At 39.3% G+C, this 120,003-nt stretch overlaps 2 protein-coding genes and 1 long non-coding RNA gene across 17 annotated transcripts; 2 read left to right on the top strand and 1 right to left on the bottom strand.

Annotated features, from left to right (window-relative positions):
* Positions 1-16,657: 16,657 nt before the first annotated feature.
* IDH1 (isocitrate dehydrogenase (NADP(+)) 1) lies at positions 16,658-36,231 on the bottom strand. Of its 3 annotated transcripts, XR_012332987.1 has the most exons (11): positions 36,093-36,231; positions 35,009-35,074; positions 32,533-32,670; positions 28,876-29,167; positions 26,155-26,260; positions 24,700-24,877; positions 23,210-23,361; positions 20,698-20,779; positions 20,111-20,251; positions 19,254-19,416; positions 16,658-17,596 (listed from the first exon to the last, which is right to left on the bottom strand). XR_012332987.1 is itself a non-coding variant. In XM_019939028.2 (10 exons), the coding sequence occupies exons 3-10, from the start codon at positions 32,652-32,654 to the stop codon at positions 17,506-17,508; spliced, it is 1,245 nt and encodes a 414-aa protein (XP_019794587.1). In that variant the 5' UTR covers positions 32,655-32,670; positions 35,009-35,074; positions 36,093-36,231; the 3' UTR covers positions 16,658-17,505. The 3 variants fall into 3 exon arrangements, 2 of the variants coding, with proteins under 2 accessions (XP_019794587.1, XP_019794588.1); XM_019939028.2 differs by lacking the exon at positions 20,698-20,779; XM_019939029.3 differs by lacking the exons at positions 20,698-20,779; positions 36,093-36,231 and adding an exon at positions 35,935-35,953.
* A 160-nt stretch (positions 36,232-36,391) lies between these two features.
* LOC109550543 (uncharacterized) lies at positions 36,392-38,891 on the top strand. 2 transcript variants are annotated; one of them, XR_002177078.3, is made up of 3 exons: positions 36,392-36,762; positions 37,446-37,553; positions 38,662-38,891. It is a non-coding gene; the product is annotated as an uncharacterized lncRNA (long non-coding RNA). The 2 variants fall into 2 exon arrangements; XR_012332988.1 differs by having other exon boundaries at positions 36,392-36,810.
* Positions 38,892-40,159: 1,268 nt separating this feature from the next.
* On the top strand, positions 40,160-118,015 carry PIKFYVE (phosphoinositide kinase, FYVE-type zinc finger containing). 12 transcript variants are annotated; one of them, XM_073807328.1, is made up of 43 exons: positions 40,160-40,211; positions 43,812-43,992; positions 45,773-45,922; positions 46,173-46,208; positions 48,919-49,037; positions 49,923-50,094; positions 56,297-56,504; positions 58,309-58,398; positions 65,193-65,331; positions 66,478-66,635; positions 67,770-67,881; positions 68,859-69,006; positions 69,545-69,712; positions 75,362-75,421; positions 77,045-77,174; positions 77,602-77,782; positions 78,394-78,468; positions 81,545-81,652; positions 85,035-85,175; positions 85,847-85,973; positions 86,210-87,369; positions 89,324-89,424; positions 90,615-90,686; positions 91,359-91,530; positions 93,545-93,723; positions 95,356-95,469; positions 95,859-95,967; positions 96,072-96,226; positions 97,122-97,212; positions 100,629-100,689; positions 101,790-101,927; positions 102,751-102,871; positions 103,655-103,750; positions 105,301-105,384; positions 106,147-106,244; positions 107,876-108,040; positions 109,435-109,494; positions 110,162-110,338; positions 111,127-111,230; positions 112,132-112,260; positions 113,357-113,618; positions 114,041-114,115; positions 114,687-118,015. In XM_073807328.1, the coding sequence occupies exons 2-43, from the start codon at positions 43,821-43,823 to the stop codon at positions 114,800-114,802; spliced, it is 6,333 nt and encodes a 2,110-aa protein (XP_073663429.1). In that variant the 5' UTR covers positions 40,160-40,211; positions 43,812-43,820; the 3' UTR covers positions 114,803-118,015. The 12 variants fall into 12 exon arrangements, with proteins under 12 accessions (XP_073663429.1, XP_073663431.1, XP_073663434.1 ...); XM_073807329.1 differs by lacking the exon at positions 40,160-40,211 and adding an exon at positions 40,226-40,354 and having other exon boundaries at positions 46,176-46,208; XM_033859833.2 differs by lacking the exon at positions 40,160-40,211 and adding an exon at positions 40,226-40,354.
* Positions 118,016-120,003: the final 1,988 nt, after the last annotated feature.

Here is a 120,003-nt window from a genome sequence, read left to right as displayed (position 1 = left end):
TTAAAAGAACAAAGGCTGACCTTTCCTGAGCAAGAAGGAATTCTGCCAGCAGACTGCCTTCAGACTTGAATTGCAACTCTTTTCTTTTTTCTTTTTTTTTTTTTTTTTTGCGGTATGCGGGCCTCTCACTGCTGTGGCCTCTCCCGTTGCGGAGCACAGGCTCCGGACGCGCAGGCTCAGCAGCCATGGCTCACGGGCCCAGCTGCTCCGCGGCATGTGGGATCTTCCCGGACCGGGGCACGAACCCGTGTCCCCTGCATCAGCAGGCGGACTCTCCACCCCTGTGCCACCAGGGAAGCCCTAGAAACTTTTTTTTTAATTGTAACATATAAACATTAAACTTTATTCGATTCAGCTCTCCAACAATAATCGGAGAGGAAACAGGATGCCACTGATTTAAATAAATTCTTCACCGAATTGGTTTAATTATTTTGGACCATTCTTGCTGTGGCTGCATATGCTAAAGCCTTGGATGGGACGTAAAAATGGGAATAAAGTCAGAGCATTCCATAGGAATGGATTAACTATAAAGAGAGTAATGTTGTGCCCTACGGGAGAATCAGTTGGGAGAGGACACTGCAAGCCAGAAAGGTTGCCTGGTGGCCTAGACAAGGAAGAGTGCTGCACCTGGGGAGGCCAGACGCCAGAATGTGGAGTCCATTCCACTACTGACTGCTGTGGCCATGGCCGTGGCCAAGCCTCCTGGCTCTTCTGCACCCCAGTCTCAGGTGTGATCTAAAATGTGAAGAGCCTGGTTAACAGCACCCAGAGCACCTTTCACCCTAACATTCCACAACTCCATAAAGGCTGGCATGTGTTATCATTCTTCTAACTCAAAAATTTAAAAAACATTTGTTGGTAGAACATCTGTCCTACCTCAGTTCCTTGACTGGGGTGGGGGAGTGGCACTTCCTTAGCTTAGATGACTTTTTTTTTTTTTTGTGGTACGCGGACCTCTCACTGTTGTGGCCTCTCCCGTTGTGGAGCACAGGCTCCGGACGCGCAGGCTCAGCGGCCATGGCTCACGGGCCCAGCCGCTCCGCGGCACGTGGGATCTTCCTGGACCGGGACACAAACCCGTGTCCCCTGCATCGGCAGGCGGACTCTCAACAACTGCGCCACCAGGGAAGCCCAAGATTCCTTTTTAAAAAGCAAAAGATTTAGCGTTTGCTCTAACCTATTCTTGTTTTGTAATTCTGAACCAGTCTTTTGAATTTCAGAAACACCAATTATAAAATGTGAGTCTCTTGGTTGTTGGGACAGCTTCCTCTTAGACCCATTCTTCCTCCCCCTTACCACTCAATGTGGCATAATATGCAAAGATTTTTTTTTTTTCCGGCCATACCACACGGCTTGCGGGATCTTAGTTCCCTGACCAGTGAATGAACCCGCACCCTCAGCAGTGAAAGCACAGAGTCCTAACCACGGGACCGCCAGGGAATTCTCATAAAGATTTTTAAAATATGAGCATCTTCCATTCCCACTAGGCTGGAGGTTAGGAGACCCTGTTGAGGCTACCTTGGACGAGTTCATTTTCCTCTCTGTGTTTTCGTGTTTCCTCCTCTGTAAAAAAAAGCACTGAATGATTGAAGAGGTTTCTGCCAGCTGTCCAGTTCAGTGACTTCCATGCATTGAGTCTCTGTGCCTGGTTGAAAGAGGACCATTTGCACAGACTCTGTTCAGCTTAGATTTGAATTCAGCCAGTTGCCCCTCTTTTCTGTCTATAGAATTTTAATGAAAACAAGACTCTGGCTGGAAATACACATAAAAGAGCTGCTGGAAAGATGTCAGCTGCCTCATGCATTAGCTGTTTCATAGAAACCAACCCCCCCAGAAGTCACAGCCCCCATTTTCTATAGGAATATCATGCCTTGAAGAAAATCTGTACACTCCCTGCAGGTCCCCGCTCTGCACCCCGGCATCTATGGTACAGGTCCTTCAGACCGTGTTCTATTAACAGATTCCCCTTTCAGAATCTCTCACCAACCGAGTGATCCCAATGCTTCTGTTCTCTCCGTGCTTCTGGAGGCGTGCTTGAGCATCCACTGGGCTGGGGCTCACAGGCATCCGGAAAATAGATGCTTTTTTTTTGGTTGCTAGGAAACGGTGACTGAATGAAAATAGTTTGTTTTTTAAATACACCCACACTCCCTGAAGGGGGAGAAAAAGTCATACATTTGGGACAGGAGTATGATCCCGACCTGAAGTTCACAGACCTTTTTCATCTGAGCAGGCTTCAGTTTCCCATCTAAATGATTCATGGAAAGCTGAGAGCGTGTGAGCCGTCCACCTCCCCCAGGGGTTTTTGTAGCGCTCGGCTGCAGACTCAGGAGTCAACTGGCCAAGCGAGGATTTCTGGGGGAGCCAGTGAACCTCGGGCTCCTCACAGGTAGGCTGATTCTACTTGGTGACCGTAGACATGGGGCAGGGGAAATCCTGAACAACTGTCACCATTTATCTCCTGCTAAGTGGTCTCCCTGCTCACACACTTAACACTTCCTCCCTTGCTTAAAGCTCGCTGATGATTTCCCATTGCTCTTAGAGTAAGATCTAAACTCCTAACCGTGGCCTGTGAGTGAGTGTCCTCTATGCCCTTGGACAGGGGCAGACTGTTGCTCTGCCCCATCTAGTCCTGGGTGTCTGTTATCATTACCACTTAACTCTCTTTTCCACCCCTCTCCACCATCCAAGTCTCTCATCTACCTGATATCTCAGGTGTTCTATGAGTGACAGTAACACTCTAGATTTGGATTTTTATAGGCTAGCTGTTCACTCCATATTGAATTTATATTGTACTCAGAACGTTCCAGGTTTTGTGAGCTTGAAGTTTATACAATTTGGGGACGCTTTTTAAGACAAGGAATGCAAAAATGTGAATACAAGATTGAATGTTTATTTAGGACTATTAATCACCACAAGTTACACATTTGAAAGAGGTAACAAATACCACAAACATTAAAAATAAAGAAAAAACTCAGTATTAATATTATCTTTATTAGCTCACCAACATACCCTAAAATCTTTTTTTCTTGCATACTCTTTGATTACCTCTTGAGGTGACAAAGATTTTGTAATAATTATTTTCTATAGAGAGATTGGAAAGAAAATTGTCTTTCCTCTAGTGTAGTTGTTTACAACTTATTTGAAATTATAAAGTATTAGAATAAACTAAAAGTTCTTTTTCAGCTTATTGATTCCATGTTGGTAATGTCTCCTTCATTACGTTTTCCACAATTTCCTTCTCAGGAGATGCTCCTTCCTCAGGGCAACTCCTGGAAGACTTTAGCCTTGACCTTGCTAGGCTTCTTCACCCCTGCCCTCCCCCTCCCCTCAACCCCACACCCACACCCACCTGCATCCCCCCCACCAGCTGAGGTTGCTGAAGCTTGTCCAACTCAGCCAAGTACTTGTCAACTTCAGTGTTCCCCTCCCCAGCTCTGATCCTTGGAGACAGAGAGAAGGTTCGGGTGCTCAGTGGTCCGTCAGGGGCTGCTTGTTGCCAAGACTCATTGGTGGGACTTCCCTGGTGGCACAGTGGTTAAGAATCTGCCTGCCAATGCACGGGACACACATTCGATCCCTGGCCCAGGATGATTCCACATGCCGCGAAGCAACTAAACCTGTGAGCCACAACTACTGCGCCCTCATGCCACAACTACTGAAGCTCACGTGCCTAGAGCCCGTGCTCTGCAAGAAGAGAAGCCACCGCAATGAGAAACCCAGACACTGCAGTGAAGAGTAGCCCCTGCTCGCTGCAACTAGAGAAAGCCCATGCACAGCAACAAAGACCCAACGCAGCCAAAAATAAAGAGATAAAATAAATAATAATTTTAAAAAGCCCAGACATTCTTTACTTCTAAAAAAAAAAAGACTCATTGGTGAAGGCAATGCTAGCAGTGTGCCTGTCCTGCCACAATGCCAGGACCACCTGCCGGGCACGGAGGGTGACCTCTGGCTGGGGCCAGCCTGCTGCCTCCTCCTCGCAACCCCCATGGAGGACACATTCAGCCTTGGAAGAACCCAGGAAAATGTGAGACCCTCCACCTTGGCTGCTTTAGCTTTGGGAGAAAACCCACCTCTCAAACTTCTTCATCTCAGGACATTAAAATCAAAACAAAACCACTCTTACACCTCAGTGAGGAAATTCTCTGTTCTCATGGCATGTCCTTGAGGCAGGTGTAAAAATAGTATCCATGTTTTATACATAAGGAAACCACGGATGGAAAGGGGGATGGTTTGCTGGGGGAAGTCATTTTATCAGCTCTGACTTCCCAAGCACTGCATCTTCACTAGACATTTTTTTTTTCTTCACTAGACATTTTAATGTCTTCTTTAAACTTTCTAAAATCCCTAAAATAGTCATGATAGCTGCATGTAATATATTGACTTGATACCGTGGAAATGGAATTACATTTTCACAGAATGTTGGTATGAATTTTTTGTCTTCATCAAAATGTATATTTAAGTTACTGAAGAATAATACTACTACATAGTATGATAATGGAATAGTAACTCTGTCATTTGGGGTAAATTACTTAACTTCTGCACTTTATTTCTCTGTTCTTTAAAGCACAGGGAGAATCTACCTCACAGGTTGTTCCAAACATTAGAAAAACTTTCTATATATAAAATATATTTTGACCTGAGACACTTACAGGTCTTTCACAGATGGTAGTCGTTAATATCGTAATGTTTGCATCTTAATTGTATTTATTCATCCTTTGCTCTTTAAAAGTACTCTCTTAGTGGTTTATGTTGAATCTCCTTATTTCAGTGGTAAGCTCCTACAGTGTAAACATCGTGTTTTCTATCAATATCTTTGTGCTTCTCAAATAAGATGCATAATAACGCTTTGTGCTTATCATGCATTCACTAAACATTATCTGGAATGGGAAATTGTTTTATGTTCTGAAGGTAATGAGAACTCTGAACACATTTAACAGATAAAATCTCTGCTCTCATTTTTAGGAATGTTCTTGCCCTTATTGGTTGAACAATTAGGGGTCAGCAGGGGTTGACCAGATGGTAGTGTTTTTAGCATTTGCATTTGGTAGGGGGAAAACACCCTGCGTGCACACATAGATAGTGTATGGTAAGCCAGCATATGTGAGCATAGCTCACAGGTTTTACACAAAAAAAAAAAAAAAAGAAAAGGCACTTTCCTGGTGGTCGGTCCAGTGGCTAAGGCACTGCGCTCCCAAAGCAGGGGGCCTGGGTTAGGGAACAAGATCCTACAGGCTGCAACTAAGAGTCCGCATGCCTCCACTAAGAAGAGTTCGCATGCCACAACTACAGATCCCACATGCTGCAACGAAGCTCCAACGTGCTGCAACTAAGACCCGGTGCAGCCAAATAAATAAAATAAATAAATAAGATGAGATTTAGTAATCCTCTCTGTGAACACAAGAGACCAGACATTGAAGGGTAACAAAGCTATGACTATGCTCACCCTAGGATTTTGACAAGTCTGAGCATATCTGGGCAAGTCTGGAGGACCAGGGGTTGCAGAGTTAGACCAAGATTCTATTTGCATCAGTGGTTCTCAACATTGGCTGTACTTTAGAATCACCTGAGGTGCCTCTAAAACTCCCCAGAACAATTAACTCAGAATCTTTGAGAGTAGAACTCAGCCATCCATATTCTTTACATTTCTCCAGGGGTTCCTATAATATGCAGATGAGGTTGGGAAACACTGACATGTGAAAGACCTAGGAACATCCTAGGTAATGCTCCATTATTGCAGTTACACTAACCTTCAATCTGAGGGAAACTTTTTTTTTTTTTTTGCGGTATGCGGGCCTCTCACTGTTGTGGCCTCTTCTGTTGCGGAGCACAGGCTCCGGACGCGCAGGCTCAGCGGCCACGGCTCATGGGCCCAACCACTCCGCGGCATGTGGGATCTTCCCGGACCGGGGCACGAACCCGTGTCCCCTGCATTGGCAGACGGACTCTCAACCACTGCACCACCAGGGAAGCCCTGGTTAGTGTTTTAAACAGCCTTCTTCCTCTACGACTTTGTTATAATTCCCTGTGTTTGAGGGCAATCTGAGGAGCCCCGTGATTATCCATGTGTACTCACAAACGACCCCTCTCCTCTTTTTGGATGGTTCTGCAGAATCCTTGAGCAAAGCCTGAGTATTTTTACTTGATCCAGGGTGTGATTCTTTCTCTGAGTCTCCTCCACCTCTGGAGCAATTAAATGCCAGAATCCTGGGTGAATATGCTCAGAAAATCCTAGATACATGTGAATTTGCCGCAGGTACACAATTTAGATTTTCTCTGTGATTCGTTTCAAAAAGTAGAGCTTTTAGGTAAGTAAATAAGATTTGGGGGGAATATTCAAAGTAGTTAATTTAATTTTTTTACGTTTCTTTTTAAGAGTGAGTAGTTAAAATGATACAACTAATTCTCATATACACCTTGTTAAAAACTCAAATGGTACAGAGGTATACTGAATCAATGTGTGGGGACGTCCCTCCATTTCCCCCAGTAATCTTTTTTCTCTAGTTGTAAGTGCTATCACATCACTCAAGACACTACACTAAACATTTACATACACAGGTAACTACAGAAACACTTGTTTATTTTAATATAATTGGATTATACTGATATCTTTGGCAGTTCTCCCACCTTCATAAATATGCCTTAGAAAGCTCTCTTTATTAGGATATATAAACATATCTCATTCTTTTTAACTGTGGGGTATATTTCACAGTAAAACTACACTGTCATACATTCAATTGTTCCTCTATTGAGAGACATTTAGGATATTTCTAATTGTTTGCTACAATAAGCAATTTCGCAGAGACAGTTTTCTAAAAATACACATTTAACTTTGTGAATAAGCATGTCCTTAAGAGAGATCTTTCAGAGTGGAATTGTTGAATTAAGGGACAGGTGCATTTAAATATTGACAGAAGCTGATAGAATGGCTGTGTCCATTTACTTTCCCCCTAACATTGTGTGGAGTCATCAGTCTCACTGTCAGCTGAGTCTCCCTGTATGATGGGGCATCACCAGGATTTTGTGTGAGCAGACAAAGAGAGATTTTGGCAAATTTTCCAGAGTACATTGGACCCCTCAGCTATTGAAAGCAGGCCTTCAGTTCCTGGGTTGTAGAGTTTGCTCCAGTAGGTGATGGAGGACAGGATTTGTACGCTTGTGGTTTCTGAAGTAAGCATTTCTTTTCATGTCTGTGAGGTTTCTTTCATAATGCTATGCTTTATTAATAAAACTTTCCAAGCACATTTCCTCCCCTCTGCAGCAGTTTGTGTTCTAAGTGTGGTTACAGCTGTCAGTAGGTCAGTTGTAATTATCTGATCTGGATTGCAACCCTGTCTCTCCTCCTAAACGACTCAGCGGGGAGAAGCCAAAACCATTTTTTAACCCTAAAAATCATTCCCTTTGGCTTTTCCAGAGCTTACGTAGGAAGAGAGACCTACTAAACTCTTAGCTTCTCTCCAGTGAATAGCTTCATTTATTGTTCAGTGGTTAAGGAATAACACTGATAGCTGGTATTCTGTGTTGTAACCCCCTCTAATCACACTGTGCTCTCTTGTCCCTGCAATAGTCCCAGCTCTCAACTTTGCAGGACCCTCCAGGCCTATCTTGAGCCAGGGAATTAAAATGCCATAGTTGTCTTTTTTTTTTAGTTTATTTTATTGAGGTACAGTCGATTTACAATGTTGTGTTCATTTCTGCTGTACAGCAAAGAGATTCTGTTACACATAAATATACATTATTTTTCATATTCTTTTCCATTATGGTTTATCCCAGGATACTGAATATAGTTCCCTATAGGACCTTGTTGCTTATCCATTCTGTATGTAAGAGTTTGCATCTGCTAACCCCGAAATCCCACTCCTTCCCTCCCCCACCTCCCTCCCCCTTGGCAACCACAAGTCGTTCTCTATGTCTGTGAGTCTGTTTCGTAGATAAGTTCATTTTTGTCATATTTTAGATTCCACATATAAGTGATATCATATGGTATTTGTCTTTCTCTGTCTGACTTACTTCACTTAGTATGATAATCTCTGGGCCCATCCATGTTGCTGCAAATGAAAATGCCATAGTTTTATGACACTTTATGGCTCCTATGACAATAAATTATCTGTAGTGGGGGAAAAAAGCTGTGGAAAATTGATATGTATTCTCCATATTACATGAAGTGGAGTGGTAATGGGTGAGGGGAGAAGAAGGCTGTAAAAATATTTGGATTTTAGATGTATTTTAGATCAGAAGTAGAAAGAAGAATGAAGCAGAAAATATAACAACAATTTAAGAGGATTAACCAGCGGACATCATCTTGTTGACCACTTGCTAGTTACAGCATTTGCTTATTTCTAATCCCCATGACAACTCTATGAAGTAATGTCATTTCTTCATCTGAAGATGTGGAGACTGAGGCTCAAAGTAGCTACATGACATGGCCAGAGGCTCATGAATAATAAGCAATTTTGCAGGATTCAAACCTATGTTTGCCTTGTTTCAAAATCTTTGCTGTTCTCACCATAGTACAGTTTGCTCCAGTCAAATGCGAATTTCAGTTAGAGTAAATAATTTTTTTTAGAATAAGTATGTCCCAAATATTCCACAGGGTTATACTTATCCTATAAAATTATTCATCATTTATCTGAATTTAACTAGACAGACTGTATTTTTATTTATTAAATCTGGCAACAGAAGACTCCCTAACCTAGTAGAGCCAAGAGCAGGGGTGGAGGAGAGGAAGAGGTGAAAATCTCTCTCCCTCTTATCCATTGTTCATTTCTGGGTTCTCTTTATAGCTCTTTCCCTGCTTCTCTCAAGGTAGCATGACCCACACCCGGTGATATTCTCACATATGCCCTAGATTTTGATAGTAGTTTCTAGAGAGAATGTGACTGGTTTTTTTTTTTTTTTTAGAGATGTTGGGGGTAGGAGTTTAGTAATTTATTTATTTATTTTTGCTGTGTTGGGTCTTCATTTCTGTGCAAGGGCTTTCTCTAGTTGTGGCAAGCGGGGGCCTCTCTTCATTGTGGTGTGTGGGCCTCTCACTACTGTGGCCTCTCTTGTCGCAGAGCACAGGCTCCAGATGTGCAGGCTCAGTAGTTGTGGCTCATGGGCCTAGTTGCTCCACGGCATGTGGGATCCTCCCAGACCAGGGCTCGAACCCGTGTCCCCTGCACTAGCAGGCAGACTCTCAACCACTGCGCCACCAGGGAAGCCCAATGTGACTGTTTTTGATGACCTGTGTCCTAAATCAATGGGCCAATTTGGACACCAAGGTTAAAGATTGCCAATCTTGTTTTAGATAATGCAAAGAAGATGTTCCTTAGTTTTAAAGTTGTCAGATGTTAGCTTGGAAGATACAAAAATTTTTCTAAAGGAAGGATATGCAAGGTGGTGGGGAGGCAATCGTGCCCAACCGTGATTAGATATAGAATTTGTTCTACCGGGGTTGTAAATCAGCCAAAACTTGCTACCTCATAACAAGCACTGTTTGGTTCTCTGCAGAATTCAAAGATAACCTCCTATTCTTAAGGATAAGATAAAGGCACTAATAGAGAAATATGTTTGGAGATGGTGCTTTTACCAAGTTTGAGGACATCTGAAGCAACTATACTCCAATAAAAATTAATTAAGAAAAGAAAAAAAGGGCTTCCCTGGTGGCGTAGTGGTTGAGAGTCCTCCTGCCGATGCAGGGGACGTGGGTTCGTGCCCCGGTCCGGGAAGATCCCACATGCCGTGAAGCGGCTAGGCCCGTGAGCCATGGCTGCTGAGCCTGCGCGTCCGGAGCCTGTGCTCCGCAACGGGAGAGGCCACAACAGTGAGAGGCCCACGTACCACACACACACAAAAAAGTTTGAGGACATCTGTGGACACCCAGCTGTATGCCACTGGCACACCATCAAGACTGGGACATTTTAAAATGGCGGCTCTGGATGTATAGAAGTGGTGATGCCACAGACTCACGGGGTCGGGCCAGGAATGTCATATGGGTGTCAAACAGAGCTGTTATTGAAGCTGTTCCTCTTTAGCATTCACCTCTGCATAAAAGAAACCTCTGTGATTGCCTGGCCAGGTTTACTTCTGGCTGCTCTTAGCCTGGTAGCACCCAAGGTCCAGGAGGGCCCAGGGACCCTGCATCTACTCACCGTAACTCAGGGGTGATTGGGAGTGTTGCTGTAGCCTTGTCTAGCTTGGTGGAGTGGGGGACTGGGTGCCCAGACACCCTGCCAGTGCTGAGAATGTTCTTCAGTGTGGGATTTGTTAGAGTAAATGACTGGACACGGGCTCTAGGTTTTGAGTGACAATAGTTGCTTAAACAAGTCTTTCTATATAATAAGGAGTCCTATCCCAGTCTATTCCTGCCTCCTCAATTTCTTTTAGAATTTATGCTACATTCTAAAGGCATGTACTGTGCTGAGAAATGCTCTGAAAGGGGGTTCTATAAAGAACGTCATTCAGAAAGATGACAAAGATGACAAATACTGTACTGTAAACTCTTCACCTCGGAATTTGGAATAAATGAACCCACTATGGTAATCAGTATAACATAGTAGTATACAAGTGACAATCTGAGGGGAAATCCAAAAAAATCAGTGAAAGGCTTTTTTCTCTAACTTTCCTTTTCACTTCTAATTCCTTACTTTCTCTGATTTATTTGCTTGATTAAATCCAACTTTTTTGTTACCATATTTGAACAGAGCTTAGTCTCATTCCTTCCAAGGTTCTAACTTAAAGTGAAAAGTTGGTAGGTTCTGTAGATTGTTTTTAAGAGTACTTTCTTACATTTAATTTTTTTTATGTTAAAGTATAGTTGATTTACAATGTTGTGTTTGTTTCAGGTGTACAGCAAAGTGATTCAGTTATACATATACATATATCCATTCTTTTCAGATTCTTTTCCCATATAGGTTATTAAAGATTGAGTAGAGTTTCCTGTGCTATACAGTAGGTCCTTGTTGATTATCTATTTTATATATAGTAGTGTGTGTATGTTAATCCCCAAACTCCTAATTTATCCCTCTCCTGCCACCTTTCACCTTTGGTAACCATAAATTTGTTATTGAAGTCTCTGAGTCTTTCTGTTTTGTAAATAAGTTCATTTGTATCATTTTTTTAGCTTCCACATATAAACGATATCATATGATATTTGTCTTTCTCTGTCTGACTTACTTCATTTAGTATGATAATCTCTAGGTCAATCCATGTTGCTGCAAATGGGATATATCCAGAGAAAACCATAATTGGAAAAGATATTGATACATGCAACCCAATGTTCAGTACAGTACTATTTACAATTGCCAAGACATGGAAGCAACATGAATGTCCATCAACAGAGGAATGGATGAAGAACATGTGGTACATATATACAATGGAATATTACTTAGCCATAAAAATGAGAGTACTTTTATTTGTCTTTTGGAGAGAGAAATGGATGCAGCTTAGTGATGAACCCAAACCCTGGAATAACAGAGATTTGAATTATCATCCTAGGTTTACCCTTTACCACTGCAGGGCAGGAGGTAGAGCTCAACTGATTGCTATGTTTATTCAGAGCATAAAAGTGCCAACTGGGGATTTTTATGGAAGTTTCATCACATAGGCATGATCAAACATTAACTGAATTTCCAGCCTCTCTTCAGAGAACTGGGTGGGTGGGTGGAGGTGAAAGTTTCAAGCTTCTAATCATGGCTTGGTCTTTCTGATGACCAGTCCCATCCAGAAGCCCACCAAGAGTCACCTCATTAGAACAAAATACATTCCTATTATCCAGGAAATTCCAAGGGACTTAGGAGCTTCGTGTCAGGATGCAGGGTCAAAGACCCATATTAGAATAAAAGATGCTCCTGGTGTATCTATTTAGGAAATTACAAGGGTTTTAGGAGCTCTGTGCCAGGAACTGGGAGCAGAGATGAATATATACATTTTCTATTATCTCACAGCAACAAAGGCTAAGCTATGAGAGTTGGTGCCAGGCTGCCTCTGCCCAGAGGAAGGGGTGTCTTCTCCTAATTCACTCAGAGGTGCCTATGGGCTAGTGATAGTCCTAGAGAGGACAGAAGATTAACTTATTTGGGGCAGTAACTGTGCTGTGGTTCCAGAATTCTTTCCTCTCAGAAAAGTATTCTGGACAGTCTACCTCTAAGATAGGGCTTTTTAGGTCCCAACTTCTGTTAGAGATCTTCCTAAGTAGGAAACATTCATGGAGTATTTCCAGTCAACAGAAAGCTAGGAGATCAGAAGTTCTGTAAAATGAAAAAGGAATTATATCTGTCTTTTTACTTCCAGGATGCTTACCTAAATGTTTCTTATCATCATTTTTTTTTTCAGTGAACATACAGGATTCTAATGTTGCTAAGCCTTTCCTAATTGTCTCCGAATTCTTTAAATTAAATATAACGAATGTTGCATATTTAAAATATGCTTATCAGCCTGTTCTTCAATTAAGTTTGTAATGATTTCATTCCCTTTGTTGCGGCAAGAATGGCCATGTTGTCACCCTAAAAATATGAGACCTGGAGTCAAACTACCCGGGTTTGAATCCCATCTTTGCCACTTACCATCTGTGGCAGGTTACATTTTCCCAGATGGACACACAGTCCTCCTGTTCCTCTTGCTCTTCTTCTTTTATTTTTTTTTCCCTTATAAATTTATTTATTTTTGGCTGTGTTGGGTCTTGTTGCTGCGCCCGGGCTTTCTCTAGTTGCGGAGAGCAGGGGCAACTCTTCATTGCGGTGCACAGGCTTCTCATTGCGGTGGCTTCTCTTGTTGCGGAGCACCGGCTCTAGGTGCACAGGCTTCAGTAGTTGTGGCATGCGGGCTCAGTAGTTGTGGCTCACGGACTCTAGAGCCCAGGCTCAGTAGTTGTAGCGCACGGGCTTAGTTGCTCCATGGCATGTGGGATCTTCCCAGACCAGGGCTCGAACCTGTGTCCCCTGCTTTGGCAGGTGGATTCTTAACCACTGCGCCACCAGGGAAGCCCTCTTATGCTCTTCTTATAAGGGGATATTGACTCCACTTTTATCAAGGTAGGGGGCAGATTTATCCACTTGAATCTGGACAGGTCTCTAATTGTCATAGAAGTGAAACTATGTGACTTTCAAGACTAGGTCTTAAAAGGCATATGTGGACCATTACACAGCAACACAAGGAACTAACAATTGATACATGCACAAGTGGATGGATCTGAAGGGCATTATGTGTAGTGAAAAAAAAGCCAATCTTAAAAGGTTATGTACTGTGCGATTCCATTTATGTAACATTCTTGAAATGATAAAGCTATAGAGTTGAAGAACAGGTGTGCTGTTGCCAAGGGACAGGTATCAGGGTGGGGAGGAGTGGGCGTGACTATAAAGAAATAGCACAAGGGAGTTCCTGGATGGAACAGTTTTGTATGTTGATTGTGGTGGCAATTACATGCATCTTAACGTGAAATCGAATTGCACAGAACACAGGCGCAGGCACACACATACACAAATAAGGGCATGTAATAACTGGTAAAATGGAGTAAGTTCACAGTCTAGTTAATTGTATGGTTAATTTCCTGGTTATGATATTGGCCTACAGTTACAGAAGATCACTACTGGGGGAAGCTGAGTGATGGGTTCATGGGACTCTATTACTATATTTGCAACTTCCTGTTAGTCTATAATTAACTCAATATAAAAAGTTTTTTTTTGTTTGTTATTTTAGGTCGTACAGGTTTCATTGGTCCTTTCAAGATGCTTGTTTTTGGAGCCCAGCTGTGATGCTATAGGTATGTCCAGGCTACATGGAGAGGTTATTGTGGGGTTCTGCATGACAGCCCCATCTGCGGTCCCAGTCAATAGACACATGAGTGGGGAAACAGCCACAGCTGCCATCTGACTGCAACCGCGTGTGAGACCCCAGGTGAGAATCTCTAAATAAGAACTGCCCAGCTGAGCCTAGTCAACCTCTAGCGAGGTAACAGTAAAGTAATATTATTGCTTTAAGCCACTAGGGTTTGAGATAATTCATTAGGCGACAAAAGATGACCGGAATACCATCAATGTGACCTGGGCACCTCTGTGCCCCAGGTTTTTTATTTACTTATGAAAAAGTAATAGTGCCTGCACGACAGTTTATTGCAAGCACGAAACAAGTAATCGAGTAAAGAATCTAGGGCAGTGCTTAATGAGGTTCATAAATGTTAGCTCCAGTTATTATTACTGTGTATCCAAATTATAACAAAAGGACAAGCAAGATATTAAATAGCCCATTTAGGTCTGGGTCAATTCCAGAATGACACTAAATGACTTGTACCCTCTTATCCCCAGAGATTGAGAGCAAGCCACAAGAACTTGGCAATGGAGTGGCTTCTATCTTGAGCACATCCTGGTATGACCTCTACCCTGTGGTTTGCCTGTGGGGTAAGTGTACATTCTAAAAATAAATAATGGTTCTATTAAGTTACCCCCCTCTACCTCAACCCCAGAGGGAGTAACTTATTTGTTCTATATGGGTTAAAAGTATTTGTGGGTGCTAATCTGCTCCTTGGGACGAAGAACATTCTTTTATGGAAAATGTCTGTTGCTTGAACAACACTTCAGCTAGTTGGAAACCCACTTTGTAATACACAGCATTAAAAAAGGCCTTCTCGGGCTCCCCTGGTGGCGCAGTGGTTGAGTCCGCCTGCCGATGCAGGGGACACGGGTTCGTGCCCCGGTCCGGGAAGATCCCACATGCTGCGGAGCGGCTGGGCCCGTAAGCCATGGCCGCTGAGCCTGCACGTCCGGAGCCTGTGCTCCGCAACGGGAGAGGCCACAACAGTGAGAGGCCTGCGTACCGCAAAAAAAAAAAAAAAGGCCTTCTCCCTTTCCCCAATTTGAGCACAGAGTGTGCTAAATCAAAGCCCTCTTTTCACTGTGCACCATTAAACAAAAAATTATCCTATAATTCCCACCCTACTCCTACCTCCTGACCTCACAGTTATTGCACCTTCAGGTCAGGACAGCAGACAACCTTTGGAAGGAAGAATTGACAGAAGGGGAGGCAGAATTGATTCAGAGGAGCATGGTGTCCTGAGGTCACCCCCAAGGAGTCTGAATTTCCCTCCAGAGTTAGTGCCTGGTCGGAAACCAAGGAGGGGCCATTTCACCCAAAAGTGCTGACTACAGCTGCCTGGCAGCGCAGGGATGCACTGCAGCAATAGAAGCCCTTGGGCAGCATCTGGATAAATACTTAGAACTTCAGACTTTGGAAAATGCCGAATCATTAACCCTTAGGTTTTAGTCCTTGCCTGTGATCTGTATGGGTGTTTTTGGAGGTTGCCCTGAAATCTGGATTCACTATGACTAACTCAGCCCAGTCAACCTTGTCTGTAATACTTAATCCCTACACAGAAAGAAAAAACTGAGAGAGGAAAAAAACTTGATGTGTGGGACAGGGGGAGGAGGGTAGGGGTGCTGGGGACACACCCACACCCACACCCACACAGATGATGGAACAGTTTCTGCATCATCAATTTGAACTCTTTATCTGAGTTATCACAAAACACCATTAAAATATAACCTGAGGGCTTCCCTGGTGGTGCAGTGGTTGAGAGTCCGTCTGCCGATGCAGGGGACGCACGTTCGTGCCCCGGTCCGGGAAGATCCCACATGCCGCGCAGCGGCTGGGCCCGTGAGCCATGGCCGCTGAGCCTGCGTGTCCGGAGCCTGTGCTCTGCAACGGGAGAGGCCACAACAGTGAGAGGCCCGCGTAACGCAAAAAAAAAAAAAAAAAAAAAATATATATATATATATATATATATATATATATAACCTGAGCTATATTTCCCTGCTGCAGTTGTAACAATGTTGTGATAGCACCTCTCCTGATGTATCTGTGATTAATGGCCTTTATCATTAAGGTTTTCACATCCAAGGTGGCTTTGAATGCAAATGTGCATTTTATCCAGGAGATGTTGGGGAAGATATCATAGAGTTGCCTGAAAACTAGGACAAATATCTCAATAGCTAGAGAATCAAGAACTCCTGCTTTACACATGACCTGTTTTACAAAGTACCACAGCTGGCCCTGACACTCTCCTGACCTCACCACTGGGAGTTCTTAAAAGAATGACAGTGACACCAACCCTAGCCTAAGTATTTGATAAAGCCTATGGGTTCTGAAGTGGAAGAAAGGAAGGAAGTTGAAAACAACAGGTTGGATAGTGAACCTCAGAGAAAGTTTCTATAAATGAAAATTGCCGATGGGGCATAAAGTAAATAACACAAGGGGCGTAACTAATACAAGTAATTCAAGTAAATAATACAAGGGGCATAAAGTAAGTAATACACCTTAAATTGCACCTGTTAGGGATTACTCACAATTCATCATCATCCTCCTCTTTATTTTTTTTAAATTTTTTTTATGAAGGCTTTATTTTATTTATTTATTTATTTTTTGCGGTACGCGGGCCTCTCTCTGTTGTGGCCTCTCTCGTTGTGGAGCACAGGCTCCGGACGCGCAGGCTCAGCGGCCATGGCTCACAGGCCCAGCCGCTCCGACCAGGGCACGAACCCGTGTCCCCTGCATCGGCAGGCGGACTCTCAACCACTGCGCCACCAGGGAAGCCCAACAGAGACTTTTTAAAATCAAATTCCTATGGCTAGGACCTAGCCTGGCAACTGAAGTATACTTGATAAATAAAAACTCAGAAGACTAGTCATCAGCACTTAATTTTAATTAAAATTGATAGTTTCGATTAAGAACAGGACTAGAATAGTGTTTACAATCAACTTCTGAAAAATCACATATATATAAAGGAAATAAAACAGGTCAGCAGAAGTCCAAGAAAGGTGCAGCTTGTAGTATTGCACGTGGATGAAATATGCTGTTCAGGGTAGCATAATACTTAGGCCACACAAGGCAAGGAGGAGGAGACAAATACAGAGGACAAACCCCTAGTTAGTATTTATTCTGGATTCTTCAGTGAGCTCAGAAATATGTAGTATTTTTGAAACATTCAGCTAGAGCTCTGTACAAGGATGACTGTGTCTTCAACACCTTTTAGTTACAGCCATGCTTTTCATTCCAAATCATGCACAAGTTTAACGTACAGCTTCTACCTCACATAATGGGACATCTGTTAAATCAAAACCACCCAGTGCCACAGGCCATGAAAAGTGGGAAAGGGAATGAATTTCTACTTTATACAATTTTAGGGAATAGTACTGTGGCTATAGTTTACCCTTTCAAGCACTCTTCATTTTGGTCATTTATATCAGAACATGAAGAAAAGTTGACAGTGAGTACAAATGGACACTAAAAGTAATTCCTAGGCTACTAGTAGAAAGTAAAATAAAATTTAAAAAAAGTCCCCTGCCACGTTCACAAAGGTGGCATAACTGTATGGATAAGAAAAAGGCTGTAAACTTATAGAAAAGATAAACTCTGGCTTCTAAACAAATTACAGAATTGATTTTGCCTTTACTCTTGAGTGTTATAGAGAAAAATGTAAACCAGTGGACCTAGTTACCAAAAACACACATCCTCCAAAGACGAGGGATGACCTTAAAGTTTGGCCTGAGCTAGTTTTGTCTTCAAGTTTTCTCCGAGTTTATCCATGAACTCAAATGTATTCAAGTAGTCAGAACGCTGCACACTAATAGCAGAGGAAAAAGAAAAGAAGGAAATTTAGTTTGTCTTTGATCTGGTGGCAGGTAGAGGAAAAGTCCTAGACATGCTACTTAAAGTAACATTCTATTTATTTCTAGAAGAAAACTGATTAATGTGAACAAGCTATAAGTTTATGGCCGATGACTGCGTTCAAGGTTCAAGGGGCTAACCCAGGTTACAGGCAGTCTGAGCAGAGGCTGGGCCACACACACACTCACAGGAGGTTCCTGGCCATGTAGCTTTGAGGGTGAAACTGCCCCAGAGCTTCATTCAGACTAATGCCTGGGACACTGAAATCATCCCACTTCTTATTCCTCATTCTTAAAAATAATAGAACATATCCAGGTACAGTCATGCTTTTACTCATATCCCCACAAAATGTCACATGTCCTCAAAAAAAACCTTTAGTAAAAAATTTATTCCTAAGTATTTTATTCTTTTTGATGCTATCATAAATAGAATATTTCAAACATGTTTTTCAAATATTTCAAAAAAAATAGTTTTGCTCCCACTGTGAATGTGATGGTTCTTCCATTTCCATTTTTGTTTATTGGTGGTGTAAGGAAAAGCTACTTTGTTGTTGCTTATTTATCTAGTATCCAGCTACCTTAGCCTTTTTTTGTTGAATTGTTTGAATTTTATAGATATATAATTTATAACCTGAAAATAAAGACAATTTCATCACTTCTTTTCACATTAAAAAGAAAAAGAAAAGCTTTAGTGCTCTTATTTCTACCTTTGTCTTACTTAAAAAGCAAAAGACAATGGACTGGCTATCTAATCCTGCTAATAGGTGCCTATTCAAATCGGCTTGGAAGTAACACACCCATAGGAACATTTCAAACACTGTATTCTTGCTGGAAATTTAAGATAAGAAAGATGTAGTGATGGCGTGTATCCCCATTACTGAGGTATACTGACCCTAACAGAGATCTCTGAGGACACATGGATGGGACATGGGATTGGTGTTAAATTTTAGTATTGTTTCTTGATGTGAGTCATAGTAGCCAACTTTGATTGAGGGAGGAATCCCTGAGCAGCAGCTGATCCAGCTGGGATACAGGCTACCATGTTCTCAAAAAAGTCCTGGGCGATACAGGGGCCCTCAAGTATCTGACTGCTGGTTACAGATACTTAAGGAAGGGACTATGATAAACCGGACATCTTATACCTGCACTGCTTACTTTTCTTACTGTAAATTGAAGAAAATAAAGAGGTAGAATAAAATAGTCTTGGGGGTCCCTTTGTTTCTAAATGCCTATAATTTTCTTGTTAAATTAAGCAGAACCTTGCCACCCACTTGACTGTAACTAGATCAGGGGTGAGCAAACTACAGCTTGGCCCATGAACCCAGTCTGGGCTGCAGCCCAGTTCTGTACACAGGGCTTGATTGGAACACTGCCACACCCATTAGCTTTTGTGTGACCACTGACTGCTTTCCTGCCATGGAGGCAAAGTTTAATAATTGCCGTATGTTCCACAAAGCCTGAAATGTTTATTATCTGACAATTTACAGATGTCTGCTGACTCCTGAACCAGATGACAAATACTAATTCATGCAACTCCAAAAAGCACTTGATATTTTGAGTCCAGTGAGGATAAATGGTAATTTGACCACAGAGCTTAGGGCATCTTATACTTACTTGGGTAAACCTTTAATACAAGCAGCCAAGTCCTTGGTCATGAAGCCAGCCTCAATGGTCTCAATACAGACTTCTTCCAAAACCTTTGCAAAGAAGCTGAGGTCTTTATTGTTATCAAGTTTAGCTCTGTGGGCTAAGCCTCTGGTCCAGGCAAAAATGGAAGCTAAAAGAGAGGGAGAAAAAAAAGGCACACTTCAATCACACTGGTTAGAAATATTCCCAAGTGCCTCAGTTCCCCAAAATAGAACATTTTTTTGTTTGTTTAGGTAACTGACTTCATTGGATGCTATCTGCATGAGCTGTAAGTTTTAGGAAAGTTGGAAACATTTTACCAAATTGAAACTTTTCAAAAAACCTGCACTTTTATAGAGGAACTGTTTTGGATTTTGTTAGACCTTTAAGAAAGCACATATTCAGGGTAGGAATACATGACGCTTAAGGCATTTATGAATTTGGAAAAGGTCACAATCTCTTCTACCTCTTGTCTATATTGGTCTCTTCTCCTCTTTCCAGGCTATAATCTGTTTTAAAGTGCTATCCCTAAAACCTAGTTAAAAGGATCTAACAATGTGGCTTTAGATTCTTAGCTACATGTGACATTTCACTGCAGCAGAGGAAAAGGAAAATGCTTGTTGATAACATTCTTCTCTGTAATGAATATTCTCCCACAAACTGGAAAAGCATATACTGTGTGTATTTTAAGAAACATATTAAAACAGTTCTTATGAGTAGAGCAAATCAGCTGTTTGGTGATGATTTTATACACAAGGCACTGGGCAGCCAAAGGAACACATCTGAGCCCCTTTGGAGATTTCTACTCTGGTTGGAAATCAATGTAGCAGCAAACAATATCTTACCAATGGGATTGGTGGATGTCTCCTGTCCTTTCTGGTACATTCGGTAGTGACGTGTTACAGTCCCGTGGGCAGCCTCTGCTTCTACTGTCTTGCCATCTGGACAAACCAGCACACTGGTCATCATGCCAAGAGAGCCATAACCTATGAGTGGCAGAACATGAAGTATGGGATTCAACTGCATGAAGAGCACTGGGTCTCCCAGAGATGAGAGAAAATGACTTCGTCTTGACCGGTCTCAGTGAGCAAAATAAACATGAGCACATGGAGTCACCAATAATTCTTTTGCCTTTCAGAAAAGGCTGTGCTTTTACTTCACTTATCTACCTCAGAGGCACCTGCTCCATGATGAAGAACTCATGGTCGGACTGCCTGCATTCCACCCTAGTTCCGTGACTCCCTAACTACTGTGGCTCAGTTTTCTTACCTGTAAAATGGGAATAGTAGAAACACCTATTTCATAGGGTTGCTGTGAGAACGAGATGAATATGCATATGTTCGTGAATATATATGAAAAGAATACATAGTCCTATTCCTTAGACTAGTACCCGCCACAGAGTAAGAGCTCAATATATTACTGTCATGCTTACGTGCAGATACTCTGCTGTTCCAGGAAAATAAAGATTAATGAGTTGTCTCCTGCCATCAAGCTGCTCACAGGCTCATGTGGGACTGGGAAGAGAAAGCTGATTAAAAACAGAATGGGATGGGGCTTCCCTGGTGGCACAGTGGTTAAGAATCCACCTGGCAATGCAGGGGACACGGGTTCAAGCCCTGGTCCGGGAAGATTCCACATGCTGTGGAGCAACTAAGCCCATGTGCCACAACTACTGAGCCTGCGCTCCAGAGCCCGTGAGCCACAACTCCTGAAGCCTGCGCACCTACAGCCCGTGCTCCGCAACAAGAGAAGCCACCGCAATGAGAAGCCTGCGCACCGCAACGAAGAGTAGCCCCCGCTTGCCACAGCTAAAGAAAGCCTGCACGCAGCAACAAAGACCCAACGCAGCCAAAAATAAATAAATTTTTAAAAAGCAACAACAAAAAACACAGAATGGGATGGGTCCAAGCACCTCCCACTCGCCCCTGCTCTCTTTCACAGCCTCCCCAGAACGACTCTATTCTGTGGTTTCTTATTCAGAGAACCACATTACAACTTTTAAGTCCATACAACTGATTTTTCTTCTTTTCTTCTTTTTTCTTTTTTTACACTCGAATTCCAAGAACACTTTTCTCCATTTTTGCTACCTCCCAATAACACCTGTGGAGTTAATAATGCAAATTTATAATAGGCTGCTACTTTGTTTGTTTGAGAGTAAGTAAATAAACCCTTTTTAAACTCATCTTTGAGTACAATGGCAATTTCTGTGCTGAATTAGCAGCTCCTTTCCTATCACTGTGTTGGTATGAGGCTTTAGTAGAGTCTCAAATATTCATTGATTGGAGACGTTTAGGGCCATATCCACGGTGAATGTGTCTATCTATTTATATTAGGAGACACTAGTTGGTACCACTGTCAAAACTGAGGACAGAAATAAAATGTTTGGTGTGAGTCTAAAGTAGTTCATGCCTCTAGAGAAGAATGAACGTAAGAACAGCTCGGCTGGGGGCTTCCCTGGTGGCGCAATGGTTGAGAGTCCGTCTGTCCATGCAGGGGACACGGGTTCGTGCCCCGGTCTGGGAGGATCCCACATGCCGCAGAGCGGCTGGGCCCATGAGCCATGGCTGCTGAGCCTGTGCGTCCAGAGCCTGTGCTCCGCAACGAGAGAGGCCACAATAGCGAGAGGCCCGCGTACTGCAAAAAAAAAAAAAAAAAAGAACAGCTTGGCTGCCTTTTAATCTGTTTAGCTACGTTGAGGTCACCTTTATCTACAGGTACTGCTCAGACACAGAGCCTTGGTTCCAGGTATCTTTATCGGTGCACTGCTGGACACTGCAATTCCACATTCCTATTTTGAAATCCTTTGAACCTCCATAACTTGACAATTACATTGGAGATATCCCTCCAGATACCCTCTTCTTTTTTTTTTTACCCTCTTCTTATTGCCATGAGGACATTTAGAAATGATGGAATCATTTGGGTCCCTTTCTAAGAATTCTGTTTACCAGGAAGCTTTTTTACGCACCACAGAATCACCACAAAGCAACACTCCTTCCTCTGCTGCATTCAATATAAACGATTGTGAGGACGTAAGAGAAACAGAAGGAGGGTAAAGAAGGAGAACTGGGTAACTCATTTATCTGACATAAAAGTTATCTTTAACCAGGCAGATTTACTGATTTTCAAACTGATAGGAGATGATTAACTTTTCATAAGAGAAAGAAAAAGTAGTACTTCCTGGGGAAAAGCAAACATAATTAAAGCTACCACAAATATTCATCGGGGGAAATACAGTTTACACAGCTACCCTGAGTAACTGAAGTTGGAGGGCAACTTGGTGCTGAGGAAATCAGGGAAGGGAGCAATTTTGCTCATTTGGTCCTTATCTCTGGCATGAAGCTCCTGATTCCTGGAATTTCTGTGAAAAGCCCGGGGCTTCTTTGCTCAATTCTGTGTGTTTCAAGCTAAGCAGTAAACACATGTGTCTTACAGGGTGACAGAAGAGCCGTCAAGGCTGGCAAAAGGGGCATGATCTGTAACTGTCTCCAGATGAATGGGCTCTCGGAGGGAGGCCCCTCGCTTAGGAGACAACCCTGGGCCCTCCTTGCCCGAGTCCCCTAGCTTTTCAGGTTCTCATCAGAAGGCAGATAAGGGTGGGGGGTGGTTTTCAGATCGGGCCGCTGGGCTACCATTGGAGGCAGGGAAGCTTCAAGCGGGGAAAGGGCTGAGACATAAGCTATGTCAGCCTCTGAGGCTGGAGCTGGGAGTCTCAACCCACGAGTTAATTCCTGTGCGTCCCTGCCAGAAGTCGCCTGCCCAGTCTGAGCTTAATCTCCTCATCTGTCAGCTAAGAAGATGGACCTGGACGCCTTGTGGCGTTAACATTTCATGACTTTTAGCAGCAAAGGACTACAGAATCCCCCTTCCTGTACCAGAGACCTAGCAGGGCACGACCTGTCTGCTGCAGGCCAAGCCCACCTCCACTTGGTTCTCCAGCTCCTTACCTTGGGCCACGGAGTCCGACTGCACATCCCCATCATAGTTTTTACAGGCCCAGATGAAGCCTCCTTCTGATTTCATAGCTTGGGCCACCATGTCATCGATGAGCCTGTGCTCATACCAGATATTCTGAGCTTCAAACTGAGATTTGTATTGCCTAAGAAACAAGAAAGAAAAGAGAACAACAGACAAAGAAAACTGGTTTTGTTGGGATACCATGTGCCTCTCCAAAGGAGTTGGGGTGGGGTTGGAAGCAGCACATTTTAGTTGAAGCAACACAAATTTGGGAACCAGACAGACATGGGCTCAAATGTCTGCCCACTCATTTTCTAGTTGTGAAACCCCAATTTCCCCTTCTGTAAGGGTGGTTTCATCCACTCTGCAGAGATGTGAGAATTAAACAAGACGGTGGAGTGTTCCAAGTACTACTTCTACAGTTTTCAATACACCACTAATGAGATTCATGAGATTCAGCTTACTCTAAGAATGTAATCGGGGAGAAAAAGACTACTTTACTGCTCAATATCATTCAGGAAACTAGGACAGCTTCTAGGTTTGATATAGATAGATAGCAGAAGGAGGAATTAAAATGTTTCAGGAAAGATACCTAAAATCCTAGCCGTGGCCTGAATGCTCGTATCTAAATGGGAGGGACGCCATCTTAAACGTCAATAAGTGCTCAGGTATTGTTGAACTCAAGGTTGTTATAAATGTAGACTTAAGTTCAAATGACTCCACTAAAGCAGAGTTTTATTTATTTATTTTTAATAAAATCAATCAATTAATTAATTAATTTAAACTTTTTGGCCCACGGCTTATGGGATCTTAACTCCCTGGACCAGGGATTGAACCCATGCCCTAAGCAGTAAAAGCGTGGAGTCCTAACCACTGGACCACCAGGGAATTCCCAAAAGCAGAGTTTTATTTATTTATTTATTTATTTGCTGTACGTGGGCCTCTCACTGTTGTGGCCTCTCCCGTTGCGGAGCACAGGCTCCGGACGCGCAGGCTCAGGGGCCATGGCTCATGGGCCCAGCCGCTCCGCGGCATGTGGGATCTTCCCGGACCGGGGCATGAACCCGTGTCCCCTGCATCGGCAGGCGGACTCTCAACCACTGCGCCACCAGGGAAGCCCCCAAAAGCAGTTTTAAATCTTAACAGTGGGCTTCAGAAAGAATGGAAATGGGCCCAAACTCAAACTCACACCCATGAAAAATCAGAACTTTCTATCATTAACAGGGTACCTTTACTCACACATTAAATAACTCTGGCCCTGAAGAAAATAAACATGGGGGCTTTATCTGAGAACACACTTCCCTTCTAAAAGCAATTCAAGAGTTTCGTTTCACTCCTGTTAAATCTCAGTTTTGTCCTTATCTGAATGGGATAGTGATGGTTTTCACTCAATTTGTCCCACAATCAAAGGGATAAGCATACAAATTCTATATTATAAATGCCAGCTTATGTGACAAAAAAGAAAAAGAACTGTAGTTACTTGTCATATATCTCCTGAAAGATGTCTTTAAAACGTCCATCATATTTCTTTAGAATAGTGTTTTTGGTGCTCAGATACAAAGGCCAATTCTTAGACAGAGCCATCAGGAAGGAACTGTGTGCAAAATCTTTGATTGCCTTATCTTGATTGTACATCCCCATGGCAACACCACCACCCTCTGTGGGGGGACAACAATGAGGGAAAAAAGAAAGGTAAACAGGGTATAGTTGTAACAAGTCTATATACACCCACCACCCCCAAAACACCCAATTCCCAGCTCTCATGTCTGAGTCCAGGCTTCAAACTTCAATATTCCATGAGTTCTTGAGACACATAATCAGAGGAAAGTCAGTTCTAGGTAAGGACATTCTAACTTGCTCTGAAAGGGCAACGTAAATGAGAAAAACATGGTCTTTAGGATCCTAAAGTTCTTGAAATACCGAAAGCTACTGAAATGAACCAGAAATACACTCAAGAGTTGAATAATTTTTAAAGTCTCTTTTCATACTTTAAAATTTTCAAGCATGTTTTTTAAACTCTAAGTGTGAACTCAATCCTTAGCTACTGAGAAAACTTTGCATTTCAAATACTGGATGAAAATTCTTGTAATTTCCTGGCGGATACTGAAAGTTCATTCTGTCATTGGTAGAAATAATTACACTCCATGTAATCACTGGTGTTTCACAGCTCTTGTTGTTTGAACTTTGTTATTACTGAAAGCTAGAACTTGAATCTGTGCCACTGCCCAGGGCCAGCTTGGGCTGAGGATGTTAGAGCTGCTGAAACTGGCAGAACTAGAGTCCATTAAAATGATATGATTTAGAGGAATCAAGGAAAACAACAGCTAGGTAAGTTTTGAGGTTTTGTTTGTGTGAGTGCTTTTAACAACCTTAACAGTGGAGAAAGAGGGTCCTCTGTTCTTTCAACAGCTTTTGGGAGGGATCTGCCATAATGGACCTTAGAAGCAGCAGGATGGGGTGGGGGGGGAAAGAAGAGGCAAAAATACCAAACTTTCCACTTTCACAGAACAAATAGAAGGACAAGAAGAAAACTTCAGCAAATAAATAATGCAGGCATTTTCAAATACAAACCCTACCAGAGCCAAAGGGCAGGATTACATGACAGGCGATTTGGGGCTATTAATGTTTAATTTGTGCACAACAGACTCCTGTCAACCTTCCCTCCATGTTTTAAGAGAGACGCATAATTATCTACTTGCATTTCCAATTATCTATATGCATTTCCAATTAAGTGGCTAGTTCTTTTTATGCCTTTAGCAATGCCACAGGAAGCCATGGCATTGATTTTGAGTCCTTTGGAAATGTTGTAGATTCAGGTTGTATTTTTAGGCAGCCACACAATTTTCACAGAACTTTAAAAAAAACCAGTAATAACGCTGTCTAAACGATCTGCTAAAAAAATGAAAGATGTAGTTCATGGTGGACTTACACATACCTGTGAAGTTATGTACCAGGAATGTCGTTTTGGGGGATCCATCGCTTGGCGTGTAGGATATCTCTACTTTTCCAGGCCCCGGGACAACAAAATCAGTTGCTTTGTACTGTATGGGGGAAAAAAGGTATATTAAAAAAACAAAAACTAAAAAAACCCCCACAAAAATCCAAAACTGTCCTAGCTAGTTAGTGGTAGTACACATTAGAAATCAGTATTTATCAGGGGCCTACCATGCATGGGGCAGTTTCCTGAGTACAGATATGGGTATGAGAGAGAATAACAAAGTATTTCCCCTTATGAAGCTTAAGACCTAACAAAGATAAAAGAAGTAACATTAGAGCTTTCAAATGTCAAAAGGGGGCACAGATAAAAAATGCTATTGGAGGGCTTCCCTGGTGGCGAAGTGGTTGAGAGTCCGCCTGTAGATGCAGGGGACACGGGTTTGTGCCCCAGTCCGGGAAGATCCCACATGCCGCGGAGCGGCTGGGCCCATGAGCCATGGCCACTGAGCCTGCGTGTCCGGAGCCTGTGCTCCGCAACGGGAGAGGCCACAACAGTGAGAGGCCCGTGTACCACAAAAAAAAAAAAAAAAAAAAAATGCTATTGGAAGACAGAGGAAGACGAATGACTATCACCTGGAGGTCAAGGAAGTCTTCCTACAGGGAGATAATATACCAGCTGTAGCACTGAAGATGATGATGAGAATGCTAATGCCTGGTTCTCACTATATGACATACTTTAAGTGATTAACTTGTATCCCTTATTACCTCATTTGATTCTTCCATCAATCTTACAAGGGAGGAACTGTGATGTAGTGGAAATAATGCATCTAGGGTCAAGACTCGGGATCTGGTCCTTGGACCTTCAGGACTCGGTCTCTTCATGGTAATCACTGCTACTAATGCCCAGCCCAGCACCTGTCCACATGAAGCAATCATTCTGAAAGCAGCTGCAACAGGCTGACGACCCTTAGGAAAGGGCCTGTGGAGGACTGCTACCTTTGGTATGGAAAATGTGCCCAGCCCACACTAGGCTTATGTCAATCTTTGCTGCCTTGTATCTTTCCATGGCTTAGATTAGAATACTTTCAGGGTCAGGTACCAGCCGATGCCAGCCAAATCTATTTGTCTGTTTTGTGTAGAATAATACTAATAACAGCTGGTAGAAAAGCTGTCAGATAACGATACAGATTAAATATCTACTCTATGCAGAATATTTCTGACATATAAAGTCCTTCACTATGGGTGGTAATTGATTCCCATTTCTCAAAAGGCAGAAACCGAGGCACCAAAGTACAATAAATGCTTTCTAGAGGTTTGGAATTTTCAATCTACACTTTAATAAATAGAATGACCATTCTTCCAGGTGATTGATGCCAAAATAATAATTAAAAAAAAAAAAAAAAGGAAAAGGACATCACTGAACTCGTAAGAACTTAAGAGTGGTGTTCCCAGGGTTAGTGAGCTTGTAGCACTCCCATCTACATCCCCTCTCCTGGGCCTCTGAGAGGTATCTGTGAAGGGACTGGCCAGGATGAAGGGATAGTCTGAGCCACACGGTAGAACAAAGTGAACTACCCCTCAAGGATGACCTGGTGACCCTGCCCCCAGGAACAGAGAGTGGTCTGCTCTACCCATACTGTGTTTAAGGACGGCTACATCAAAGCCTCTGGGTGTCAGCATCAGGGAGACTTGTTTTTAAGGCTCTTTTAAGACATAAGCTGCTTTCTATGAAAGTCTAAAACTTCAGTTTCAACACAGAACTTTTATTTTGTTTAGCTGGCAATTTTTGTTTAATTTGGCAACAAGCCTACTTGTATAGAAGTACAGAAACTGTACTTTTTTGTTCCCAAGCAGGAAGGGAATGTTTTAAAGAGACTGTTTTCAACTACTGAGTCAGTTATTCCTTTTATGCATGAAACGATCATGTTTAACATAACCTTCGGTAGTTCTCAACTCTGCACACTAGAATCTCCTGGGGAGCTTTAAAATGCCATGGAATTCAGATTTAGCTGGTGTAGGGTGGGACTCAGGCACTGGAATTAAAACACACAAAATTTTTTTAAAACGCGAAGCAAAATAAAACAAACACCAAAAAACCTGTAAAGGGACCTTACTGTACAGCCACAGGGTTGGCTGAACCACTGATTTGGCCGAACCACAGGAAATTCTCTAAATAAAAATGTCTACATCATATGGTTTAATCTAATAAAAAGATAAGGAAGAAAAAAACATGCCTGAAAAACATCATTTGTGTGGAGACAGGTACCCATCTGTAAGTTTATCTGTATTTACTTTTATCTAAATGTATACATACATTCATTTCTCAATTCTGTACCTCACTTAATGGGAGTAGATAAGATAAATAAAGATAAGAATAAAGCACATATAAATCAGAACTGCTGGGCAGTCAAAGCCCGTGAAAAAATAATATGGATTTTTTGATGATGGCCATTCTGACTGGTGTGAGATGATATCTCATTGTAGTTTTGATTTGCATTTCTCTAATGATTAATGCTTTGTGACCGCCTGGAGGGGTGGGATAGGGAGGGTGGGAGGGAGACGCAAGAGGGAAGAGATATGGGAACATATGTATATGTATAACTGATTCACTTTGTTATAAAGCAGAAACTAACACACCATTGTAAAGCAATTATACTCCAATAAAGATGTAAAAAAAAAAAAAGAATATGGAAAATCAAGTTATGCCAACACCACTTACTTGATCGCCATAAGCATGACGACCTATGATGATGGGTTTTACCCATCCACTCACAAGCCGGGGGATATTTTTGCAGATAATAGCTTCTCTGAACACAGTGCCACCCAGAATATTTCGGATGGTACCATTTGGTGATTTCCACATTTGTTTCAACTTGAACTCCTCTACCCTCTTCTCATCGGGGGTGATGGTGGCACACTTGACACCAACGTTGTATTTCTTTATAGCTTCTGCAGCGTCCTTGGTGACCTGGTCATTGGTGGCATCGCGATTCTCTATGCCTAAATCATAGCTGGGAGGGAAAAATTGTAAGCGTAACTTTCCAGGCAAACCGACAGGAGATTGAGGGTACTCCTATTCTATCCCCATGCACCACTCTGTGCATGGTGATGGCATGCAGGGCCTGCCCTGCAGAAAGTGAAAACTCCATATGTACCCAAATCTGCTAAGTTTTAGCATTAGTGTATCCTAGACACAGAAGATGGCTGCCAACTAAAAAAAAAGCACCCAGAAAGGCTGGACTGCTAGGCCACGCATGCCTCCCTGTGTGTGGGAAGCTGTCTAGAAGGAAACTAAATGGAAACCACTGCGCTCTGCCCTGCTGCCTGCTCTTCACCATAGAGGCAATAATAATAGCACACCAGCAACCTTTCTGTAGACTGCCTTCCGCACGATTAACATAAGAATGCAAGCCCAAACATTAATTTTCCCTTAGTAAATATTGTGCTCTAAAAATAAAGGGGTCAGAGGGTTTCTAGTATTTTGGCACTGAAGTGTTGGAGTTACAGATGAGACGGACACTGCCAAAAAAAGCTAATGACCCCTTCATTAATGACAATTAGTCATATGAAGAAGCTTTCCCTACATCTTGGGCAAATCTCTTTCTTCTGGAAACAAGCCTGCAGTTTATAGAATAAGTAATGGAATCCAGCAGTGGTTTTATAGAACCCAGTGAATTATAGCTTAATACACACCAACACCCAGACTGCAGGTTATTCAGAGCAGGAAAGAATGCTGGTTGTCCATGAAGTATAGAAAAAGACTGTAAAGCTTTATTTAAAGTATGTAATAGTTTGCCAAAAGCAGGAAAAACAAAACAGTAATGAACAGTTTATTTTGTTCTCCAAGGCTTTAAAAGTTTTCCAAATTTTTTCAGCCTTCAAAACTTGCTGAACCATTAAGCCTCTAGATTTCTTGCTTCAGTTCCTGTATTTTCCTTTCCTTAGATATCCCAACTTGTGACGGAAATGCAAAAGGGAATCCAATCTTACAATGTATTTCCAAATAATAATTCCAAACTGCTTTGACTGTTTTGGCTTCCTCCCTCCCCTTGAGGGTGTATCGTGCATTTGCATTAACCAGACCTCCTTAGGAGATATCCTTCCTTCTTAGTCTTGTAAGGGGTCATGATGACCCACTACTTGCTTTGTACGCACAGATGTGGATTGTGTGTAAACTGTCAATACATGATTTGGGTCAATACAACCCTTTACTTAACTGCTCTTTCACCTCTAGCGGGCAGAACAGTCCTCAGAGCTTTCTGAAAAACTGTCTCCTGGGTTATAATCCTCAAGTTGGCATGAATAAAATTTTCCATTTCTTTCTTAGATCGATTATTGGTTAATTTTTTTTTCATGGACACTTACAAAGCCACTGACTTTCTTATCTTATGGTTTAGGGAGTGCTCAATATCTATAAATGTCTACTCCTAACTCAAACAAGCAATGTGGTCAGCAGTATTTATGTTCATAGGAAACATTTTTCATCAGAAGAACCTGCCAGCAAATTAGTGGATTTTTTGCTTCTCTTCTTAACATTTCTAAGCGAAAAGAATGAATAAATGGCCTCGATTACTGCCTAGCCAACAGAAAATAAAACAAATGAATCACTACACTCCCCTCAAAAAGAACCAATCATGTAATAATAATAGCAATTTTGGAACAGCTTACACTTGTTTAAGTCTCCAAAAATTCTTTAGTCTTTAGCCAGTGACTCTTTGCCTTCTAGGCATAATAACTGTCCTTTAAACCTCCTTATGCCTCTATACTAAAGCAGCTCAAAAGCACCTTTGCAGCTACTATACTGGAAAGAGCTCTGCAAATTCACCTATTATCATGTAAAGTGTTTGTAAAATGCTTCTTTAACCACTTGGATGATTTTTTTTTTTAACTTTAATTAATTAATTAATTAGGGCTGCATTGAGTCTTCGTGGCTGGGCTTTCTCTAGTTCCGCTTAGTTGCAGTGCGGGGGCTTCTCATTGCAGTGGCTTCTCTCGTTGCGAGCACGGGCTCTAGGCACGCAGGCTTCAGTAGTTGTGGCGCACGGGTTTATTTGCTCCGCGGCGTGTGGGATCTTCGCAGACCAGGGATCGAACCTGTGTCCCCTGCATTGGCAGGCGGATTCCTAACCACTGCACCACCAGGGAAGTCCCTGGATGATGTTTTTATAGTGTCATTTCCTGTGTGTTTGGTGGACCTCTGCAGATACTTGCTCCCTCCCTCTCATGGCTGCAATATAGATATTATCCACACCTTAGGCTTAGAATAATTAAAAAGGGCATTTAATGACAACATGTGAATTAAATGTCTACACCCAAGCAAATAACAGGTCCTCAGGACAGTCTGAGGAATAATTCTGGGTCAAGGCAAACACGCTTACAGTTGCCAATAGTTTGGCTGAAATGTGTTGTTCAACATATTACCCTGCCAGTCTTCAGCCACTCCACCCCTGTGAAAATTCTGTCTCTACCTAGTCCAAATGTACAAAGAGCATGAGCAAATGTATGAAAAACATAGGGGGAAGAAAAATGAAAGAATTCCATAGAGATTTTCATATCTGTCCCCAAATACTTTTTTTTTTTTTTTTTTGCGGTACCCAGGCCTCTCACTGTTGTGGCCTCTCCCGTTGCGGAGCACAGGCTCCGGACGCGCAGGCTCAGCGGCCGTGGCTCACGGGCCCAGCCGCTCCGTGGCATATGGGATCTTCCCGGACCGGGGCACGAACCCGTGTCCCCTGCACTGGCAGGCGGACTCTCAACCACTGCGCCACCAGGGAAGCCCCCCAGATACTTTTAATACAGGGTAAAGGCTCCAATCTCCAGGACACAAATGATTTACGGAACTTCTGAAAGGTCGGGGTTGTATTAGATAATGTCAAGAATTCTTTCTGTGCTACAATTGTATGAAAAGGGTAAAAGACAAGGAATGAAAAAGACAAGGAATGAAAAGGAATGTTTCTCCAGGTCAAGATGAGCTAACAGACCCCCAAGCCATGAACCATCTGGCCAGAGAAGGTAAACAGGACACATCCTGACCCACTGAAACTAACATTTAAGAAATGTCACAGAAATTTCACAAGCTTCTCAGTTCTTCCCCTTTAAAAACAACCCCAACTCAAAGACCGATTTGGAGTGGATCTGAGACTTGTCTCCCACTCCCTTCTTGGCGCCCTGCAAATAACCCCTTACTTTGCTGCAAACACCTACTGTCAGAGTTTGGCTTTCTGCACCAGGGCACACCAGTTACACATTCATTTGCTCATAAGCTCACCAAAAGCTTTATACACAAGGTACAGTGGTATCTATGTAAAAAAGCGACTTATAACCTGAAATCACACATGCTTTCTGACTTTGCTGCTTGGCAGAGTGATTCATTTACCTGTGCAGGTCCAATTCCACATAGGGAAAAATAAGTTTCTCTTTAATCAACTCCCAAATGATTCGTGTCATTTCATCTCCTTGCATCTCTACTACAGAACCGCCTTGGATTTTTTGAGACATTTTGACTTCAATAAACCTTCAAGAGGAAAAATGATAAGACACATATCTCATCATTTGCCTCATTACCATGTAAAAACAAAATACAATTTGGTGACTTCTAAAAGAACAATTCATAACAGCATGACTGCATAAACAGCTAATAATAACAATTACATTAACCATTAGAATCGAATACGTTTGCTGTATAAAGCATTGTGTTACATGCTTCTTGTGTGGTTTCTGAATCAACACTCACAACAACCCTGTAAGATGGAAATTATTTTTCCATTCTACTTTGCTAAAAGAAAAAAAGCTTTCGCAAGGCCATCCGGCTGGAGGGTCCGCTGGAAGGTCGGGGGAGCCTGAGCCGGTCACATGCCCTTAATAATGTAATCATTATTCTTGACTGTTGGTTTGTCCTATAAAATGAGATTATTTCCACAATATCATGTTTATTTGAAAACCTCTATCCAACTCCTCATTCTACTGGGCCCTCAAGAGGAGCAGAATGATGTGTGCTACTATTTCCCCTCTTTTAAGAGGCTGTTTTGGTTAAAACAACTATCCTTGAGGAGATTCAACAAGTTCCAGCGATCCATTTTAAAGAAACTTTAAGTCCTTTTAAAAGTGAAAGATGAAGAATTCCAGGTGGAACTATATTTTCCTAGAGACAATAACGGATATCGGGGATGTCACACTGAATACAAAGTGATTTCTCAGAGAAATCTGTACGTATAGAGAAGGACTACTGTCCAGGACACGCCCCTGTCCTGTCCTTGGTATCCCAACTCCTGGACTGTTCTTCTGGCGGTTAGTGGGCAAAGCTGCCAGTGGGTGGGACAGGGGATTGGAATTGTTCCAGGAAGAGGTGTCTTCTTGGGATGTGGGGGGATGCCAGATTCAAGTCAATCTGATTCCCAGAGAGGGCAGGGGTACACCCTTTGGATGAGGCTTAAAGAAAGGCGTGTTTCCTGAGAGGCAGAGGAGGCCCTGAGCCTGCTAAAGGTTCCCTTTCATGGTGCTCTAATGGAAACTTTTTTTCTCCCCAGCAACGTAACTGCAGATTGCTTTTATTCTTTTAAGTTATGGCTGAGGACTGGAAGTCAGGAGAACTGACTAAAAAAAATATGAAGTAAGAGGCCTGTAAACAGTATTTCTTAAAAAGTTAAGCTAAAGTAACTTGGTCTTTAAATTTTAAAACGTAATGATTAGTAGACTGTGAGCTTCAGTTCCTCACCACAAGCCAGGACATATTCCTAACCCCTAGGCCCATTTTCACTTCCCAATTTCTAACTCTGGGATCCTGCTTACTAGAGGTTCCCTAGACCATCACTGGGGAACCATCTGGAACTCAACTAGAATAAAAAAGTGAACAAACTGGTGTGAATGAGTCAGCTACTTCCCATTTGTAATTTCAAGTATAATTTGAAGTACAGCTTAAAGTGTATGATTTAGTCATGCTGATCCCACTGTCACATCTGTCCTTGTATTTAAAACAAAACAAAAAGAGGCAGCAAACTTATCTTAGTTTTGATACATTCCTGAGGCCATACTCCTACATAGTATTATGCAAGGGCCATGATGGCTAATTTTCTTTGACGGCAAATACAGTTAATAAAAGGTCATACATCATACTTGAAATTTCAATAATGAGTGACAATGTTTTTTAGTTAATTATTTTCTTCTCAATTGAAACAAACACTTTCTGCAGTAATCTTTCTATATTTCATAATGCATAACTGAAACATTTCATGTTTTCTTCACGTTACTTATCCATTACATTTTTACTATCTTTTCACTAAAAAAGTGAAGCTTTATTGTAGACCCTGGCTTACTACAATGTAGGACACTATTTTATTTCTCCTAGATTTGAATTCCATGCAGTGAGCATTAGACACCACTGAATTCACTTTCTACCCTAGTCCCTCAGATTTTCTGTCTCCACCCAAACCCTGACTTCAGAAGGAAGGCCTTTTCCAACAAGCCAGTTCATTTATTCTGAAAGCAGCTGAATTCCAATCTCCTGACACACATGTGCAATGCTAGAAAATAAACCTGGACTAATACAAAGTAGTTTAAGAAAAAAGAGCTGCTCACCCTGTTTAATTTTATTTTCATTATTCCCAAAATTTTAGCCACATTTTTTGGGGGGCTGAGTTCATAAACTACATTAATTTCTGGGAAAAACCCCCCCAAAAACCAAAGTCTCTTGCAGAGAAGTCTAGACTGAAAGAAACAGGAAGCAAGTGCAATTTATTGTTGGAAATATTCCTGACTCACTCCCTTGCAGTGGCTGCGACCACTTCCAAGACCTCCAAGACCAATTAAACGCAGTATTGCCATATCAAAGAATGGGAAAAATTGCTAATTCTCACCTTTACAATTTCTAATCACCCAAACTCCTCTCAATCTTGCAGACTCAGCTGAGTGCAGTTTATCTCCTAAAACAAATCAAAAAAGGGAAGAGAAAGGTAAGGTACAAGGCACTCCTGTCAGGAGAATTTAGCTGATTTCAATACGGGCCAGGCAACCCGGTTTGTCTGGTTTAAAGTACAGTGCTGAGTGTACCCAGGCGGGGCAAAGGGCAGTTTCAGGTCCGCAGGCACCTTTCAAATAAAGTAAATATCTTTGCACACACTGGAGGGTGCGTCCGTGGGGAGTCCCGGGTTCGTCGTCCGTTAGCTAGTCTTGTGGTTTGCACGTCCTTAGGGGACGCTGTGACCAGCGGGCTCATGGCCTGCATGCGTCCTTGTGGCCACTGTGCAAGAGGGCTGCAACCGAATCTGGCTCGGTTTCTCCTTCCAGGTCTCCACGTCCGCCCCTTCCCTCCCAGGTGCCGGGACCTTTAAAACCCGGGCGCCAGGAGCAGGCCGAAGGACGCCTCCCCCAGAACTCGAGAAGCCGGCGGCGTCGTGGTTTCCTCCACCCTCACTCCGCCCCCGACCGCCACCAGGTGGCCTAGCGAACGCCCCTCGCCGCCCCCCTTCAGGCTCCCCAGGCGGACGCATCCAGCTCGCCGCACCGCCAGTCCCAGCAGCCCAAGGTCGATGCACACTCCCAAGTCCTCCAGCTCCCGAGGCCGCACGGTTTCTTCCCCGTAAACGCAAGACTTCGACTTCCACGCGTCCCTGCATCCTCCCACCCCGATTTTCCTTTCTGTTGCAGACTTGGCCTTCCGTTTGTCATGGCATGCAACCTTCCGCCGCCCGGTTTTCGTCCTCCCTTGACTAAGAGCGGGCCTTCTACACATCCAGGCATCCAGCACCTTCTTCCTCTCCATTTCCAAAACCACGCCCAATACCTGGATTTCTTTCCCCTGCCTTGCGACCACGACTCGCCGCTAAGTTGCCCCTACCATACCCAAGATCTGAGCTTCCTTCCTTTTTCCCACTCCAGCTATTGACAGAGTCTCCCCACAAAAGCCAGGGTCCGGAGACGCCCTTCGAAGCCTGCGGTTACCTGCAGGAGAAGGTACGCTGGCGATGACCCGGGAATGCCACAGCCCTCACACGGTTAACTCCACAAGCGCACACTCTGGCAATCCCAGCTGTGCTCCAGCTGTTTCGGCTTCTGACACGGCCTCCGCAGAAACCGAGAGCTGGGACGGCCCCGCTTCCAGGCTTTTGTCCCGACCCAGGCCCGGCCCCCTCAGTCCACCTCCCGGAGCTCCGCCCCTGCCCCGCCGCCAATCGCCGCGCGCTGACCCGCTGAGATGGGCGGGGCCAGGGGCCAGGGGCGGGTCCCGGAAGGCTAGGTCGAATTCCGCGGCGAATTCCAAGCGCTCAAGGTAGGGAAGGGCTTGCAGCGCCTTTGGAGTCGGCCGCCACTGCTCTACGGCAGAAGGACGAGATTGCCACCTGCAGGCTGGGGAGCAGGGCACGCCTGGGCCGGTCTTCTGAATCCTCCGCCGACAACCTAGGGCCCGGCGGAGTGAGTTTCCACTTCTGCAATAAAGGCAAACCGGGGACGGCGCGGCTCGGACCAATCCCCTTCCCTGCGCGCCCCGGCTGTGTGGTACACTGGAACGCGCTTGGACAGAAGGAAAAGTGCCGTGGGCAAGCGTGACATCGCTTTGGGGGCTTCGCGCAGCTGGAATGCAAAGGGTTGAACAGTTGCACAAGCAGGCATGGTACAGTAAATTTCCGCCACCGCCGATGACTAAGTCTTTAGAGCTTCGGTATCTATAATTTCAATTACTACTGAGTACTATAAATAAACGCAGTCGTCATTTGCATTAGAAGATAAGGATAATGAGATTATTATCTGGGTTCCAGAGAAGTTCAAATAAAGATCGGAAGTCTTAGAGAACAGTGGATTAAAAAAAAAATTCTGTCCTCTGCAGGGGATTATTTTTTGTGTATTCTTTATTCTTGAAAACATGCAAGGCAGGGGAGGAGTATTTTAGATCGTGATTTGTAGGATAATCGCATGCTTGGTCCAGGATTCAATACCCCCAAATTTAGTTTTTAAAATTATCTCTAATATCGGGTTATTATTATTACTCTTATGAAGGGTACTATGCGAGGTGCATTTTGGTCACTAGAGGGCACTGGTATTTTTCCCAAGAGAAAAGGAAGAAGGAAAGCATACGCAGCCTCGCGCTTGTTGATTATTGAGATGGATTAACTGAAAGTAGCGGTCACTTCCATTTATTCCTATAGAACTGATTATAGAGGTATATGGTCTTGTATTTTCATCTCTAATTTGAGACTCCAAATCACCTGAGATTGTAAATTTACTCTATATTATATCAGGCTCACGTTATTACCCCTTGTCCACTGCTAAAATTATTTATATTCATTCTTGTTCCAGAAAGGATTTAGAGCAACCTTCAAGATACATACAGTATAGCACGACAAAGGACATTGAATATAGGTGAGGAAAAGATAGAATAAATACAGGAAATTGTACAGAACCAAGGTGAGTTTAATCACAAAATGTATTCCATCAAATCCTAAACAGTGCCGAAAGGGGGGGCTACAAATTTGGCTCTAAGCCAATGTGGGAGGAAAGGTAACAGCGTTACCTTTCTAAAAATCTAAAACAGCGTTTCCTAAGTCAGTAATGTAGGAAGTACTTTTCAACTGAAAAGTTTTTTTGTAGATCCCGAGCAGTGACTTATACTAATATATACGATATATGCTCCTTATGCCGATAGCTCTCATACAACTATAAAATAACAAACTTATAGACAAAATGACTACAAGCAAAACTATAAAAAATATATTACCATTGTCAACATTAATTAAATGTAGCAAACGATGTTTGGCTGAAATTAAATTACTGCTTGCAATTTGAATATAAAACGCACTGCTTACATTCTGGTTCTTTTGAATTTAGCTTGGCTTTTCCACTGGATGCCATGTGAGGATTCATTTAGAACACCAGTCTTCCAGACTCACAGACACAGAGAACAGACCTGTGGTTGCCAAGGGGGAGAGCGGGTGGGGTTGGAAGGGATTGGGAATTTTGGGTTAGCACATGCAAACTATCATGTATAGGATGGATAAACAGCCAGGTCCTACTGTATATCTCAGGGAACTATATTCAATATCCTGTGATAAAACAGATTAGAAAAGAATATAAATAAGAATGTATACACCTGTATAACTGAATCACTTTGCTGTACAGTGGGCGATCTTTACTGGGCTATCTATTCTGTTCATGTGATCCCTTGGTCTAATTTATACTTTATTGTATGTTTATGAAATATTAACATCACCAGGCTAACTACAAGAGGGGGGAATTTTTTTGCTTGTCTTTGTTTTTGTTTCTGGAAGGCATAGACTTGAGCACGCTCACGGGTTAAGGAGGAAGGAGTCATTGGAAAAAGGTTGAAGAGATGGCACAAACTTCTGTAATAGGAAAGACACTTTGTACTCTATTATGAGTTAAAGACACTTCGTACTCTATTATGAGTTAATCACTAAAGAAATGTTGCCTGTAAGCTTAAATTATACATAATGGCCCATCTCTGGGAATCCTGCCTCCCAGGTAATGAGCATTAAGCTAAAATACCTTTGTTTAGCTCACAGGAAACATCCTGACCAGGTGGACCTGTGGATGACTGCAGGGAGGAAGAAATTAACACATCTTCTATGGAGGCTGACTGGAACCAGGAAATGTTTGACTTCACTCCCTCCCCTTTTAGTATAAAAGAAGCCTGAATTCTAACTCAGGCAAGATGGTTCTTTGGGGGCACGAGTTCACCATCTTCTTGGTTTGCTGGGTTTCTGAATAAACTCGCTTGCCCCAACACCTCATCTCTCAATTTATTGGCCTGTCGCGCTGCCAGCAGTTGGAGCTTGGACTTGGTGACCCTCCCAGGGAAGAGAGGAGAGACTGGATTGAGAGCTGGGAGGATTGAGCAGAAGAGGCTCTTTTCTCCCAGAAATGAGGGCAGGAGTCAGGCCAGGGTGGATGTGAATGCAGGTAAATGTGATTGGGGTGGTTAGGTAGTTAGGGATCGCACCCAACACCTCGGCTATTTCACTCAGGTAGATGAGATTCTCTTGCTGAGAATGATAGTCAAGATGGTGTTGGTGCGGAATAGCAGTAGTGAGGAATGGAAGAGGAAGTTGACTGCTGACTCCTAGGAAGATTGCTGAGGGGCTCAGCTAAGAGTGGTGACTGGCATTGATACTGCTATCAGCCTTCAGGCTTCGATGCTACTCTCCAGTGGCTGAAAAGACCCAGCTCAAGGAGAAATGGGTGGGAACTTGCCAAAACTCTTGGGGGAAATGGGTCTGCAGAATTTAGTTAAAACAGCACCTCACTTTGGGTTTCACTTCCTTTCTGACTGCCCCTGCCAAATCCCACAATCCTGTCAGCAGGTTTTGGTATGTTCTCTTCAGCTAATGGCAAAACACTCTAGCAGGACAAAATGATGGCTAATGCTAGCCAGGCTGAGCAATACGGGGCTTGGTAACTTTATTTGCGCCAGTCTTTGCAGCACAAAACTTGAGTGAAAAAAATAGCTATAGAGCTAACATCACTTATTCCGGATTAGACATTGTGCCAAATGTCTACAAACATTTACGTACAATGTTTTACTTAATCTTCAAAAAACTATCTGTGAAGGGTACTATCATTAGCTCCGTTTTACAGATTAGAGGCCTGGAGCCTAAAGAAATTGGTAATTGAAGGTAACTTGGCTAGTTATTGGCGTAGTCACCCAAGTCTGATAACAATATTCGCTTTAGGCACAAGTGTTATGCAAGTGAGTATCAGTCCGTAAGAACGCTGAGCGCGGTAACATATTATCAGTGCCCATATCATCGGACACATACGGTAACCGCAGTCCAGCCCTCACCCATCCGGTGACCCCCGCACACTTGACGCTCACGCGCGCAGTCGCCGTGGCTTCCTCTAGGAAGGCTGAGGCGGCCTAATCTCGGTCAAGGTGTTGAGCACGACTCTATCTGGGTTGGACTCCTTCTGCCTGAGCGTCTGATCCGAACGTCGTGCGGGCGGAGCAGGGAGGGCGGAGCCGGCGCCCGGGAGAGTTACGGATTGGAGGGGAGGAGGAACAGAGGGCGGAGCCTGGGGGGTGCGGACGAGAGAAGCCGCAGCAACCATGTAAGCAGCTTTGCTTCCTGCCGCAACCGCCGGCTGCCTGAGAATCGCGGCGCTGGGCTCTGAAGCTTCCTTCCTGCGCTTGGGCCCGGTGAAGCGGGGGCTGGGGTGGAGGGTGGCCGGCGGGGCCGCGGCGGGAGGCGCAGGTAAGGGAGGGGGCTGGCGCGCGGCCGGCTGGGCCTGAGAGTGGGGAAGAAGGCGGGTTTAGGAAGGTCTGGGGCCGGAGCGGAGGGGAAGTCTGAAGTGAAGGCGAGAGCTGGGGCTTCGCAACCGCGGCTGCGGCCGAGGCTGGGCAAGGAAGGGCAGAGAACCTGTGCCCGCATTCAGGCGGCTCCCTTGATTCCCCGGCTGCCCCTTGTCTGGCGAGTGGGGAAGGGAGCCGGGTGGGGCTGTTCTGGAAGAGGTTTCCTTGGAAGCATTTGAAGTTCTCTTGCTCCTCTCGTCCCGTATACTTGAACTTATTTCGGAGGTGCATAGTCCAGTTCCTCCTCCCTCTGATGGATAAGCTCCGAGCCTGTGTTTCAGAGGTGTATACATAGACGGGACAAGAAAGTTGCTCATCTACAGAAACGGTACCGGTAGTAGGGTTTATATACTTCCTTAAATGCTTGCCTCTGCTCTTTGAGGCTATTCCATTTGTACCTATGTTTAAGAGTCTCTTGAGAAGACTTGATTTCCCAGTTAGTATTTTCCCCTTGTTTAGAACGTTCCCAACAAAAGGATGAGAGTGGAATATTTTTAGGAATTAGGGGTCTTATGTTCTATGTAGAAGTCACTGTTAAGGCATTCAAGAAATATGAGAAATGCTGGAATTCTGTTTTAGTCAAGTTATTCCTGTTTATCTGGTGTATTTATTATATTATCCCGTACTGATTCAGTGCATCCTTGACAGTAGAGGTGGTCTCTTGGTATATTGTAGTGTCTTATTTCTGATTTATTTGAATCTTGTTTTTTGGCACTCCCACTATCAGGATTATTACAAAAAAGTTCTTAGTTTCTTTCCGTTAGATTCGAGTTTGTGACAGAGAAGGGCAGGTTAAGTTTCTTTGGCAGAGCAAGACTACTTTCCTGTGTCCTCCCTTTTTCTTCTTTCTGGGAAGAATAATATGGATCATATGGTTTTCCTTTAGAAAACCTCCATCTGTTGGTACGTTGATCAAAAATTGAACAAAAAGAAGTCTTTGTAGATGGAAACTAACATTTCTACTATTCAGCTGTCCTGCATTGTTAGATATATTTTGAGTAATAAAAAAAAAAAACACTGTACTTAGAAATGACTGAACTGATACTTGCATTTTTCTGTTTGCTAAAATTTTGGTTTGGCTGGTAGAGCAGGCTTATTTTCTAAATTTCAGTTCCTGACAAGACTTTTGATAGTGCTGAGGGGGTCTGCATATACTAGTCACATTCAAGTGAGAAGAGGCAGAGTGCTGGTGATATATGAGAGGTCTTTGAATGAGTAAGTGAATGCTTCTAATTACCTCTCAGATAGGAAAGAATCCTAGTTTATATCACAGACAGTTAGTTATTAAGCTACCACAGAATAAGAGTTGTAAGATAGTTTTTTCAGGGTCCTGGTATTATTATGTAGTTATTAATATTAACTGTGTGATTGTATTGTTTTAGAAACTACACTGGTGAGTGTTTTCTTGGTAATTTTTATCCTCACATCTTCAAAACCTAATAAAAGTTTCTACATGGGTGACCCTTAGGTGTGATGCTAAGACTCTTTAGGAAGGTTGCTAACTCTCCTCATTTTACTTGCGTCAAAGTATTATGTAGGATGTTCTCTGAGGCCTTCAGGTTGTTACTGCTATCACATTATTCTTTCTCTCCAGGACCCTCTTTTTTTTTTTTTCCTCTTTTTACCTTTTTGAATTTACACTTGATCAATCACTAGCTGATTTCCCAGTCCTTTATGCTGGTATATGGGTTGTCAAGACACTTTAGAAGGACGTGTCCTTTCCCTCTTTCCTTCTTCCTCTTCTCCCCCCCCTTCCTCCTCTTCTTCCTCTGCCCCTTCCTCTTCTTCCTCTTTTTCTTCCCCCTCCCTCCATTCCAATAAACATTTGTTGCCGAAATTCTCCTCATCAGTGGTTTTATTTTTGCTTTGTTTAATTAATAATCAATTAACGTTTTAATTTGGCAGTGTCCTGAGTAGTTAGAATTCAGGTAGACCAGAATTGAAAGTCTGGGAAGAGCTACAAGATAATTTTGCTCTAAAGACTAATTCTGTGCCTCTTATGGGCAAGCACTTTGCTAAAAGTGCTTCACATATACTGTCCCACTTAATCACACTAAGACTCAGTTTCCACTATGTAAAATGAAGATGGTAATACATATCTCACAGGGCCCTTAACCCAAATTTACTCAGCGAAGATATTTCAGAGTCAGAATTTGAAACCAAGAGTGTCTGCCTTCAAAACCGATGCAAACTCGAAATATCTCTTTAATTAAAAGAAAAAATAATTAAATAAAATGCTGCCCGCAGGAATAAATAAAGAGTAATTCTGGGGTAAAACTTGGCATCTAGTTACAGCTCTACCACTGACTAGCTACGTGACCCTCGAGAAAGTTGTTTTGGGTTCAGTGTACATTGGTTGCTTCAGAGGTAAAATGTAGTAATAAGCCCAGCTCTGTATCTTTCAGGCTTTTAGAAAAATGAAATGAGATGGTAGATAGGATTTTGAAAGTGAAAAAAGCATTTTGTAAGAGTGTAGTGTCCTCGTAAATATAAATTAGATTACAAGCTATAGCATTTTAATGAGTTATGCATAATTCATCGTCTTCTCTTTGAAGTATTAATATGGCAGAAAATAGACATCAGTGCTTTTCTGTTACCTGCATCTGATGATGTGGTTAGCTTTAAAGCTTTGGTTGAATTATAATTTTTGGTTATTAAAAAAAAGCCCGTTAAGATCTTCATTTTAATGCCTATATGAATTGAGGCTTAAAAGGAGAAAACCCAGGCTCCTGTGCCTAGGAAGACATATGATGGGGATCAGTCAGCTTGTGGATTTGGATAGTTCTTATAGGTGATGAGGCATAGTTTGAGGTAACTTTTGAGGTTATATAGAAATGTCGTTAAGGGATGACTATTTCGTTTCCTGTTCTTGGAAATATTCGTTTTTTATATTTTTTTGAAAGAAAACATTGAAATAAGTAAAATAAAACTTTGAGGAATTTGTATGCTTGTGTAAAACCAGTTTTCCCCTTTAAAAAGCTATTTTTTCAAAAAAGTCTTAAAATGAAAACTATGTAAATCATGTGAAAATCCTCTTTTTTCCTTTTTGCCTGCTCACATTTATGCCTTACCTTCAAATTTTTAATAATTTTGGTATTTTTCTGTATTTGAATAGTAATTTTGAAAATGAGATTGACTATATGTTCCTAGTTTTAGATAACTGAGACTCTTCCTTATGATCTAGACTTCAGTGTTTTCAAGTCTTAATTTGGAGTGTATGCTGAGCTAGATTTATTTACTCTTTGGTTTGTTTAGGTCTGAATTTTTGAAGTCAGATTTCTAGATATTTGGATGCTGTTTGGAATCAACCTTCGGGCTTCCTGAGGAACTTACTTTTGCTTATTTCTTTTGTTTATTAGACTCATGAAATGGCCACAGATGATAAGACGTCCCCTACATTGGACTCTGCTGATGATTTGCCTCGATCTCCTACTAGTCCTTCTCACCTCACACACTTTAAACCTTTGACTCCTGATCAGGACGAACCTCCTTTTAAATCCGCGTATAGTTCTTTTGTAAATCTCTTTCGATTTAACAAAGGTAAGACTTATTCTTAAAGATCAGAGACCCTACCATCTTGATTCTCTGAAATTCTCTTGTTCAACTTTCATGCTGTGTCTTTGCAAGAAAGTGAAATATTAACAAGGAGGTAGCTTTATAATCATAGGTCACTGGAGTTAACTGCATAAGAAGAGAAAGCTAGAATTTTCACTTTAATCTTATTAATTATTGGCAACTGAAGATCAGAATTGAAAACTAAATATTACAAGGAGGTCTCTTTTTAAAGAGAAGTTAGCATTCTTTTTCTTTTCCTTTCTTAATATATCTCAGTTTTCTTAAGTTCATAGAATGGATTTTTCTCTTTTAGGGGTTAATAGCCAAAAAATTTTTATTTTTTGCAGTATGTGGACCTCTCATTGTTGTGGCCTCTCCCGTTGAGGAGCACAGGCTCCGGACACGCAGGCTCAGCAGCCATGGCTCATGGGCCCAGCCACTCCGCGGCATGTGGGATCTTCCCGGACTGGGGCACAAACCCGTGTCCCCTGCATCTACAGGCGGACTCTCAACCACCGCACCACCAGGGAAGCCCCCAAAAGATTTTAATTAAAGCAATGAAACTAAAGGACCAGCACATGGGAGGAAGGGTTCATATTTTTCAAAAATTGAAAGCTGTCAGCAGGCTTGTTGTTGACCTGTTAAGGTATACATTTAATGACACCAAATGAAAAGATATTTTTAAAATGAGCTCTTTTTAAGTAATATATTTTTTACTTGTTAGAAGAATTAAAAAAAAAACATGGCCTACATCTTTTGCTTTATATTTAGCTGTATTGTTTGAAATGTGTTAGAAAGTAATCCCTCTAGTTGTAACGGATTTGGGGGTTAATAGTTTAATTAACTCAGTAGAAATTTTAATAGTATTAACTGACTTTTATTAACAGTCATGTTGAAAGCTCTGTAAAACCTGTTAGTCCATTTTGAAGACAATAATCTTTTTTTTTTTTAAAGAAACCACAACAATCTTATTCTTTAGAATAGTTTTGGATTTATGGAAAAATTAGGAAAATAATACAGGAAGTTTTTATATACCCTTACACCCAGTTTCCTGTGTTATTAACATCTTACATTGGTAGAGTACATTTATTACAATTAATGAACTATTATTGATTCATTATTAGTAACTGAAGTAAGTATTTTATTCATATTTCTTCAGTTTTTACCTAATGTCCTTTTTCTGTTCCAGGATCCTGTCTAGGATACGTTACATTTAGCCATTAAATGACAGTAGTTTTTTTATTTAGCATATGTTTATTGAGCACCTACTATCCACTGGGCACTATTTTAATAGTACAAGGAATCTATCCCTAAATAAAGCAGAACAACAAAAAAATCACTGCCTTTGTGTAGAGCTTGCATTCTGTTTCCTTAAATATGCTCAAGAAATTTCTCATGAAAAGTAAAACAGGGACTTCCCTGGTGGTCCAGTGGTTAAGACTCTGTGATCCCAGTGCAGGGGGCCCGGGTTTGATTCCTGGTTAGGGAACTAGATCCCACATGCTGCAACTAAGACCCAGCTCAGCCAAATAAATATTTAAAAAAAAAAAAAGTGAAACAAACTGAAGGTCACATATACCAAGGATGTAATTTTGCCACCTTCTTTGAATTTCTCTCTCTTTTTTCTTTAAGAAAACCCTAATGTTTACTTAGGCATGTAATATAAGTACACATTCTTTCCTAAAAACTTCTCATCTATTTCCTTCTCTTTGCTGGACTCTGAGTCTTAGTTTTTCCAATAATTCCAAGCTTTTGTTTGCTGCAGAGAGAGGAGAAGGGGGTCAGGGAGAGCAACCATCTCTGAGTGGAAGTTGGACCAGCCCCCAGCTCCCTTCAAGGACACAATCTGTGAGATCACCTACACCTTATAAAAAACAGCTTAATGAGGAGCTCCAGCGGCGATCTTCAGTGTTAGGTATGACACTGTTCTCATTTCATTCCTCTCTGTGTATTAGACTTTTCCCATAGTCATTGTGTTTTGCAGGTTGTTTATTGACTTAACTTTTTTTCTATTTGGAATAGTCAGGTACTCTTGAGAATTAATGAAACTGTTACCTGGATAACTGTTGATACCTAAACAAGAGTTCTTAAACATTTCATTAAACTTTAGGCAAGGCAGAGCTTTCTTTGACTGTTTTTTGATTAATTACTTGCTTGGGTTTCAGCAGAGGACAGTTTGCGACACCCCCAGGAGAACACAGGTTAGTTTCAGCTTTGTGACTGACTGCTGCATCTGTTCTTGGGGTGGCCAGTGTAATGTGATGTGCATGCCTCTGGCTGCAGAAGTCTCTCAGTTCCATTAGCGGGCTGCCACTTGCTCTTGGCCTTCTGTCCTTGTCGGGGTGCAAGCTGTCATTGTGGCTGGATAAGCTGAGCTCCTCTTGCCTGTTTGTTCTCCATCCTGGTCTGCTACGTGGTCATGTCCTTCATTTTCATGCTGTATTGGGATCAGCCTGAATCCACAGACTAGATAAAGTGAGTTGTTTTATGTTTTATTTCTGTTAGATTATTAAACTCAGTGCAGTGGTTTGCCCAACTCAAGGTGACAGGAGAAAGGCAATGAGAGGGGGCATAAGAGAGGGAAAAGGATGTAGCATTGGAAATCAGGTGTCCGTGAATGTCAGATCCTGCCTTGTCTGGCCAGTCTTCCCCATGAGGTCTTCGAGTGAAAAGTAGGCGGGCACAGGTAATGGTTGTTGGCAGAAGGATATTTTATTGCTGGTTGAGACTTGGCTCAGAACCTTCTTCTGGTGGGTCAGAGGAGAAGGAGAAACGAAGCAGAAGAAGAGTTTCACGCTAAGGACTGGAGCGGAGCTGGCTATATCACCTCTGTAGGTTTCCCAGGGCAAAGGGACTCAGCCTGCGTCATATCAGCTGTTTGGAAGGAAGAATCAGAAGGTAGGAAGAGAGAAATGAGCTCTTTACTCCAAATGGATGGAAGGAAGAGACCATCCCCACTTTTAACCTTAAACTCTCCTTAGCTCTTGAACCTGGCCTGTGGCAACACTCCTATTTTTGTTAAGGGAGCTCTTTTGACTAAATCCTATACTGAGTCAAGCATAGGATTTATTTGTTTATAAAATTGAGGAGTTGGACTAGAGTCTAATCATTTAGGGGTTACAAACTGACAGCCTACCAAACCTTGGCTTGATGTTTTGATAAACTTTAATTTAAATATCACTAGGTGGAGCTTGTAATGTCTGGTTTGCTGCAATCCCCACCATTCCTTACTGTCTTTTATCAAGTCCACTTGATTCTTTGATTTTGCCTTAGCTCCTAGAGGCATTTGAGTTTCACAAGCCTGGGACCGTTTTACCAATCTTTTCCTACTAAAAGGCTGTGATTCCACAGTCTACTAGCTCTGTGACCTTGGGAAGTTATTTAATTTTCTAATATTCATTTTACAAGAGAAGCAACTAAGATGATTTGCTTGAGGGCAGAGTGCTAGACCAGATTTTCTCTCATGTTTCTTTCATCTTCATCCATGATGAAACCATCATCTGTTGGTTCCAGGAACAGTCTTGCTCCTGCTTTTTCTGTGGATGATGCTGTTTTTACTTTCTCATACTCCTAAGTGGCTGAATGCAAGGGGCTTCACAACTAATTGTTGCCTGTGCATGGGAGCACAGCCTTACTGTTCTAACAGCTTCATCTGTCTCCTTTTTCAATTCGTAAATCATGGAGAGTTGGTTTATCACAGAGACTCAAGAACAATTTGCTCATTCTAATACACATACATTTTTATTCTAGTAATAACCCATGAGGTATCTGCTGAAATTAAGATATTATTTATAGAAACAAAGTTTTCTAACATAGGTGCTGTTTAGATAATTATTTCCGTAATTAATATCTTGGAAAATTCTTCGTCAATTTATACCAACTTCACATTTTTTTGTAATCTTTTCTTTCCCACTCAACCGAAACAAAGAACACCTAAATCTAATCTAGCAAACAAGTGAGTTTGGGAAGGATATAGAGAGAGCTATTTTCCATCTTGCTTTACCATAGATTATTAGGGTAATGAGTTTAAGCTAATAAGGATGTTCATCCTTTTCGTCAAGCCACCTCTACTTCATCCTTAGGTTTAGTAACTGCTGGAGCCAGGAATAGGTAGAAACTTCAGTTGTAATCTTGCTCTAAAATAAGGAAATGATACATGACAGCTTTGGTGGACACAAAGCTGGAACATGGGTGTGTTTTATTATTGACAGGACTGGCTTCAGTATTGCTGTTTCAAGAGCAAGTGATCCCGTCTAGTTTGGAACTGTAGGAGTAGGGAGGTGGCAGGGAAGGGTTGCATTGGGGTTCTAGCAATTCTTTGGGGAAGAGAAGTCTGCTTGGACATCGGTGAAGGGAAGTTTGTGGATAAATTACCATCCTGGATGTTCTGAAGTCTGTCAGACTCTGTGGGGTTGGCTATTAAATTCCTTTCTGATGATCTACTCCACGAGCCTTTGGGTTTGTGGTCTGCAGACTGAACTGAACTGTTCAACCCTGTCGCTGACCTGTTTGACTGTAGAGACTGGGCTAGGTAACACACAAGGATTGCTTTTCCTTCTGTTAAATTTCTCGCAGGAATTTGTAGCAGGACCGAAGGGCCCAAGAAATCATTAATGAATTTTGGGCCATGTTAAGTGATGCTCCCATCCAGGCCTTAAAATCATCATTGGTCACAGACAGTGTTTGTCTCAGGTAGCCTTCATTTGCTTGTGAAGCAGTGTTTCACATGGTAATAAGAAACACTTTCAACAGCCTCTTACCCTTATAAAGGCTAGTTTTAACTCTCAGTCTGTGTCACTGGCTGGGAGAATGTAAGTATTGATATATGCTAAAAATAAGAGGAACTTTGCATTGATACTAGAGACTATTAAGGTAGTGTTTTTTGTTTTTTGTTTTGTAAATCTGACTCAGATACCAGAAGGAAGGCAGAACCTGCCTTTGGAGGTCATGACCCTCGTACAGCTGTTCAGCTCCGAAGCCTCAGCACAGTATTAAAACGCCTCAAGGAAATCATGGAGGGGAAGAGCCAGGTACTGTCTAGAGGCTTTAGAAGATTACTTATTAAGCACTTACCTGGGGACCATGTGGTACTCACTAAAAATGGTACAATGCCACTTGAAAGAAAGTTCAGTTAATACTAACTTCACCTGTGGACACCATATTTTTTACTCATAAGTTCCTAATTTTAGTTTATCAATTTTTTTCATTTTATGGATTGTGCTTTTTGTGTTCTGTTTAAGAAATGTTTTTCTAGCCCGGGGTAGTAAATATTCTCCCATGGTTTCTTTAAGAAGCTTTATTATTTGTGTGAAGTATATGGATAAAGATTCACTTTTTTCCCCATGGATGTCCAGTTGGACCCAGTATCATTTTTTAATTTTTTAAAATTTATTTATTTATTTATTTATTGGCTGCGCCACATGGCATGCGGGTTCTTAGTTCCTGGACCATGGATCGAACCCGTGCCCCCTGCAGCGGAAGCTCAGAGTCTTAACCACTGTACCACCGGGGAAATCCCAGCACCATTTTTTTTTTTTTTTTTTTTCATTTTTTTTTAAAGACAACCTTCACTGACTGCATTACAGATCTTGTCAGAAATCCATTTATATGTGTGAGGGTGAGTCCATATATGTCCAGGGCTCTCCTTTTTCTTCCACAGCTCCGTTTTTTCCTCCCACTAATACTCTGTCTAAAATTACTGTAGCTTTGGAATAAATCTTAATGGCTGACATTATACGTCCTTCAGTTTATTCTGCTTCAAGATTGTCTTGGTCATTTTGACCTTTTGCGTTCCCATATAAATTTTAGAAATAGCTTGTTAATTTCTGCAAAAGAAATTTTCTAGGATTTTGATTAGCATTGCATTTTAATAATCAGTAGTTTCAAGAAGCCTTCACACATTTTTATTGTTACAGGATAGTGACCTGAAGCAATATTGGATGCCAGATAGCCAGTGTAAAGAGTGCTATGACTGTAATGAGAAATTTACCACTTTTAGACGCAGACACCACTGCCGACTGTGTGGGCAGATTTTCTGCAGTCGTTGCTGCAATCAAGAAATCCCTGGAAAATTTATGGGTTATACAGGTAAATGGGCTGTATTGACACGTTTACAATTTTTAAAGATCATAACAATAAGATAGTTATAATACAGGACCCATGTTAAGTCATTTTTTAATTTTGGACATCATGTGTGAATTATGGGGTGCACAAACATGAGGGAGACATGGCTTTGCTTTTAAGGACCTTATAGTCAAATAATAAAGTAGATGGGGATATTCATAAATAACATGAGTAAAAGACAGTGTATCATAGATTCTAAAAAACCATGGGACCGTTAATGGTTTTTTTGTTGTTGTTTTTTTCTTTAAATTTTTAAAAAAATAAATTTATTTATTTATTTATTTATGGCTATGTTGGATCTTCGTTGCTGTGCGCGGGCTTTCTCTAGCTGCAGTGAGTGGGGGCTACTGTTTGTTGTGGTGCGCAGGCTTCTCATTGTCGTGGCTTCTCTTATTGTGGAGCATGGGCTCTTGGCGCGCAGGCTTCAGTAGTTGTGGCACGTGGGCTCAGTAGTTGTGGCTCGTGGGCTCTAGAGCGCAAGCTCAGTAGTTGTGGCGCATGGGCTTAGTTACTCCGCAGCATGTGGGATCTTCCCGGGCCAGGGCTCGAACCCGTGTCCTCTGCATTGACAGGCGGATTCTTAACCACTGCGCCACCAGGTAAGCCCCATTAATGTTTATTAGACAAGTTGGTTGGAGTGATCACTAATTTATATTATTATGAGAGGTTTTTTTTTTTTTTTTTTTTTTTTTTGCGGTACACGGGCCTCTCACTGCTGTGGCCTCTTCTGTTGCGGAGCACAGGCTCCGGACGCGCAGGCTCAGTGGCCATGGCTCACGGGCCCAGCCGCTCCGCGGCATGTGGGATCTTCCCAGACTGGGGCGCGAACCCATGTCCCCTGCATTGGCAGGCGGACTCTCAACCACTGCGCCACCAGGGAAGCCCTGTGAGAGTTTTTATTTTACAAAATACAGATATCCCTTGAGTTATATGACAGTGTGCTTTAGCAAATTGCATTTACTCATATTCTTCCCTAAATTTTAGTAATACAGAGATTTAAAATTATTTGTTGAAGCAGAAAAAAACTAAACGGTGTGTGTAGTGATTAGGGAGTGGAAGTGGAAGGTGGGCAGAAGTTACCAAAAAGAGAACACTTCTGTTTTGTTAAAGTATATGTGTGTGTGTGTGTGTGTGTGTGTGTGTGTATGTATAATTTAAAAAAAATTTTTATTTATTTATGTTGGCTGCACCAGGTCTTTAGTTGCAGCATGTGGGAATCTTTTAGTTGCGGCATGTGGGATCTTTAGCTGTGGCATGTGAACTCTTAGTTGCAGCACGTGGAATCTAGCTCCCTGACCAGGGATTGAACCCAGGCCCTCTGCATTGGGAGCACGGAGTCTTAGCCACTGAACTACCAGGGAAGTCTGAGAACACTGTTAGTATCTCTCTCATGTTATTTTTATTATCATGTAGATCTTCCTTTTGGCCTTACTTCAAAAAAAAAAGATTTTTTTTTTAACCTAAACTGCTTCAGAGTTCAGACCCCAGTTATCTTTCATCCAGATTATGGCTGCAGCTTTTAAAAGATTTTTTTTACCTTTAGTTTTTCCCTATCTCGAATTCATTTTTCATACTCTAGTCAGTATCCTATTAAATGCTAATTTGATCATGTCAAATTCCCGTGCATAAAACCCTTTCAGAGTTCTCATTACCTATAGGATAAAATCCTATCTTGTTAATATGGTTGGTGTATGGATTCCCTAGGGCTTTCTTAACAAAATACCACAAACTGAATGGGTTAGGACAAACAGAAATTTGTTGTCTCACAGTTCTGGAGGCCAGAACTACCATAATAGCCCTCATTCCACTGGTCAGGAACAAATGTAGGGATTTGTCATTTGCTGAGTATGTTTATTCCAGTTATATATTCTAGAACTGAGGGATAACCACAAATGGGTTCGGGGACTCACTGAACCCACTGTAAGATGGACCTAAGCTGGAACTCTGTTGATCACCTGACCTCTGTAAGCCCCTGCTCTGACTTAAAACCATAGTAACATTTTGTGCCTCTTGGAATTAGTGTTAATTCAGTGCCAAAGTCCAGTCATCTCCTAGAAGTTTGACTATTACCTTTTTCTCAATGCACTGTCACTCTGGTGAAAGGCTCTAGGTCCTTTGGGGAAGCCTTTTAGGAAGATAAACAGTATATATTTTTTGGCAGTGTAGTGGGGCCCTTCCTCAAGGTGACCCAGCCTCCCTTCATTCAAGGAATTCTGGGTCTGTAAATGGCTTAAGTCTGAGAATTGGTTGAGGGGTCATGACTCTTTTTGATTCAAGTCTGAGTTTTGTTCACTTGATCTAGAACTCTTTTTCTTATACAAATCCAGTAAGAGTTTAGAAGACTGCCCATTTACTTTTAGGAACACCATGATCAGATGTGTCATAGATCTCTGTATATGTTACACTATTCTGCTTACAGCTTTGACTCTGATGTCTCTTCTGGTAACATGCCTACCTTGTCTTTGTCGATTAAATGCCACCACTCTGCCCCTGCCAACCTGGGATCCAGTGGTCCCCAGTGCATTTAGATTTCCCAGTTTAGCACCAGCATTTCCCACTATAATGGGTGACTGCAAAGCTCTACAGGGATGCTGGGGCTCCCCTCACAAATTTTTTTTCTCATAGTCATGGTGAAAGGTATGTCCCCTGGATCCTCCTGGGGCAAGCGAGCAGATCTTACTTGGTAAATCTGCTCTTAACAGTCTCCCTAAGCTTTTGGATCCCTTCCTTTATAGCATTCCAGGGTAATTCTGGCATTTCAACTTCATTTAGTATAGGACACTTTTGGTCCATGTTTTAGCCAACCAACCAATTAACCAGACTGTTAGAGCCCCTTTGAACACCTTGAGCTATAACATTAAATCCAGAATCTCTGCTTAGTGGGTCCATATCAATAGATCCAGTTTGATCTGACTTTATGTTCTTTCCAGTATTATTCTATACCCTTGGTAGCCATTCCCACACATATTCCCTGGATTTCTGTTTGTCTAAATTGGAAAAATCATGTAGTTCTTTTGGAGTGTAGTGTACTTCCTCATGGGTCACACTTTATAACTCTCCTTTCAGGGGACCTGAGTCTTATTATAGGCCTAGAAGCAAAGAGGGTAGTGGGAGTGGGTCCTGAGGAGAATAAGCAGGGTCTTGCAAGGCAGCTAACTCATGGGAGGCCGTTGTGAATTTTTCAGGCAAAGCAGGGTTAATCTCAGACAGGGTGGAAAGGCTACTTCTACTCGCAAAGAAGACTAAGTAGAAGTTGGCAGTTCAGTGTTCCCAGCTTCCCCAAATATCCCCTTCCAGTTTTCAGGATTTCATTCCTTTCTAATCAATGCCCTAACTTTAATAGACACACCGTAAGGTTAAGTGATTCAGTGTGTGTTGTGGTTCAGTCACTTGCATGATGAGACTCTTGGTTTGATTTTCAGCAGTCTCAGTTCTGCAGCTGTGTATGGTTCTTTCAGGGAAGACATAGACACTTTGAGGTACATTGTACAGTTCTTGAGCTGGGAATCTGAATTCCTGATGTCATTCTTTTCCCTTTTTGTCCAGTGCAATTAGGAGCAGCTAATCTCATACTCATTAGTTTGACAAAAATGTTCTAAGATGTGCAGTACATGGTAAGTCAGGTCTTTGCCTCTTATAAGTATTTGATTAGGAGTATCCATAGGTGATACTTACGTGACTCTGTTGCCCCATCACACCGTGGACTATCAGCATTCTCTTTACCACTGGAAATAGAGTCCTTATTGCCTTTAAATCTAATTAGAGAACCAATTCCAGAAACCCAAAAACGAATTCAGAAAATTCAACCTTAAGATTTTGTTGCTCTAGAACTTCTCTTGGTACCAAAATTTGTATTAGGGTTCTCCAAAGAAACAGAACTAATAGGGTATTTACGCCCCTCCCCGCCACCCCCCCCAGCACACACACATTTATATAGAAAGAAAGATTTATTTTAAGGAACTGGCTCAAGTGATTAAGGGAGCTGGCAAGTCTGAAATTCTTAGGATAGGCCAGCGGGCTGGAAACTCAGGCAGAATTTCTGTCTTAAAGACTCGAGACAGGACTTCCCTGGTGGCGCAGTGGTTAAGAATCCTCTTGCCAGTTCAGGGGACACGGGTTCGATCCCTGGTCCGGGAAGGTCCCACATGCCATGGAGCAACTAAGCCTGTGCGCCACAACTACTGAGCCTGCGCGCCACAGCTACTGAAGCCCACGTGCCTAGAGCCCATGCTCCACAACAAGAGAAGCCACCGCAACGAGAAGCCCGTGCACCGCAACAAAGAGTAGCCCCTGCTCGCCACAACTAGAGAAAGCCCGTGCACAGCAACGAAGACCCAACGCAGCCAAAAATAAATAAATAAATAAGACTTGAGACAGAATTTTTTCCTTTTTTTAAGAATCCTCAGTCTTTGATCATAAGGCCTTCAAATGATTGGATGAGATCCATCCACATTATGGAGGGTAATCTGGTTAAAGTCAGCAGATGGTAAATATTAATCATGTCTTAAAAAAAAACCCTTCACAGTAACAACTAGACCATTGTTGGACCAAATAATCAGTCTTGCCAAGTTGACACATAAAATTAACCGTTGCAGATGGGACAATGAATTCTGGGCACAATTGTATATCCAGGCTGCGAATAAATACCTAGAATACCTAAGCACATAGAAACAGATCAATGAATGTTAAGTTATAGTGGTGTAGCAGTGCTATCTCTGTATCTGCTGTGCAACTTTCTGATTATATGTGTCTCTTGTCCCCAGTGGACTGAGTTCTTTGATGGCAGGGCTGTATCTCATCGACCTTTTTACCACATCCTTTAATTTAGGCATGCACTCAGTAGGCCCTTGCTGGTGAGGATTCTTCAGGAAATGAGAACTTTTCTGGTCTGGGTTGGCTCCCTTTATTGATCTGATCATTTTCATTCTAACAGCTGAACGATGAAGGGAGATTTCCTTTACAGTGTAAGAACCAAGCCTTTGTTATGGCAACTTAAGAACCTTTCTGCAGGAAGTAATTTCATCTCCTTACTACAATTCTACTTTGGTCAGCCGGTGGTAGTATGTCCTAGCACTCTCATTTATCCTGGACTGGAATTCAATTTTTTTGGGGGGGCTCTTGATTGGAGATATCGTTCTTTAGATTCATCTGTTGAATCATGGTGTTAAAAATGAGTAACACAACAAGTGATATGTAACTTTGCTTAAAATACATGCATAATTTAATAAAGCTGAGTACTATGTAATAGTTTTCTTAAAATGAGAAATAAAAGACCCTTTATTGTACTTGGTAGTAATTATGGTAAAAACACAGTACAGTTGACTTTCAGAAGTCTTTTGTTCATGTCACTTCAGTTCTCTAAATGTTAATGGTAAAAAGAATTATGGTAGAATTGTTACATAACATGTTATTAGTAAAGTTTAATTATCTTACCTCCTTTTTTAGTACACTAAATTGTTATAGAATCACACAAAAATTGTAACAGAAAAAGGGTAGAAATGAAAACTTACATTTGGGCAGGACTGCATCCTGAAAAAAGATGCATTTAAAATTATTAAATAGCCTTATTGTTTGTCTTCCCAAGAATATTTCATTTCCACCCTTACTTTCACTATAAGAATTTCCTTTATACTTCCCCCCCTATATTTCATATTGCTTGTAAGCCAATTTTGTTAGTTTGTTTTTAAAACTGTGCCCCCTTGTGGAGACCACTCTTCATGGCTTCATATAGATAGCTAAATAACATTTTCCTCCTTACTTGTTATTTAGGGAAAAAGTGTTACTTCTATTTGTATTGGTTTATATACTCAATTAAAAAAATTTTTTTTCTTGAACATTCTGTCTCTGATAGATCCCTTACTTCATTTTTAGAACCTTGAGGAATATTCTTTTAGCAGAGTTTTCTAGTACCTTGAGTCATATTTTCTTGTTATAAATATTTGAGATAATTTGGATACCTCGATGGATTTTGCATAATGATGGTTTTTAAAATACATAACAGAGCTAACAAAGTTACTTTACTTTTAAAAGATGTCTTTTTTGGTAGTCTTTACTTGAGGATGGTTCCTGTTATTAGATTAACTAGTAACCCAAGGGTTTAATGTGTTCTGGTAAGTAATATGTTAGTTATCTTTTACTTAATTTTCTTTTTTTTTTTTCCTCCTAGGGGACCTCCGAGCCTGTACATACTGTAGAAAAATAGCCTTAAGTTATGCTCATTCCACAGACAGTAATTCCATTGGTGAAGACTTGAATGCTCTTTCAGATTCTCCTTCCTCTGTGTCTGTACTTGATCCGAGTGAACCCCGAACACCTGTAGGGAGTAGAAAAGCCAGCCGCAACATATTTTTAGAGGATGATTTTGCCTGGCAAAGGTACTGTCACTTACATGTAATTTTATTTATATTTGATAAATACTGATAGTCTTGTGACCTAAGGGTGCTTTAAGTTAACATTTAACTTCTTTGAATTGTTTCCTGAAAATACACCGTTTTCTCCTTTTTTCTCAGCTTGCCTTAGGAAGGATCACAGAAGATGTTTATGGATAGTGATAATGTTGACTAATTAGAATGTTAGCTCCACAAGAGGAGAGACTTTTTCTTGTTTGCTCTTCTACACCTGGCACCAAGAACAGTGTGTGGCGTATATATGATCCTGATAATATTTGTTGAATAAACAACAGAAGTTATCTCCATTAATACTTTCTAACGTAGCCTTCTTTGAGAAGGAGGATGCTCATAAGATTTGTGTTCATAATATTTGCAAATGAAATTAGATTTTTTTCCTTCCTGAGGAACATTTCATCTCTTCTTGTATGTCTAAATATGCTACACTGTCTGGTTGTGGAGGATGTTACTCTTTCTTTACCTGGAACTGTTTGAATTAGAATCCTAGATTCATCAGTTTCTGGTTGTTTTTCGTTAGCTAAATAATTTTCTCATGCATCGTACCAAATATGGCCACGTCAGAGTGCTTGAAGTTTTAAGTAGCATCTTTCTGTTATTTTCTCAGTTACCTCTTAATGGAGTGAGGAATTAATAGGTAACCAATGAATTTAGACAAAAGTAAAAAATGAATGAATTATACCTACATTCACCATGTATGAATCTCGGGGATATAATGTGGAGGAGAAAAGAAAGTCACATATGATATAGCCAGTGATTATTTATAGAAAGTTCAAAAATATACAAATGAATACACTGTCTAGGGATACAAACATGGTAAACTTAAAGAAAAGGAGGAGAATGATAAATATAAAATTTACAACAGTAGTTTCATTGAGGGCAGGGAAGGGAATGGGATTGGGTCAGGGGAACAGGCACTTCAAAGTCGATGGTAATGTTCTTTTTCTTAAATTGCTCCATGGGTGCATTGGTGTTTGTGGCATCCTGATTCTTTATACCTTACATATATTTTATAAGTTTTAAAGATTGACTCTGCATTTAATGAACAAGAAAGAAAGGAGAGGGATTCTTCATTTCTTACTTCAGTAAGCAATGCCATGTGGATGCCTGGCCCTGTTGTGTGAGCCCAGAATTGGCAAGTGTGATTTAATAAAACAAACCAGGTTTGAAAGCTTCCTGGGAGATGCCGGATAGATGTCAAAGGCAGAATAACGTTAGGTTCTGTGCTAATAGTTTAATGTTCATTCTCTTTTAGCCATCATATCTCTGTGGTAGGCACTACTTTCTCCTTTTGACAGATGTGGGTGCTGAAGTTCAGAGAGATTAAGTAACGTGCCCAAGGTCACACAACTAGTAAGAGGTAGAGCCTGCACTTGGACCTAGGTTTGTGTGACTCTGCAGTGCTATTCCACCTAGTTATGGGGACTGAGAATAACATATTTGAACTCAGGTTTCCGGCCCCCCTCAAAGCACTTCAATTTTGTATATGTGATGTGAGAAGGAGTTCTACAAGTCACTCATCCAGCCAATTTTATTATTTTATTGACACCCATTATACTTAATATAACTCTCTTTATCGCTTTTTTGGTATTTGATATCCTTAAGACAAAAACCATCCTATTTCCACTTCAACTAAAAGAAGAGAACAAAAATGACCCATAAGCTCATTATTGCAGAAAAACAACCTGCTTTTAAATGTTAAAGCATTTTATTGAAATTGGATTTGCCTGTAACTCTCTTAAATCATCTCAGTATTTTCTTATTTTCTTTATAGTTTGATTCATCCAGACTCCTCAAATAATGCTCTTTCAACAAGACTTGTATCTGTTCAAGAGGACGCTGGGAAATCTCCTGCTCGAAATAGGTAAACTGCCAAATGAAAACACTGTTCTGTGTCTGGTTTTTCTTTTTTATAGTAATGAGAAGAACAGACATAAAATGGAGGGGATTGATTGTTATACACTTTCTTAGCTCTGAAAGCTGAACTAAACTATCGTTTCCTTTTTGCTAGTTAGCTGTCACTTGCATTCTCTCAGTGGCCATTTCTACTACTCTCTATTGGCTTCAGATCTCGGAAACTTCATTCCTTCTTTCTTCACGCTTAACAGGTGACCTCTCTTTCAGTTACACAGCAAAGAGGGGAGATAACAGACGAGGATGTCCTCAACTCTTAACATCACTTACCAACTTGATTACAGTTGCAGCTCATGCTTTCTCTTTACTTCTGGTTCTCCACTTGTGTTCTGGTTCTCATCCCTTACTAGTTTTTATTAGTTACTCTATTAGTGTTCCTTATCTTTCACTTCTCTCTGCTGACTCCTTACTGTCTGCATTTAAACAAACTCATGTCTTACCTATTAAAAACAAACAAACAAAACCCCTCCTTTGTGTTTTACCTCTAGTTATCTGTAGTCTCAATTTATTTTCTTAGGCAAATTCCTTGAAATAATAGCCCATAACTGTTCTATACCTGCACACTTCCTTCTCCTTTTCAACTTACTAGAGTGTTACTAACATCCACACCTCCCCACCAAAAATAGTCATTACAAAATCAATTGGTAAGTGGTTATAAACCTGAAGAACTAGATATCTGACTCACCATGGTTTAACATACTTTCAGTTTATTCTTCAACAAGTAATTAATAGGTACTTGTATAACAGTGAATCAAATAAACAAAAATTTAAAGCATATGAAAACATAAGGAATAGGGGAGGAGGTTGGAATTTTTGTGTTTTTTTTTAGATTTTTTTTTTGATGTGGACCATTTTTAAAGTCTTTGAATTTGTTACAATATTGCTTCTGTTTTATGTTTTGGATTTTTGGTGGTGAGGTGTGTGGGATCTTAGCTCCTCGACCAGGGGTTGAACCCCCCGCACCGCCACCTGGCATTAGAAGGTGACGTCTTAACCATTGGACCACCAGGGAAGTCCCAAGGTTGGAATTTTGAATAGTGTGGTCAGTGAAGACCTCAGAGATGGTGATGTTTAAGCAAAGACTTGAGGAAGTGAGGGAGTAAGCCATGTGGAAATTTTGTAGAAGAGTTTACCAAGCAAACAGGGAATCGCTAATTTCTGAGAGGGAACATGCCTGGCAGGGAATAACAAAGAGTCCTGTGTGCCAGGAGTAGAACCTTCTTACAATTCATTGTAAGGGCTTTGTCGTTTAATGAGTGAGATGGGAAGCCGTTGGCGAGTTTCATTTTTTATTTATTTTGAAAATATTTTATACTTGCAAAAATCGCAAGTAATAGAGTTAAATAAGTTTTCACATATTCTTCATTAAGGTTCACTAATTTACATTTTGCCCATTTGCTTTGTTACTTTTTTTTTCTAGACTATTTGAGAGTAAGTTGCAGACATCATTCTTTACTTCAAAAAAAACTTATAAACTTCACTTTGTAGAGCAGTTTTAGGTTCACAGCAGGATTGACGGGAAAGTACAGAGAGTTCCCATATCCCCCTGCTCCCCACAGCCTCCCTCACTATAACCATCTCACACTAGAGAAGCATGTTGTTAAAGCTGACGAACCTGTAATGACACAGCATTGTCACCCAAGTCTGTAGCTTACATTAGGGTTCACTCTTGGTGTTGTACATTTTGTGGGTTTAAACAAATATATAAGGACATATATTCACCATTATAGTAAAGTACAGAATAGTTTCCGTGTTTTAAAAATCCTCTGTGCTCTGCTTATTGATCCCTCCCTCCCTGCCTCACCCGTGGCAACCACTGATCTTTTTACTGTCTTCATAGTTTTGCCTTTTCCAGAATGTTATATAGTTGGAGTCATACAGTATATAATCTTTTCAGGTTGATTCCTTTCACTTAGTAATATGCATTTTAGTTTCCTTCTTGTGTTTTTATGGCTCGATAACTCATTTCTTTTTAGCAATGAAGAATATTCCATTGTCTGGAAGTACCACGGTTATATTTATCCACTCACCTATTGAAGGACATCTTGGTTGCTCCCAAGTTTTGGCAACTATGAATAAGGCTTCATAAACATCCATGTGCGGGTTTTCGTATGGATATGTTTTTTATTCATTTGGGTAAATACCAAGGATTGTGATCACTGGATCCTGTGGTTAAGAGTATGTTTAGTTTTGTGAGAAACTGCCAAACTCTCTCCTAAAATGGCTGTACTATTTTGCATTCCCACCAACAATGAATGGGAGTTCTGTTGTTACATATCCTTGGCAGTATTTGGTGTCATCTGTATTCTGGATTTTGGCCATTCTAATAGGTGTATAATGCTGTCTCATAATTTGCGTTTACCTAACGATGTGATGTTGAACATCTTTTCATATGCTTCCATCCTTTCCATCTGTATACATTCTTTGGTGACGTGTCTGTCTAGGCTTTGGCCCATTTTTTAACTGAGTTTCCTTATTGTTGAGTTTTAAGAGTTCTTTGTATATTTTGGATAACCGTCCTTCGTCAAATGGGTCTTTCGCAGATATTTTCTCCCAGTCTCTGGCTTGTCTGCTGACTCTCTTGCTGTTGTCTTTTGCAGAGCATAAGTGTTTAATTTTAATGAAGTACAGCTTATCAATTTTTCATGGATTATGCTTTCGTGTTGTATCCAAAAAGTCATCTCCATACCCTAGGTCATCTAGATTTTCTCCTATGTAATTTTCTGGAGTTAGTTTTACGTTTTACATTTAGGTCTGTGATTCATTTGGAGTTAATTTTTTAGAAAGGTAGAAGGTATGTGTCTAGGTTAATTTTTTTGCATGTGTATGTCCAGTTGTTCCAGCACCATTTGTTGAAAAGACTGTCTTTGCTCCATTGTATTGCCTTTTCTCCTTCATCAAAGATTAGTGACTATATTTATGTGGATCTGTTTCTGGGCTCCCTGTTTTGTTCCATTGATCTATTTGTTCTTTTACCAGTACCACATTGTCTTGGTTACTGTAGCTTTATGGTAAGTCTTAAAGTTGGATTGTGTCAGTCCTCCGACTTTGTTCTTCTCCTTCAGTATTATGCTGGCTATTCTGGGTCTTTTGCCTCAACATATAAACCTTAGAATCAGTTTGTCAGCATCCACAGAATAACTTGCTGGGATTTTGATTGAGATTGTATTGAATCTGTAGATCAGGTTGAGAAGAACTGACACCTTCACAATATTGAGTCTTCCTATCCATGAACAATGACTATTTCTCCATTAATTTAGTTCTTTGATATCTTTCATCAGAGTTTTGTGGTTTTCCTCATTCAGATCTTGTATATATTTTGTGAGATTTATACCTAAGTATTTCATTTTTTTGGGTGCTGATGTAAATGGTAATGTGTTTTAATTTTTTTTTTTTTTTTTTTGCGGTACGCGGGCCTCTCACTGCTGCAGCCTCTCCCGCCACAGAGCACAGGCTCTGGACGCGCAGGCCCAGCGGCCATGGCTCACGGGCCCAGCTGCTCTGCGGCATGTGGGATCCTCCCGGACCGGGGCACAAACCCGCGTCCCCTGCATCAGCAGGCGGACTCTCAACCACTGCGCCACCAGGGAAGCCCTGTGTTTTAATTCTTAACTTCACTTATTCATTGCTGTTATATAGGGAAGTGACTGACTTTTGTATATTAACTTTGCATCGTGCAACCTTGCTATAGTTCTGGGAGTTTTTTTGGTTGATTCTTTCAGATTTTTACACAGATGACCATGCCGTCTGTGAAGAAAGACAGTTTTAATTCTTCCTTCCCATTCTGTATTCCTTTTATTTCCTTTTCTTATTACATTAGCTAGTGCTTCCAGTATGATTTTGAAAATAAGTGTTAAGAGAGGACATCCTTGCCTTGTTCCTGCCTGAGCAGTTGACAGAGTTGCCATTTATTGATATGGGGAAGAGGGGAGGAACATTTAGACATGTTGAATTTGAGATACCTTCTAGACATCCAACTGAGATATCAAATAGTTGGAGGTATACATCTAGAGTTCAGGAGAGGAGTATAAGTCGGAGATATAAACTTGGGTGTTGTTATCATGTGGATGGTATTTAAAACTATGAACCTGTGTGGAGATAATCAAAAGAGTGAGTGTGGAAAGTGAGGAAGTACAGACCAGGGACTGAGACTGGGGAAATGAGGAGGAACCAGAAAAGGAGACTGAGAAGGAGAGACTAGTGATAAGGTGAAAGGGAGTCAGGAGAGTGTGTTGTCTTAGTAGCCAAGTGAAGAAAGTATTGTATTTCAGGGAAGAGGGAGTTATCCTGCTGATATGTCAAATGAGATGAGGAGTAAAAACTGATTATGGGATTTAACAATAACAGTGGTATAGGCCATTTCAGTGGGTTGTTCGGGGATCTGGCGAAAGTGGAAGAAGAACTGGAGACGAGTTTTGTTATACTGAAGCAGGGGAATGCACTAGAAGAATGTGAAGTCAAGACAGTTTTTTAAAAGATGGGACAATTTCCAAGATTCCTGTTGGCACATATACAAATGTAGAGATAGCTCTGCTAGTTTACAGTGTATCTCTGTGTGTTTTGAATTTGAATTAGTGCTAATATTGATGTATGTCTTTAGGAAAGATGTAATTTAGTCAGTGAGTACTGTCTCTAAATAAAATTTTAGCTAGCATTCTTACCACTAGGCTACTTATTTGAATATTTGACAACAAAATTTACTAATTTTCTTTTACTTTCATTGCCACTATATCAGAATATGTGTAGGAATGATGGACTTTTAGAGAAGAAGAATGCATGGATAAAGCACATATTGGACAAGAGACTTTAATTGGTTGAATAAGACATAGTGGCAACTTTTCACTAAAAGAACATGCCAAGTCATGAAGAAGAAAAAAAAAAAGGGGAAAAAAACCCATGAAGAACTGGTTATTTAAAAAGTCTTGTTTATAGACTATATTTATTTGATATCAGGGTTTCTTATTAAGAATGATTTTTTTGCCTAAACCTGTTACAGACCTGTGGATAATTTCTTAAATTATTTTACGAGTATCTTTATGCTAGGAGAACATAGGTTTTCAATTGAGACCTGGTTTGAATGGCAGTCCTGTTATTTATTAGCTGAGTTAGACAAATTCCTTAATCTCTGACTCTTGATTTCTTTATCTGTAGAATGGATCTAGTTGTACATATTCAGTAGGATTCTGTGAGACCAAATGAGGGAAAATACATCCTGGGAGGGACTTGAACACATTGTAGATGCTTCTGCCTTTTATCCTTTATATAGAAGCTAAATTGGGTTTCATTTTCTCTGTATAGAAGCTAACTAAATTTCTAGTTAAAATTTATTTATAAGTAAATGCTTGCTGCTGTTGATATTTCATTTGCAAGTCACTTATCTGGTAACTTATTGATATTACACTTACCTAATGATTGACTGTAAACTTTAGAAATACAATTTTTTCCTGTGTTAAAAAAAAAAGGATATTTTGTAAGTACTTATATACCAAGAGAGGAAATAAATTTTCACTACTTTTTCTATTGATCAAATTCAAAATAATAATTGAGGACAATATTTTTAACATAGGTCTACTAATGAGAAGAAAGGAATTCTTTTTCGGGGGATGATTTTGCTGAGTTGGGGTTCAAAATTAGGGGGTTTCTTGTCATCAGAATATTATAGATGTTCAACTAAAAAAAAACTCGTTAGTTCAGTGGTTATGCAAAAAGTTTTTGGATTGTGGGCCATAATTTCCCATGCCTGATCTGCAAGATTTTTTCTGCATTTAGACTGTGATGCTTTGTATTTGTCAATTAAAAAAAAAGAAAACACCCTAATTTTCAGCATTTTAAGAAGAGTTTGTATTTATTCCTTTGAGATATTACTGCTGTATGAACTAAATCTATAATTTTTTTTCTGTAGTTTTTTCATGATGACTTTTTTTTAAACATCTTTATTGGGATATAATTGCTTTAGAGTGATGTGTTAGTTTCTGCTTTATAACAAAGTGAATCAGCTGTACATATACATATATCCCTATATCTCCTCCCTCTTGCATCTCCCTCCCACCCTCCTTATCCCACCCCTCTAGGTGGTCACAAAGCACTGAGCTGATCTCCCTGTGCTATGCAGCTGCTTCCCACTAGCTATCTATTTTACATTTGGTAGTGTATATATGTCCATGCCACTCTCTCACTTCGTCCCAGCTTACCCTTCCCCCTCCCCGTGTCCTCAAGTCCATCCTCTACATCTGCATCTTTATTCCTGTCCTGCCCGTAGGTTCTTCAGAACCATTTTTTTTTTTTTTTAGATTCCATATATATGTGTTAGCATATGGTATTTGTTTTTCTCTTTCTGACTTACTTTACTCTGTATGACAGACTCTAGGTCCATCCACCTCACTACAAATAACTCAATTTCGTTTCTTTTTGTGGCTCAGTAATATTCCATTGTATATATATGCCATATCTTCTTTATCCATTCATCTCTCTATGGACACTTAGGTCCATAATGACTTTCTTTTAAACTTAATTTGAAATAATTACAGACTAACATAGAAGTTGGAAATAATAGTGCAGAGAATTTCTGGATACTCTTGTCCCAACTTCCCCAATGATAGTATCATACATAACCATCATAACTACTTTTAAAAGTGCCCTTAACATTGGCAAGTAACCATTTATTTAAAAATGAACTTTCATTGTAATCCTGTTTATTGATGAAGAACTTACAACTGTGTTTTCACTTTCTGTTTTTATTTCCAGATCAGCCAGCATTACTAACCTGTCACTGGATCGATCTGGGTCTCCCATGGTACCATCATATGAGACATCTGTCAGTCCCCAGGCTAACCGAACATATGTTAGGACAGAGACCACTGAGGATGAACGCAAAATTCTTCTGGTACCGGTCTAGTGTCTTTGACCCATTGCAACTTTTGAGCATAAAGAATGTTTATCTCACTAATTATTTTTTTAAGACAAATACAAATGAAATAGCCAGTTATCATATAAATTAAATAGAGGAAATAATTTGCTTAAGTTTTTCTTAGGATGACCTGAAATTGGTCAAGCATTCCATGCTCATATGCTACATTAATATTTTCTTGACTGCTTTCATCTGGCAAAATCAGAATTCAGATGCTTACATAATACTAGAGCTTAACTTTGAGTTAGGTCCCAGATCGCTGTTTAAACTTTGGAACATGTTTCTTATATACATGGAATACTTTGCAGAGATTTAATATTATATGTTTAAATAGGTAGTAATCAGTTGTTTATTGAATTTATCTTTGTAAAATACTGTGTTCAATCATAAGAGTGACTCAAAGAAATGGAAGATATGGCTTCTGTCCTCAGGTTTATAATTCAGAAGGTATAGAGATGAGAATAAGCATGGCATTTTTTGTGGACTGAAGTGAGGTCTATTAATTGGAAGATGTTGGGAGGGATATTAAGTTCAATTCTGTGGGCAATGAGAATGGAAAGTTATTTGGGGCTACTTGGTGGAAGGTGGTGAATTCAGTCTCTATAAGTTTTAGATTTGAACCTGTAGGTGCTGAGCAGTGTTGAGGTTTTTTTGAGCAGGGAGTAATTCCTTGATGGCCTTTCTCTAGGAAATTCACCTGGCAGTTGGGTATATGAGAGAATGGTAAGAATCTGGGTGGGGTAAAAGCTACAGAAAGTTACTTTAGATTAATGTGATTCACTGTTCCCGCCTTCTCTTTTGTTCTGTCTCCAAAGAGGGGTGTGACATTCTGTGTTTAGATAATCAGGAGACTGTAGTATGCGCCATTGACTGAAAAAAAAAATTATTTGGGATAGTTTTGTTTTTTTTTTCCTCAAGAGAAAAAGTTGTGTTTGCAATTAGATGAGCTGAGTTCAAGCTGTTCCCCATGCATGTGTCATTTCTATTAAATCATGTCAGTTAGCTATGACAAAAAAATCTGAATTGAGTTTCCTTTTATGAATCTAAAAATCACAAGAAGCAGTCTGAAAAGGTATATAACATCCTCTCAGGAGTAATTACTTCCTCATAATGTGATTTCAGGACAGTGTTCAGTTAAAAGACCTGTGGAAAAAAATCTGCCATCACAGTAGCGGAATGGAGTTTCAGGATCACCGCTACTGGCTGAGAACTCATCCCAACTGCATTGTAGGAAAGGAGTTAGTCAACTGGTTAATCCGAAATGGACACATTGCTACAAGGTAATGGAGCTTAAGAAAGACTTTTTGATATTATTTATGAATTTATTTTTAATGACATATCATGTAGATATAAAGGGAGCAAATTTCTTTGTGAGTGGGGTCCTGCTTGTTTTCTGCATTTGGTGTTTGGGGTGCTAATTACTCAACCCTCCTCCCTTCTGAGTTGTAATGAGTAAAGAATAGATGCAAGGAGCCAAATGGGGTCACAGTTCACATTATTTATTAAAAGCAGAAATGTGCAGTTAATTCCCAAAGCCCAGAGCTCTCTAGTTAAGCCGGATTGGGGAATGCAGCTAGATCCTAAGGCCACAGTAGATTCTCCTGCTACTGCTCCCTAATCTGAACTTTCAACCTGTCTTGAGAATTGGGTCCATTAACCACACCTGGAGTGTCCTACCCTGCCTCACAAATCATTTGTGAGAAAGAGACAGACAGGTCTTGTTGCCTTTCAGGGTAATGCGTCACCTGGCTTTTCTGCTTGCTTAGAAGAAACAAGTATGTAGGAAGAGAAGAAACAGCTGTAAGCAGTGAAGCCCTGGGTTCCAGTTTGGGTTGTATCTCTTTTTAGTTTTGTGCCCTTCGTCAAGTTATTCAATCTCTTAGAGACTTGACCTCTCAGCTCTAATATGAGGACAATTTGTGATCCTATGAAGAAGCTGTGAGAATGAAATAATATGGGCTAATGTGTTTGGTACATTGCCATATAAATGTAATGTGTTAATAAGTGTCTATTTCGTGTATATATATAGATATACATTTTATATCTATATTTATAATATTTGGTATTGTCTTCTCATCAAAGACTGTAAGCTCCTTGAGGACAGGAGCCATGCTATTCTCAACACTTTTTACTCCTAGTAAGTACAGGGGTATGCATGCACTGAGTACTTGTAAATGTTTGTGTAATTGAAATTAGGTTTTCTTGGGACTGGTTCTCCTTTACTATGGTACATGGGAAGATCTTTTAATTTAGCTTCAAGTCTCTCTTGTTTTATCCCTCACCTATCCAAGGACCATTTGAAATTCCAACTCTGATTAGAATGGAAAAAAAATTCAGTTTGTGTCTCATCTTGTACTTGTAAAATTATTCTGACTGACTTTTAAAAGTTTTCTTTTCTCTTGGTCTTGATTCAGGGCACAAGCTATAGCAATTGGACAGGCAATGGTGGATGGACGTTGGCTGGATTGTGTCAGTCATCACGACCAGCTCTTCAGGGATGAGTATGCGCTGTACAGACCGCTGCAGGTAGTGTTCAGTGGTACCGCCAATGAGAGTATAGTGAGCTTTGTTGCCAAGTCTTCTTCATCAGTGGGAATAAAAACTAGTTGAATTACCCAAAGATACACTTTTCTAACATGTTTTCCCTGCCATTTGAGGAAAGTTAAACATTTTTACTTGATAGGTAGTGGTGATTAAAAAACCCATTGGAATCAAACACTATTCAGTTGGTGTGGCTTCTCTTAGGCTTGGCTTTGTGATATTGTAGTTGCTTGTCATTTATCTTCAGTGGTTTTCAGTTTTACTATGTCTGTAGTTTTAGGACTAAGAGGGAGTATATATAGTAAAATAATTGAAAAAACTTAATGGTACCATTGCAGTAGATTTTGACTCTATAGCAGTATTCAAATGTATAGTAATGGTAAAACGGTGAATATTCTCTTTTCTGGTTTTTATTTTTTTACTTTAATTAGGAAATTGGAAATTACTTAAAGATACAACTTTTAAAAAAGATATACTTTCACTTTTGGTTTATGTTAATTTGATATAAATAATATTCAGTAACACCTTTGTGAACTAAAATTGAAAAATCAGTGATTGATTAGAAAAGACAAATGACCCAAAACACTAGTGTGGTGTTATGTGTTAAAATCTCTAACAGTTGTTTTCCAGGATGTTGGCACAGGGTTAGGATAAATTCTAAGCTGTCTTTACTCTCAGGAATAAAAGATGAAATGAAACACTATAAAATCTGTATATTATGTTTTGTTCGTAATATGCTGCCTTTAAGCTTACTGATTCATAAATATTATAATTGTAAGAGTGGAGTTGCCAGCATGATGCTGGTTTACAACTTAGCTTTTATTAATTTGCTTATTTTTACATAAATTTATTTAGTGGTTAGCCTTGTACAAATATTGGGCTAGAATTTATTTGTAGTGTGACAGCTTCAACATTGTTGCCATTGAGGGTCAATTGCTTGGATCCTGTCTTGACCCTTTCAGAGTACAGAATTTTCCGAGACCCCTTCTCCGGACAGTGACTCAGTGAACTCTGTGGAAGGACACTCTGAGCCATCCTGGTTTAAAGACATAAAGTTTGATGACAGCGACACAGAGCAGATAGCTGAAGAAGGTGACGATAATTTGACCAGTGAGTTTCACTTTCTGACATTTTAGTTTTTATGAATCATTACTGTGTACGTATGATAAAATGAGTGTTTTGTTTATGTAGTTGAAACAGTCCTACTTTTAAGATTTATGGCTCCAACTAAATGTAACAACATCTGATAGCAATCCTTGTCCTAGATACAGTATTTTCTTAACCCAACTTGTTAGGCTACTGGTGTTTTCAGATTTTGCCGTAGTCTTTAGTTTGCAGCAGCTTAAAAATAACTCCAAGCTAATATTGCAGTAGACAACTTTCTCACCTCTTCACTATGATATCAGACCTTCTCTCTGCAGAACCTCCAACATATTTCTTCATTTTAAAAATTCATTTTATATTTAACTTGCTCAAATTTTATTAAGTCTACACAGAAGTACATGAAAATACTGTATCCATTTTGGTATTGCACATTGGGCTTGTATATTAAAAAAAACATTTTTCTCCTTTCCTCCAATACCCTGATGAAACCCATTTTTACTCCCCTCCTCTCCCTATATTTCTTTCCCCTCCCCAACACTAAAAGATTCTGCCAGTCCTAGCAAGCGCACATCAGTAAGCAGTTTCCAGTCCACAGTGGACAGTGACTCAGCCGCTTCTATCAGCCTGAACGTGGAGCTGGACAACGTGAACTTCCATATCAAGAAGCCCTCCAAGTACCCACATGTGCCCCCTCACCCTGCTGACCAAAAAGGTAGGAGGTAGTCACCATCTGCAATCCAAACACAGGCTGGAGAGATCTCAAGCCAGCTTGTCCTTCTGGCTTCCTCTGACCCCTATGGCTGAGGGGATTTGGTATGGGTTTTGGTCCACCCCTTCTCATTTTCCCCACACCTCTTCCCCACATGTTTGTTTTTTTTTTTGGTTGGTTCTGGTTCCTTTTATTTCTTGTTTTCTACCTCAGTACCACCACACCCAGTTTAAAGCTTGTAGTCTTTAAAAGGAAACTACATCTGACTGCTTTTCCCTTAGCATAATGTGCAACTTCCAAGGTGGCATTTCTTTGCATTTATAACATGGATGTTCTGCTCTATTCATTTCTCTTTCTTCATTTAATATTTTAAAGCTTATTTGCTTATGCTATTACCCAGTAGCATAGTATTCCACTAAACCTTTCCAGATGCTTGAACTAGATTGGTGAGAAACATTCACACGTTCCAAAACATCTTTCTACTCTAATTTAAAATGCTTATTGTGCATATGCTATATTTATAAAAAAGGTTTCTTCTTTAATACAAAACAAATTCATTCTTTTAGCTGTCTTATTTGAGGCTTTAGTCTACTGAAAAATAATAATTCAAAGACATTCGGTATAAAAGGAAAAATAAGGTAAACCATTACTAAAATCTAACATAGCAGTACATAGAAATGAAATGCTTTCTTTAAAAATGGATGATGATGTTTACTTTGTTGGATATAATTAAAAGGAAATTTAAATTTTAGCTCTAAAGTGGCATTAGTAAAGGTAAATAAATAAAAAATACATAATTGGGAATTCCTTGGCGGTCGAGTGGTTAGGACCCTGCACTTCACCGCAGGTGGCACGGGTTCGATCCCTGGTCAGGGAACTAAGGTCCCACATGCTGTGCGGCCAAAAACAGGAAAAAAACATAAGTAATAAGTAACTGTGGCATTTCATTATGTTACAGTAACTGAAAAAACATTATTCTACAGATGAAGCAATTTATTCCATGATTTCACCTGTACTTTGAATTTTTAATATTTAGCCCTCTAAATTTGAATTGTCTCCTTACTTAGATCTGAAATTCCTGCCTAATTCTTTGCTGCTGCCTACTTTGAGCCTCAGAATATTATCAGAAGATAGAAACTTTTGAATGTAAACTTCTATGCTAAAATAATTGGAAACAAATTCACATTTCTACAACAGATTTCTCATAATTGTTGATATTAGCCACTATCATCAAGATGTGGTAAAATGGCATTTAAGGGTTATAGTAATAAAAAGGTATATCTTATTTAAGAATAGAAACTTAGAGAGGGTGTGAGAAAAGAGGAGACCTGACTAGCATTGAGCACAAGTAAGATACACATCTTTATGGGAATCCTCAAAGCAGAAATTGGAAAAATGATGGCAGACATTTGGGTGAGTATGAAAGGACAGTGAAGCAGACGTGGCACTTGTGGGAGAATTAACTGTAGACTGTGGTCACATGGAGGATATTGGATTTTTGTAATATAAATGACATGTGGTTCAGAGGTGGGATGATCTGTGGAGGATATCTGTTCTCTGGACACTTCTGTTGGCAATTTCATTGTGCTGAAAGAAGAGTGTGAAATACATTTTTGACTTGCTGGTGATTTCATCTCTTGTAAAGTTAAGGAACTTTTGAAAATCATGAAGAAAGTGACCTGTCATCACGCAGCTGATAATAGCAAAAGGTGGACTGCTGAGCACAGTCAGGCACTTGCTTTAGGAAACCTAACTTCATAATGTTGGGGGAAGAATGGGAATAGAAGGCTCCGATAATGACGTTTTTACAGTACAACCTCAAACTGCATTTATAAGGAAAATTAAAGGGGCAGCACCTGCAGTTGAAAAAAAACCCATCATGACTCCTCTGGCAACTTTCTGATCTCAACCTTTAAAAATTTTTTTCTAGAAAAATTGTGAGAGGAAACCTTCATATGAGGATCAGTCTGAAAGAGGGCCCAGTGCTTTTAGAAAAGTGGCAGGATAGCGGAAGTCCAGACTGCACTGAAGATTGGAGGAAATGCCAAGGATATCTTGGGAAAGATTTTTAAAATTGTGATGCAAAGAAAGAAAAATTAGGCCAGTTATTTGGAGAAGTTGATACAATATTAATTGACCTTTTTTTTTTTTTAACCTCTGTCAAGATAATCTTAACCAGGAAAGAACACTCTCTGTTAAGAGGACGTGAAGTCCAAAATAATGAAGAGTTAGAGAATGCCTTGTTGTTGTTTTTTTTCCCTTCTAGTTTTACTGAGATATAGTTGACATAAAGCGCTGTGTAAGTTTAACGTGTGCAGCATAAGTTTAGTGAACATCCATCATCTCATATAGATAGAAAATTAAAGAAATAGGAAAAATTCTTTTCTTTGTGATGAGAACTCTTAGAATTTACTCTCTTGACAACTTTCATATATGACATACAGCAGTGTTAATTGTATTTATTGTGTTGTACATCCGTCCCTAGTACTGGAAGTTTCTACCTTTTGACTGCCTTCGTCTAATTTCCCCTTCCCCACCCCCTTCCTCTAGTAACTGCCAATCTGATCTCTTTTTCTGAGTTTGTTTTTGAAGTATAATTGACCTCCAACTGTTACACATCATAGTGATTCCATATTTCTATACATTTTGAAATGATCACCAGTTAAGTCTAGTTACAGTATGTCACCGTACAAAGATATTACATAGTTATTGACTATATGCCCCACCTTGTATATTTTACACCCATGACTTAGTTATTTTGCAACTGAAAGTTTGTACCCCTAATCTTCCTTACCTATTTCTTTTCTCCTTCCACCCCCCTCCCCTCTGGCAACCCATGTTTGTTCTCTGTATCTGTAACTCTCTTTCTTTTCTGTTCTGTTTCTTCATTTGTTTTGTTTTTGAGATTGCACAAATAAGTGAAATCATACAGAATTTGTCTTTCTCTGACTCATTTCACCTAACATAATACCCTCTAGTTCCACCCATGTTTTCAGAAATGGCAAGATTTTATTCTTTCTTGTGGCTGAGTACTATTACGTTGTATATGTGTACACACACACACACATACACACACACACACACACACACACACACACTCACACTCACACTCACATACCCACCTACCCCAGAAAGAAGGTAATTATTAGATTGACCTCTTAGGTCATTTGCAACCTTGAGAGCCTGTATTTGAGGACCGTATAAATCCCTTAATAAACATTTCTGGCTTTCACAGTTCTCTCTTGTTAGTTTTTAGCATACTAACAGGAATTTTTCTTGTGAAGTTGAGATACAATAAATTATTTTTTTCTTCACTGTAATTACAAGGAACACTGGTTGCCAGAAAATAAAGGTCGTCAGAGTGACCTAGTTAGGGAAGTGAAAGACTTCCTCTGCTTCTGGTTTTCATTTCTCTTAAATAAAAATGAGAATGGGTGCTTTTTATCTTTCCATTAAAGTTAAAGGTATTATTAAATCTTTTCTTTGGGATCATCTGCTAGCTTTTAAAGCTGAGGAAATTTGAATTTATAAAATTGATTGTAATAGCTATACTTAAAAAAAAACTGGTCGGGCTTCCCTGGTGGTGCAGTGGTTGGGAGTCCGCCTGCCGATGCAGGGGACACGGGTTCGTGCCCCGGTCCAGGAGGATCCCACATGCCGCGGAGTGGCTGGGCCTGTGAGCCATGGCCGCTGGGCCTGTGCGTCCGGAGCCTGTGCTCCACGGTGGGAGGGGCCGCAGCAGTGAGAGGCCTGCGTACCGCAAAAACAAACAAAAAACCGGTCATGTTTTTTATGTTACATAAGCAAACCCCTCATTTTCAGAAACTTGTAAAACTGAGACAGTGCGATCTTCTGGTTTGATTAATTTTTCATTATTGTCTTGGAGAGTTATGCAATTAAAATATATTTTATTCTGTGTTGGATGCAGGATTCTGAACCATTCTTGGAAAGTTAGCAAGTAGAACCTAGAGAAGAAGGTGAAAATCGTGGCTTCCGCAAACCTCTAGACCTAATTTCCGATTTATAGGGAAACAGGGGGTATAAGCAATTTAAACAGCACCATGAGGAAACAATCCATCAAATCCAGAATGTGGGATGTTCACCAGGACATTTGGCCTGGGTTCTTTCAAAATTCAATATCATGAAAAAAAAAAAAAGTAGGAAGTTTACTTTGGACTAAAAGAGAATAAAGAGAATGTAATGTATGAACCTTAATGGATCCAGGTTTGAGGGGGGAAAAAAACATTTATTAAAGCATTTTGGGAACAGTTAGATAAATTTGAATATGGACTAACTCAATGATATTAAGAAATTGTCAGTTTTCTTAAGTGTGTAAATGTTACGGCTATAGAGGAGAATGCCCTTATTTTTAAGAGATGCATGCTGAAGTATTAGTGGTAAAATGTCATGATATGTATAATTTCAAATGGTCTGGAAAAAAGCACACATATAGAGAGAAATCAGCTGTGGCAAATCATTAACAATTGTTCAGTCTAGGTGGAGGGTATACAGGATTTTCTGTATGTTTGAAATTTTTTCATAATAAAATGGGGAAAATCCATCGCTTCTGGAAGTTTATATATCTATATCTATATCTATATCTATATATATATCCTTTAGTATGAAGAGTAAAGCTTGTAAAGCCTCTACATTAGCTGAACATTAATTTCTGTGCGGGAGGTATAGGAATAAAGTATAACATCTGTTTTCACTGGTCCATATAATACTTGATTTTATTGTATTTGACATGGCACACTTCAACTTTCTAAATTTTTTCCTCCACTTTCTTGTTTGAAGAATGAGCATATTGGCTTATAGACACATTGACTTTTGAAGCCTATTTGTTTATAAATAAACTCTACCTGCAAAGAATTTTGTGGAGCACCTTTACCTTAAAGGGTTTAAAATGCATTGTGGTTAGATTTGCACGGTAGAAAGAACCTCATTTGAGCTATGCTTGGTCACAGACCTAGAGAAAAGGTCATGGGGAAGTAAAGAGTAAGTTTCACTTGTAAGAAATATATTTACTATTCTAAAAGTTCTAAAAGAACACATTCACAGTGTGTTCAGAAGTTACCTTTCAGCAACTATTTGGAAGTATTTGGTTAGAATTTTTGAAAATTAAAACTCTAAAAGCTAATATAAATCCTTACGAGTTACATCTTTATTCCCTGCCATTGTCACTTTTGTATTAATTTATTTTATAGCTTATATTCTGAAATTTAAAAAACCCCACCTTATATTGTGTTATGAGGTGGCTTCTCTATCTGAACTCATTGTTTGTTAAATAATACAGTTGTACATGAGAAAAAGTAACTTTTTAGGCTTGTCATGAAAATTACTGACAATCTCAGTTTTCATAAACAAGTTCAGTTTTGATAAGGGAAAAATGATATGTTAAAGATTATCTGTCATTACTGTTTCAAGGTTCTGTTATTAATTTAAGTCTACCAAGTTTAGTATGAAGTGTGCAGAACAAGTTATAAAGCATCATTTTAGCCCAAAGTTCTCGTGACTTGGCTGTGTACTGATGGGTTTAGTATGGGTAATACTTCGTGTGTGGGTGTGTTTTCTGTATAATTATGCTGGCATGTTATAGTCATAAGCTTCTCCTTTCCTTCCTCCTCTCTCTCCTCTCTCCCTGCTATGCAGAGTATTTGATTTCTGACAACGGAGGACAACAGCTCTCAATAAGTGACGCCTTCATCAAAGGTAATTTTATCAAAAGCTATACATGGGATGGTGTCTCTTTGTTCATGGGGATATACTTGAGGCTTAGCACATTGATAGGTACAGACTAGGTACTGACAATGTATTTGATTATTTTAGTATCATGGGAACACAGGTTTTAATATGTGTAGTAACTTTGAGAGTGTTGAGAACCAAAAATGTAAACTTGGACTTGGTTTGAAAGAAGGTCTCTGATCTGAAAAGTAATTGTTTAAAAGCTTTTAAATAGATTTTGAATTTTATTCATTTAAAGGCATGAATAGCTTATGCTTTCCTATATCATGAGTATAGTATTAAGTATTGATATACGTATCATCAGTGATTGTCAAGCTTATCAAAAAGCCTACAGGCAGATCTCATCCAATTGAGGATGCTGCTTGCCCTGGGGAGTTGGGAAGACAAGTGGACAGAAGAGATAAAGAGATAAAGAACTAATTCTGCTGATCATTTCCCTGGAGACAAGAGAAAGTACAAGCCTTTTCTAACCGTGACCCTACTTAGCTTGCTGTGGAGTGAAGACACACTTACTTAATTGGTCCATAACACTCTACAGCTTAGGCCTCAGATAATGGGAGGGTTTCACATAAAAGAGAGAAGGTAGGGCAAACTGGTACAAAGGCAGCCACTTGCAGCTGTCATAACTTAGCAGTGTTTCTAAATCCACCTCCAAGCATCTGATTCAACTAGATGTTTATAGACCAGGGGTTTAAATAATTGAAATGTGCCATTTTTGTACTTCACTTGTCATGGACACTTGCTTTACTGTGTAAGCTGCTGGAATGTTTAGTTGAAAGTTTTTTTGTTTGTTTAGTTTGCTTTAAGAGGGGAAAGATTTGACAATTTTTGTAAGCATTTCTCACCTCTTTTCTTTCCATTTATTCAATCACATTTTTCAGCATTTAGTGAGCATCTTTTTTTGCAAAGCATGTAGTATTATCTATTATTTTTTTGGTCTCGATCCATTAACAAAATTTTACATAAATTGTTATTTACCGTGTTTTAGTTTCTTTACAGTTAATTTTTAGGTCTGACTTGTAAAAGTTTTGCCAATTAAAAAGAAAGCCTTTTGTTCCTGTATTGAAAAAGAAACACTAAAAGGATTGTCTGAGTAGACTTTCTATACTGTCATGTACTGGTTCAGACATATAAGGGCTGAGCTTTTCTCTTTAAAGTTCAGCACCCACACTATCACGTGTTCTGCTTGCATTCCGACTTCTATTGAATGCAGTTTTCAGTTTGTGATTTTATAGGAAAAATAAACCACCTTGTTTTGTTAATGTCCCCAAATAAATAAAAAGAGTGTAAAAAAAATCTCATTTGCTTTTCAGAAGCTGTATTTATAATTATTTTCTTGAGAGTCCTGGTTGCTTATGTAAATTTACTTTTCACACTTCTGTCTCTGATTTTGTCTGTTGAGAATATTGATGATCTAACTCAGAGTTCATTTTTTTATTTACGAATTTAAACATGTCCTTGCTTTTTTTACACCAACAATTGAATTGGCTAACTTAAAAAATGTAAAAACGTTAAGTTGGCAATTTCTAAATCTACGAGTAGATGGTATAAAACGTGACAATGAAGTATAATTTCTTATTTTACACTTAGAATCCTTATTTAACCGTCGAGTTGAGGAAAAATCCAAAGAGCTGCCTTTCACACCTTTGGGTTGGCATCATAACAACCTGGAGCTGCTGAGGGAGGAGAATGGAGAGAAACAAGCCATGGAGAGGTTGCTGTAAGGCAGTGAGCTTTTTAATTTTAATTCTCCATTTTTATAATCTTCAATGACTTGATAGGCATGTGCATAGTTCTTCCTTAGAAAGTCAAAAATACTAACATTACTTAGGAAATAAAGCCTGTTCTGATGAAATTTCTTATAAAACAAAGTGTCCTAAATTGTCCTTGTCTGTCCCCATTGTCATTTATGTGTTAAAGTTTAATCAAATTAAATGGGTCATCTTAGTTGAGAATATTCACAGATTTTCTTTATGTGAAAAATCATTAAGGTGCAGATATGCAGAAAGAATAAAATTGACCAAGAAAATCTCATCTGTGAGCCATAATTAGTGTGCTTATTTCTTTGTAGACTGTGTTGTATCTTCAAAACTGTTGTCTCTGGCAGTATTAACTATGCAGACTTCTTTCCTGTAACATTTTTGTAGCTCAGCTAATCACAACCACATGATGGCACTACTTCAGCAGTTGCTCCATAGTGAGTCATTGTCACCATCTTGGAGGGACATCATTGTATCACTAGTCTGCCAGGTTGTTCAGACAGTCCGACCTGATGTCAAGAACCGGGATGATGACATGGATGTCCGCCAGTTTGTCCACATCAAAAAAGTGAGCTCTGCTAATGCTTTCCTAATGCTAGGAATTGATGAGATGGGCCTGATAATAATTTGTCTCTTAATGGTAATCTGAAAGGGTCATTACCAGGAGGGGTGCTAGGTGAGGAGGGGGAAGTTTTTCTGCCTGCTCTATTTGTTAGCAGTGCACTTAAGGGTCATAGAAGCCACTGTTAGGAAGTGAGAGGTGAATGGGGGTGGGGGGTAAGTTGGGCTTGCAATGAGTTGGGAACCCAAACTTTCGTGCTTCCTCTTCTTGATGTGTCATCTATGAGAAGTCCTCTTCCTACAGATTACTGTCAGTGTTCTGAGTAAAAGCAGTGGGTAATTGCTTTATTTAGAGTGTAGTGGAGTTTTGCCTGTATTTTTTGCCTATGATATGTAACTTAATAGTGGTCTTAATTGACATCTGGCATCAAGTACCAGGTAGTATGTTAGAGTGTTGATGATCATGCTAAGAGACCTTTGATTATTGGTTGAAAGGAAGAAATGCATCCTGGAACTTTTTGTACTTATTTGGAAATAAATAATAAATAATAGAATTCATTTGACTGGATTCTAAGGATGTATCATTGAATTTTGTTGTTTTCTTAATTGTTTCATTAGATCCCAGGTGGAAAGAAGTTTGATTCTGTGGTTGTCAATGGGTTTGTTTGTACCAAGAATATTGCACATAAAAAGGTAATGTGATTCAGTTCAACAGTGAAGTTCAGCAAACTATGACTGTGTGCCAAGCTAACAAGCTGGGGGTACCTTAATCATGGAAGAAAAGGAGATTGGACATTGAGGGGTGACTAGCAGTGTGTCCCATAGGGGTGAAATTTTGGGGGTTGAGGGAGAGTCTCCCAGAGCCGATGATGACTGGGACTTGTACAGTGGGAACTCATCAGACAGAAGAAGGCTTCCCAACCAGCAGGCTGACAGGACACTGATATCATTTCTCCCTTCATCCCACCGCATCTCAGGGAGACAGGATTTTCTAACAGACTGGAGTCCTTCCAGAGGCCTACCATTTGACAACTTTGTTCTTCCTCATAGGGCTGAGCTCAGAATTATCACTGGAATTCTGTTATCCTTCTCCCCTTTTATCTCTACCTTCAACCTTGAGGCTCTTTCTAGCACTAGCACAGAGAGTAGGGTGAAATAACCTGGTGGACTAAGGAAACTCTGAGATCCTAAGGTGCAAGATGGGAAATGGCAGGAGATGGGGCTCGAGGAAGCAGGCAGAGGCTTTGTATCTCACTTTATTCTGAAGGCCACTGATTAGCGAAGTGTAGTGTGCATCAGGATCACCTGTGGACCTTGTTAAAAATGTAGATCCCCAAGTCCAAACCCTGGAAATTCTCATTCAGTAGGTTTAGCGGGGTGGGAATTGGGGGGTGAGTACGGGAAGGGTGGGACTACTTAAAAAATTTTTTTTTAAGGAAGTTTAGTTAATTTACAATGTTATGTTAGTTTCCAGTGTACAGCAAAGTGATTCAGTTTTTTATACACATATATATATTTTTTTCATATTCTTTTCCATTATAGTTTATTACAGGATATTGAATATAGTTCCCTGTGCTGTACAGTAGGACCTTGTTGTTTGTTTATTTTATACACAGTGGCTTGCATCTACCATTCCCAAACTCCCAATTTATCCCTCCCTGCACTACTTTCCCCTTTGGTAACCATAAGTTTGTTTTCTATGTCTGTGAGCCTGTTTCTGTTTTGTATATAAGTTCATTTGTGTCATATTTTAGATTCCACATAGAAGTGATATTATATAATATTTGTCTTTCTCTGTCTGACTTCACTTAGTATGGTAATCTCTAGATCCATCCTCGTTGTTGCAAATGGCATTATTTCATTCCTTTTTATGGCTGAGTAGTACTCCATTGTGTATATATGTACCACATTTTCTTTATCCATTCATCTGTCAATAGACGTTTAGTTTGCTTCTGTGTCTTGGCTATTGTAAATAGTGCTGCTATGAACATTGGGGTGCATGTATCTTTTCAAATTAGAGTTTTCTCTGGAAGTATCCTCAGGAGTGGGATTGCGGGTCATGTGGTAACTCTGTTTTTAGTTTTTTAAGGAACCTCCATACTGCTTTCCATAGTGGCTGCCCCAATTCACATTTGGCTGGGACTGCTTTTAATGGAGGCACTCTGGGTGTTTCCAGTGTCGTTTATGGGTTCTCACATTTTGAGAAACCATTGATCTGTACAGTGTTCTCAAACCTTGCTGTGCTTCAGAATCACTAAGGGAACTTATTAAACATAGAGACACCCTGGCCCCACCTGATTTGGTTACAGTGAGACCTCAGGCAGATCTCAAGCCTGAACAACTAGATGGAGAAACTGCAGTCCTGTTTTCACTCTTTTCTAAGCAGAGTCTAATAATTTTTTTTTGTAAGTCATTAAGCCTCCTGAAAGTTGTTAGTGACCAAAGAGAAATAAAAGTATGTTTGGATTTGATATTATAGCAATGATCCAGAGTTCATATTTCTACATAGAGTCTTATTAAAACATTTTACCCATCAAAGTAGTACTTTATTTTTTTAAAGATTTATTTATTTTTTATTTTATTTATATTTTTTAAAAAAGTTTTTTTTTATTTTTGGCTGTGTCGGGTCTTAGTTGCAGCACACGGGATCTTTGTTGTGTCATGCAGGTTTTCTCTTCTCCAGTTGTGGTGCATGGGCTCCAGAGCATATGGGCTCTGTAGTTTGCGGCACTCGGGCTCCAGTTGAGGCAGCAAACTGAGTAGTTGCGGCGCGCGGGCTTAGTTGCCCTGCGGCACGTGGGATCTTAGTTCCCTGACCAGGGATCAAGTTCCCTGTATTGCAAGGTGGATTCTTTACCACTGGACCACCAGGGAAGTCCCCAAAGTAGTACTTTAAATCAAATTAAATGGTCTTTGTTGAATTCAGAGGTAGGTATGTTGTGCTCATCTCCGGAATTAAAAACTGTTATGTGGGTGTGGTAGACACATATGCATGAATGACTGTCTTGCTCCACTGACCATATTTAGAGGTAGTCTTTAATTTGTAGTTGCTAAAAGAGCCCTGAATGTAGTTTCCCAGCTGATGAGTCACTGTTTTCAGGACCATTTACCGGTTTGGCCCTGATAAGCTTGGTCAGTCGGAAACTTCGATTGCAAGACCCTGGCTGTTCTGCTTGTGGCTTTAGCTGCATGGTTAGGATATATTATTTGAGTCACTGCTTCAGGATATGCTTTAAGGTTTTCTGTTTTAACTTCTTATTACCCAATTTGGCTTGCAAATTTATGACTGTTTGGAAATTTATTCCATTAAAAATATATTCAGCAGGTGTTTTAAATCTTTTCTCCCTCATCTACCCTTCTTGAATTTCAGAAAAGTTAAATTCTGCCTTCAGAGTTGCTGATTTGTGGGAGTTTGTGGAGTAGACTGTCTTTAAGCCCCTCTCTGCCCTACCCAGGGCTGGATAGCTTTTCTTGCAACATTAGAAATTAAAAAAAAAAATAGTTAAGAGTATAGAAGATTAGGTAAAATAGCATTAGTAGAAAAGAAGCCAATTTTTGAAGAATTTTGCATAGCCCTAAACTACTAATTTGCTTTGAAAAAAAGTAAGAGAATACCACAGAAGAACTAAATGAGAGTATTTTAATATGAATGTAATGAGATCATCTATTTAAGAGGAATTATGAACAGTGTGAATTTAAAGTTGTGCTTAAAGGAGGACTATAAGGTGCAAACTTCAGAGTTTTAACAAACTGTTCATTTATTTTTTAGATGAATTCTTCTATTAAAAACCCCAAAATTCTTCTGTTGAAGTGTTCCATTGAGTATCTCTACAGAGAAGAAACTAAATTTACTTGCATCGATCCTATTGTGCTTCAGGTAAGAACTTACTGAAACAGTAATCTGGAGGGATGTTTGTGTACTATGATGCTTGCCAGCTCTTATAACGCATTCCAGCTGCTTAAATTTGACAGACAAACTTAATTGCTGTTGTTTCATTTAAAAAATTTATTATAAAAGGTGCTTTTATGTATCACACTTTAGAAGCTTACCAAAACCTCTGTCACTAGTTTTAGTTTCAAAGTGTTAAAGGCAACACATGACTTTTTGGGAATATATGAAGAAAATGTGACAATCCAAATCCTGTTTTTCCTTCCCATCTGGGTCATGGATTTACTTTAAGGATTTCTCTAACTTTATCAGGTTCACAATGATAATACCTGATTTTTTAATACGGTCTGTTCTACTAAAACACGTGTTTCTAGAACACTGAGTAGCTTACACACAGTTGGTAAAAGACAATAACATCCTATGGAAGTTGTGTCAGTTTCTGTCTGGTTTTGCTTAAGTGAGGAGGCCCAGAATAACTGTGGTAGGATTATAACCCTCAGCTGGAAAGAAAATCAGCCTCAGCTCAGCTCCTATAAAGGCAGGAACCCTTTTAGTTCTATTTTAAGAAATTAGAAGTGAGCTCCTCTTCGAAGAGTTCTCTCCCTAGAGAGATGCAACCCCTGGTCCTGGATGGCTCTTAGGCGTTCACTGTTCAGAGTTCCATTTCCAATTGTACTGTTGCACTTGCTTTTGTACATTTTAAATTTCCCTTGAGGCCACCTCCAGCTACACTGAGCTGCCTGTCTGGGCTGTCCCAAGTTCTCTGTCAAGGTACCAATTTTTATTCTTGTTAGTGCTCTGAATATGAAGTTACATAGGTTTTAAGTTGTCTGCCCCAACCTCTTTTCTCCCATAAATGCTATTAATTAATTTGTAGTTGTTCAAAATGCGAAGTTTTCAGGAATGTGTATTCCTATTATAGCAGAAACACATTCAGTTCCAGAAACATTTAGGAAAAGCATTGCTTGAAAATTCATAGGTGATAGGTACATTTTCTCAAGAGTGGTAAGAGCAATCACTTTTGTTCTGAATTCATAGACAGCAACAGAAAAAACTTAATTGTGGTGAAAGGCACCACGGGTCATGAAACTCTGCTCTATTGCTTAAGGAACTCTGTTAACTAGGACTGTTTTCCTTTTGGAATTCAGCTATGTATCAGTAAAAGTGAGGGGTTTCAGCTAGATTTATACCATTCCTTCTAGCTCTTATTTACTATGACTTTTCAGTGACAACTAAAATAAGGAAAAAGGGGAAACACAATTATCGTTCGTGGAATCTAAGGTACTGTGATGCTGGGACTTTTCTGGATCTCACTGAAGGTGTCAGTGAAAGACTTTTCTAGGTTTAGATCACAACCACATGGATTGCAAGATGCATCCTAATTGCAGAGATGTTAAAATGTGTACAATTTCATGTCTTGGAGTTGATGAACTAGTAATCAGAATCCATAGATACTTAGTTACAAAAAAGTTATACTTAAGTTTATCTGCTTTATTTTAACTCCATCCTTACAACCAGGTTAACAGACTAAAAACTTTATGTTAGAGAAGTATGCTCTGGGCAATGTATATTAGTAAACATTAAATTTAATTCATATAATGTAAAACATCTGGTTCATCAGTGCTATAAAACATAGTTTATTATATCTTTAAGTGACCTATTAAAGTTTTTAGTTTGAATTGATAGAAAGTATCAATTGATATGACTTTTTTTTTTTAATCCTTTTTTTTTTGGTCCACTCATTGTGGAATAACCAATCAAAGAACAAGCTGAAAGGTAAATAAAAAAGGAGGATGAGAAACAGTGGGCAAAGAGATCATTAGCCTGTGGTGCCATACTGTCTTCGCAAGGTCAGCCCTCAAGATCTGTTGGTCTGCCACTGCTCCATTGTGTTCCTGGCCTACCTTCTGATACTCTTTCCTTGCTGAGCCTCTCTCAGGACCCCTTTTTAGCATGGTGCTTCATGTATAATCATAATAGTTGACTGGAGCTGGAACTGAGAGGAAATGTATTTGCTATCCCTATATCAGAGGCCAGAAACTTAAAAAAAAATCAACTTATTTTAGTTATTCTTTTTTTTTTTTTTTTTTTTTGCGGTACTTGGGCCTCTCACTGTTGTGGCTTCTCCTGTTGCGGAGCACAGGCTCTGGACGCGCAGGCTCAGCGGCCGTGGCTTACGGGCTCAGCCGCTCCGTGGCATGTGGGATCTTCCCGGACAGGGGCACGAAACCGTGTCCCCTGCATCGGCAGGCGGACTCTCAACCACTGCGCCACCAGGGAAGCCCTATTTTAGTTATTCTTTATTAGAGCTGCACAAATAAAATCATTTAAAATGTCATTAAATAACAATTTATTAAGCAGAGAAGGAAATTAACACGTTTCAAGGAAAAAAATTCCATTTTGTTAATAATGGGAGAATTTGAAAATGTACAATTTCTATCAGTAAAACAGAGAAGGGTGAGAAGAAATATACTCCATCTAACAGGGCAGGTTCATTGCAGGGGATAGGCTCGTCCATTGCTGGTGGCACTGACCATGAATACGGTCTTACTCAGAAAGCACTGGGCATAGGGAGCAGAAGTGACAGACGTGCTCCCGCATTCCATTGTCACCTCTCTGAGCCCAGAAATTTTATGAAACAATTAATGAATTATATTGTTTTAACTCTGGTTGTTATTTACAATATTCATTTGCTTTGAAAGTAAGCCTTTGTCATGAAATTGTATTAAAAATGATTTAATTTTTAACTATAGCTGTTCTAGATAGAATATTATCTGTTCGGAGATTGAAATTAGGAAGTAGCTGAAATAGCATCTGTTAGAGAGTTATTTATTCAGATACCCAAAAGAAGAGATATTCTGGTTAGTTTCAGAATGTAAAAGGGGGAATTCATAACTATATTAAAAATGTTTAGAAATTGCCTTCATTTAGGGTTAGGGTTTTTATTTATTTATAACCTTTGAGAGCTAGCTAATTGGATTCTTGGCTTTTATGTCATAGGTTATTAAGAATTCAAAATCCTTCAAAGTAAAGGTAGTGAGTTGGAGAATGAAATTTCTCCTGAAACTCCTTTCAGCATAATCGGCAGATTAGAGTGATGAAAAATATTCTTGGTTGTGTTTGAGTTAATTTGCTTATAGCAATGGTAAGTGATCTTTAGCATAGTTTCACCTGAGATTGGCGACCTGAGAAATGAGTTAACACATCAGTACTGCAGTGTTTACTTAGTAGGAAATATTTATTAGTAGTGGTTTGTGGGCAAAGAAAACTTAGGCTGAGTTTGATATTAATAGTCAAACTATCCTGATATTTTTACATGTCTAGATCTTGAATTGTACCACACATAATATTTTTGATTTATCTTACTTAGGAAAGGGAATTCTTGAAGAACTACGTTCAGCGAATAGTTGATGTTCGGCCCACATTGGTTTTAGTTGAGAAAACGGTATCTCGAATTGCCCAGGATATGTTACTGGAACATGGCATTACTTTGGTCATTAATGTAAAATCAGTGAGTGTTCTTATTTTTCTATTTTTATATCATTTAAAAATAATCACGGCTTGTAAATATATATGCATGTGTGGTAGATATGCAGGGATCTTTAATTATTTATTTCTTTGCTGTGCCATATATATTGAAAGTAGGACAGGCATGGCAGTGATTTCATTATTTATAAGACTGGAGGAACTCAGGCTGGAAGAAAGTACGATTCATATAGCACTCATACGAGTTATATAATGCTCATCATAGGTTCTACAAGACCAAAGGTGTAATAGACATTAGTTAATAAGTAGTATTTGTGGAGACTTCATTTTGTAGTAGAAAATGTTCTCTCCCTTGAAAAGTTACCCTCTTCAGAATAGAGGTCAGTTCTGGAGGTTTCCCACCCTCCTGGAAGCTTCCCACCCTCCGCTCCTGAATCAGTACCTTTTGCCAGTGCATGATGCTTAAATGTGTTTTGATAATGTCATTAATATGAGTATGGTTTATTTTAGTAGGCTTATATTGATTTCTAAGTGTAGACTAATCTAGAGTCAGTAAAAGTCATTTAATTATTAAAATCAAGGAAATTCATTGTGAGGGCATTTTCATATGTTCCTATTATTTTTTCATATTAAATTTTCTAAGAATTTTATTCTTCTCTGTCAAATTTTGTAATATAATGTTGTTCTGTGTTCTAGCAAGTTTTAGAACGAATCAGTCGGATGACCCAAGGTGATTTGGTGATGTCGATGGACCAGCTGCTTACAAAACCTCACCTGGGCACCTGTCACAAATTTTACATGCAGATGTTTCAGTTGCCTAATGGTGAGTGATCTCTAGTATAGATTTACCTGGAATTGGGGACCTGAGGACATGAGTAAATTCATCAGTACTACAAGGGTGACTTAGTAGGAAATAGCTATTAGCAGTGGTTAAATGAGGACAGGCAACTGTTGTTTTACTTAAGGGTTTTTCTCTGGTAGATGTTAAGATGGTGAATTCTGTCTGGACTTCTGGATTGCCACCTAAGCCTTCTTAACCTTGTGTTTGTTTATTTGTAGAACAAACCAAAACACTGATGTTTTTTGAAGGCTGTCCACAGCACTTGGGCTGTACAATCAAGCTTAGAGGAGGCTCTGATTACGAGCTGGCTCGAGTTAAGGAGATCCTAATATTTATGATCTGTGTAGCTTATCATTCTCAACTAGAAATCTCCTTCCTCATGGATGAATTTGCTATGCCTCCTACATTAACACCAAACCCCTCCTTCCATTCTCTGATTGAGGGACAGGAGGATGAAGGGGCTGCACAAGAGCCATTCAGCGGAAGTCCCCTCCCCCGGGAGCCTGACTTCCCTCCGGACTTTCTGCCCTCTGATGATAGCAGTTTGCTAGAATCAAGGATTCTGTTTGAGAAGGGTGATCAGGAAACTAAAAGTGTGCCACAGGATGTTGCCTCTTCGAAGCATCAAGAGCATGCCACAGCAGCTTGCCCAGCAGGTGCCCCCTGTGCTCTCTTTCCATCGGTACCGGAATCATTGCTGCCGCTCCATATAGATGACCAACAGGATGCCATAGGCAGTGAGCAGCCAGAGGCTTTGCAGCAAGCAGAGGAGCTACAGGATCCCAAAAGCCAGATGAGAGCCTTTAGAGACCCTCTACAGGATGACACTGGCCTGTATATTACTGAGGAAGTTACCTCCTCTGAAGATAAACGAAAGACTTATTCTTTGACCTTTAAACAGGAATTGAAAGATGTGATCCTCTGTATCTCCCCAGTAATCACATTCAGGGAGCCCTTCCTTTTAACTGAAAAGGGGATGAGATGCTCTACCCGAGATTATTTTGCGGAGCAGGTTTACTGGTCTCCTCTCCTCAATAAAGAGTTCAAAGAAATGGAGAGCAGGCGGAAGAAACAGATGCTCAGGGATCTCTCTGGCCTTCAGGGCATGAATGGAAGTGTTCAGGCCAAGTCTATTCAAGTCCTGCCCTCACACGAGCTAGTGAGCACCAGAATTGCCGAGCACCTGGGTGATAGCCAGAGCCTGGGGAGAATGCTGGCCGATTATCGGGCCAGAGGAGGAAGAATTCAGCAAAAAAATTCAGACCCTTTCGCTTATTCTAAGGATGCATCAGGTACTTCAAGTGGCAAATCCGGAAGCAAAAGTGAAGGTGACGAAGAGAAAGGGTTGATTACAAGTGATGCAGTGTGGTCAACAAAGGTGAGCAAGTCCACTTTGTATGCTTGTGTAAATTTAAAATGTGTTGGGGACTTTCCTGGCCGTCCAGTGGTTAAGACTTCGCGCTCCCACTGCAGGGGGCGCAGGTTCTATCCCTGGTCGGGTAACTTAAGATCTCACATGCCTTGAGGTGCGGCCAAATAAATAAATAAATCTACGTAACATACATGTCTTTAAAAAAAATGTGTTGAAAATCTCTGCTATGGCAGGGTAAAAATAATCAAATATGACAAATTGCATGCAGATTTATTAAATATTTCCTCTATGCTTTTTTTGTCTAGGTCTTTCAGCTTATGTGTTGCTTTAAAATGTATGAAATAGGAGTGTAATGTAATGAAACTGGATTTTGAGGGTTTCAGGCTAAGTTCACAGTAAACTCAGGAGGAGCTCTGAGGTAGGGCGGCGGTGTGGAGCTGCTTAAAATTTCTGGCATGATGACTCGGGTTTAGTGTGATGTGTCCTTGATCCTTTTAATGGCAGTGAGCAGGACAGTAAGGGTTGGAAGTTTATTGTAGGAAACGGATGTGTTTTAAAAAAATAAGGAAGCTTTATTCATGGATACATTATTGATAATGGTGGTAATAAAACTAATGAACAAATTTATCTCTAGATGAGGAAATACAGTTTTTTAATAAAACAAAAAGATGTTTGCTTTCACAAGTCTGGGAATGATTAATAATGGTACACCGTTTTTAATACATGAAATTGGCAAAAAAGAATGTGATAAGAGACATGGCTAATGAGGTATGGAAAAATACTTATAATAAACTAAATAAATTTATGTTTATATACATTTATGTAAACTTATTAAAAGTGATAGGGTGGTCTTTTAAATTTACATGAGTACATATATATTTTTGATTTAGGATTCCCATCTTTTATAACTTATTTCTGCAGATAAGTAAGCGTTTGGTATAAGGATGCTTACATTTTATTATAATATATGTACAAGGGTGTTTACTGAAGCATTATTTCTAATTGTTTGCTGTTAAAAGGATGAGTTGGATCTCGTTTAATGACCCAGAGAGAACCCATGATATATTTTCTAGTGTTAAAAAGCAAATTGGGGCTTTCCTGGTGGCGCAGTGGTTGGGAGTCTGCCTGCCGATGCAGGGGACACGGGTTCGTGCACCGGTCCGGGAGGATCCCGCATGCCATGGCCACTGGGCCTGCGCATCCGGAGCCTGTGCTCCTTACAGGAGAGGCCACAACAGTGAGAGGCCCGCGCACCACAAAAAAAAAAAAAAAAAGAAAAAGCAAATTGTGTTTTAATATATGTAGCATCAAACCATTTTTGTAAAAAACCAAAATCACCTGTGTATACTTAAGTGAGTGTTTTTGTGTGTTTATGTGTATGAGCTAGCGAAAGTACATGGTTTTTAAACATACAGTCAAATTTGTCAATTTGGGAGGTAGGGCAGCATCAAAGGAGGAGAGGCTTTAAGTACTTCATGAACTTCTTCATATACCTCTGTACTGTTTGAATTTCAGCAGAGACAGGTGTTACCTTTGTTATGATCAAAAACAGGTATAAAGTACAAATAAATAAATACCTCAGGATTTAGATTTCTGTGTATCACAGGTTGATGTTATATCCAGCTATCAATTCAGACTATTTCATATTTAATTAACTATTTACTTCCAAGATAATTTAATGTAGTTTTGTAAAAATAAGAGTATTTAAGAAAACAAACTATTTAGACATCTATTGGTATTTTTACGTTTCACTTAAACTTTTTGGATTGTTTTACCTCAAAAACTAACTGCTCTTCTTCCTTATATTTAGTGTCTTGTAGTTTTGAATCTTCACTGAAACCCCTGTAGTGATGACGGAGGCTTTACAGATCGAGTGGAGTGTGTTGGATGTTGGAGCCAGGCCTGGGGTTGGAGTGCGTTATGACTTGCGGTGCTCATCTGGATGTTCCTTCTCTTCCAGGTGGACTGTCTGAACCCTGCCAACCACCAGAGACTGTGCGTGCTCTTCAGCAGCTCTTCTGCCCAGTCCAGCAACGCTCCCAGTGCCTGTGTCAGTCCGTGGTAGGATTCCTTGCCCACCCCCCCGCACCCTCCCACTATTGTACTTGAGGATAGAATTCCAGCAAGTCTGAAAACAATTCAGCCATTAGGCTCTGTTTTTAGGTGCATGGCATGCTGCTGGTCATATGTGAATTGATGGAACTTTTGAACTTGTGAATTACGTATGAAATTTGTATTTGTTCATGGGTAGAAGTAAATGAAAGTACCTTTAGTGAGAGTGAAAACGGATGTGAGGGATGGAAGAGAAATTTGTAGTTATAAAAGTGAGAAAGTTGATACATAAAAGCTAGATTTAAGCATTTTGATAACATGTACAAATCAGGCAGGTTTTCTTTAGGCATCGCTTTCATAAAAGCGGTCAGTCTTTTGTCTTAAGTTTTATTCTAAAACTTAATTCGAAGTAGATTGATAGAAACACATTTTATAATGTTATAATTTATTTCCAGTGATAGTCACAAAAGCCTAGTTATTACATAGTTTAGTTTTAAAAGTACTAAAGAACATAACTGCTTGTTTTTGGAGTACTTTCCATGACAAAATGTGTTCCGTATTTTAATTTTGGACACCAGAAACACTTATTTCTACCAGTGAGATCAGGGATTCTTCCAGCATCAGTAGAGCTCTAGCAGTCTGACTTGGGGCTGGGTGAGCCCATGGGGATTTTCTCTGGGAGTTTAGATCAAGGCTTGATATAAGATGTGGGTTTCGACAGGGTATGTATAGCTGAACTCTCTTATTTGTGGGCATTTATAAGTTGGGTATAAAGTTAAGAATTGGCTTTCCTGGAGGAATGTGAGCTGCTGCTCTTTGTGCTCAGTAATGGTGTGGACTAGAGAGCAGAGACAGGAGTCCCATTTTATACTGACCGGGCTTACGGCTTTGTAAAGGAAACTTCTACTTCTTCCTAACTCAAATCAGTTTTACTCATTTAATATTACAGTTAGTGCATCCTGATTAAATAGTTTCATAGGATACTAATGGACTGGGAATGGATATGTTGCTATAGTGTGGCTAGTACAAACCTGTTTTATCAGATGAGGTAAAACCTGTTCTGTAACAACAAAAGCATAGTACCTGTTTTAATACTGTATTATAAGCAGATCTAACAGGTATCAGTTTGGAGTCTCATGAAATATCTTTTGCTGGGTGGTAATTCATATGATATGTTTCTAAGAAATCTTTTCTTTTAGGATTGTAACAATGGAATTTTATGGAAAAAATGATCTTACATTAGGAATATTTTTAGAGAGATACTGTTTCCGGTAAGAACCAATTTTCTCCTTATGTTCCATTTATGCTTTTTTGATGCCCAGAATTTCAACCTAAGTATAAACATGAGTTGGAGCACTGTTGTGTGACCTTCCTCTTCATGCCACATGCCAGGGTTTACTATACAGAGAAGTAATCCTTTCATATTTCAACCCAGCATGTCTTCTCCAGTTCATTCCTCAGATCTTTGCCCATCTAATTGCCCTGCAATCCCACAGACTTTTTTTTCGGATGTCCGTTTTTACAGTGATTCAACTGGGAGGCAAGAGAAGCTAAGGACCTCAGTTTAAGTCTTAGAGCTATCACCTGCCACTTAATATGACAAAGAACAAGTAGTTTAATCTTTACCAGCCCCCTTTATAGGTATTAACAAACTCCACAAATGTCAGGAGTTTTAATAGGTAAAATGAGATGATGTTTTAGAAATACTTGGCAAATAGAAGGTGCTTAACAAGTGGAACCTATCACTGTGATGTGGTTGAAGGCAGGATGTTCAGCTGCAGGCTCTGAGCAGGGTGAGTGGTACCCCGAGCAGATCATCCACCAGTCGTCCTTACTCTTGACAGGATGCTGCACTTTCTCTACAGTGGTCCTGATTAGCCAGGATTCACTATACACTGCTCCTCGGTTTCGTGGTTAATGTGAGGACTTTCTTTTTGTCAAAGGCCTTCCTATCAGTGTCCTAGCATGTTCTGTGATACCCCCATGGTGCATCACATTCGACGCTTTGTCCATGGCCAAGGCTGTGTGCAGATAATCCTGAAGGAGTTGGATTCTCCAGTACCTGGATATCAGCATACAATTCTCACCTATTCCTGGTGCAGAATCTGCAAACAGGTAAGTGTACCCTGTTGCTATAATATATCACATAGTATCTTTTATTTCTGTATTTATATAGTTCTTTTTTGGGGGGGAGGGTGGCCTCTGTTTTTTTGGATTTAGTATTTGTCTTTGGGCTCTTATTTATTTTACCTTCTAGTGCTGTATGTTCCCTTTAATGTTTGTTTCCTAAAGATTCCATTTTAGGATTTATCAGTCATTATATAAAACATAGGGTACCATGCCCAGTAAAATAGATCTTGACAGTTCTCCATTATGTTTGTTTATTCATTCAGTAAATGCTTATTGAGCACCACCTAGGTGCCAGGTACTGTGCTAGGCCCTAGGAAAGAAGGAAGAACAAGGTCAGGCTCCTGTCCTCTAGCGGGGGAGACAGACTTACAGTGATTACAGTATGCTAGAATGCTTGTGTAAGTTTAAGTCTATGTCAACATTTCTATCTTAAGACATACAGATGTGAGACCATGTTTAATTGATCTCTGCTGGTTTTCATATACATTCTTGAGGAAATAACCATGTGTTTTACTTCTTCTGTGTGTTTTTCTAACTCTGCAGAGAATATTTGGTGCCAATATTATGTTTTTAATATATACTTTTTACTCAAATTGTTAACAGTGAGCATATGCCAAATTTAACTTCATTGTTATCTTAATTGGCTTATTTTGGAGTGTATGTTTGGAGGCACATATGGGAATTATAGATAAAATAATAGTGCAACCCATTTCAGTATCAGAGGTTGAGGAGGGCAAAGTCAAAGGTAGTGCCTTCTTCGGTAGGAACAAAGAGCCATGAGATCATTTCTTGCAATGATTGGTCTTTTTAGACTTGTTCTTCTAGGCCTTTAGTTTGCTGTTAGACAGCTGGCAATATTTTGTTGTAGAAGATGTGAACTTCTGTAGATTGACCAGTGAACTAAATGAATAACTTAATTCGATCCTTATATCTTGCATGTTTGGTGTATGCACTTTATTTTAAAACAAAAACTTCTGCCTTTGGGGTTATGTTAGAAAGGAAAAGGTAAACAGTTTTTGTTACACAGAAATGAAAACTTTTAGGTGTCCAAAAAAGTTATATATGACCAAATATTAGTATACTTACTATTAAATTTCTGTAAGCCATGATAATAGAAAAATGGGCAAGGGGTGTGACAAAGCAATTTAATACAAATGGCCAGTAGACATGTGCAAATACATTTTACTCATTAGTAATAATCAAAGAAGTATAAATAAATAAAATAAATGGAATGTGTTTTTATTTAGTTAGTTTTTAAAGAAGGTACATTTCAAAGATTTATAATTCCTGAGATTGGTAAGAAAGTAGGGAAATTGATATTCTCAGATACTGTTGGAGATTGTCTCCCAAAACAGGTGTACTGGTTTACACAATGTAGCAGAAAGTACCAAAGACCATATAAATGTCCATGCCCTTTGACCTACCGATTTCCATTTTCGTTAATTTATTCCAAGGAAATAATAATTATTCATATTTATAAGTGTATATATATATACATATATATATGTATATATATACATACGTACATACACACACAATAGGGAAGTTCATCAAAATAGTGAAAAACTTGTAATGTCTTAAATGCACATCAATAGGGATTGGTTAAGTAATTCCATATTATGGGATACTCTGCAGCCATTAAAAATCAAATTGTATAAGAATATTCTATGTGGGAAAATATGATATATTGCTAATAAAAAAAGGTTATGAAGCTAATTATAGGGAACAGTTTTTATTTATAAACATCCCAGCTAAGCATATATGTATTCATGTATAGAAAGAAAGCAAACATACTAGCATATTGATGGTGGTAGTGGGATTACTGGCAAGAGAGTTTTCCCCAGCCATCCCTAACTCCACCCACCTTGAAGCATTTTTTTCTTCTTCTAGTTTTCTGTAGTCAGAATATACTAGATTTGTACTAGAGAAGAAAATACATTGTTTTTTAAAAAAGAGATTCTCAATATGTGATTAGATAACAATTTATGCTGAATTTCAGGTAACACCAGTTGTTGCTCTTTCCAATGAGTCCTGGTCCATGTCATTTGCAAAATACCTTGAACTTAGGTTTTATGGGCACCAGTACACCCGTAGAGCCAATGCTGAGCCGTGTGGTCACTCCATCCACCATGATTATCACCAGTATTTCTCCTATAACCAGATGGTGGCATCTTTCAGGTAAGAAGTCTGAGCGACCTTGTCACAATCACATACTCCCTGGAAGGCTTTATAACATTTCCAGTATTACTAGATTGAATTAATTTTTGGTGTGTGTTGTTCCCCATTCCCACTCTTGCAAAGGCAGAGGGCCATACTCTGTGAAGAGCTTTCAGTGTTATTATTTTATTTAATCCTTTAAGAAATATGTATTATTATCACCCTAACTTAGCTTATAGCTGACAGATAGAGCTAGCAAGTCATGATCCATGATTCTTGCTACTGCAGTTGTTACTCTTAACCATTGTTTTTGCATCTGAGAGCTTATCAGAATTTTTGCTAAGACATTACTTAGCCATAAGGGTAATCGGATATTCCGGATAGAGCTAAAATCACTAGTTCAAAGAATGGGTGTTTATACTTGTTCTTAAATGATTTGAGAAAGCCTTTGGGCTGTGCCTTCAGAATATACCCAGAACATGTGTCACCACCTCCACCACTACCACTCTGGACTGAACCTCTGTTGTCTTTTACTAGATTATTGCACTAACCTCAATCAGTTTCCTTTTGGCCTTACCCGCTGCAGCCTGTTCTCAACACAGCAGTCAGAGTGGTCCTGTTATATGAAAATCAACTCAGGCCACTCATGTGCTCTAGAGCCTCCAGTGGGTGTCTGTTTCACCCTGAGTGAAGGCCAGAGTCCATTTACGAGCCTGTGAGCCCCTACATGCTCTGGCTTCTCACCCCCTACTACAGCCCCCCTCGCTCACCATACTTTAGCCTCACTGGCCTCCTGGCTGGACCTCAGCTATGTCAGGTAGGCTCCTACCTGGGAGCCCTGCACTTGCTCTTCTGTCTCTGAGCTGCCTGCTCCCAGATATCTGCCTACTTTTCCTTATTTCCTGCAGGTCTTTGTTCAGATTTCACCTGCCCTGACTCCCTCTCACTCCTGGCACTCCTTGCTTCCCTTTCCTGCTTTATTTCGCCCTGTAGCACCTACTATCTGGCGTAAGATATGTTTTAAGTATTTGTTTTTGTTTATCGCCCAAGCCTTATTATTCCTGAATCACGAGAGCAAGAATTTTGGCCCTTACTCCATGCTGTATCTCAGCACCGAAAACAACATCTGACACATAATAGGCACAAATAGATACACAAATAGGAAATACTTGTAATTGAACCCTATTTCCTTTTTTAAGCAAGAGCTGTTAACCATGAACCTAGGGCCTAGGTGAGATATAGCATTTACTAGACATCGTGAACTTCAGGTGGAAAGGAAACTCACAAAGAATCCTTGGGAACTGAGAAGGTAGTGAATACCTGTGTGTCTAAGCTAATTGTAGGAAGGAGTCCCTCTGCTCATTCATGGAGGTTTATATCCCAGTCATTTGTTTTTAAAGCACGTGAGGATGGCCTCGGGGGATAAAAGATGACATCACAATGCAGGGGAAAAATAAAACAAAATCTTTTTAAAACTGGGGAGGGTATTTGTAATGGCTGAAAGTTGCCTTCAGTATTTTTGATTGTTTTAAAAATACCATTTCATAGAAACCTTATGATCTCTTGCACCTCATAGGACTTAGTTGGCATCTCTACTCAAAATATTAAAATATTTTTCACTTTTCTACTATTACTTGTATTTTTTCCTCTCAGTTATTCTCCCATTCGGCTTCTTGAAGTGTGTGTTCCACTTCCCAAAATATTCATTAAACGTCAGGTCCCACTAAAAGTGGCCCTTCTTCAGGATCTGAAGGACTTCTTTCAAAAGTAAGTTTTATTTTCTTTGGTCATCTGTTTTTGTTTAGTACTGCCTGAAATCTAAACTATTTTAAATATCATGTTTGTTCCTTTAGCTTTCTTCGAAAACAGAAATAACCTGTTTTTCTAATTGTATGTTATATATGCCTGATGTAAAAAAGGAAAAGTGTAGACGGTTCATAAAAGTACTAACAAAGAAGTCAAACGCTCTCAGGCATAACAACTATTAAAATTTTGATATACGTCCTTTTTTGTTCTGCAAAATTGTATGTGATTCTTAATTAGATAAGACCTAGTTAAAGTTTTGTGTGTACATCTTTTTTCTACTTGTGTGAGATTAGACAATTTGATTCTGACTTTTCTAAAGTGTTTAATATTGTTTATGTTTATATTGTTAGAGTTTCACAGGTATATCTTGCTGTGGATGAAAGACTCGCATCTTTGAAAACTGATACATTTAGCAAAACAAGAGAGGAGAAAATGGAAGATATCTTTGCACAAAAAGAGGTAATTCATTTTTCTGACAGAAACCCAAATGTTAGCTGTGAACTTGTTAGAGGTTCCTTTTGGGGTGTGTCTCAGATTGCTGGAGTGGTTTCTGTTCCTCGTAGATGGAAGAAAGCGAGTTCAAGAGCTGGACTGAGAAGATGCAAGCACGGCTCCTGTCTTCCTCTGTGGAGACCCCTCAGCAACTGCAGTCGGTCTTTGAGTCACTCATCGCCAAGAAACAAAGCCTCTGCGAAGTGCTGCAGGCTTGGAATAACAGGTGTGACTTTGCAGTCCGGTGTTTCTTTTACATTATTGCAAAATTTGCTCTGCTATCATGTTTTTGATGTAAATGTCCTTATTAATTTGGATGTTTCCTTTTACTCTCAAGTTGTAGGAGCTTTATTTTTATTGCCACTACCACCCTTCACCTCTTTCATCCTTTAAAGTGTAGGTTGTGAAGTTAAAAAAAACAAAGATGAGAATAGCCTTCGTTGCTGTTGCAAATACAGTGTGTGTGCTTAATGAACCTAATTTATCTGTATTAGTATGTCATGGAGTGATTATTGGGTTTTAGGCCATTACTTTCAACTCTATTATTTTGTGTATCTTGTACCTTTATTTAAATATTTATTTGGGGAAATATTTCCCTTTAATGCTTATTGAAAAGTTCAGTTAGATTATTATAGCATTTATTGAGCACTTGGACCACGCTAGGCACTAAGTAAGGCAGTAGATGGACATGCACTCTTTTATTTGATTTTGAGTCCTACAATGTATATATACTGATTGCATTTTACAGAGGAAACTGTGGCTGTATGAGACTAAGGGATTTGCCCAAGTTATATAGCTGTTAATTGTCAGAGCTCGGCTTTGAGCCCAGGTCTGTTGGTCTTTAACACCCGTATTTTTTACGTTATGTTGTATTGTCTCATTATAACTTGCTATTCTTTTATTACTATAGTCATATCAGTAACAAGTGATTAACTGATTAGAAAGAAAACAAAAATTTAGTCTTAGTTATGTACAGCTTTAAAATCTATTGCATTCGAAATAGGAAAATCTAATTCTTGTGGTTTCAAAGCTATAAGGAGAATATGTGTAAACATTATTCAGGATATTAGAAGGAAAACCATATTCTTCTTTTCTCTTTTCCTTTTTTTCATTAACTATAGGTTGCAGGACCTTTTCCAGCAAGAAAAGGGTAGAAAGCGGCCTTCAGTTCCTCCAAGTCCTGGAAGACTGAGGCAAGGGGAAGAAAGCAAGGTAATGAAATGTAGTTTTGTCTTTGAGCCTATGTATATTGGTATAGATATAATTAATTTCTCTTATGACACTTAGAAGTGGTAGTTTAGGGACTTCCCTGGTGGTGCATTGGTTAAGAATCCACCTGCCAACGCAAGGGACACGGGTTCGATCCCTGGTCCGGGAAGATCCCACATGCCACGGAGCAACTAAGCCCGTGTGCCACAACTACTGAGCCTGTGCTCTAGAGCCCACGAGCCACAACTACTGAAGCCCACGCACCTAGAGCCCGTGCTCCACAACAAGAGAAGCCACTGCAGTGAGAAGCCCGCGCACCACAACGAAGAGTAGCCCCCGCTCGTTGCAACTAGAAAAGCCCACGTGCAGCAATGAAGACCCAATGCAGCCAAAAAAAAATGAAGTGGTAGCTTAATATATACTTTATTAATAATAGTAGGAGTTTTTAGTTTTGAAGTTATGAGGTTTCTTGGTGATGTGACCTGGATTAATTTTTTTTATCTTAGCCTGAAATAAAATACATTATAATTCATTTATTGGAAACATTTATCAAAAGCTACTATCTACTGGCATCACTGAGGATAGTATCACAGAGGCAGTAAATGCTATAAAGGAGAAGGTGTGGATGTGCTGAGTGTATAATAGAGTCCTAATTTACTTTACTGTGAGTTTTGGGTGTTCTTATCTCTGTGTTTAAGTGAGAAGCTTTTCTTAAGGGGTCTGCACCAGGTTAGTTCTACATGTTGATTTAATTAACCTTTTCTAACTGTATTAGTTTTCTCTTGCTGCACAGCACATTACCCCAAACTTAGTGACCTAAAACATAAATTTATTATCTCACAGTGTGTCAGGACTCTGGCACAGTGTGGCTGGGTTCTCTGCTCACAGAACTGAGATGAAGGTTTTGGCCAGGGCTGTTACCTGAGGCTCAGGATCTTCTTCCAAGCTCATCTAGGTTGTTGGCAGAGTTGAATTCCTAGTGGTTATAGGACTGAGGTCCCCCATTTGTTGCTGGCAGTTGACTAGAGGCGATTCTCAACTCCTAGAGGCTGCCTGATTCCTTGCATGTGGCTCTGTTCATCTTCAAAGCCAACAGCAGTGGATTGAATCCTTTTCATGTTTCAAATCTCTGAATTCTTCTGCTGTATCTGACCTCTGGACACAGATTTAAAGGACACATGTGATTAGGTCAGGCCTACCTGGTTAATCTCTGTAGTTTAAGGTTAACTGATTTTGGGACCTTACATACGTGGTAAAATCCCTTCACAACAGTATCTGGATTAATGTTTGGTTGAATAACTGTGTGTGTGTATGCCAGGGGGTGGAGTTCTTGGGGGCCATCACAGAATTCTACTTACCATGCTAACCATGAACAGATGAATTAATGTCAGTATATTATAAGGGCTTAATATTCTGTTATCATGAGGGCTTTTGAGAGAATATCTTTTTGTACAAGTGTGTAGTATTTGTAGCAGAGTATTTTCATGGAATGATGGGTTCAAGTGCCTTGGATCTTTGTGTTATTTAGTAACACTGTGTAACTGAATTCCTCCTTTTTGTCTCATGAATAACTGTGTAGGAATCACTTTTCCTTAAAGTTTAGGTGAGAGTAAGAATAAGAATTACTGAAGATGATTTATTAGTATTTGCCAAGTAGTTAAGGACAATTAACGGCTATCACAAACTGCTAGTGGCCTGTTTGCCTACTGATGAAACAGTGAAGCTAGTGGTGTAAGACCTCTAATTATAATATTGAGACATAGAATTGAAAATACAAAATCAGTCAGTAGATGATTATCTTTTTTTTCTTGTGTGATACACGGGCCTCTCACTGTTGTGGCCTCTCCCGTTGCGGAGCACAGGGTCCAGACGCGCAGGCTCAGCGGCCATGGCTCACGGGCCCAGCCGCTCCGTGGCATGTGGGATCTTCCCGGACCAGGGCACGAACCCGTGTCCCCTGCATCAGCAGGCAGACCCTCAACCACTGCGCCACCAGGGAAGCCCCGATGATTATCTTTTTGAAAGATCAAAAGTTGAATTGAAAATCTGTAGCACTGCCTTTGTATTCATTCATTTGATAAATAGTTCTTGAGTGCTTTTAGGCACTGTTCTGAGTGCAAGGAATTCACGTTTGTGAATGAAGGCCATAGTTATTGTCCCTATGGAACGTTTGTCTAATGAGACTGACAATAAACAGATGAACCAATAAACATTTAAAAAACAAATGGAAACAAGGCTATGAAGAAAAAAATTGAAAGAAATGGAGAGTATTGCTAGGGGAGTAGGTGATGGTGAGTTATTTTACATAGGGTGCCCAGGGAGGTCTCTCTGGTATGGTGAACAAATCAAAGAACATTTTAAGTAGCAGTCTAAGAAATGACTTTGTAATGAAATTGTACTCAGGGCTGATAGTCATTTAAAATGTATCTTATCTATGGATAATGGGACTTGTGAAAGTCCAGTGGGTAATCAAAGATTACTAGGCTTAATGGATAATCATAAGTAGTTCCTAGATGCTTTATGGGTCTGTGAGCTATTGTTTAGAACAGTATTCTCAAAGTATGGTTCAAGGATCCTGGGGGTCCAAGACCCTTTCAAGGGCTCCACAAGGTTTCTCTTTTTCTTTTTTAATTAATTAATTAATTAATTAATTTATGGCTGTGTTGGGTCTTCGTTGCTGCGCACTGACTTTCTCTAGTTGTGGCGAGCAGGGGCTTCTCTTTGCTGCGGTGCATGGGCTTCTCATTGCTGTGGCTTCTTGTTGCGGAGCATGGGCTTTGGGCGCACGGGCTTCAGTAGTTGTGGCACGTGGGCTCAGTAGTGTGGCTCATGGGCTTAGTTGCTCCGCAGCATGTGGGATCTTCCCGGACCAGGGATCGAACCCGTGTCCCCTGCATTGGCAGGAGGATTCTTAACCACTGTGCCACCGGGGAAGCCTTCCCTTTTTCAACTGTATATCTGTGTGAGGCTAGATTTTCTTTATATACTTCAATCATAATAATATAGCTCAACAGGTTAAATGCAGAAGTCGGAGAGGAATTTAACTGTCTTCTATTAAGCTAGGCATTAAAGTAATTGTAAAAGTGTAAAACAATGCCACTCTTAATTTTTTTTTAAAAAATCTATTTTTAATTAAAATATGTTTTTATGTTAATATGTAATGGGTTTATTGTTATTTTTAAATAAATTAATAAACGTACGTTCTGTAACTTTTTCAGTTTTGATTTTCTAATAAGGAAAAATTGGAAGATATAACCCACATAAACAAAAGCTATCTGAGTGTCTTAATGATTCTTAAGAGGTTGAAAGGGTCTTGAGGACAAAATGGTTAAGATTCACTGGGTTAAAAAAATTTTTTTTTAAATTTAAAATTTTAAATTTAATGTTTCCTTAAGAATAAAGTATTTTGTTCTCTACAGATAAGTGCAATGGATGCATCTCCACGGAATGCTTCTCCAGGACTTCAAAATGGGGAAAAAGGTTGGTCCTTGAGTCTGGTGATCACCTGTCATTGAATTTAAGACATTTCTTAGTCTATAAGTTATTTTTAACTACTAAATATTGAGAATTTTTTTCTGATGCAATTGGACATAGACTTTTTTTTCCTTTCTGTAAAACGTTTGTAGCACTCTAAGTTTAAGATTATCATAAAGTACATTGCATAAGATAAGTTAGGATATAGAAATACATGATAAATAGAGAAGATTGCTTTTAGGGAAAGAACAAAAAGACAAAAGGAAACTGAATTTCTGTCTGGATTGTTATAAAGTCAACTGCCAGGTTTCATGGAAAAAAAACTTATAAAGTTTAATTTATATTTTTGTATCACTAAAATCCTTTCCAGACTTAATTTTTCCTCAGTATTTCGTAGAGTAACTTTTCTAGGTGCTATCCTAGAAAATTGGTAGGGAAATTTACTTAGACTATCTTTGTAGAACAAGAGCTCAACTCAGAATTCTTGGCATTTTTCTATCATAAGTAAGTGAATTTCCCCCCTGAGAATAAGCATGTGATTTTTTCCCCCCAGTAGTGTCATAATTGCATTCTCTATTAAATTGAATGAACTAATATTTAGGTAGGCATTATGGTCTAGTGCAAAGAATGTGGCATAGGAGCCAGAACTGGTTACCAGTCACAGTGCTGTCACTAAGATCTGATTGGGGTCAAGTCATATAACCTGTCTGGATTTTTGTATCCATTTCTTTTTTTTTTTTTTTTTTTTTTTTTTTGCGGTACGCAGGCTTCTCACTGTTGTGGCCTCTCCCGTTGCGGAGCACAGGCTCCGGACGCGCAGGCCCAGCGGCCATGGCTCACGGGCCCAGCCGCGGCTGTGGGATCCTCCTGGAGCGGGGCACGAACCCGTGTCCCCTGCATCGGCAGGCAGACTCTCAACCACTGCGCCACCAGGGAAGCCCTCCATTTCTAAAATACGCACTGAAATGGCCTATGTAACTTTTAAGAAGCTAAAATTCTTTGGTTTATGAAGTAGAAATAGGAGTTGGCATTTTAAAAACATTGCTGTTAGATAGAAATGGACATAATGTTTTAAAGTGACTCATTTGCACTCTGTTTTTCTTTAGAGGACCGCTTCTTAGCTACCCTGTCCAGTCAGAGCTCCACCAGTTCCCCCCACCTCCAGCTGCCCACTCCTCCCGAAGGCGTGCCTGAGCAGGCCGTGGGAGGGCCCCCAGAACTTGATACCACCAGCAGTTCCGAAGGTACAGGTCAAGTCACTTTTACTGCACTTCGTCCAATAGAGACAAACACTCTGAGTGCTGTGACACAATTCTTTCTTAGCCCTTTAGGATTTAAAGTTTTTACTATTGAAAGGGCTCTTTCAGATGTAGCTTTTTACCATATCCCTTCTTCAGTTGCACTGCTTGACATGTAAATATCTCAGTAACAAAATGTTATTTCAGCTTCATCTACTTTCTGGGGATATTACTTTCTTAAGTCTCATTAAAGCCCATGATTTTTGCCTTGTAAGAAGGAAAGAGAAATTGCAGCCTTTGTCTAACAACAAATATTTGTTTCACTAATAGCAAATTTATACCTTTTTTCTTTCTTTCCTTGCTTTCTGTTTAAGCACCAACTACTTAATTGTAGCGTAAACTTAAAAAATATCTTTTAAATTGCAATTAAACTCAGATGTAATAGCCACAGTGTGCATAACTGATTTGAAGTGGCAACAGAAACAGCTGTGACTGAGTTCACGCATGCTCGGCCAGTAATTATGTCATGGCTGCCGCCTGGCCCTGTGATGATAAGAGGCCATCGGTTGCAGGATGATCTCAACTTCAAACATGTTGAAATGTAAAAAAAAAAAAAAAACAAACCACTTGGGGTCAGTGCTATGTATGCTTCACTATTGCTTCCTGTTTGATAGTCATTATTCCTAGATCAAAAATTTTACACCATAATTGGTAATTATGGTGTGCACATGTCTGTGTTCCAAAGAGGAAATGAAATATAGTTGACGCTTTATACTTTCTTTTACTCTTTCTGAATATTAATGTATAAGTAGAATATTTTTCATTCTAGATGTATTTGATGGACATTTGCTGGGATCCGCAGACAGCCAGGTGAAGGAAAAATCAACCATGAAAGCCATCTTTGCAAATTTGCTTCCAGGAAACAGCTATAACCCTATTCCGTTTCCTTTGTAAGTATTATAAAAGCCAGTGGCTGTTGGGTGGTTTTATTTTTACTTCATTTAAAAAATCTCTCGATAGATATACTCTCTACATATTTAAATATGTTTATTTAACTGCATATATGTATTTCTCAATCCAAAATTATACTTCATCATAGTAAAAAAGATATCTTTTGGTATAATATAATTTGTAGAACATGTAATCATTATATAGTAAATGAGTGGATTAAAAAAGCATTAACTAACATTACTGAATGCTTAAGAGTACTGATTCTGAAAAGAATTGCTTATATATATATATTATTAAGATATACTGCTACATCCATTGATCTCATAAAAACATATTGCTGATTGTATATGAGGATATTACTGACCCAGTAATTTACTGGGACGTGATGCTTTTTTAATAGTGATGATGAATTGCAATGGCTATACAAGTTTTCGTGTGATTTTGTTTGTACTGGACTTACTCAGAGTGGGGAAAAACATAGGGCTGGCTTTCTACACTGCCAGTGTGGAAAGCTTTGTTTGGAGTGATGATTCCAGAACTCTCTCATTTGAAAAAGAATTCTGATAATTTTCAGTTGTCTTCAAAAACTCTCTGTTGATGTATTTTCCTTGGCTGTTTGTTCAAGTTCTGCATACATTTTGGCTTAATTATATTCTTGTAATTGTGCATTATTTAGTTAACTTAAAATTGTCCTGAGATTTACTTGTAGTAGTGCTAATGGTTTGTATATGTGATTTTCTGCTAATTTTGTTCTGATTAATGTATTTAAAAATTTTGAACAGTGATCCAGATAAACACTACTTAATGTATGAACATGAACGAGTGCCCATTGCAGTCTGTGAGAAGGAGCCCAGCTCCATCATTGCTTTTGCTCTCAGGTATTATTCATGGGGCTTTTCCACCTATGGTTGTATCTTTATATTTTATGTGTATTTATTAATCGCTGTATTTTGAGTTCTGTTACATAGAGTAGAGTAAAATATAAGTAAATGTAAAATATTAAATATAAGTAAAAGAATGTATTCTTTGGATGTGACAGCTTATTCTTTTTGTATCTGATAATGTACGCTTTACCCAAATAATAACAGGATGATTCTTAAGCTCCTAATAATTAAATTAACTAGGCAAGTTATTTACTAATCCTTAATATCCTTTAACCATTCTCTGTATTATAATATGTATCCATTGTATCCATCCTTTCCTTTGCTTTATTTATTGACATAATACTTGGAACATATCTGCCTTATATCATCTGAATGTCTTTTTTGTATTCTTCATTCATTTCCTTCCTGCTTCCCACACATAGCAGGTAAAGTTTCCTTACTTAGAGTAATGCTGTTCCTATGCCTTAACCCATTTACATGCCCACAGTTATCATGTGCCTTAAAGAAGGACCCCTCTTTAAAAATATTTATATATCATGTCTAAAAGAATAAAGCTTTTTAATCTTAATGGTATCTTGGTAGTGGTAGAACCTAGTTTAAGTAGAATCTAAGATGTTTAATAAAAATTTTTTCCTCTTGGAAGACATTGAAATTAAAATTTGATTTTTAATATTGGTTACAAGTTGTCCATTTATCAACAAATATTTGAATGTCTGCAATGTGTGGTATACTAGGTACTGGGTATACAGGGGTAAACAAGATAGATTTATAGGCTTCAGCATTTATGTAGTTTAGAGTTACTATTTGGATAATGAAGAATTTTTTTCCTTTAGAAGATTCCATATGATAAATTTTTTATCTTTGCCTTTTGACGTTTATGAAGATAGTATTTGCTTCTCCTTTCATTGGTTAGACATACTACATTAATAGATAAGAAAGGCAAGAAAGTCAACCAAGAAAAACATATATTTTGTACTATGAGGAAGCAAGTTTTCTAGCTGAGGTCACCTTTTTCTAATGTCTTGGAAAAATAATAACATGCTAAGATGCTTCCCTTGTTCCCTAACATCTGATTTATCTAAATCAGTGCTTCCAGACTGCTAGTCCAAGAGTTGGATGTTTTTGGCCAAGGCAAACTAAAAAAATATGCTTTTTCTTAAAGTTCAATACCTTTAAGTTGAAAAGTACTCTAAGTTCCTTTCCTCTCTATTATACTAAACAGTGAAGTTTCATGCTCTTCAGTTAGCTGTTCAACCCCTGAAGGCATTTGATCTAAATGTTAGTGTGGAGGCCTTGACAATCATATTTAGGATATTGAGCCTGGTTGGTGTGTTGGGTCATATTTTGTATTATTTTTTGTGAAGACATTGACCTTCTTCATGAAGCTTGTACTTGATAACTTTTGTTAGTTAACTTGTGTTTGTTTAATTATGGATGCTTACAATGATTGTGTTTCTACAATGCAAAGCTTATTCTAAAGCATATGATTTACTTTAAAAGAAGACCATAATGTTTAACATTTTTCAACCTATTTCTACCCTAAGTTGTAAAGAATACCGGAATGCCTTAGAGGAATTGTCCAAAGTGACTCTGCGGAACAGTGCTGAAGAAGGGCTTTCAACAAACAGGTGATCTGCGATTGATTAAAATCTATTTTCATTGAGCTACGTCATCATTTTCTAGGTGCTCCCACTCCAATTTTATTTTAGCTTATTGTCAATATAAAAGTTCTAGAATATAGTCAGTGGCACTCATCCTTTAGCCAATAGTTGATAGAACAAAATTCAGGTATAGCAAAAGACCTTAAGAAGTCTTTTAGGATACAGTTTTCTGACAATTTGTCATAGAAGTTCATTGTGTATTGCAGATTTAAACATTTAACATTTTAAGTTCTCTTTATTGTTTTCATTTAAAAAATAATAACTCTGAAATTAGTAAACTACTGCTTGATTTTGTAATTTAAAGTATTTATGAATTTTCCATAATAATTAAAGATCTTAACAGTTAAAAAATAAAACAGCCCCCCACCAAACCAGTTCTTTAAGTGTGTTCAGTATTTTAGACATTTGAGACAGAAATTGTCGTCATTGTTGGACTTATGGATGCTAATATAGCTCTGATAGACTTGTGAAAAACATTGTAAGAGCCTATATACTTTCATATATTTTTCCATATGCTTTTATAGCTTTATCATTTTGCTTTTTCTTAAGCCCAGTAGACATTTCAAGCCTTTTTCTTCCATGCTAACCTGTGTTTATATAAATTATGAATCAGATTTCTGATATTGTGGGTGGGGTTAGGTGGGCGGTAGATTAATACAGGAATTAGAGTACTTGCTATTTTGTGTCTGAATCATATAAAACCAACTTTCCTTTTGTTTTTCATTTTAGTACTTTAGACAGCAGACCAAAGAGTAGCAGCCCTATTAGATTACCTGAGATCAGTGGAGGACAGACAAACCGTACAGCAGAAGTAGAACCACAACCAAGTAAGATTACAAATGGAGAAGTAATTCCTAGTTTTGTTTGTAATTGTGGTTTGAAGAAGAAAACACATTAAATAAGAAATGCCATCTGGCAAGGATATATTACTTCTGGTCTTTGAAATACAGTATGGATGTAAAATTTTTTGTATATCTTCTTTTGTACATATTTCACTTTTCTTTGATTCTTACCTTAAGTTTATGGAGTTTGAAACTCCTAGAAACTCCTAGGTCTATGCAAAAATCTGCCTTCCTGGCTAGAGCTTTCAGTTTAAAGCATATAACTGAAGAAATATAACAGCAGTTTTTGCTTGTTTGTTTTTGCAGCATTGTTGGCATTGTGAAAAGAACTTTTCATGTATTGTCTCCTTTAATTCCCATAATAACCCCGTAAGAGTTATTTGACATATCTCCATTTTTCAGAAAGTAAGTTAAGACTTAGATAATGCAATTTGCTGAAGGTTACACAAGTAATGGGGAGCTGCGATTTGAACTTGGATCTCTTTGACTTTGTCAGTCAGGAATATTCACTGCGAGTAGCAGAAAACTCAAGTGACTGTTGGGTCTTGAATGACAGTTTATTTTTCTAAGATAGCAACTGCAGGTAGACAGTTGCTAGCATTGGTTCAGCTACTCAGCATTGTAATGACAACATAGGGGTAGTTTCTCTTTGATTCTCTTGTTTTACTCATGGTCAAAAATGTCCCACTTAATGTCTGCATTTGAGGCAGAAGGAAGGGAGGTACAAGCTGCAACGGTTCTCTTTTATTGGGAAATTCCCTTCCCCCTTCAATCTCATTGGTTAGAAGTGAGTCTCATGGCCACCCTTTCCTGCAAAGGAGACTTATAATGTGGTAAGCAGCATTGTCCTGGTTGGCTTACATAAATCATGATTCATTTCCTGGGACTCTACACATTGCTGCCTCAAACAAAATTGGAGTTCTGTTAGCAAGGAACAAGGTGGGATTGGATATTAAGGCCATAATGGTGTCTGCTGCCCTAAGTAAGCACTTCATGATCGACATTTGATGTGGATTTTGTTAATGGTAAATGTACAAGATTAGGATCATATGTATTAGTGATATGATGAAGCTCAAAACTAAGAATAAAAGTATAGAGCAAGCTTTAGTGATAGTTTTGGTCATCCTGTACTACTTATTTTTGAAAAATGCTAAAACTAAAATTGTATATTTTGCTCTGTTGAAGTGTAGGAAGACAGATGATATAAAAACCTTTAACTTTGACGCATTGTAGCTTGGAATACTGTTTTGTATTAGTTTAATTAACTATACTGTGATACTGTAAGAACCCAGCCTTAACTTAATCTTGTTGCTTAAGATATTCTGACAGCCTTGGAAAGATATTTTTAAAAGGCTTTCTATATAATTTCTCACATTTTGATGTATAGCTATCTGAACATTGCTCTTCTTTCATGTTTCTGATAATAAGAGTGCTTGACTGCCCCCCTAAAGATCCCATAAAACATGTGGAATAATAATCTGTGTAAATAAGACTATCAGTGTTACTCATATTTATTACTCTCATATAATGGTTACTGCTAACAAAGGAATGAGTTGAAAATTTTTATTTTTCTACTTGCAGTGACCTGTACTTAATATGTTACCTCTTATTTTTAGCCAAAAAGGCTTCTGGAATGTTGTCCTTCTTCCGAGGGACAGCAGGGAAAAGCCCTGATCTCTCTTCCCAGAAGAGAGAGACCTTACGTGGAGCAGATAGTGCTTACTACCAGGTTGGGCAGACGGGCAAGGAGGGAACGGAGAATCAAGGCATTGAGCCTCAAGGTGTGTTAAAGGAGACGAAATGTGCTTATTCTAGGTTTCGATTTACTTATTTCAGTTGGTTATGTTCCTTATAGCTTGAAGTAGATGCTTCTGTTGCTGAGACCAGGGCATTCCCTCTCTTCTCACATCTTGGTGGGGGTAGAGTGGGAAAAGCATGGTGCTTGGAGGATCCAACTGGTTTCAGATGTCATTGCTATCACTTACTGTGTGGTGGAATTAGAAATCCTTACTTTCTGTACTCGTAAACTGGAAAAGCAGTGTCTTCCAAGGTTTACTGGGTTTACTGAGGACTAAGGTTTACTGAGGACTAAGTGACATTATACATGTAAAACATCTGTCTCACTATGTAGCTCACAGTATATATTCAAATGTTTTCATCCCACTACCCCCTCAGACGTTTCCTTTCTTTTCCAGTCTCTGTAAGGTGGAAGCTGTTGATACCCACCTTCATTTGGATATTTAAAAAATATGTCTACCTGATTGTGTTTGAATACGGGGCTAGTAGACCAGGAGTTGGCAAACTATGCTGACCTGTCTTTGTTAATAAAGTTTTGTTGGAGCACAGGCACACCCTTTCATTTACTTACTGTCTGGCTGGTTTTGCATTATATTGGCAAGTTGAGTAGTTGCAACTGAGTAAAATACTTACCATCTGGCCCTTTACAGGAATAGTTTGGCAACCCCTGGGTTAGATCATGAATTATTAGTTTAAAAAATAGGAACTGCATGGTAAGTTTTCATCAGTAATTAAGATATGCGTTAAGTATTCTATAGGCTGCTATTGGACTGTGATCCTTGGAAGGCATTGGTGCTTTGAAAAAAATAATTTTGAAATGTGAAACTTAGTGGATGACTTGTTCTTCTAGATATTAAAATGTATCACAACTCTGCAATAATTAGAGTGGATCTGGCAGTAGGTTTGCCAGACAAATCAGTCAAATAAAAAAAATAGCTCTGAAGTAGACACTAGTATATTTTCTATATTGTACATATATCTTAGTATATGATAAAGAAAGCATCTCAGACTGTTGGGGAAGCATTATTCCATACACAGGGAAAACTGGTCATAAACTCTGATAAAGAAGCCACAGAAAGTCGTGATGTTAGAGCCGAGTTATTTTATTGCTATCATAGAGATGACTTAACTATAAGAAAAATTATTCTTCAATCTGAATTCTCTGATTTTAATCTAAAAATTGATCTTTCAAAAGGTACATAGATTTTTATTGTAATTTACACAGTTAATTGTATACATGATGCTTGCTTGAGAGTGACTTGACTAGGATAACATGAATTGACTTGTTTTTAGTATTATATCAGGGGAAAAAGAACAGACAAAATGACCTGATAACTATCTAAAACTTTGGCTTTACTAATGATGTTAAATCTTTTAGATGAAGTAGATGGAGGAGATACACACAAGAAACAACTCACAAATCCTCATGTGGAGCTCCGTAAGTATGAGATAAATACCTTTGGTTTGGGGACCAGGACTATAATTGCGCAAACTCCATTATTTGAAGCTTCTAGCTTCTCACTAGATAAATATTCTACTTCTTGAAATGAATATTAAGTCTGTGTACTGATGAACATTTGTTTAGTCTAAATTTAGTTTATAAAATATACATTATTTAATTTAGAAGGAAATTTATTTATAAATTTAATTAAAATTATAATTTAATGCAATGTCTGATGTTTAAATAATTACTTTTTGTGTAATCTAGAGCCACAGAGCCTTAGTAAGGCATCTAGAATTGTGTGTGTACATGTGAGTGCCAAAAATTTATTATCCAGCATTATAACACTGTAGAAAAATTTAAAATGTAAAAGTACAATGATGAAAATACAGTGACCAGCATAAAATTAGAAATGGGTCTTATTTTCTGTTTGATTTTTCTAGAAATATGAAGGGTGGTCATAAGATGCTCTTTAATCCTTCCTGAAGATAACTTTAACTGAATTGTGATAAACAGGGATGTAGTGGACTTAATGTGAAAAATGCTATCGTGGAGAAACTTAAATGATTGCATTTGGTGGGGGTGGGGAGTGAGCAAGAAGGAAAAGGAAAAGGTATTTCTGATCCAGAGGAGCTTTTTTTTAAAAAAACACTTCTGTTTATAGAATTTTCCGATGCCAACGCCAAGTTTTACTGTCGTCTCTACTATGCGGGAGAGTTTCATAAGATGCGAGAAGTGATTCTGGGCAGCAGCGAAGAAGATTTTATTCGTTCCCTTTCTCACTCTTCTCCGTGGCAGGCCCGAGGAGGCAAATCAGGAGCTGCCTTTTACGCGACTGAAGGTAAGTCTTTTTAATCATTTACTAATTAAGCGGTATCCATCTTTTTCCCTCGGATAATTTATGAATCCCTTGAACTGAGGTAATACGATACTGTCTTTTTGCAAACATGTTTTTCTTTTTATGCTTGAGAGGATGAAAGAAGCACATTTAAAAGGATATATGGTGTACGGTGTGTAATGAGAGACAAATATTGATCAAATCCTTATTAAATTCTTTCTAGTCCTGAGTTTTCCAAATGTAAATAATAACAGAGAACTTCTAGAAGACTCAAAAGGTACCTCAGAGCTCATGAGAGAAAGATAAAAATAGAAACATTTGACCTGAAAACCAGAAGGCCAAGTTCTTAACCTACAAAGTTTTACAGAAGATCATGAGCATTTTTATTTCACATTCCATTTTCCATACTCACTGAAAGCGAAATTATTTGAGAAAATGCATCAGGAAAGACGTGCTAGATAAGAACTTTCATAACTGTTACTTATTGGATTGTTAACAAAGGAATTTATAACATTTTACTTGGTAGTTAAAAAAAAGTAGATCATTTAGCTATGACTTCAGGTGTGGTACTGTCGAAAGTAGAGGTTTCTTGACTATATAAATCCTCAGAAGCCCTTCCAAACCTTCAATTACTTGAGAACTGTGTTCTGATCAAAATCTTCTCAGTGGTGTCAGAAAATATCCCTTAAAAATGTGAAGCAAACAGATCATTTGGGATTTTTAGAATGATTTATTTTGGAATACCTCAGTAAATATTGCAATTGAATAAACATGAAATTTTTGCCTTTTAGATGATAGATTCATTTTGAAGCAAATGCCTCGTCTGGAAGTCCAGTCTTTCCTTGACTTTGCACCACACTACTTCAATTATATTACAAATGCCGTTCAACAAAAGGTAGAAACCCAAACCTTGATCTGTAAGTCTACTGGGCTTTTTCACATCCTGAGAGTCCTAATGGCAGTTTTCTCCGTGGTAATATGTGAACAGAACATGACTAGATCTCTGCTGTGCTATTGAGGTGTGGTAGAATGCAGGGATTTCAAACTCTTTTTCCTACATATATATAGAGAGATTACCCACTTGTCATGAAGCAGTGAGCCTCCCGTGAGTATGAAAGAGTCACATAGATTTTTTTTCCATTTATGGGTTTATTGCCTATTATTGGAGGAATTATGTCATAATAAAATTTGTGAGTTTGAGAAATTGAGAACGATTACCCCTTGGGAGAATGTTAAAGATCTAATAATTTTGTTGGCATTGCTGCTTTACTTCATAGATTCAAAGGTTTGAGTTTGTTTTAAGGTCCTCTGACTGATCATATTAATAGAAAATCATGTTTGGGTAATACATGAATAATCCAGATATTGGTATTAAATTATAAATAATCCTTTTGAAAAATTGAAGTATAGTTGATTTACAATATTAGTTTCAAGTGTACAGCATAATGGTTTGGTATTTTTGCAGATTATACTTCATTGTAAGTTGTTACAAGATAATGGCTATAATTCCCTGTGTATATAATATATCCTTATTGCTTATCTGTTTGATACAGAGTAGTTTATTAATCTCATATAAAAAATTTGTCCCTGCCCCATTCCCTTTCCCTTTTGGTAACCACAAGCTTGTTTTCTATATCTAAGTCTGTTTCTGTTTTGCATGTACATTCATTTGTATTACTTTTAGATTCCACATATAAGTGATATCATACAGTATTTATCTTTCACTGACTTATTTCACTAAGCATAATATTCATACATAGTCCTTTTTGATAAGAGTTTACTTTTTTCTTGATTAGAGGCCCACTGCATTGGCCAAGATTCTTGGAGTTTACAGAATTGGTTATAAGAATTCCCAGAACAACACTGAGAAGAAGCTAGATCTCCTTGTCATGGAAAATCTTTTCTATGGGAGAAAGATGGCACAGGTAAGGATACTGGACTATGCAAAGCATTTAGCTAGCATTTACCCTTTGTATTTCTGCTTCCTGAACATAATGAGTCAGAGAGTAACATGATACTTGAGAGTAAATATTAAACTTTGGTTACTAGGCAAAATTTAACTTTTGAGTTATTGAACCCTGTAGGAAAGAATAAAGAGGAATATTGTGGACTGGTCCTAAAATTTAACATATCCAACATCCTAGAAACACAGAATTATAGAAAAAGAAGGCAGATGCAACGTAACAGTTTTAAAGATGAAGAAACTGAGGCTCAGAGACATTGAGTACTTTATCAAAGTCACACAGCTATGCCTAGAACTCAGGTTGGTCTAGATTCTAGAACAGTACTCTTCAGTGTGCTGGTCCTTGAACTGTTTCCAGTCCGTGGTGAGATAAGAGCTTGTACTAATCAATAGAATGTAATTTAATGCACTGCTTTCTTCATCGAGAATGTCTTGCTATGGCAGAAGCATCTGCTGTACTAAATTGTGGGTTTAATGATGTAATTGATTTACATTCTGGCACTAGCCTCTCTGTCATCATGAACCAGGAAAGCCTGTCTAGCAGTGGTCTGTTGAATAACACTTCAGGTCGCACTGGTCTAGTACCCAGGTCCCTGACCTTTGAGTGCGTTGCTTTTCCTAATGCCCAGAAATTCCTAGAGATACGCTGTTGCTTCTACATTGTCCTAAGTAATTGCACAGTTTTGGTATCAGTACTTAAAAGTTTCCTCTGAATGTTTGCATCTGTTTTTTAAACTGCTTTATGATTCAACAATATATTTTTGGAGTTACTTGTTAATGTTTCTTAGAGTTGATTAAATGGGTCAGTATATTTCTGAAATATTTCAATAAATGAGTACCTAGCTATTAATTTCATGATACAATTACATCACCATGTGTTTTATGTATTATACAATTACAGTGTATGCATTTAGTGACATATAAGTTATTAGGTTTTAAAATTAAATTTTAAAGTGTTTATAACTGTAGTGGCTACAAGGAAACTTTCTGCCTTTTTAATTTAATTAACCATTTGTAACAGCTCACACATAAATGACAGAGAGTTTTCTTTCTGCTAGGTTTTTGATTTGAAGGGTTCACTTAGGAATCGAAATGTAAAAACAGATACCGGGAAAGAGAGTTGTGATGTAGTCCTGCTGGATGAAAATCTCTTAAAAATGGTTCGAGACAACCCTCTGTATATCCGTTCTCATTCCAAAGCTGTGCTGAGAGCCTCAATCCGTAGCGACTCCCACTTCCTTTCTAGCCACCTCATTATAGATTATTCTCTGCTGGTTGGGCGAGATGATACCAGCAATGAGCTGGTAGTTGGAATTATAGGTAAGTTGATGAGCCTGCCTTATGTATAGTTCATGATTTAAGCCAGAGTGAAATTTGAAGACTATCTGGTGTAGTAATAGCTTATTGAATAATTTCACAAACTTTCATTTGAAATTTTAAAAATAATAGTTTTTCTGTTCTGGTACCTTTTATTCAGGTTCCTCATTTCCATTTTCATTATTTTTACCAAAAATATCTGTATTCAAAAGTCACTTGAAGATGAAGCCCTATGAGGTTGTTATGAGGATTAAATGAATTAATATGGTAAAAACCCTTAGGACAGTCCATGGCATATTGTCCGTACCTGCAGTATTGCCAGCACTCAATAGCTATTGTAGAAGTAATAGTAATGGTAATTGCGGTTGTCATCTGCTTATATTTATTAAGAGAACCTTTACTGCTAATCTCGCCCCCTGCAACAGATTATATCCGAACATTTACATGGGACAAAAAGCTTGAGATGGTTGTGAAATCAACAGGAATTTTAGGAGGACAAGGTGAGCAGAATTTTTGTTCTGTTTACTCTTTAAACTGTTCTCATTATCTTCCTCATCAGTTAACATATACTAAATGGATACTTTAAAAAAAATTCTAAAACATAAGTGGTTATCTTTGATTTTATCATCATTTCCAAGGTGATCAAATAATAAGGGGAATTGTTTAGGTGGGGAAATATGGGGTTTTAAATTTGTGTTAAGATGCCAGAGGTTCTCAAAATGGTAAGTTAAAAAGGCCAGAAGTTCTGAACAGGAGGTTGTCCTGAATTAACACTTGAAATCCTCTAAGTTCTCTGAGAGCTGCCAGCGCCATTTGTGCTTTTAGACTTCTCTCATCTCTAAGCAAGAGCGTCTTTTAAAATAAAAAAAAAAACCTCCTACCAAGAAGGACCTGTCCCTTGTCATGTGGCACAGTGAACACCCTCCCTCCTTTCTGAGCCCGCCGTGGTGTGTTTGCTTACAGACCACGGCATTTTATGTCTGTTGACATGAAAGAACATAGCCGTTGAAGTCAGTTGTCTTATCAATTATGTAACGGCTTCCTTTTCCCTCTTCGCTTTCATAATCCTAGGTAAAATGCCGACTGTGGTCTCTCCAGAGTTGTATAGGACCAGATTTTGTGAAGCAATGGACAAGTATTTCCTGATGGTACCAGACCACTGGACAGGCTTGGGTCTGAACTGCTGAAACAAAGCACATATTTTGAAATGGACCAGGAAGAAAAGGGGCCTGGAACCAAGGACCAAAAATAAGCTACATGTTTTATTCCTTCATCACATTCACCACTGTATGCAAAGCCCTTTCAGTTCTGCGGCTGTGGAGGCCATCTGTAGCCTGAAGGGTTAAAACTCTGTGGATTTGCACTTTGGTTTTTGAAACCTACAAATGAGCTATCCGTAGGCTGGGACGTTGCATGAACATTTTGTTCACTTAAGCTGAAATCTAGGCACATTTCAAAGGGCTGAGGACAAATGTATGGTTAGAGATGAGATACGGTGAAAAAATCGGTTGTCATATTGGCTAACAATCCTGTTGCGAAAACAGTGTCTCATAGATTATGACTCTCCTGGCATCATATTGGACAGATTCTTTACCTAGAAAGCATTTGTAGAGCTGGTGAATTTGTTTTGTGTTTCTTATGTAACAATTTAATGTTACCTCTTATCAGAATTTCTGAAACCTTAAAAAAATTCTGAATTATTTTATTAATGGCCAGTTAAACAGATTGATACAATCTATTCTTGTTTTGCTGAGGAATTTGACTTAAATTGAGAATCGTGTCATGTTCTGTATCTTTCCCTGTTTTCAAGTGTGTTTGATATTTTTCAAGTTCTGTCTCTACTTGTCTGTGGGTGACAGGAGGCTACAGCCATTAACTTTAAGCCTTTTTCTGGAGCTGTTTTTTTTAAGCTTATTTACAGCTTTTGAGCAAGTAATATGCTGAACTGCACTTGTCTACACATGCTCATACTCTAGGTTTTTCTCCCACTTTCAGGGAAACATTAGTAAATTAGTCTACGGTGACTAAATCCCCAAAGGGATAATTATTAATAAAGGTTTTTTTTAATATAAAAAATAAATTAGGCCTGATCCAATAAATTGGGTGAGGGAAGCACTTGCTTTATTTTTTATAAAGGTAAAGTATCCTTTTCAATATAACTAGCAATTTATGTGGCATCTATAAAATTAAGAAGTTTCCAGTGTGGACATCCCTGTTTTCTAACTTTCTGTACCAGTTTCTAGGCCAGTTCTGACTATTGAGAAATGTTAACAGTTAAGATATTCTTAGTGAGAAACTTATTGTTTACTAGAGTTCTTGTTTAGTTAAAAAGTGATCAGAAGTATACTAAACTGTCTTTGAGGAAATAACACAACCCCGAGTATTTTCTCTTGGTTTCTTTCCCATAATAAGGATTATTATTACGGATAATACCCCAAATAAGGATAATTTGGGGTTTGTAAAATTTTAAGGGTTCCACTCTTTTCAGGCTTCCTATAGTAGCACGTTTCTATTGCACCTTTCACATAATAAGAAAAAAATCTGGTTACATTCCAATTACAGAGACTTAAGTATGTAAAATAGGAACATTTTGGAAAGTTTGCTCGAGAAGACAAAAGCATTAGTTTGGTGTTTGGTGCTTATTAGAAACATGATTTGTTCTGTACTAGAAACAAACTGACCAAGGACTTACTACTGATCTGATGATAAGCACTTTTTTCTTTTTTAACATGTGATGTGCCTTTTGAAAACGTACAAAACAATGACGATTTTAGTTTTGATATCAAAGGCCAGTAAAGGAGTTGTACAGGGCTGAAAGATGTGGAACATTATTCACTTCTCATGTGTCAGGAACATGGATTTTGCATCTCATATTGAATGCAAACATATTTTGCATCTGTTTATTTTTTCTGTCAGGAGGCTTGGGGTTATTTATCCTGTCCATTTCCCTCACCCCAGTCAGGAGCACTTCCAGGGGCAGGGGTCTTCCCGCAGCTGTAATCACGTTGTTTCTTTGTTTCAGTCTCAGTACCACCTGTATAGCTTGAATGCTCCATTGGAATAGCTCTTGACAATAATGTGTCATGTTGATTTTATTTTCCTTGCCCATGACTTGAAGAACCGGTTTTTTTTTAAAGTACTGCTGCTGCTTAGGTAATTTTGTGGCTAAAAAAAATTCCAATATGATATAATCTGAAACAATACTTGTTGCCTTGCAAGGGTGATCTGTCCTTTTAAAACTGTCTTAATGGAGGGGAAATATAAAATTTAATTTGTTTTGAGTGGTAGAACTATATACCCGGCCTCTTGCTGCTCTTGTTTAGGCCACTACCAGATACATAAGGCTTTTCAAATACTGTGTACTCAGTGTCAGGCACTGAATGGCTGTTTACCTCTCTTGAATTCCCCATTGAGGCCTGGAGAACCTTGATGGTGATAAGTTAAGAACAAGGAAGAAATCTTAATACTTTCTTCTTTAGAATAAAAAAATGAATTCTGAGAATAATTGATAGCACAAGAAAGCTATGTGAACATGTTGCATTGTATAAAAATCTTATTTATAAATGTGAAGTGTTTTGATGCCATCAAAACTTTATTTAAAAATAAAAAAGATTCACTTTTTTCTTACCCAAGCCTAAGAAAAATAAGGGGAATAAGCTGTTGCAAGCCCTTTTGTAGTCTATTGAATATTTTAAATTTATAGATATTCAAATTTTCCTACAGAATGTCCCACTTATAATTTTTTCCTTGATCCAGCAGTGAGTGGTTTTCTAGCTTTGGCCTTTATTGGGTATTGTAAATAGTAGGGTTGTATTGTTTTTTGTGGCATCAGCTTCTCCTTGGCTTTTTACCCATTAGTGTCGTGGGCTTGTATAAAACTGCTGAGGAAAATAATCTACCTGTATAGAAAGTTTGCTTAGCTGGCGGAGTGAAAACCCTTGCAAATGAGCCTGGTGGTGAAACAGATCAGGCCATTCATTATTCCTCAAGTGTTAACATACTGACTTAAGCAGTATTCAAACCATCTAGTGCAATGCCTTTTTTGTTTGTTTTTGTAACACGGGTGCAGTTGTATTATAGAAAAATAAAAATTACAATCATGAGCAGTTTTATTAATGCTGCTCTGCTTGTTTTGTAAGAAATGTATATTACGTCTTTGACAGGTTTAATTTTAACTAGAGAAATGACATTGTAAATCAAAATAGCCTCTTTTAATTTAATATGAAAAATTCAATTAACAATACTGAAAATACTTAATGTATTATATTGTATATATTTCTCTACTTTGGTTCCAGCTGTTTTATATGATTGACATGTTATTTATGAGATAAAACTGCCTTGACCTTTTGGAGACTTATACTGTAAAAAGAGGACTTACAATAAACTGAGAATCAACTTCACTTTGTTTTGAATCTGCTTGAGGAAATTAAGAGGAGATGGAGTTGGTGCCCCCGGCCCAGCAGTGTTGTCTTCTGTTCATTCTCACCCCCTTCCGACGGGAGAATTGAAGTCTTTCTTCAGTAAATAACTCTCCTCTTTAGGTCTCAGAAAGGGGGTGCTAAATCCTTGGGTTCACTTTGCCCCATATGGACCTGGCCTTTTCTGTCCTCCCGCCTCTCTTCAATTCTGTTTCTGGTTTCCTTATGGGGCGCTCTAGAAAGCTTGGCCTTGCCCATCAGGGAATGGCTGAGTCCACCTGGAGGGCAGCCTCCACTGTTAGTTGTTCCCACCCTTCACAGGATCCCTGAAGTGGATCCAATGTGCTGCAACCCGCAGCTGTAAGCACAGCGACTCCCACTCACCATGCCCAGACTCACAGGGCGAAAGTGAGAACCGCTGGACAGAGGGGATGGCCCCTGTGCCCAGGGATGCCCAGGCGGCCTGGCTCTGCTCCCTCTCAACCCCCAACAGTGGTGGAAAAGGCGTATGCATAGTACCAGTTTTCTGTCCCCACTATCTTGACGTCTTGTGTCAGAAATTAATTACTTATAAAATTCCTGGGTTAACGCTAAAAGAGACTTTTTAAAACTATTTTTTTTAATTAATTTATTTATTTTTGGCTGCGTTGGGTCTTCGTTGCTGCACGCAGGCTTTCTCTAGTTGCGGCGAGTGGGGGCTACTCTTCATTGCGGTGCTAAGGCTTCTCATTGCGGTGGCTTCTCTTGTTGCAGAGCGCGGGCTCTAGGTGCGCGGGCTCAGTAGTTGTGGCATGCGGGGTCAGTAGTTGTGGCGCACGGGCTTAGTTGCTCCGCAGCATGTGGGATCCTCCCGAACCAGGGCTTGAACATCCCTTGCGTTGGCAGGTGGATTCTTAACCACTGTGCCACCAGGGAAGTCCCTAAACCTATTTTTTTAAATTACAGAAAAGAAATTAAAAATTATCATCTTAATTGTTTTTAAGCATATACTTCAGAACTGTTACATGGCACAATACATCTCCAGAACTTTTTCTTCTGGCAAACACTGAAACTATACCCATTAACTCTTTTTTCCCCCTCACCCTAGCTCGTGGTAACCACCACAGTCTACTTTCCATTACCATGAATTTGACTACTTTAGATTCGTCCTTATAAGTGAAATCATGCAGTATTTGTCTTTTTGTAACTGGATTTGGCCCCTTAGCATAATGTCCTCAACGTTCATCCATGTTGTAGCATTTCCTTACTTTTTTTTAAGGTTGAAAGGTATTCCGTTGTGTGTATGTTGCTACATTTTCTTTATTTATTCATCAATGGACATTTAGATTACTTCCACCTCCTGGCTATTACGAATAATGCTTCTATGAACATGGTAGTGCAAATATGTCTTCAAATTCCTTTAAAAATTCTTTTGGGTAAATACAGAGAAGTGGGATTGCTGGATCATATGGTGGTTCTATTTTTTAACGTTTTGAGGAAACTTCATACTGTTTTCCACAGTAGTTGCACTATTTTACAATCCCATCAACAGTGCACAAGTGTTCCAATTTCTCCACATCCTCTCCAATGCTTATCTATTTATTTATTTATTTTGATGGTAGGCATCCTGATGAGCATGACATAATATTGTGGTATTGATTTGCATTTCTCTGATGACTAGTGACGTTGAGTGTATTTTCATATGCTTGTTGGTCATTTAAATATTATCTTTGGAGAAATATCCAAATGTTTCGGCCACTTTTTAATCGGGTTACTTGATTTTTTTGTTGTTGAATTGTAGGAGTTCTTTATATATTCTTGATATTAACACCTTATCAGGTATATGATTTGCTGATATTTTCTCTCATTCCATTGGTTGCCTTTTGAGTCTATTGATTGTATCTTCTGATGCACAAACGTTTTTAAGTTTGATGTAGTGCCATTGGTCTACTTTTATTTTTGTTGCCTGTGCTTTTGGTGTCATATCCAGA

Source organism: Tursiops truncatus, chromosome 7, assembly GCF_011762595.2.
Source record: "Tursiops truncatus isolate mTurTru1 chromosome 7, mTurTru1.mat.Y, whole genome shotgun sequence".
NCBI lineage: Eukaryota > Metazoa > Chordata > Mammalia > Artiodactyla > Delphinidae > Tursiops > Tursiops truncatus.
This window is presented reverse-complemented; position numbering and strand designations above follow the sequence as displayed.

What these genes read in the sequence shown, in the direction of transcription:
- IDH1 (XM_019939028.2), bottom strand. Translation starts at nt 32,654, where the DNA reads ATGTCTCAAAAAATCCAAGGCGGTTCTGTAGTAGAGATGCAAGGAGAT. An exon ending in CCTGGTACATAACTTCACAG is followed by an intron (nt 24,878 to 26,154) that starts GTATGTGTAAGT and finishes GTCCCCCCACAG; the next exon opens with AGGGTGGTGGTGTTGCCATG. An exon ending in TGTATTAAAGGTTTACCCAA is followed by an intron (nt 17,597 to 19,253) that starts GTAAGTATAAGA and finishes CTCTGCTATTAG; the next exon opens with TGTGCAGCGTTCTGACTACT.
- PIKFYVE (XM_073807328.1), top strand. Translation starts at nt 43,821, where the DNA reads ATGGCCACAGATGATAAGACGTCCCCTACATTGGACTCTGCTGATGAT. An exon ending in TGGTCATTAATGTAAAATCA is followed by an intron (nt 85,176 to 85,846) that starts GTGAGTGTTCTT and finishes TCTGTGTTCTAG; the next exon opens with CAAGTTTTAGAACGAATCAG. An exon ending in GCTGGTAGTTGGAATTATAG is followed by an intron (nt 113,619 to 114,040) that starts GTAAGTTGATGA and finishes CCCCTGCAACAG; the next exon opens with ATTATATCCGAACATTTACA.